The sequence below is a fragment of the Cyprinodon tularosa genome, unplaced genomic scaffold, assembly GCF_016077235.1.
Source record: "Cyprinodon tularosa strain WSP-4 unplaced genomic scaffold, ASM1607723v1 ctg189, whole genome shotgun sequence".
Classification (NCBI taxonomy): domain Eukaryota; kingdom Metazoa; phylum Chordata; class Actinopteri; order Cyprinodontiformes; family Cyprinodontidae; genus Cyprinodon; species Cyprinodon tularosa.
Window position 1 is genome coordinate 134,807 of NW_024038669.1, and position 144,179 is coordinate 278,985.

Consider the following 144,179-nt stretch of genomic DNA (forward strand, 5'->3'; position numbering starts at 1 on the left):
CTGTGTTTAGTTGCGATTTTGAGGGAATCTTGGAGATAACATATTTAAGGAAGAGTAGAAGAAATGCCTGGGTGCTGAGCAAAAATAAAGGTTTATAAGGAGAAAACAGTCTTTAAATCTGCATTAAAAAAAAAATACTTTGCAGTTAAACTAGAAGCTAAACACTAAAACTGAAAAATCTGTATCAAATTATTTCTGACTTACTCGAATTGGAAAAATTCACTCTTCTCCTATTAAAGAGGAAATGTTTCCTCACAATCACTTATGTTACTGTTATCCTCCGGCTCACTGCTGAGGTATTTGCCAAATTAAAAAACAACAATGCAGGTAAACATAAGTTAAAATAAGTGCAAAGATTAATAAATGCATACAATCGGGGGTGTTTTTTTATTAAAAAGGCTGGAATATTTGAAAGGGTTAAAACTTCCATGTTATGTTGGATAAGACTCATATAGCAAACTGAGTGAATAATGATTTAAGGAAAAGACACAACTTAAAAAAACAAAAATCTAAGAATTAAAGCTGTATAAAAAATAGAGATACAGAAATTATTTCCCTGTTCAGTTTTTCTGCCCACAAACTCAGGTGGCGTACGAGACATTCTTTAACCTAACCAACTGACCTTTTGACACAGATAATCTGCATTTCATTTTAGGTAAGTCACTTTCTTTTTTTTTGTTTCCTTTAAAATAACCCAGAAACATTAGCAGTCATTTCATAAAGTCACAATGTTCTGCAGCTATAGTTAGAATTTGTATCACATTATTAACACTAATCTAGAAAAATTAGTGGAACAAAGAAAAACCCATCATGTAATTTTAAACAATGACCTTTGTCTTGCCCAACCAATATGTAAACAATAAGAGCTTCTTTGTAAAATACTTTTTTTTTCTTACCTGTGTAGCTGTGGTCCTCGTTAACGGGTTAAAGGTAAAGAGGCCTTGCAGGAGCTCAAGTAAATCGTCTCCAGCAGCACTAAATATGTGCTCCAGAGGGGTACCAGGAAATATCTTGAAGGAAACATAGTCTGGTAGGCTGGTCATCCCCTGCAGAGACATTCCACAGATTAATCTTAAAGGTCACAAATCAAAAATGAACTAAAAGAATAGATACGGACGGGCCACGTCTCTTCTGTGGGAGTCCCGAGAGCTTCAAAGATTTTAGTCAGCTGGTCCAGATCCGAGTCTCCGGCAAGAAATGGTATCTGCAAGATGCAAGAGGGTAACGAGAAGATGGATTGAAATCCTCTGACCTTTTTGTTTTATGAAGTGTATAAAGTGAGGCTTCTCTACCCGAAGAAGTAACTCAGCCAGGATGCATCCCACGGCCCACATGTCGACGCCCACACCATACATTCTGGCACCAAACAGGAGCTCAGGAGAGCGGTACCACCTGGGAAAGAAACCAGTTAGGAAAAACACGAGAGGAGCTTCAACAGGAACAAAATCTAAATCTGAACGTAAAACCCATAGGATGAAACATGGTAGCAGTGGGATTATGCTGTGGGGATGATTTAATCAACATGGGTAGGAAAGCAGGCCAGAACTTAAGAGACTTGATAACAGGCATCAAGCCTTTGAGCCCTGATTACAACAGACACAACTTAACACCTGATCTGAAGGAAAATTGGATTGGATGAAGTTGTGTTGGTTGGATCTCATTAAAAATGTATGGAGCTGGTCAGACTGCCCAGAAGGAGTGTAGCTCTGAAGGAGGTAGACCCTTGGTCTGTTTTGGTCGGCCCTAAGCAGCAATTTGGTGTTTAGTGTCATGACTGACACGAAGAGAGACAATTTGGGAAAGTTAAACACAGCTTTGGGGAAAGTAATAAGTAAAATCTGATTCTCTAGATAGAAAAGCCAGGGTCAAACAAACGGTACGCATATAGCAAGAGGGGCAGAGTTGGTTGAGATACGCGAATAGTAAAACCTTTAAATAAACAGTGTGCTTTACCCACGGTCAGAAAAACAGAAACTAAAATAAAGATCATCTTTGAGCTTCAAAAAAAACTAGTGAAACAAGTGAAAGAACAAGGATGAGGGACACGCACGGTTTATTTCGCTTCAATTTTTATGACATAAAAAATTTAAATGAAGTTTCCTCATTTACATTCAGATAAAGTCATGAACTGCTTCAGAGTCTTTGTTGTGGCTTCATTTTCTTTTCTTTAAAACTAGTTCCTATTTATTTTTTGTATAGATTTTCAGAGCAAGGCTCTCAGGTTGGTCATGACAGCCACACATCTCTGTGACAATGAGTGCAGCTCTGCCTTCTTTAAACTTTACTTTTCCCCCCAAATTTTTTATCATTCGAGCTGTTGAAATGCAGGAATTAGCTTCAATTTGTGATATACCAGGTCAGATGTGAGTCTGCGCAGACAGTGTGACAGAAAAAATAATCTGAATCGGACATACTTGAATAATCCCAGAGGGAAATTACTTTTGTTGCACGCTCCAGATACACACTTAAGGATGCATGCATGCATGCATCAGAGCCCCTACAGTTGGATATACAGTAGTAGCCATTCAAAAATTTCCCACTTTCCTTGATGATTCCTTGGCTGGTCCCCTACAATTCCTTTTTAAACATCAATCATTGAACTAAAATATTCTTCCTATCATGAGTTGTGGACATTAAGAGACTACAGAGTAGCATCATCTCCTAGTCAGACCCTGGCTGGAGTCAGAGTAAAAAATATGCAAGAGGGAGTCACTCCACTGGCTGGAAGGTAGAGGGGATTTTGCTGGCAGTTGGAGGGAAGTGGGCTGGTGCTTTAACAGGGAAGGGCCACTTTGAATGGCTGCTACTGTAAGTGTTGACCCAGCCATTAAATGCTGCATAATACGTGACCTGGGGCAACAGAACGACAACACTTCAGAGGGAAGTGTATTTATGAATGGTCTAGTGAAAGCCCATGTCTAAAAATTGACAAAATCTGTGACAAGATCAAATTGCTGTTTAAAATAATTCTCTCTGCATATATTCAAATATATTATTATGACTGAGTTTGAGGTATTTTTAATGAAAAAGAGGGCAGCAATTTAATTTTTTAAGCATCATCTAGTAGAGACATAAGGTTAAAATAAATATATAGAAGCAGATAAGGTCTCCCAGTTATTAAAGCCACGTATCAAATTCTTTTAAAATAAGAATTAGTAGAGGGCACTACTTTCTGTTCTTCTTTCACTCAAAAGAAGTTTTACATATTTTAATTTGCTCACCACCAGCTCCTCAAGGACAATATAATTACTGTTATAAGAAGCCAAATTAATGTTAACATTAGATCTGAAACAATTAATCGTGATTTTAATTAATTAATCCATTAATCACTAACTGCAGGATAGAGACTCAAACATGCCTTTAGCTGACATAGCAACCCACTTTGAGCAGTAATTACCACTCTCCAAAATGTGTGAATATATATATTTTGTAGTAATTACTTTTTCATTTGTCAATATGCTCTCTCCAGAACTCCTCAAGTGGAAGACTTTTAGCTTCACCTTGTTTAATTCTGTAAAAATCATCTTTAAGGAACATTTTGCTATTCAATAATTATAAATCGAAAAATTATTGGCAGAATAATTGATTAGAAGAATAATCATTAGTTTCAGCCCTATTTAAGAGACATGCTGTTGTCCTAAAATCACATGGATTGAGGAAATATGCTGCGTTGTCTGAATCGGTTCAACATCTCTAACCTGGTAACAACTTGATGCGTGTAGATTCTGTTTGGGCTGCCGAAAGCTTTGGCCAAACCAAAATCGGCCAACTTCAACACTCCGTTCCCGTCTAGCAACAGATTATTAGGCTTCAGATCCTAGCAAAGAAAAAAAAATTTAAATTAAAAACAGCAAACATAAAGAGGATCAATCAATTAATGATATGAATGAATCTGCTGGGTTTAAGTTCTCTTACTCTGTGTAGCACCCAGTGTTGGTGCATGAACTCCAAGCCTTGTAGCGTCATGAGGATGTAGGCTTTAATGTGGGCTGGAGTTAAGACGAGGCTGGTGTCTTTAATGATGACCTACAAATGTAAAAAATGAAAGGCCTTAAATTTAAAGTAAAACTGGACATATGGTGAATGAACAACGGAGCAGAAAGATAAAACCAAAGTAAGGGAAATAAAAAAATAAAGCAGGCCTCCTTGGTTTTTCTTTACATCAACCCTCCTCTACACTTCCATCTGTTCTAAAGTGGCTCGTTATTGCAGCCTGTCATATAATGTCATCAGTGATTAAATATAACAGGATGTGCTTTTAAACTAGTCCATCAGCTTTAGTGGTAGACATGAGACAATCCTCTGCAGCCTCCCCTCTCCTCACTGTGTTCTGCCCACCAGCAGCTAATAGCACTTATGTGCACAACCAGGAGGAGAGTGGTATTGATTTTCTTTAAAGCACGTTTATCTTACGTCATCACTGAACTAAAGTCAAAATGCATTATCAGTTGCTGCCCATCTGGAGCCTTGCATTTGGAGAAAAAAGGCCTAAAAGAGGACTGAAAATACAAAAGGTCTGGAATATTCATGCTTCAGTAATACTTGCAGTCTGTCTTATTATGATTTTTTATTGCTAATCATGAATATGATCTGACCTTACTAACAAGACTCTCCATCTTTATATAATAATGGGAAGACATTGGAGCTGCTTAATTTGCATTAGACACAGAAGTGTATTTACAAAACGTTAGCTTTCAGGTGCTTTTCTTTCCCCTTGATTATTAAAGGGGATATTGTAAAAAAAAATTAAAATAAATGGCCTGATGTACTTTAAAAAATACACAATAAAACAAACTGACTTAAGCCACAAATCGTCAAAGGATCCAAGGAAATCCAGGAGCAAATGAGACCAAGTAATTGACATCTTTCATTTGTAAAAGCCATATCTAAACCTGTGGGACTCTAGAAAAAACATTAAATGGCCAAAACATGGGACATTACCAGGGGAACCCCACATATAATTACTCCACAGTGATGTAAAAGAGGCGCCTGATAGCAGCTATTACTGCTCAGCACAGTTGAACCCATTGTTAGATTATTTTTAACACCTGGCCATATATTTTGGATTTTCTCCTCTTCCCAATAAACACCTTCATGTAACACATAGTGGGCCTCTCCAGGTATATGGACCATGTGCTCCTTCTTTCCCACTCATTGCAGTGCACTGCTGGCAAGCTAGCTGAAATAGAGCTTTAATATTCCCTTGGTTATGAGGAAAATGATGTGAAAATCATCTTTTTATATTTTATCCCCAACATGAAAACAATAAATATTCATTAACTGAAAACTAAAGATATACCCACTATGACTCTTGTTGTGGTAAAGCAGCTTTAAACTACCGTACAGTAGATAAGCTATAAACGGCACTTTTGTTAAGTGCTGGTTGCTTATCTGCCACCTGTCCAAATACAAACAGCACAACAACTCAACGTTCCATAAGAGCACATGATAAGATTGTTTACCATCTTTAAGCCAAGATTAGAATTTAAAAAAAGACACTAATATTAAGTGTAATATCTCAATAACATTACAGAATGTATCAACATTTAATGATATATAACATTCTGGCAGAAACCAATTTTTGTATGTTTTAAACATCTAGATAAATTGATGCTTTTTAAAATTTTTATGTGATAGAAAACATAATATAAAATATGTATATCACATTCCTATGTAATATAAAACATTTTAATTCCTATGTGATATAAAACATTACTTTGATATAAAACATACCATGAAAATCATAAAACAGACCGTTCCTACTCTGAATTTCAGACTTTGTTTCATGTTTTTGTCATCTCTGATGAAGGAAAGATGAACATAAATTCATGTCAAGGTTTCAATATACTTATCCTTGGCATGGACAATAGGCTCCTCTTTTTACACCTATCCAATACATGAGGAAAGCGTAATGTTTTCTCATTTAAACAATCCGATCACTAAAAATTTTAGGAGACATGTTGGGCAGAAGGATAACTGATCATATAGCTCAGTAAGCCAAAGGAATTTTAAATTGTCTAAATGTACAGGTGCTGGTCATAAAATTAGAATATCATGAAAAAGTAGATTGATTTCAGTAATTCCATTTAAAAAGTGAAACTTGTATATTATATTCATACATTACATACAAACTCATATATTTCAGATGTTTATTTTGTTTAATTTTGATGATTACAAATGACAACAAATGAAAATCTCAAATTCATCATATCAGAAAATTAGAATATTGTGAAAAGGTTCAAAATTGATGGCCCCTGGTGCCACACTCTAATCAGCTAATTAACTCAAACCACCTGCAAAAGCCTTTAAATGGTCTTTCAGTCTAGTTCTATAGGCTACACAATCATGGGGAAGACTGCTGACTTGACAGTTGTCCAAAAGACGACCATCGACACCTTGCACAAGGAGGGCAAGACACAAAAGGTCATCGCTAAAGAGGCTGGCTGTTCACAGAGCTCAGTGTCCAAGCACATTAATAGAGAGGCGAAGGGAAGGAAAAGATGTGGTCGAAAAAAGTGTACAAGCAAGAGAGATAACCGCACCCTGGAGAGGATTGTGAAACAAAACCCATTCAAAAATGTGGGGGAGATTCACAAAGAGTGGACTGCAGCTGGGGTGAGTGCTTCAAGAACCACCACACACAGACGTATGAAAGACATGGGTTTCTGCTGTCGCATTCCTTGTGTCAAGCCACTCTTGAACCACAGACAGCGTCAGAAGCGTCTTGCCTGGGCTAAAGAGAAACAGGACTGGACTGCTGGTGAGTGGTCCAAAGTCATGTTCTCTGATGAAAGTAAATTTTGCATTTCCTTTGGAAATCAAGGTCCCAGAGTCTGGAGGAAAAGAAGAGAGGCACTTCATCCACGTTGCTTGAAGTCCAGTGTAAAGTTTCCACAGTCAGTGATGGTTTGGGGTGCCATGTCATCTGCTGGTGTTGGTCCATTGTGTTTTCTGAGGTCCAGGGTCAACGCAGCCACATACCAGGAAGTTTTAGAGCACTTCATGCTTCCTGCAGCTGACCAACTTTTTGGAGATGCAGATTTCATTTTCCAACAGGACTTGGCACCTGCACACAGTGCCAAAGCTACCAGTACCTGGTTGAAGGACCATGGTATCCCTGTTCTTAATTGGCCAGCAAACTCTCCTGACCTTAACCCCATAGAAAATCTATGGGGTATTGTGAAGAAGAAGATGCAATACACCAGACCCAACAATTCAGAAGAGCTAAAAGCCACTATTAGAGCAACCTGGGCTATCATAACACCTGAGCAGTGCCCCAGACTGATCGACTCCATGCCACGCCGCATTGCTGCAGTAATACAGGCCAAAGGAGGCCCAACTAAATACTGAGTGCTGTACATGCTCATACTTTTCATGTTCATACTTTTCAGTTGGCCAACATTTCTATAAATCCTTTGTTTTTATTGGTCTTCAGTAATATTCTAATTTTCTGATATGATGAATTTGAGATTTTCATTTGTCATTTGTAATCATTAAAATTAAACAAAATAAACATCTGAAATATATGAGTTTGTATGTAATGTATGAATATAATATACAAGTTTCACTTTTTAAATGGAATTACTGAAATCAATCTACTTTTTCATGATATTCTAATTTTATGACCAGCACCTGTATTTTATTGTGTGAATATGGGCTTAGGTGCGGGGGATGATTGAATGTAGAGTAAAGCAGGTTGGAGTCCCCCGTCTTTAAATGTAATGTCCTTTATTGTCCCACAATGGGGAAATTCGTTCTCTGCATTTGACCCATCCCCTCGGGGAGCAGTGGGCTGCCATTGTGTGGCCCCCGGGGAGCAATCAGGGGTTTTGATCAGGAACCAGAGTGGAGGCTGTGGGGATCAAACCGCGTACTTGCAACCTTCTCAGAGCGGGAGTCCGTGGGAGTGGAGCTTGAACTCTGGAACCCAAGTGCAACGCCCTAAACCACTAGGACACCACTCCCCTTAAAAGGGGCTATAACAGTCGAGGCCATTTGCCATGTGTTAGTTTTAGAAAAAGACCACGCATATAGAAAAAAAAAGGACTTAAATACGATGAATAAGAAAAGAGAATTCTCACCTCCAGATCTGTTTCCATGAAATCAAACACCAGGCTTATGTTTGATTTGTGTCCAAATGCATCCAACAGCTACAGCACAATGAATTCAAAACAAAATAATTAACATATATAAAATGTGTTAATATTATCAGTTGACATAATAGCAAAAGGTTTACCCCAATGATGTTTGGATGATGCAGCTCCTGAAGCAATTTGATCTCTCTGAGTGCAGTCCTGTTTATACCTGCAAAGATCAAAGCAGTGAAATCACCTGCAGCACGTGGTTAGAATAACAGCAGTTTAAAGGCAGCCATCTTTACCATCTTTAGCCTCTGTTCTGTGGCCCACCTTTATCTGGGGAAGCATCAAAACAAGCCAGATGTTATTAAGCAGAAGCCACTATAAATAAAAGTAAGCTAGAACAGCATTGTTTTACCTTCTTAATTGCAACTATCGTGTCGGTCTGTTTGTCTCTGGCTTTATACACTGTGGCGAACTGTGGAGGACATTAAACATGATCATATATCTGACTGAAAGCAGCAGCAGCAAGGCTTTGTTTACATTAGCAACCAGCTAAAGCTTGTTATCTCCCTACACGTTTCTGGGACTGAGTGAACATGAAAAGCAACATAATTGAGCAATAACGCCTGAACCGATAAATGACCTACCTGACCCTCTCCGAGGAAGTCCAGCTTTTCGTATCGTTTTGCTCTGGTTTTCACATCAAGTGCCATAACTACGGCTAATAACAGTCTCGTTAACGTCTCACCAACTTCCGGTCTTATTAAAGCTCCGCTGCTGCTTTGTTCTACTTCCGGGTCAACTCAGGCTGCTAAAAGTTACCAACTGCGCCATCTGGTGGTTAATTATCTCATATGATCCTGCAGAAATAAATGTTTTACAGCGTTTCCATTTTCTGAAATCTTTTGAATTCACAACTGCACAACAAAAATAGACATGTTTGTAGGAACATGCACAATAATAAAAAAAAAAAAAAAATGAAACAACTATATTTTCATTGTATTTAACGCACATTTTTATGGTTAGGACCTAAATTCACCAACACGACAGAACAGCAATGCTGCTCGTTTGATTTTGGTTTGGTTTATGGAATATTTAACTAAACTTGATTGTTATTTTAATTGTATAAATGATGACATGCTTGCTTGCACTGTGGTGCAGTTTGTAGCACTATTGCTACAATCTTTCTGCATGGAGTTTGCATATTCTCTCTGGGTACTCTGGCTTCCTCCCACTGCCCAAAAACATGACTGTCAGGTTCATTGGCATCTCTACATTATCATTGTGCTTTGGTTTATATTTTTAAGTGTTTTTCAATTCAATTCAATTCAATTCAATTCAATTCAATTCAATTCAATTCATGTTAGTTAAATTATACATTTTTCATCCCTGAAGGGATAATCCACAATTTAAATGCTTGTATAATTTTATTTCTGTCTCTAGAGTATTTACATAGTTTCCTCATTTCGCAAGGGCTGTTTTTGTTATGGTTGATTATAGATATTTCATAATTATAACTTTATTTTCCTGGCATATTTTTTGTAATTGCCGAATTTCATGTGTTCTTTCTAGGGTCTTGTGTTCGTTTTTTTTTTTTTTTTTTACTTGTATAAAAACACTTTTTTAACACTTGGTTGTATTAAGTGTGCTGTGGACTGAAATGCAGATTGATTTATTGACTACCGCATACTAGTCTATAAAAATCGAAGTATGAAAGTTATATACATCGTTCTTGTCTTTTTACTGAACAATCAGAACATGTTAATGCAGAAAAAAATAACTACATAACAGTCTGTCTGAGCATCATTCCTTTGTGTGTTAGAATCTCACAATGTGACTTTTAAGTGAACAAGATTCCCACTCAAAGTACTTCTAACATTACTCCTTTTCTCTTTTAAACTTTTAACAAACTTAAAAAAAAACAAAACAGTATCTTTAAGCTATGAATCGCATTTGTATCATGTATTCGTTTCATTTTTGTAAAATCAATCAATCCTATACTGTAACCCCCCAGCTTCTCTGTCTAGTTGATTGGTGTGGCAGAATTTTAATGTGATAAAACCGTTTTTTTTTTTTCCAAAGGCTACGTCTCTTTTCCTGTTTAGAAACAGTTTAATATATGCAGTCTAAAGAAGATGAACATTGTTATTGCATTTCACAGGAATTGTAATGTATTTTTGACAAAAAAATAAAGCAATATAAAAAACTGCTATTAAGCATTACTCTTCATCTCAAAACTTCTTCAGCGACTCCAATGGCTCTTAAAATCTACACATCCCTGCAAAAAAACATGTCAGGGCTTTGTCAACTTCTGAGAGCCATTTTAACTGTTTTTTTGTACAGTAGAAAAACTCCATCTTCAGCTCAGCTGTCACTGCGCCTCTTATTTCTCTCTCCCAGCTCTCCGTTAGATTCTTTGACTAATTGCTCTGCCTACCTGAAATTGTTAATCTTATCATGATGCGGTAATCTACACAGTCTAATCTCCTGTCTTTGCCAGTTACATTGTGAGATTATAACCATTTTAAAAGATTTATTGTAGCCTACTTAGAGATCCACTTTCAGCTTTTGTTGAAAACGTGTCGTTTTGTTCATTTCCTTCTCTGCCCTTATAACAAAAGTATCATAGATCCTACTTATTTGTCTTTGAACGCACAGTCCCGCTGATTATTATATATATCATCCTCCCATGGTTATTGTTGTAAATTTATTAGAAATTATGGCTTTCCAAGATGATTATCTTGCCAATATAATCATTGCTGTCATTCTCCTGCTGCTCTTGTCCCCACCATGTGACACCCACTCAGGCTGGATGAAAAGTTTATGTCCTATAGTTCGACCGGTGATGGGTTTTTGTCAGAAGAAACGCTTTTTCAGCATTTATATGTGTGTCACCAGATAATTGTTTTGTGAAGAAGAGCCTTTAACATTTTTGCAAAAATAAATGTTTAATTGTGAAGTTTAAAAAAAGGGTAAAAAGACAAAAGGTTGTAAAGTTTTGGATAGACTGGGTCAAAGATTCTTAAAACATTTTGTTTTATACAACAACATTTTACAACAGAAAGAGAACATTATCCATGAACCCTTCACTGTCCCCACTGGGCAGCGGCAAACTTACAGCATAATGCAACAACCATCTATAACAATACCGATAGTGTGTTCAAGGTTTTAGGTAGTGACATTTCCATACATAATTTTTTTCATGCAGGCCAAGAACTTGGCCAGAGTTCCTCTGTGTTAAATACAAATAAGCAAGTTGGGCAACTTCAATAAATAGAAGCTCAACCAGATGCTGCTTAGCTGAAGGACACCAAACCCCACAAATGCAGAAAAGGCTGGAAACCAGTGATTTGCTTTCATTTGAATTTGCAAAACTCAAAGAGCATCATCTTTCAAAACCATCTGTATCTTTATCAGAGTCACAATTGAACAGAAACAAGGCACTGAATTGCAGACAATCTGAGTACATGGATCAATGGAAGCATAGATAAATCATGTGTAAGCCTATTGCTCAATCAGAACAAGGGTGGAGCACAACTATGTGTTAACTGTACTGTCACTTCCATCTGATATTACACATTGCATAAAGAGCATAACGTATCACACACTTTTAACATCATAAAATAACATGTTAAAATAACCCTAATATCTTGCACCTTGTCCTGTCTCCCTATAATTTTGCATAGAATAAGTAGGTATAGAGAGTGGATGGGGGAAATTTATGGCAGGATGTTTGCCGAATGAATAAATAAAACAATATAGAGACATATGCTAACAGTTATGAGACAAAAGATCCCTAAATTCAAGTCATTTTAATAAGAAAATCAATCTAAATGTCAGCTAAAATAGTTCATCCCTCTGTTATCAATCACTCTGCTAGTATAACAGAGTCACGCTGCTTATAGTGTGCCCTTTTCCTGTCATTCTTTTCCTTCCCCCAGTTTCGACAGTGCTCCCCCAGGACTCTGTTCTGTCAGTTAGGAAGTTTTTGTGATCCATGAACCACTGAGCACATCTCTACATCCCATTCCCATTCACAGTAAAATACCAGCACATCCCACAGGATTAGGCATGCCTCCTCTCCTTTGACCCTGCGTGTCTCCTGTACCACACATTCACACAAACATACTGCATGCTCGCACTTCCTAAACACTCACTATGGACTTTCATTTTAATGTTAAGTTTGACAAGGGGAGTGTGAAGGATCAGCATGCCTAATGCACCCATAGCTGCCCCCACCCTACCCCCCGGCCTCAGAAGTATGCATGTTCTTGGTCTGACAGCTCACAGATGTGACTGACAGTATGTGCCCATGCAACCGAAAAAAGGAAAAACGACGGGAGGATAAAAAGAGAAATGGCGCTGCAGTCTTTTCCGCCACCAAATCATCAACCTATAGAGATACGAGGGCTGATCAAAGCTGCTATTTTATCCTGTGACGGCTCCAGCTGACTAATTTATGGCATTAAGATGGATGTGACACATTTATTTCCTCTGATTCTTAACTGATCTAAGGGCATTCTTGTCTAATTACCTTCTATTTGTATTCGAGACAGGATTTTGTTTTTTGTTTATATTTTGCAGCTTTATGAGCAACATTTTTATGACATTTGTTCAAAATGTACGTGATGGAAAATATTGTAAAATTTAAAAGCCAACTTAAAAAGAGTGTGATGTGTATTTTTGTTAATCCCTCTATCCTGTGGTGCCCCTAAACAGAATCTGATTTGGGCAAAGAGTTGATTTAATATAAGAAACCAGGATGGACATATATTTACGGTGGCCAGGGAAGAGCTGCAATTTGTTGAGGGAAATTGTATTTTTAAACTGTGGCCCTTATGGAAGTGATAAGAAGAAAATGTGTTGCTGAAAGAAAAACATCTGGAACTAGGTCATCTGGTGAGATGGGACCAAAATGGATCTTTCTGTCCTAAATAATGCAAAATACTCTCTCAATATAGAGGCAATTTAAATCTCCTTGAGCAGACCACCTCCAATGTTAAACATGGTGGTGGCAGCATCATGCTGTTGGAATGCTTATTTTTAACAACGGTAGAAGAGCTGGACAGGATTGATGAGAGGATTAATGTAATACTGTTAGGTCCTGCATGCTATGTTATAGTTTTGTTTTCCATTCTTTAATGTTTGCTGTATTTTTTTTAAATTTGGCTATTAGGGGGTTGCCGTACTAATTCAGTTTGATTACCTTTGTTTTCTATTTGATTTCTCTTGGTTCTTTCTCAGCATTTTTAGTTGTTTTTGTCTTTATTTTCCCTCATTATTTCTGTATTATTAGACCCATTCTTTTAGTTTATTCCTTGCAGTGTTTATCCCTTGTTTATCATTTCTCTTTCAGCCACAGCTTTCAAGTAATTAGTCTGGTTTCTGCACCTGTGTTTTTTCATTTGCTCTACTGTTCGCATCTGTTTCCCCCACTACTTAGTCTCAGTCATTTACCAGTAGTCCCCGGGTCCTTGGTTGATTTCCAAGTCTCCTTGCTTGTTTGAAATTTAATCTGCTGAAAAAAAAAACTTCATTAGAATATTAATCCTCACCATGTGGCTCCTGAGCGTCAGTCTGTGATTCGGTCCAGGACAGCAGACTGAAGAAAATCTGCAGAATCAGGAGGTTTACTATCCAGCAGGGTAAAATCCCTATAAGTGAAGTCACAGCAACACTACAACAGTTTAGATGAAAGCATATTTATATGTTACAACAGCTGTCAGTCACATTCTACACCAGGGGTCTTCAGCGTTTTCCAGGCCAAGGACCACCAAACTGACGGTGAGATGGAGCGGGGACCCTCTACAGTAATTTTATATATATTGATGAAACTATGTTATATTAAACTAGTCCTATAGTCACTCTATTATAGATGAAGTAATGTAACGAAAGTAATTTCTCCCTGGGATTATTCAAGTATTTCTGATTCTGATTCATCGTTGATGGGACAGGCGTTGTGAATGAAACGGTGCCCAGCTTAAAAATCTCCTGTGTATTGCTGAATGTGTGCATTGATGACTGAAAGACATCTTCTGCATCCATTTATCTTTTTACTACAGTGTTGAATTCATTTGTGTCAAGAATTGCAGGGGGGAATATAGAAAAAGTCTAATCAAGGCAAACTTTCGTGACCCCCATGCAGTACCTCTATGGATCCCCTAGGGATCGCGGTCCCCCTTGCCCCTACTTGTATGATTTGGTTCAAAATTAAATATGAAAATTTGGCAAGAGTTGAAATTTGTTATTCCAAGATGGTGATCGTCCAAACTGCGTGAGATAAGGCTAAAATGTAATTTTAAAAGTGCCCCTAAAGTATTGCAGCTATATTTATGTTATAGGTGGTTATGGCACATATGTTGACTCAGGGTTAGAGTTAAATAGGATGCAGAAAAGTTGGAAGAAAAAACAAAACAAGTATTGCTACTTATGTTCATCCATCACACAAAAACTCTGAAAATAAACTTTTTCATGTTAATATGAATAAATGTAAAAATGTTTAAGGGGCACCTGAGCCCTCCCCCACACAAAGCCCTTCCCTTATTCTGGTCTCATGTCAGATGAGCAGATGGTGGCGCTGTCGAGCCAAGGTGTTTAACGACTACCTCCCCCCAGTTCAACAGGGCAGGAGGAGAGTGAAACCACAACGCTGTTTATCAAACTCATAGGAAGTGGGTGTTGTTGAGCGAGGACGTGTCGCCCAACCACATCCTGCCGCTGGGAAGCTGCTTCAGATGGGACAGTGTTCACACAATGTACAGTAAACAACAAATGCAGGCCAGGTGTCTTTTTTTTTTGGTTGAGTTTTGTTGAAAACGTGTGTGCGGTATGTGTCTGCTTCCGACTTTGTACGAGTGCCAACCCTGCAACATCTCACAAAATTTGACTAGAAATTTCTTATCTATTTGTCATTGCAGTCTCACCTACATGCAGATTGACTTTAAGATGCAACCCTCCTCAAACCCAGTATGCCACACTGATATATATACACAAGAAAGGGCAGAAATCTGTGGCTCAAAATGTTTTTGCTATAAAAAAAATTATTGCAGTTTTATTTGTGAGCAGTTTGTAGAAAAAAAGAAACTTAAAAAGAAGTTTGACCCTTTTGTTGGACATGTAAGTCTTGAATGATTCAGCATTGTGTTTCATACACCTGCTGCATGTTTCTGTCTTTGTTTTACTCAAAAGGGGAAGTGCAATGCGCACACATCTGGGGAGTTTTCCTCATCTCTCTTTCTGAGTCTTTCACACACACCCACATATACACAAACACACACATGCAGCTGTATTTGACCACAGGCCTGGCTCTAACACAACAGGATGTTTCAGGGTAGATGTGCGAAGTGTGAAGGTTCACACAATCTACGACAAACAATATTCGACTCTCAGGACTTATTATTCATTAATAGATGCCAAAAATGTTAATCTGTTACTTTACTTTTGGGTACATAGAAAGAAAAGTTTGAACCCGGCTGCTGAGTTATTGAAAAACACTCAGCAACGCTTGGTTTGCAACATCATTCACTTTGCTCTCTTCATTCCTCACAGATGTCTGCATTGGCAAGACAACGAGAAAACAGAGGGACAACAGAAGGACAGTCTCTGTCTTTTTCTCTACAGTGTGTTTACAAGCGAAGCTGAGAGCCATCAAATTGGTGCTGTCAATCCTGTCTTGCTTTGTTACATGCTAGAGCTGTCAGCCTGGATTTATACAACCCCCTCAACTGTTCAGCACCATCCTCGTTCAGCATGCATCAGGCCTTGTGGAGGACTTCAAGATGAGCTCACTTCTCATAGCTCCCCTCATACAGAGCCAGCATTATGATAATGTCCCTATAAGTGGCAGGGGGATGGGTGCAGTGTCATCTCGTCACAAAGACGGAGCCAGCGGGGACTCCACAGTCAATTGCATTTAGGGCGGCTTTGTTGTTGTCTTAGCTCCCTCATCTGCATTGTTGTTTCTGTTCTGGTCCGGATCTTCTCTCAGACGTCATTATCGCTCTCATTAAAACGATCTTTTTTTTCTGAGCCCCCTTGCATATGGAACACAGTCTTGCAATATCTTTTTTTCTCTGCCTTTGTTTGTGTTTCTTCAAGTCTAGCTGCAAATGCAAAACACATGTAGCCAATCCAGCGCTCCTGAAGAGCCAAAATGCTGCCTGCAGAAATGTTTTATTTTAATCAAATGCTCTAAATATTCTGCAATGTGTCCCAAGAAGTCATGCTGGCTTATGCAGATTTTTTTTTTTGCTGCAATAGCAATGTGAAACACAAGCGGACAATGAGGTTTTTTCCTCATTAAATATATTTCTAATGGGGCTTTTGACATGCCCTTTATACCACATGCTGGTAACTACCAACATATACAAATGAGAGAAAATGTTTTGATAAATTATAAAGTGGATTGACATAGGGAATAATCTAAACATGGAAAAAGGGAGGTCCAAAGGGGCAATGAAAGCCCAGAAACCATCAGAAAACTGACTTCACTCAGACAAAAAAATGCTTTCTTTCAGGTAGTGTTAGACGACTGCCTGTAAAAGGCATTTCACTATAAATGCCTGGTTCAGACTACAAGATTTTAAAACTCTCATCTGATTTTCAAATTCTGAGTGACCCCACACAGGACCAAATAAACAATATATATTGCAGGTTTGTTCCCACTGTGTGTGGGAAACATGTGAAGCAAAACACGCCACACACCAACAGGCTTCACACATAAAGGCAAAATCTCCTAAGATCAAATATAAGTTTAGAGTAAATGAAAATATCCAGCAAGGAGGAAGTAACATGGGTAGTTAATGGACAAAGTTTTTTCAGGCATCTTACTTTCTAATTGGGTATACATCATGTTCAACAAGCTATGCTTTCATTTGACCTCAGGGAACACCTACCACGCTTTGATATTGGGTCAAGACAATCATACAAGTTGAATCCTCCTGATAAGAGTCCTTCTAAGAAGACTAGACGACTCTTATAACACCTCAAGAATACCTCAAAAGGTTACCTTTAGCACCAGCAGGATATTCTGGATCTCTTTAAGATTATCTGAAGGGGATTAGGTCATAGTCCTGCATGTGAACCAGGCATAAATTATCTCAAAAGAAATATCTGTTGTTCAATTTAGTTTATTTGTATAATGCTAATTCCTAACACATGTCATCTCACGGCACTTTGCAGAGACAATACATTCAGATTGGTTAAAAGTTTCTGTCAAGGAAAACCAGCTGATTGCATCAAGTCATTGACTTGTTTGGTGAAAGCAAAAACCTCTTTCAGAAACTTTCTTTTCTCATTGTTGTGGAACGCACAGATTTAGCAACAGCCTCCACTTGAAATTGGTTAGTAATACATTCAACTACACAGCACCACGCTCCACCACAGAAGAATAAGCATGTTGAGGGTTGCTTATAGCTCGCAGCACACCATCAGGACCAGTCAGTTATATACTGGAATAATAAAAGCTTATCAGATGAGAATAAAATAAAACTTGTTCAGATGGTATTGCACATTGGGGCAGTCGTGGCTTTGTGTGAAGAGTAATTGTCTTACAAGTTTGTGACTGTTTATTACTAGATGATGTCCTTCAGTAAGACCTAAACAACACCTTACTTTCTGCATATAGAGGACAGTTCAAACACTGAGTATACAGCTGGGTGAAAAATCGCAGCAAACTCATCCAGGAGGAGCGTGTCCTGTGTGTTGATGATGACTCAATGCAATCAGATGGTTTTCTTTAATATACTTAACCGATCTAAATATATGATCTGATCATATTGTCTCCGTGAAGTGATATGACAGGTGTTGTAAGTTAGTGCAATATAAATAAACTGAATTAAATTAAATTAAAAGGTTTGACTGTTCAGAGAGGATTTTGCAGAAAGACAACAAATGGCCAAGTGACTTTAATCCAGCAGATAATCTATAGAAGGAATTGGAGATTGGATTACATTGATCGGAGCCCCAGAAGCTTAAAGAAGTATTACATTCTAACCCCAGAGAAATCCATGGGACTAGTTTCTCCATTCAGGAGAAGTCTTCAACAGTCACTCCGAAAAGGCTTTACTTCCAAACCGTTACTACATTTTCAGAAGCTTGTATAGGATTGATCCTCAGTCTTATTCATTACACTGCTATTAGCTTGATTTGTGTATTTATTTCTGTGGATTTATTTGTATGTATGGATTATTTCAGAGATAGACCATCAGAGTAATTAACGTGGTCTTTTTCAGTCTGGGTATTTCAAGTTGTTATCTTTGGAAGGTAAATGAAGGAGAAGAGTTCATCTGTGTGTTACTGCATCTATATGCAGTTTAAGACGGCCTTCAATAGCGTGCTATCCAAGAAGCCATTTACTTCATTAACCCCTCCAGATCGGCGAGGCCCCAGCAATCAGCCTCGTCACACGTCCCATTAACTTCCCCTTCTATCAGGATGGCCCTCGCTCCTCCTGACACCCACACATTGATGCGTGCATCTCATTTTGTTTGGCAACACACAAGCACGCAGCCTGTGTTTCCAAGACCTGTCCTTCTGCACTCTCAGATCGACACACTCCTCCGCCTCTGTCTCAGCTAACCCCATTACCTCTGCGGGTCCCAGGGGTCCCTCGGCTCTGATGAACCCTCAGCTGCCCTGTGAGATTAGTGGACTCCCTGAGAAAAGCTCCCTCCCTGATTGAACCCGAGTCTCTCTGCTGCTCACAATGTCAGCTCAAGGTCGGCACGTCCACTCTCCTTCTTTAGCATTTTCAAGTGCTGCTGCTCTGTCATTAATATCGGAGTTATTTCATATCTGCTGACTCCGCTGCTCATGTTATTCACAGAGGCAACAAAGCAATTATTGACATTGACTTGTGCTTCCTTCCAGCACTCTATTAAATGTTGGTTTTTCCTCTCTTCTCTCCACCATCTTTCCATCTCTTCTTTCCCCTTTAGATCAAACTAAGGAAGCTGTGTTGTAAGATAAAAACCTCAGTTTTTAATAAAGTGCTTTGACTGGTTGCATTGACTTTTATGCGTGGTGTGTAAGCTGAAGGAAACTATGCTTGTTTTTATTTTGTTTTTCACATCCTTCTTAAGAAATTAAGATCCTCTTCATGAAAAAGGCAGAGAGAGGGATGGGAGAGTATGGGCACTTAGATGAATGGCCGCATGCTGAACCTGATGAGCGATGAATGATGCACCAGATTTCCTGTAGCTGTGAATAGAGATGAAAAGATTATCCAGATATTTGGGTTGTTTAGGGTAGGTAGGCTGCCCTGCACGCTGCTCCTTTTCTGACTTTCCTCATAGTTCAATATTTACAGTTTAAGCTACAAAACTGCTCCCTGCCGGCCCTCTTGGATCCGGTATCCATGGCAGCAGATTGAAGAGAGGAGGGCCTTCTTCATGTGTCTGTTTGTGTGTTTGAGAGGTAATCTCTGCTGATACACTGCCATTGATTGGTTGTTAGGGAGCAGCTGTTGACCCCTAGATCTCTGGGGTCTCTTTGTGCATTCACACACATCCAAGATCAATGCATGGGAGGATACACAAACAGATATCCACACTCAAACTCATATATACACACACGCTAATTTGCTATTCTAACATAATTTCAGAGTCCTCTTCAAAATGATAAAAATCAACCCAAATTTAAATCTGGCATTAATTCGAAGTTAAATCCCCGTGGCTGGCGTTATAACAATATTGGAACAAATGAGTTAATTTCTTTGACATAATTAAAAGTACTTCAGAACCCTTGGGGGTCCAACATATTAAAGAACTATGAAGCAATTTAAAATGCTGCCATATAAAGATGATCATTACTACAATAATAAGGCGCTGGGCTCTCGTAAAAGGGGTAGTAAAATGCAAAAAAAAAAAGATACATATAGCACATAAAAAATGCATAATGCTGTGCTTTGTAAACATATTGATATCCTCTAAACTGTTTCAAACTTTTTTTTAAAGATAAAATCCCAAACTTCAGCATACTTGCTTTGGCTTTTATGTGGTAGAATAAACAAAATGGTGGTAATGACATTCACAAATCGTTCAATGTGTGCCAATACCCGCTTTGCAAATCTAGAGAAAGAAACAGTTGCCAGAAATAGTTGCCCAATCATTTTTGCAAGAAAAGATTAACTGATACTAAATAACTGATGTCAGATGGGGGGCATTGAATGTATGATCTACCACACATCCACTTGAATTACTTGTGTCTGCCATGAGTTGCAACTTTTAAAGATGCCTTTTTGAGGCTTTGTTTAAACATGGCTCTCTACTTGCCACTCTTCCGTGTGAGTTTGATGTTTGAAGTGCATGACTAATAACAATACTTATCTATGCAGCTCCTCATTTCTTCCATTTTCTGATGACTGATAGATGTTCATTATTGCCCTCTTAAAAAAATCTCTGGGGCATCTGCAGGACGCTGAGGTCAAAATAACGCATCCTTGATAATATTATCACAAGTACTGAGAAATATATATATACCGGTATATATATATATATATATAAATGGAAAATATAGTGGACTCTTTTGCTGTGACCTGAAAAAATGTGGAAATAATCAGAGCATCCCTCTGGTCGCGATTTATGGGAAAAAATAGACAAAAAAAGTGTGACACTGCTGTGAAAACAATCCCTTTGAATCACAGACTACACCCTTCTAAGCACATAAAGACAAACCAAAATAAAATGCCTGTGAAGCTGATGCACTTCAGCAGGGGAAGTGAAAAGTATCAGGCTGCTGATAGCGCTGCAGATATTTAACTAAAAGCTCAGAGCTGATTGTTTGCCTACTACTGACTTCACAGAGTCTCCATCCTGATGAAACGTCTGTGTGGGCGTTCTACACAAACATAAGTGTGCATGCACAGGGTTGGGCTGAGTAACAGCTAGTAACCATGGGGCAGTGACAGAGAAAGGTCATCTGAGATCATTTGCATGGCCTGTCAATGTTAAAGTAGGTTTCCAGTACATGGAAGGTCAGGTTTTGCATGGGACCAAGATATGAACGAAAGCTGTGATAGCAATGAGGCAATGGAACAACTGTGGCTTATTCGCATTTGTTTGATGTGAGTTTTCCATCCTCTTTTTCTTCTGACATATTAAGGGGAAATCACCAGCACTCACATGCATGCGCACGACACCCACTCATCAGCAGAGCCTCTTTAGTCTCCCTTCTTTCACCAACTTGGCCCTACTCCGACACCCACCTTGTTTTAGTCTGAATAAAACGTGTCGGCGACGTGTGATGTTGCAGCTTCCATCTAACTTGGGTGCACAAGTTGAATTTGAAGAAAGTGTACAAAAACGCTATTGGATCTCATCTCTGCATGTCATTCCAGGAGGTGAGAATTTTATTTTTAGGTTAGCCCACCTGTTTGCAGAAGGTCTCATATCAAAACACCCCCAAGAGTTTGCACAAGAATAAGTAGTAAGATTGGTTATTACTCATCAGAGGTTTGCTTTGTGGTCCCTCATAGAGCAAAGTTGAAGCATGTAATGTGTTGGAGGTGAGAAGGTTTTCTCCTAAGAGATTAGTCTGCTATTGCTTTAAGATATTACTGTAGTCTGGTTGCTTCCTATTTGACTTTATGATGTTTGATCTGGTCCCAAATGAAGGCCAGTTTTCCCTCTGAGCTCTCTTCTGTCTGAGATAAACTGTAGTACTGAGTTAGCATTATTTAACTGAACAAAAACAAATATAAACATGAAGAAGATGCCAGGATGACATAAAAGATTACTTCTAAAGGGTTCTAAAGGTTACTTAGTATTTTTACTGAAAGGTTATCATCTCTTATCATCTTCTATTGTAGTACAAAGATATCAATGAAAACTGCAGAAAAATCTATCTAATCTCATGTTTGCCGGATGAAATAATTTCTCTTAACAAGTATAAATGCACGGATAATGTCCATTTCCTAAAATAAATGGAACAAAAGCTTGGTTTGAAATCTAGTATGATTATTCATCCGCAGATAAAGATCATCTTTGGATAAAACATCACAGGTAAGACGTTTTCTTTCAGTCACTTTCCAAATTGGAAACACACAAAAACAGGACGTCAGAGAAGCCAGATGTTATCTTCGTGAATCCGAAAAAGTAAGAAACAAACTATAAAACTACACGGATCGATATCTGCAATCAGATAAATAATTAAAAGGCCAGACTCGACTAGAACTGGGATAAACAAATAACCTGAGTTTATCTTTATAGTTAGAAAGCTGCAGCAAAGAGTGGTACCAATGCTTAGCAACAGCCTTAGGATGCTATGTGCATGTAATCATACCAGAGGGGTATTTTCAGTCTAACATTACAAATGTTTACACCTTTGCTTAGTCAGATGTGGCTTATTCAATGCAATGTCAGACTTATTCTGTATTAATAGAGACATTTAGGAAGAAACATCTCATGCCCACAGGTCAAAAGTACGGTGGAGGAACCTTTAGTGCTGTGGGTCTAATTCTCTTTAAAGAGTCCCGGAGATCCATGTGTTTCTGCTCACCCCTAGGTATGGTGGCGGCTCTGTGATGGTATGAGCCTTTTTACCCTTTAAATTTCCATGTTGTGGTCTATCAGATAAAATTCCATTCAAATTGATGCTGTTTTTTTTGTTTTTGTTTTTTTTTTTATCTGGGAAAGTTGCAAGAATTCTCCTACATCCAACGCCACTGTCGCCCGTAATCATTTTTTTATATTTCCAACACTTTTTCAGAGAACATTCTCTAGATGCTTTTTGGACAGAAAAGGCTTAAGCACATTAAACTATCAGCACGTCTCTGCAGGTCCTTCTCAAAATATTAGCATATTGTGATCAAGTTCATTATTTTCCATAATGTAATGATAAAACTTAGACATGCATGTATTTTAGATTCATTGCACACCTACTGAAATATTTCAGGTCTTTTATTGTCTTAATACAGATGATTTTGGCATACAGCTCATGAAAACCCAAAATTCCTATCTCATTAAAATAGCATGAAAAAGTTCTCTAAACGAGCTATACACCTAATCACCTCAATCAACAAATTAACTCTAAACACCTGCAAAAGTTTCCTGAGGCCTTTAAAACTCCTAACCTGTTTCATCACATAAATTCCCAATCATGGGTAAGACTGCCAACCTGACTGCTGTCCAGAAGGCCATCATTGCCACCCTCAAGCAAGAGGGTATGACTAAGAAAGATATTTCTTAATGAATAGGCTGTTCCCAGAGTGCTGTATTAAGGCACCTCAGTGGGAAGTATGTGGGAAGGAAAAAGTGAGGGAGAAAACGCTGCACAACGAGAAGAGGTGACCGCATTCTGAGTAAGATTGAAGAGCCGTTTCCAGACCTTAGGGGACCTGCGGAAGCAGTGGACTGAGTCTGGAGTAGAAACATCCACAGTCACCGTGCACAGGCGTGTGCAGGAAATGGGCTACAGGTGCTGCATTCCACAGGTCAAGCCACATTTGAACCAGAAACAGCGGGAGAGGCACCTGACCTGGCCTACAGAGAAGCTGCACTGGACTGTTGCTCAGTTTTACATCTCATTTGGAAATAAAGGTGCCAGAGTCTGGACGAAGATTGGGGAGAAGGAAATGCCAAAATGCGAGAAGTTCAGTGTCAAGCACCCACAGTCAGTGATGGTCTGGGGTGCCATGTCAGCTGCTGGTGTTGGTCCACTGTGTTTTATCAAGGGCAGGGTCAATGCAGCTAGCTATCAGGGATTTTGGAACACTTCATCTGCTGAAAAGCTTTATGGAGATGAAGATTTCATTTTTCAGCACGACTTGGCACCTGCTCACAGAGCCAAAATAGCCAAATGGTTCACTGACCATGGTATCACTGTGCTCAATTGGCCTGTCAACTCTCCTGACCAGAACCCCATGGAGAATCTATGGGATATTGTAAAGAGAAAGTTGAGAGACGCAAGACCCAACACTGTGGATGAGCTAAAGGACCCTATCAAAGCATCCTGCGCCTCCATAACACCTAAGCAGTGCCACAGGCTGATTGCCTCCATGCCACGCCGCATTGAAGCAGTCATTTCTGCAAAAGGATTCCCGACCAAGTATTGATTGCATAACTGTACATAATTATTTGAAGGTTGACTTTTTTTGTATTAAGAAGACTTTTCTTTATACTTTCCTTATCTCCCTTTATCTCCTCTTTCTTTCATATTTTCTCCTTTTTTTCTGTTTTTATCCTTTCCTGCTCTACATGCATGGCAGTGTCCATATAATCAGTAAAACTCCCTGCATAATTATAATAGTGGAACACTATGGTGATAGCTGTACTGCTCCACTTGTGAAAGTAAAATCTGTTTGGCTCTTTTTGGCATCAAGACAATTATTCTTAATGCCACATCGCCAGACAGGACACTTTTTGTGAGGTAGGAATTTTGGGTTTTGATGAGCTGTATGCCAAAATAATACGTATTAACACAATAAAAGACCTGAAATATTTCAGTTAATGTGCAATGAATCTAAAATACAAAAATGTATTATTACATAATGGGAAATAATGTACTTTATCACAATATGCTAATATTTTGAGAAGGACCAGTATAAGGTGTCCCCTTGGAGAAAACTGGTGAAAGCAGGTGGAGGGAGAAACGAGGGACTTGTAGTAGCTGTTTGCAGCCAGCAGGAGGCGGTGTCGTTCCTCCTCCGCCTCCTCTCCACCGGTCTGCTCAGTTTGGCCAGAGCTGAGATCATAACGAGACAACAGGCAGAGGGACCTGACATTCACCGATTGGAAAAGCAAAGAGAGAGAGAGAGAGAGGAACACACACTCTGAAAGCTTTGATCCAGTGCAGCCGGCCAGCTAAAGCCAGCTAACCCCTCGGTCTGCAGCCTTCGGTGCTCCGGCTCAAAGCGCGTTCAGTTGTCGCAGGAAATCTCCCCCTCCCTCTCCGTTGGATTTTTTTCTGGCTTGTAGTCGGATGCGGGCTGCTTGTTTTGACTGCAGTAACAGAGCTTTGCCCCCTCCTTCTCATTCTCCTCCTCCTCCTCCCCTCTCAGTCGAGTAGCGGATTTGTGAGGGATCTCAGCGCGGACTCACCAGCGATCCCGCACGGCACCGGGACGCGCTCTCTGCACCGCTGCGGCTCTCTGGCTGCACCAGCCCCCGATCGGTCCTCCCTGCTGAGAACACCACCAAGTTCCCCTCTGGATGCATTTAATCTTTCATTTTTTATATATACTTTGACTGCCTCATCGGATCGCCTGCTAGTCCTTTTTCGTCTCTTTCTGTTGACGCCATTTTTCCCCGGGGTTTTCCATCCACATTTATTCCCCGGCAGCGTTTGACAGCTCCCCGGGAGGCTGTCATCCACGGTGTAAAAATGTGTCTCGGCTAAATGGATTGTAAATGATCTTGATGAAATATTCACGTGTTAGAGGAGACTGTGTGACAGCATTAGACATGGGTAAGTAGCCCCGGTTGACTGAGCGCATTCCCGCACCTGAACGCACCTCCGCTGCTGCCCGCATGCCTCTGCTGATGTGAAAAATGCTTTTTCATGCGGATCTGAACTCGGACTCGTGTAGATGTGCTGTGCAGCTTGTCTGAAGCTGATGCTCGGTGCAGCGAGCGTGTTGGAGATGCTTGCAGTCACATGCCCAGAGAATAATCGCGCTTGGATCATAGCGGGCAGATTTACGCACGTAGGCAACCCAAACACTGTGGCATTGGTTATCAGTGGGCAGCACCTTGGATCTTGTGGGTCTTTAATTAGGTATTCTCTACCATTAATGAACGATAGGTTCACCTCATTTATCAAAAACTGCTCCAGGATCAGATATTTTCCTGTAAATGTTCCTATAAATAATAATAGACATTTTGCAGATAAATTAGTTTTTTACTTCTATAGGCTGCCAAGTTGCATTGGGTTTCATAGTTTGTTGACCAATTGTTGTTAAGTTGTTAGTTTTATTGACATTTTTTTTTTTTTTGGGAAAAAAGTTCCAAAAATATATTTATGTTGGAGTCTAATATTCTTATTTATTTATTTTGCATGATCATTTAAGCATCAACTTCTGTTTTTAAATTCTTATAGGTTCTTACAGCACCAATTAGCAGCTGATATTTGGTTTGGACTTTGACTAGGCCATTCTGCCTCAAGCATATAGGCTTTTATCTAAACCATTGTAGTTCTGGCTGTGTGTTTACCTGCTGGAAGGTAAAGTTTCTCTCCATAGTCTTAAGTTTCTTGCAGCTTTTGACAGGTTTCCTAAAGCAACTTTAGTGTTCCTGCCAAAGAAAAGCAACCCAACAGCATGATGCTGCCTCCACCATGTTTATGTGTTGATGTTAGTTTTTAACCACATGGGTTTTTGCATGTTGGTTTAACTTTGGTCTCTGACCTGAGCACCCAGTTCAAAGTGTTTACATGTTGCTTTGCACGTGTGTAACAAATGTTTTAACTAACCACTTTTTTATGTAAACTAGCTTAGTTGTGCAGCCTTCAGCCTCCTCTTACACTACAGAAACAAATAGGAAGACCTACCTCTTAGAAACAGTCAAGCTAAAGGGAAAAGGAATGCAAATATAGATGGATAGACCAAAACTTAATCCAGATGGACAAGAAACGAAGAATGAAGACGAGGATAGTCTAAACTGAATTTTTAGAAGTACAGTAGAGGTTCCATGATGCATTTGGCTAGTTTTGTGTTCTAAATGTTCTGCAAACCTTGCTGGAACCCATGGCATGAGGAACTGGGTGATTCAAAAACATGGTTACCTCTGTTACCCATTGATGTTTTAGCAGGAGAATGAACTGTGTCATATATTGCTGTATGCAGCATGAAAACCGTTATCAATCCTGCGACAGATATCCGCTTAAACACATTTTTAATACTTTTTAAGAAGGACCTATACACAGCTACATATAGTTTGATGCATATCCTCGTATTTAGCTTCTTATCTTTTTAATCACAAGAACCACTGTAATAAAGGTCCATTAAGGTCTGCTGTTATATATTTAAAGCAAAGAAGAACTAATACAGAATCTAAAAATTTGGCATGTATTGGAATACTTGGAATCTAACCTTTACCTCCAGAACTTCTCTTAAGTCAGAAGTTGCTGCTGTTGGATCTTCATTTCTGCATGATTGTCTGCCACTTTAGCATCATGTCATGCAGAGCAAAAACAGATGTTTGTCACACCTTAGGTCTGTAAAACAAAATTGCATGATGTGTCCTCTAGTTTTATTGGATTTAATAATTCTTATATTAAAGTTTCTTGAAATAATCTAAAAAAAAACGTCTTATGCAGTATAGTTTCTGCTAACGAAATCTCGCTTTTCTGCAGCTAACTATTGGGACATGCAGCCTCTTATGGTTTGGGTTGGGGCTACAAATGAAGGAAAAGGGGATAAAAAAGATATTCAGTGAGCTGTTTGACCAGAAACACTCAAGGTAAGGCTAGGCTGAAGCAAAGAATGAGGACTGTGTGGAAAAGCATCTCCTACCTACCCATTTCTAAGTATAGTGGAGGTCCTGTGATGTGACTGTTTCATTTAAAAACTTAACCTTTTTCAAGTGAACTGAATTTTAAAATGGCATTCACACTACAAATGTGATTTTACTAGGATCATGATCCAATGATTGGGCTGAACTAAGAACTTGACAAAAAGTCAGCCTTCTGCAGTGGCCAACGCTGTCTGAAGAGACTAGTTCTATTGGAAACCTGTGAGTTTATATAAAAGATAAGTGCCTGAGAGTTCCATCCATCCATCCATCCATCCATCCATCCATCCATCCATCCATCCATCCATCCATCCATCCATCCATCCATCCATCCATCCATCCATCCATCCATCCATCCATCCATCCATCCATCCATTTTCGTACAAGTCGGGTCGCAAGGGCTGCTGGTGCCTATCTCCAGCTGTCAATGGGCGAGAGACGGGGTACACCCTGGACAGGTTGCCAGTCCATCGAAGGGCAACACAAACAACCATTCACGCACACACTCACACTTAAGGAGAATTTTAGAGAAGCCAGTTAACCTAACAGTCATGCTTTTGGACTGTGGGAGGAAGCCAGAGTACCCGGAGAGAACCCACGCATACTCAGGGAGAACATGCAAACTCCAGAAACCCATAACCTTCTTGCTGCAAAGCAGCAGTGCTACCCACTGCGCCACTGAGCAGCCCCTCATGAGAGTTCCTTATATCATAAATTATCAAAGTTCTGATGCAGAACGGCTACAACATGCATACGTTCTTCCAATTTGTAGGTTGTAAAGGTAAAACACACCGCTGATCCCCCAACCAGTCAGTAACGGGTCATTTTTAGGTGGGTAAAAGAAAAAAATCAGTGGCCAAATGTTATTAGTGTTGCTTTGAAGGGAGTCTATCAGCCTATCAGCCCTTTAAAAACTTGTGTCCTGACCAGATCGGCCTGAAGATGAGCACGGCCTGAGGGGTGCAGGAGCAGAGCAGATGTTGGGTCAAGTCTCCTGAACGCGCAGGTTTGAATTTGTAGGAGTGAGCTCATGTGGGTGAGGAAGGGCAAGCAGTGCGTGACCAGGCGGGAAAAAAAGGTGATGTTGAAGGATGGATAATGGTGGTGATTTCATCGATCCTGTCTTGTTAGCACTTTCAGTCCCCCTCTCAGAACCAAGCAGTGATTTCTTTCTTTTTTGGCATAAAAAGTACAAAGGAGGCTGTTGTTTCTCACTATTAGGTAACAAGATGCTTGTGCCACCTTTAGATTAAAGCATGAGAAATCGATTAGGTGTATCCCCTTCTGGGCTGAGGACCTCGGGTCGAAATAGGATCACAGGGAGAGGAGAGGGGAGGAGGGAATGTGATTGAGATCCAAGGACAAATCTAACTGTTGGCAGTCTCTCTGAACAGAATATCGGCACTGGAGAACCTTTTGGCAGAGAGAGAGAGGGAGAGGGAGGGAAGTGGGGGGGAGAGGGAGTGAGGTGGAGGGTGAAGGAAAGCGGTAGCAGAGAGAGAGAAGAGGGGGAGAAAACAGAGGTGGGGAGTAGGGGGTGAGGTGAGGGGGAAGGAGGAAGACAGTTGGGGAGTAGGGAGGTGTTTTTTTTTTTGCTGACAGCCATTTTGTGGCTTCTGCTGCAGTTAAAATGGTTTAACATTCATCTGCTGTGTGGGGTGCAGTTAGGTGAGGATGTTTTCGTCCTACCTGGCATATGGCTTGTAGGATCTGTGTGTGCGTTTGTGCGCATCGCCTCAACGAGGCATCTCTCAAGGACCATCATTTTCAATGATGGCTGCCCCACGTGTGGCGCTTTATGATCGTCCTCACTGCTACCTGACAGTCGAGCACACTCATGCATCCGTGTTGAACTGGAACAGATGGAAGTGTTTATTCTTTAATTTGCAATCTTTAGAACGAGAACTTTGATGGCTTCTCTCACCTTGGCCTTCACCAAACTCGGAAAACTTGAGTTTTTTGGTTTGACTCGTAAACAGATGCGGTCTATTTGGGATCTTTACCTACATTTGATTTTCAGGCCACTTCCTAATAACACAGGGTTTCCACGGGTCATTAAAAATCAGTAAAAGTCATTAAATCTTATTTTATTTTTTAAATTAAGGCCTTAATTGGCATTACAAAGCATTAAATGTGTTTATTGTGGCATTTAAATGCTTTCTTAAAAAAAAATCTACAATTTCGTCAGACATATTATATCACGATATATTTGCTTGTAACTGCTTCCGGTTCATCGCAAAGACGTATGTTTGAAAAAGAAGCTTGAGTCGGAGTAAAAGTTAGAGAATGGGGAAGAATGCCAATTTCAACAAAAGTTGTTGTAAAACGAGGAATTCGGGGCATGGCTGCAGCCTGCCGACGGCTACCTGTTGGTGGCATTAAAATTATTTCTAAGAGCATTAAATTAGAGTTATCCATTACTGTATAAACCTTGTAATAATAACTGAACTTTATTGATCTGCATTTAACCCATCCCCTTGTGCATCAGCGGGCTGCCATTGTGCGGCGTCCGGGGAGCATTGGTTAAGGTTTTGCTCAGGGACCCAGAGTGCAGGCTGTGGGGATTGAACCGGTACTTGCAACCTTCTCAGAGCACAAATGCACTGCTCTAACCTCTAGGCCAACACTCCCCATTCATAAATCATCAGATCTTGCCTAATATATCTAATAAATCCATCTTCAAACATTGATACACTACAGCTCTAGTTAAAAGTCTTGTGAAAAGTATTTCCCTCCTTACAGATTCAGTTAATCCATTTCTTCTTGGTCTCTTTAAGTCAGCAAACTGTTAAATGATGATATCAGATGGAAACGATGCTAAAAAAGTACAAGATTTAGGGTTCAAATTAGGATTTAATTGATTAAATCAATATGTAAAAGTAACTGACTGCATTATGTATCTGGCCACCATTTGGAGCCTTTAAGGACAACCCTTGAGTTGAGATTTTTGTTGGATGGATATATGAGCTTTTCTGCAAACTCAGTTAAACGGGAGAAGAATGACACAAACAGATGACAGATAACCAAAATGCAGACTTGGTATGTTTGTATGATTTAAGTCTCTGCTAACATTTACAAAAAAAAAAAAAAAAAAAAAAACTATCTTTCAACAATACCATTGCTATTTTCTTAGTTTCCTTTCTAAAGGGAATTTCAAGCCCCCCTTTGTTGACTTGTTACACCAGGTGGCATTTTGTGACTTTTTCGAGGCCAAGCTGCTACATAATGATAATAATAAATGAACTTTATTGATCTCACAATAGAGAAATTTACCTCTGTTTAACCCATCCCTTAACAAGTCAAGACAGCAAAGCAACCAAGAGTGGAGGCTGTGGGGATCGAACCAGGAACGAACACACTGCCCTAACCAATAGGCCAACACTCCATAGTTTGATTATATATGGAGCTGGCTCTTCTTGTGAATACCAGAGGACTGGGCCAGCTCTGTTGGATTTCTTTCCAAGCTAAGATGGAATCCTGTAGGAAATATTTCAGCACTGTATTAAAAGAGTAAAGCAGATAAATGAATAGACAGTGCTCTGCATCTCATTAAGATACTCATCTGCAGCCGCAGACTGCTGCTTCTCTCACAAAAAAAGAAAGATGGGGGAAAAAAACTCCAGCTCCAAATGAAAAAGAAAAAAAACCCAGCCATTTGGTGTGCATCTGAATCAGTAAATGTGCGTGCGTGCATGCATTTGTCTCCATGTGTGTATGAGCTATTTGCAAGTCCACCTCAGGCACTGAGCTGCTGGGTATGAAGCCTTAAAAGGTTGTGTTTCTACTGCCATCCCTCTCCCCTCCTCCCGTCTCAATCTCTCTGTTTTTTCGCTTATACTCTCTTCCTCCTTTAGATTTGTCCATACGTTTGCATCATTCCCCGGCGCTCTCTCCTCTGTCCATCTGTGTTCCATTATTGGTGTTTCATCATTAGGCAAAGCGTTGCGCGGCCCTGCTTGCTCGACCTTATGCCGTTTGAGAGCGTAGCTGGTTAGCTCTGGCAGTTCTGGGAGCATAATAAAGCTATTTATGCAGCGACTCTGGCCTCTCACAATCAGCCTGCTGTCTGAGGCTAGCTGAGGTGTGTATATGTGTGCTTGTGTGCATAGGGGAGAGGAGACAGTGAGGCTCAGGCTAAGTAAGTGAGGGAGGCCCGAGGAAGGGTCAGGCTTATATAAACTCTGCGGGCCTGCCAGTAACTGTACTAAATGCTTCTTAGTGCAGCTGAGCAGGGAGGGAGGAAAAGGAGCCATGACCTAGCTAAGTAGTTTACGCAGTAATAGCCTGGACTAATGCTTAATACCGTTGTGCTGTCATATAGGGTCCTGGTGGTAAAAGGTCTTAAATCTTTAAAGTGTCTTTTTGATCTGTGCAGTTGTGTGCGTTGTGTAGTGGTTGGCATGGGTTTCATCTTCTGTCATTGTCCACAGTCACATGATGGTCAGGGTGGCTTTCACACATACCACAGGGGTCGAGTCACTACGCTGGCATTAGGACCAAAGTGGGTCATGTGGGCATGGTGTGAGATCAGCATGGACTCAATATCTCCTGTTATTTCTGCAAAACCCTGCAGACCCCCGATGCCATCTGAACGACCACAGTCGTGGTTTTTGCAGTGATTTCTTCCTGGAAGTGAGCGGTTTTCATTCGTTCTAGAGAGGTCTGAAAACACCCCAGATTTGGGTGATCCATCAAGCTGATCATCTTGGCCGCTTTATTTGTGTATTACTGTTACAGACTGATGTAACTCTTCTGAATGTGCGGTCGTACAGTGAGCCGGGTTTGTTTGGAGGACTGTTTAGTGGAAGACTTAAATCATGGAGGGTGTGACATCCGAGGCTTCGGGCTGCCAAAAAGCTTCACATTTAAGATGTGGAGATTCTACCACAGAGGAAAATAATCTTCACTGCTAAAAGGCAGGACGATACTTTTTGCCACTTTAGAAAAACAGCTCTTTAAAAGGGAGGTTTGCTCCAAAGTGATTACAAGCTCTGAATGGTCTTTAATCTGAAGTTCTGAGCTAAACTGGAGATAGTGCTTATTTAGCATCAATTCTTTCCGCCTAAGCTGCATAAAAACATTTCCCACTATGACAATTTGGGACAGGGTGAACGGAAACTGGAGTTGAGGCTAAAGAGATGAGCTGCCAACTAAAATGTTTGCATGCAGCAGATTACTCTTTCAGGCAGTTAAAGTCAGGATGGTGCAACAGAAACACTGAGTATTTGAGGAGAAGTTGCCGTAAAAGTGGATGTAAAGTTTATTGCTTCTTAAATTTCTGATTCCTTATTAAATATGCTCTGTAACACCACCCCGACGTGGAGCTATGCAGAGGCAAAAACAAACTAAAGCTTGCTTAATGCTTGATTCATGTACGTTCTGCACCAAAAAATTAGACATGCGGACATCTTTTACTCCATGCTGCTTTTCTACCTGTGCTTAATAATTCTGGCCGGCTCCAAGCGGATGTGTACAGCACCAAATGCAAGCTTACAACACCCCACTGCATGAGGAAGTAGAAAATATTTCCATTTCCAACTTTTATGAAAGCATCTTCCTGTTATCCAAGAGTGACAGTAACTTCTTTCCAAGAGATTTTTAATACAATTTGTTGTTTGTTTTTAATATTTCTTGGATAAATCACAAGATGTCTCTGTCTCTGTGAACCCAGACTAGTAGATGTCCATATAGTTACACATTTCCCCCGGCGTTTTCGGGTGCAGACGCCGCGTTGAGGACGGAAGCTAAAATGAAGTAATTTGACCGCAAGGATTCTGTGGAAGTGCCGAACATAAATCAAACCTGAGTGTTTGGGGGGCAGCTACTGTAAACCCTGGTTTTACTGTCTTATTAAAACAAAGACAAAATACTAACAGACTACAGAGTTCACATATTAAACTTTTATTAGATTGTTTCATTAGCGGTTAGTGGAGGTAGCATTGCTTGGGTACTGTGTTTTCCTGGGAGAATCTCTTTCCTTTAACACTAAGATTTCAAAAAAGCTTCCAACATTTCTAAATCCTGAGTAAAAATAGACAGAAGCTAAAAGATTAGGAAATATAAACAGATCAACTTTGCGGTTCTCCCTTGAGCCTTCCTGTTATCTTTTAAGATCCGTGCTCCCTCAGGTGTTTTTTGCTGCCTGAATTACCCACAGCTATATACAATTTCCTTTTAGAACATCTCTGCTAAACTTTATTTTAAAATGTTTGAAAAAGGCCACAATAGAATCTGAATGAAAGAGCTGTTTCATTGCTTTTAGTGGCAGTGAGAAGAAAGCGTTCGTTTCCTTGATGTGTTTCCTGTCGCTGGGAGATTTCTCTCTGAGGGGTTAATAATGCTGGTTTAAATATCACAACATGTGTTGCATGTTATCTATAATTTCCAACTGAAATAAATCACTTTCTTCATCTTTACCAAGCTAATGTTTATACTTTTCTGACAATCATTTGCAGCATGATTACAAAAGTATTTAAGCTGATCTTTAAAAACCCACTAACAGATATTTAAACGGGGGTTTGTAAATTATTGAGGATAAATTAAGACATCGACTAGTTGGAGAAAAACACAGACATCATAACCTTTGTAAGATGATTCTCTGTAATTCTCCACAGTAAAAATCCCAATTAAACATTCTCCAGGAATGATTTGTGTTGACTGACACCAGGATCCAAGTTTTCTCTCAGGCTGTGCGTCAGGAAGCCGACTCTTTTCCTAATCCTTTTCTGTTTTCATAAAACCAGATTTAAAGTTGCTCTTGGAACAGCTGTGACTTAGGCTTAGAAATTATTTGGTGGAAAAGACTAATCTGCATTCATTGGAGCCACATAGAAACTTTTAGACTAACAGTTTCTGCTAACCTTTCCCTCACTACACATTTTTTAATCTCACAGGTGATCAAGCCTGTCGACTTAAACAACTTTTGCATGCAGACAGTGAATAAATTAAAATTCCATATAGTGCAGCAGTGATCAAATGTAAACAGTGTGGGAAAAACAAAAAATCGGTGCAAAAAATACTTTTGCAAATCTTTCAAGAATCACCAAGAATTGTGATGGACGGCCTACTTATACACGATGAACCCTGCTGTCTCAAAAAAAGTTGTTTCAAACATATCTGCAGTGGGTGACTGCAAGGTTCACCCTGTAAAAGTGGGCCATTTCATTTCATCCTATTGCTTTGCGACCTTTGGAAATTTCCCTATTTTAGCGCTCACATGTCCCTAGAGAGTGCGTCTCTTTTCCCTGCTTTTTATACTAAAACATATTGCAATTTACTGATAACTGCAATTATTTTAATGAAAGAAAATGTTAATAAACAGGAACAGGGAGAATAAAACAACCTTTAAAATTACTTTCAATGTTGGCCACTAATTAGAAATCATGGACTTCCAAAAAAAGAGATTCCAAAAGCCTACCAATATCCTTTAAATCAAACTGTTGCTGTTTACTGACAAACGTATTTAGTGCTAAGGAAGGAAAATCAGGGCTTTAAGTTTCAGTCTGGAAAATGATACCGCTTCACATTATTGTTTTTAAGAACAGTGAAGCAATCAACCACCAGCTGTTAAACTGTATTTTGAATAAGAGACCTAAATCGTGATATTCAGTCCTTCTCAAAGCATGTGCTATAAGTGGATCATTCAAGCCTTAAGCTCGTATAAGGCACACTGAGAAAACAATCAAGGTAATGCTAAACATAGTGCTGATCATTAGTGGTAATAATGGGGAGGAGGGTTTCTCACTTTTTCGTTGTTTTTCCACGTGAAGTTCGACGTGAAGCAGTGGGGATAAAGTCTGGCGTCTTCAGTCTTTTATAAAAAATCAAAGCTTTAGATTTACCTGTCCATCTATATTTGGACTCTAACTGATGTGCATGAGATATAAAGATATAAATGATCCTCCTCCGTAGGATGGTTTGACTCACCCTAACAGAGAGAGTGAGAAAGCTCCGTCCTGCTGGGAGAGGCTGCTGCTACTCTACATTAAAAGGAGTCAGCTGGGTGGTTAAGGCATCTGATCAGGATGCCTCCTGGGTCTCTCTCTTTAGAGGTTTCCCAGCATGTGCAACTGGGAAAGAACCACGGACCACTGGAGGGAATCTATGTCCCTGGTGGTCTGGGATGGATGGATGGTAATATTATATATTTCAGCAGTAACCATTAGAGTGTGTCACCCAGTATAAGGGTTGAGGATGTTTGCTGAGAACTTTGAGGTCTTTATATGTCTCTAGTGAGCAGCAAAGCTTTTACTTGAGTCATGTTTACAAATTGTGGTCCAGTCTGGGTTCACATCAGTGGAAATGGTGCTAGACTAACCCAGCATGTGAGACAGCATTCCCCACTTCCACTCAGTCCTGCCTTATGTCATATTGACTGATGGGATTCCCTGGAGCTGTAGTAAGTACTGTAGTCTAGTATTTGTTTTGGTTGCTTTCTGTTTATACCCCCGGTATATTTGGCCTGTGAAAGTATGTGTGATGATGATTACGTGCATATGCATTAATCCAATGATGAAATCTTGATCTAATGAAAAAGTTGCCCCTAAGGTTGCAGCAGTGCGGCCTGATCCACGACAGAAACTCTGTCATTTAGATGTATATTTATGTGCATAACGGACTTTTAATGCATGCGTGCAGTAATGCTGAAATGTGAGTGTGTAAAACAGTTCAGACGCTGGTTTTTCCAGACCAGCTCGTAAACCACATCTGGGGAAGGAATTTAGATTCCTTTGCTCCTTCTTTCTCTGCTGGTATTGCTTTTTTTTCCCCCACTGTGAGATTCCCTCCCTCCTCCTCCCCCCTTGCCTTGGATTTAAATGAGAAAGTCATTTTTGTTCATATTTTCAGCCTTGTCCTCAGGATAACTTAAACTTGGCTTAAGAGCAGAGACAAGGAATGTTTTATTTAGCAGTGATTGCATGGGTTAGATTCTGATCTGCTGGAAATGAGGAAGGAAGGTACGGTGAGGTATTAGACGCTTAGAAGAAAATGTTTATGTGGGATCCAACATGCAAATGAGAGTCTGGCAGTATGCCTCTGCTTCTCTGTGATGGTCCTGTCTGTCGGCACGTCTAACAGGCTGCCAGTGATGTTGTTGACTGCGGGTAAGCGAGTGCTGAGAGGTTGCAAGCGAACAGAAAATGCATGTGCTCCTTTTTTTCCCCCCTCTGATCATGTTCTTCGCCTGCTCCTTCTCTCCCAGATTGTCCCTGCCTTCGCAGCGTTCCTGTGGGACAACGGACAAGACCCCAGTAGCTGACTGACAGCACCAAGCAGCCCACCACACCACTGTGCTAAATCTTCCCATAGGCCGGCTGCCAGAGCTCCCCCCCCCCCATCCTGACTGGCTGTGGTGGGAGCGTGGATGGAGCCGAGGGATCTGGTTGGCTCAGCCCGACCCAAAGAGGCGGACCTTCGGGGAAGTAGGGCGGGGCTGAACGAGGAGCATCAACTGGCAGTGGGAGGCGTCGGACTAGTGCGCAGCGATGATGTGATTAACGGCGCTGCCAGTGAGGGGGAGGGGCTAGAGGAGCAAGGGGAGGGGCTTATGGAGGAGCAGGAGTTCTCCATCAAGGAAGCAAGTTTTCAAGAGGGAAGTCTCAAGTTGAAGATACAGACAACCAAGCGCACAAAGAAGCCGCCCAAGAGCCTTGAGAACTATATTTGTCCGCCAGAGATCAGAATGACCATCAGACCTCCGGCCGGTGAGGGTAAAGGGGGGCGACAAGGGCGGACAGGAGGCGGGGCAGGAGCAGGGCGGGGCCCCAAGGATGAAGAACGAGGTCCCCCGAGAAAAAGGGTAAGTCCCCTGGTCCTCCTTCTGTACTCTCTTAGAATCAGTGATAAATCGTAAACTATCATACGTCTCGCAGGTTTAAGTTACGAAAACACTTCTGTCTAACTAAACATCTCAACCTGTAGCTTTTGCCATCCGCCACTCCAGCTACGTTTACAAGGAGTCAAAGTTTGCTGTAACTGAACCCACTGTGGCTGAGATCACACAGACACACACCCACTCAGACACACACATAGCAACTGAGAATAGGGCTGACTCAAGCAAGTGACAGCTGGTGTCTGCCCTCTCCATTTGTGGTCATACACTCAGAGACCCCTCCAGTCCCCTCTCCTCAACGCTTTCCTCTCCCTTTCCCTCCTTTAATCAGATCAGCCTTTGTGGGCCACAGCCTTCAACGCCCCAAACCTCCCCTTCCTCCCCTATCACCCTTCCCACACTATACGGTTTCTGGTGTGTGTGACACTGTGTATGTACAGGTCCTTGGGGGGAATCTAGTGTTTGCAGGGTATGTTGACCTACACGGTGCTGTGTGTGTGTCCAAACCTGACAGCCATCTCAGCGGCGCTGAGCGCGACAGGCCCAGCAGGACTAACGGTGTCATGTTGTCAACATGTTGCAGAGTCGTGTTCTGCTCTGTTGTTTGCGCTCTGACTCAAGTGGCTCACAAGGTAGAAGAGCTCCATGGTAGGTGTTTGAACAGGCTTCCTCTGGAATGGTCAGCTTTGAGGTCGTTCATAGGCGGACACGGTCGGCTCAGGGGGAACATTGGAATAAATGTTTATAAAGACGTTGTCACACTTCCTTTTAAACCTTTGCAACCCAAAATGTAAATGTCTTTATAAAGATTGATAGACCGACAGTAAGTGATGGATAAAGTAAAACTATACATGGTTGTCAAAATGTGGAGACTTGCAGTGCTGTAGAACTCGCTTCAGTTAAAAGCTGGGTTTGTTTAGCAGCATGTCTCTCATAAACTGAATATTCCTGCAGATTCTTAGCAAAATAGTTATATATAATAGTTATAATGGATAAGTCAGGTTGGATAGAAAGCATCTGTGAAGCTTGTTTTTAGGTATTTAGAGCCCAGTTTTAGGTCTGCACCCTAACCGGACCAGTCTTACATAATAATGAACATAAACCGGTTTATATTGTAGTCCCTTACAGATGTCTAGCCCCATGCATCTTTCCATCAACTCTGACCAGCCTGCATGTCCCTCTTAATGAAGCTCTTCCCAACATGTTTTACCTGAAAATGATGAAATATTTGTTGGGTTTATTTTAGAAATATTCCAAATCCAGTTGACTCTACTTGGTTATAATTAAAGATGTATTTTCCTTTAACTTCGACCATCTTCCAAACCCTTGCTTCAAGAAAAAAAAAAAATCCCACATTATTAAGCTGCCACCACTATGTTTCATATAGGTCATTATCTTTTTAGTTCCTAAAAAAACCCTTTTTCCTGCAAGCTGTAATTTTCTTCCTGGCCTTTTTTTTTTAATCAAAGCCTACATTTTTTGGTTGTTCAATCAGTCATCCAAGTTTGTCAAGTTTATATATCGCTGTCACATCCTCCTTAGATTTTCTGAGCTGACTGTAACTCTTTGCAATTAATAATTAGTTGAGAATCTTGGCCCAGATGGAAGGAAGCAGCGTTGTGTGTTCATGTTTATTAAACTTTTCAAACATTTGGAGCATATATTTGGAAATAAAGCAAAATGTGGTTTTATGATTTGAAGCTGGCAAAGAAACCTTATCCATATCCACAGCCAGAGTTCCTGCTGGTTTTCTGTTGGATGCATCACTAACCACACTGTAAACCTTCTGACCTGCCTGTGGGATTGTTCAGGGAAAAAGAAAAAAGCAAAAAGAAAAATGCATAACATGATAGAATTTCAGTGTTTATATCCATTAGTAAGCTGGGTGGGTCGAGCCTTGCCTTCTGAAGCCCGGACAGCCGCTCATAATCCACCACCATCAGCCCCCTAATTAGGAAGCCCACCGCTTAGCGATGATTGACAGCTTGTTGTCATAGTGACAGCACTGAAAAGCTTGTTTCTTCTGAGGTTTGTTGAGAGGAGGGGAGAACGTGTTGGTGTTGGTTCAGATCGGTTTCAAGCCTGCTTCCCCACAGCTCCGTCCCCCAATTACCCACACCCACCCAGCCCTTTGCCTCACGTCGCCCGCCTGCATCCAGTCATCACCTGCTACCCCAGGCTGGCTCATTGGAGAGGAACGGGTTAAAGAGACTCTCTCTGCCTCTCTCTCTCTCTCTGCATGCCTGGGTATGTGTGCGTTGAGGTTAAATACTCTCTTTGTTGTGTACGGGAGGCTGTGTGTCAGAAAGGGAGGGGAGGTGAGGTGGGGAGCAGATGGACAGCCTCTTCACTCGCTCTTGTATTGTGTCCACATCTACTCCTTTTTCCCGCTCACCCTCTTTATCTTTTTATCCATCTCTCTTTCCACACTTGTCCCTGCCATTTTTTTCTCCCCTCGCATCTTCCACTTTTTCCATCACTCTTTTTAGCCCCTACCAGATGGCAGCACGGGGCAGAGCGGCGAGAGAGCAGGGGAAGGAGTAGGGGAAAGGAGTAGGGGGTTGTGGAAAGAGGAGGAGAAAGGAGGTGGAGGTCAGGCATATGGAGAGCCTGGTTAAGGGGCCCCCTCAGAGGGAGTGTGTTTGTGCGGTGAATGGAGGGGGGGGTGGTACAATAGAAATCCATTAAGAAGGAGATTTGCCTCTAATAGACAGAGAAGAAGAGAGACAGCCAGCCTGATTAAAAGCTAAACATGTAGAAAGAGATGAAAATGCTGGCTTTTTTTGTTGTTATTTTATACGCTTCCGTACATAGTCAAAGAAAATGAGATAATTTAAATAAGATTATGTAATGGCTCAGATTTATTTCCCTAGCAGCAAATGAAAGGGTAGAAAAAATGCATTAGCAGAGAAGGAAACTGTACGCTTGGCTTTTTTTACCAGGAGCTCCCAAATAAAAAAAGTTTAAGAGCACAGAAAAAAAATAGGAGCACTATAAACTTTCTTAAATAGTGCATTCCTAAAATTTAAATTAACCTGGGTCATATTTTATGTTTTGTGAGGCTGCCTTTTTTTCAAATGTGGGTTTTTGATCACAATCGACAAACTACCTGCCTGCTTCTCTTTGTGATGATTAGAAATCATAATGTTGTCCTCAAACTCAAGCTAAGGGAAAAGTTTGATCAAATCTGATTAGAACCTATAAACTCACCATATGGTGTCCAGTCATAACAATGATGCATTATTAATTTCTAAGTTTCTAATTTTCTAAGATTTGTCTTTTCCTCTCATAAATAATATGTATATCAGAATAAATAATGTTAAAAATATAACGTTTAAACTTCATAGGTCTGTGCTGTCAGGGTTAGGCTTGTGTAAGGAACAGGGTTACACCTCAGTTAAGCTGAGGTGAGAGCGCAGGGAGGCTGCTGAGGGCCAGATTGTCCCAAACCCCAGCTGATCACTTCCAGCCTTAATTGCTTTTGAGGTGTTGGAAGGACGCGGCCTTCATGACAGGGTTCTAAACAGGATTTTTTATGAGCGCAGCAGGGTATTGATGCAGTCCCGTTATTTGCATATTGTTGGTCCATCAGCATTAGCAAGACTGAAAGGGATACTCCAAATACATAAAGAACTCAAGATAAACTTTATAAAACATTTTCTAGTGTTCCTGAAGGTTATTCTAACCTATACGGAAACAAAATTATATTTTATGTTATCTAATTAAAGGCAGTTAAAAAAAAAGGCAAAATATTATATTCATCCCACTTCATAATTTGGGGGGGAATCAGTTGAAGCTTTGCACGTGTGGCTCCTGTTAAAAGTAGAAACAGAGGAGAGTCCCTCTGACTGCAGGAATGGGCTGCAGCTGCGGTGTTTTGGAGGAGGGAGGGTCTCGCTCGCTCACTACTCACTGAAGACAGTAAACTCAGCGCTATCGGTGCATGTGTTGCTACCAAAGTCTGCAGCAAGAAGCAGTTGCTTGATTTTGTCGCTGAAAAAAAAAACAAGTCCGAAAAGTTGCAAAACGTAACGACGTTGCTGAGCTGGCTAAATGTGCTCACCTGCATCAGTGTCGTACACAGCACCTGTTGTTACATGACTTCATTTGGTGAACTACAGTAATCTGCTGCTTCTATCCGTAATCAAGACTCTTATTTTGAAGTAAGAGAGGAGAAAGTTGAACAACATATGAAGGACAAGACAATATTTTCCTTTAAACTAGGCTCTCGAATATCTCTGCCTCATTTGACCTTATTTCAAGTTTTGTCAGTATGACCCAGAATAGCCAACATATACACTATATTGCCAAAAGTATTTGCTCACCCATCCAAATTATTGGAATCAGGGGTTCCAATCACTTCCATGGCCACAGGTGTATAAATTCAAGCACCTAGGCATGCAGACTGTTTTTACAAACATTTGTGAAAGAATGGGTCGCTCTCAGGAGCTCAGTGAATTCCAGCGTGGAACTGTGATAGGATGCCACCTGTGCAACAAATCCAGTCGTGAAATTTCCTCGCTCCTAAATATTCCACAGTCAACTGTCAGCTGTATTATAAGAAAATGGAAGTGTTTGGGAACGACAGCAACTCAGCCACGAAGTGGTAGGCCACGTAAACTGACGGAGCGGGGTCAGCGGATGCTGACGCGCATAGTGCGAAGAGGTCGCCAACTTTCTGCAGAGTCAATCACTACAGACCTCCAAACTTCATGTGGCCTTCAGATTAGCTCAAGAACAGTGCGCAGAGAGCTTCATGGAATGGGTTTCCATGGTCGAGCAGCTGCATCCAAGCCATACATCACCAAGTGCAATGCAAAGCGTCGGATGCGGTGGTGTAAAGCACGCCGCCACTGGACTCTAGAGCAGTGGAGACGCGTTCTCTGGAGTGACGAATCGCGCTTCTCCATCTGGCAATCTGATGGACGGGTCTGGGTTTGGCGGTTGCCAGGAGAACGGTACTTGTCTGACTGCATTGTGCCAAGTGTAAAGTTTGGTGGAGGGGGGATTATGGTGTGAGGTTGTTTTTCAGGAGCTGGGCTTGGCCCCTTAGTTCCAGTGAAAGGAACTCTGAATGCTTCAGCATACCAAGACATTTTGGACAATTCCATGCTCCCAACTTTGTGGGAACAGTTTGGAGCTGGCCCCTTCCTCTTCCAACATGACTGTGCACCAGTGCACAAAGCAAGGTCCATAAAGACATGGATGACAGAGTCTGGTGTGGATGAACTTGACTGGCCTGCACAGAGTCCTGACCTCAACCCGATAGAACACCTTTGGGATGAATTAGAGCGGAGACTGAGAGCCAGGCCTTCTCGTCCAACATCAGTGTGCGACCTCACAAATGCGCTTCTGGAAGAATGGTCAAAAATTCCCATAAACACACTCCTAAACCTTGTGGACAGCCTTCCCAGAAGAGTTGAAGCTGTTCTAGCTGCAAAGGGTGGACCGACGTCATATTGAACCCTATGGATTAGGAACGGGATGTCACTTAAGCTCATATGTGAGTCAAGGCAGGTGAGCAAATACTTTTGGCAATATAGTGTAGCTTAGAACTGACTGGTTTTGGGCAACAGACGATTTCTTGGTGCCTTTTTTTTTTTGTAAAAATTTTAACAAAGGGGTTTGTTAAACCTGGAATTGAAAAGTCTACAGTGATTTAAATACTCTAAAATATAGTTTGCTCTTACTTATGGTAACTATAATGGTAGCATATTTCTCCCTAAATTAGGACTAAAATCTTAAGTTGTTGCCATGAAGCCAAGCTTGTGTGTAGTTCTCTGTGGTGAGCTGGATGCAGGGCTGGCGATTGCTATAGGCGAGCTAGGCAATTGCCTAGGGCGACAAATGTGTTGGGGGCGCCCTCTATACTTAGCGTCGCCCTTAGGCTTACTTCCCATTAATCATAGAATTAGAAAAAAAAGCGAATTAAACCGGTTATGAAGCGTCCGTCAGTTTGACTTAACCTTACGTATATATAAATAGCAAAATATGAACAAATAAATATACCACCGTTTTTTTATTTATTTTTTCACATTTAAGAGAAAATCGGAAAAGATTCTGATCACTTTTCCAGCGCCCTCCAACCCGGAAGTCGTGACGTCAATCACTGCAGCATGTCCACCAATATTTTGGAATGAAATTGTAAGCAAACAGATATTAAAAGTAAAACAAGTGAATTCTGACACTTAACTTTGCTCGCGACTCGAGGATGGCTGAACGGAAAAGACTCCCCTCTCCTCCTCCAGCTGCTGCCGCAGTCGGCCCGTCTTCATCATCCACTCAGAGTACCACTGGTAAGCGCACACAGACTTTGTAGCTTGTCCGGTCAGTTAAAAATATTAATTGTGACATCCGTCTTGTAATCGGAAGCATACAAGCTAGTTAGCTTGAAAAGTAAATAAAGTTTCAGACGTGCTGCGTGATGATGTGTTCAGATTGGCTCAGTAAAATGACAATTAGGTTATCATGATGCGTTCAAGTGTAACGTAAAGAAAACGGGAAATTTTGTTTTTGGCGAAAAACATGAGTAATACAGTTGTATATGCTCTATATATAATTAAACTACTGATGCCAACATTTATTAAAAATTACATTTAATTTAAAATACAATTATTTATTTGTTAAATATTTTCCTAATCACTAAAAACATGATGAAAAGTGACAGTAGACAATACATTAACCAACAATTGTCAAAATATATTCTAGTTAGTTTTATGTCATTTCCAAGTGGCCTATTACATTAGCCATGTTTATTGAAGGCTAGAAACGTTTTTGTTATGCTCACTTGTTAAGCAATAGAAGCAATACCAGTTCTGTTAATAAAATTTTGTTGCATCGTCTTTCCACCAAATAACAGAAAAGTATCGATAGTGGTATCGATAAAGACTCGGATCGATAAGGAGTATCGATAAAGGTATCGATATCAATAAATATTAACGATCCCCATCCCTAATGTTGACATCATTTTTTTCTCAGAATTATGTGCTATATTATTAGCTTGAGAATGGGTAGAAGATACTAATATAAATAAAATATTTTGTAGTGATTATCTGCATTGAGTATTCAAAAGGGATGTACAAATAATCATCAAAATATATGAAGTTATGGCTGTTCATCATAGAATATGTGAACAAAAAAAAAAAACAACTTCAAACTTTTAATTTTGTAATGGTATTCATAAAAGCACTTTTGTTTGTAGAGGGTTAATCCTTTCTTTAATCACTAATCAATGTCAGAAATCAGGGTAAATATACCTGATATATTTTATTTAGAGGAAAGTTTTGTTTATCTCATTTCTATTTATGTTCAAATGATTTAATTGAACTGGAAAAGAAAATTTAATTTAATGTTTATCAATTACTTTTTTATGTAGTCCTTGGTTGAAGAATTTCTTAAATTTATTATTTTTTATTGTTATTTGGTAATTTCTGAAATTGATTTATTTAATATTTGTTTAATGTGTGTTAAATTTGTTAATTGTCTGAAATAAATTCATTCAATGATTCAATCCAGTTTTTTAGTTATACTTTACCTAAGTGTCCTTACAGATGGTTAAAAGTGTTTTTGCACAGTCCTAACTTTGAGTGTGTAATAAATTATTTAAAATAAGAGGTACTGAAACCTATTCTGGTATTTGTCTATGCATCACTCCATGCTAAGTTACAGTTTTTTCTGAATGCTTAAACACAACCTTGATTCTTATAGCACAATTTCTAAAACTATTAATACTTATAGCAAATCCACTCACTGAGTTCACAAAACTATAAGAACAAACACTGCTTTGCACTCAATTTGCAATCTTGTAACACACACTTTGCACAACTGTAGGCACAATTCACCGCACAGCACTCTTTGTGGAACTGTAAACACAACTCAATGAAGCACTAAACAGATGCTGAAAACAGTACTGGTATTTCGCACGGCAAAAGTGAGGGGGGGGGGCGCAAAACTCAATCTCGCCTAGGGCAACCAAAGGGCTAGAACCGGCCCTGGCTGATGTATTCCTTCACCCCTAATATCTGTTATTCTGAATTTGCTAATATTTCACTCTGGTATACTTCAACATGCTATTTTCTTTTAACGTCCAATTTCCAAAGTTTTGTGCACTCTGCAGAGATTGCCAAAAGTAGAGCCTGACATCTCATTCTGATGTCAGACATTCATGTAATGATCACATTTGTTTGCTTGCTACTATTAATTATTCTATTAGTGAGAGGATTATAAAAGAGGGATTCTCACTCTGCTATCATCTTCGTAGCAGGCATCCATAACCAGAGGCGTCATAGAGCGAGCGTGCCGTGTCAGGGGACAGGGTTCACATTAATGCGGTATGATGGGCTCCCCTTCTCTGTCTCCATCTGACATCACACACATGCTGGACGTCCTCTCGCACGCGGCTCTTTGTCTGCCTCATGCCGTGTGCGCTCAGAAGATGAATGTGTGTGTTTTAATAGATCGGATCCCGGGTCAACCCGCGGAATCGCTCCTCCAGACATGGAGGAGGCTTACACAGCGGCCCACGCCGTTTGCAGGTTCAAGCCTTCACTTGGCAGAGGGTTTTGGTAACTTAAATGCATTTGCTGCTTTTTGCTCACGCAGGGAAAACACACACATACATACGCACACAAATCGTGTTGAGCGCTGATTGCAGTCAGAGGGAGTGTTTTCCTGGTTATCTGTCCAGTTCCCTGGACGTGCCAAATGTGGCTCTTAATCCATTTTGCTATCTGTGGGGAAAGATAAGCCAGAGCTTTTTCAGGAGTCCGGGCCAGGCTGTGTGTGTGTGTTGTTGTTGTTGATCTGCGTGTGTGTGTGTGTGTTGGTGGATGCATCCGAAAGCTTGGCGCTAAATACACACTTATCTTGTCTTGACAGCCCCTCCGCTTGGTGGTCCTGCAGACTGTGTGTGTGTGTGTGTTGCTTGGTGGTCTTCTCCCAGCAGTGTTTGGGATTATTATGTGTTAGTGAAGTGCATGCAGGGAAATTATTGCTGTCACAGTCGCAATGACAGATGTGTGTACGTGTGATACGTGCACGTGTGTGTGTGGGTTGTGCTGGGATGTTTGATGTGTGTGATTTTTTGTTTTTTTTGTTTTTCGCTCATTCCTGTCTGAGATGGCGGTTGGTGACCTGAGGGACTTGATGAGCTCATAAAAGCAGGAGCGTGTATGTCAGCTCGCCTGTGCGAGGCATCATGCTTTGCCCACAGAGAGCAATCTATGATTGATTTATGAATATGTATGAACATAAAATTGTCACCTCTGCCGGGGTCTGAACGAACTGTCGGATTGATTGTTCCTGTTGTCTGTCAGTTTGGTTGAAACACCTTTATTCTTGTTTTAACTTTTAACATTTTTTTTTGGGATGTGTGCTGAACAGGGAAAGCTTTAAGGGGCGTCTCCCTTTAGTGGTCGGGGGGGATGGTAGATGTGAATGTGTTTGTGTGCATGTGAGCTGGAAAGAAGGGGGGTGATTTAGCACCACGGAAACACCAGCTGTCCATCTGCGTCTGACCCCCACGTACACAGACACACACCCCCACACACATATCACTGCTAACCTCTGATCTGCTTCTCCATATCTCCCAAATCTTCAGAAAGTCCAGTCAAAACACAATCTGTTCATAAGTCTTCCGCCCGCCAAACACGTCCACATGGTCAGGTTTTCATCACCTGAAGATCCTGAAGGTCCACATAAACCGTGGTGACACGTTCTGCTTGTCTATATCATACATGTGGCAGTAGGAGATGCTCATTGTGTGATCACGTCACCTCATAAAGGCATTTCAAATTAATAGAAATATCAACTTTTCCATGAAATCAACATCAACATTTACTTTTTTTTTATTCTGATTAATTAACTAATATCACTTTTTTTTCTACTTTAAATATTTTTTGCAGCAGTAGGAATCGTCGCTCTAGTGTTGTAATTTAAAGACGGCTGTTGATGTTACACAATTTGAGAGTATGATGACCCCACAGGGCGTGGAGCCCCCACATATCAGTGATAAATGTCTGTGGAGTATGAGTAATTATAATCAATTCAAACATACTCACTCTGCCAGGCTGACTGAATGAGGTCTGCAGCAGAGCTCTAACGGCTTTGGATTTATAATGAATGAAGGAGCGAGTGTGTGGTTAGTAAATGTGAGCACACACACACAGGTCGTACAAAGAAGTGCTGGAGGGAAGCAGAAGAAGAGGTGAACTTTGACCCTGCTGGACATTCAAAAGCAGAAGTGATAGCTGTGCTTGAGCCTGCATGTGTGTGTGTGTGTGTGCTGCATTGTTGTTTGTACGATTGGGTCGGGGTTGAGACAACTGGAGTCTGGTCTTTGGTTTCTTACCCTCAGGGCTGGATTGGATGTCTGCCTCTGTGTGTGTTTGTGTGTATTGACCATTTGGTGGGAACTGTAGCTAATTTCTCAATCAGACACACACACACTCGCTTCTCACTCCGTCCCGAAAGGTCAAGGCCTATTCTTTCTCTATTGTTTCCGGGTCCCAGTGGGTCTCTCTCCCTCCTCAGGCAGATGTAGACACACCATAAAAGCGGGTCCTGCTTTAGGTACGTTTTAATAAAGACCTGAGGCACTTGCTTGCATTTAAAGAAATGCTAATGGCTCTGTGACAAATCGGCTTGCTGCGCGCGTTCTTAGACCTGTTGTGTTTACAGAAGTTTTCAGCCTGTCTGGAAGCATAGCACTGAATTTATTTAGAATGTTTCTGACATCTGCTTCGGCCTGATGGACGATCTGAAGGGGAGCCATGTTTAATGTTCTCTGTGGTCATAGATGATGTTGAGTCATACCGTCTTGAGCTTGCGGTCACGTCATCATCTTCATTGACTGTCTGGTTGGTCAGCGTGTGGGCGTCTGAGGAGTGTTGTGATGTGTGGAGCTCTAGCAGGAATTGGTTCAGAGAGAGGCTGTAGATTTAAAGGACAAGGAGAAGCAGGCGTTGAGTATCGACTTTCACTAAGTCTCACTACACGCGTTTGTCAGTGAAATCTGATGGCACCATCAGCTGTCTGGAGTGCGCCAGTGTGTCTCTCAGTGTGTGTGTTTCTAAAGAACTAAAAGAAGAGCCATTAAACTGACCAAAAAATGAGGATAAGGTCCTGAAATGGAATTGCCTTTAGAAACGCATACAAGTGTCATAATTAGGAATTAAGTATTATCTACATCAAATGAATGACCAAAAATGACATTAAAGGACATTTTCATAGAAAACTTTATAAAATAATAATAATTTTAGCTTTCTGTTTTTAGCTTGTTCCACTTGGATCATTATCCTTGTGTTATTTTTAGCCTGCAGAAGTCCTTTTAGAAATAGTTGATTCTAGGTCTCCCCAAAGGCTTTTAATCAGAATTTAGGTGCCTAAAGGATTTCAAGGGGCAGGTTTGGGCTAATTGGTGTTCTCCATGGTAACGCCTCGTTGAGATACCCAGCGATACCAGAGAACTTCAGATACAATTTTTTTTAGAAATCTTGTTTCTCCAAACTTCACCCCTTAATATTCAAATATGCAATCCTTGCTAAATCCGGCATCAAAGGAGCCCACAACATGATACCTTCTCCCCCTTGCTTTGCTGTTTGAAAGAACTTCTTAAAACAATTCCTTTTATTGCTGTTCCACCACTAGTTTTTAAAATGTATTTGGGCCTTTTTGTCTCTTTCATTTTGATCTCAAAGACCAAACGAGAAAAAGTAATTTCTGAAAACATGTATATTTTTTGTAGTATTTTATATTTGTGTAAATTTAATGTTGTTTTTTCTTTTTTTTTTTTTTTTATATTTTTGATCAATTTTCTCACGTTTTCATACAGCATTGACCTCCATTGATCGCAGTCAATCATGAAGCACTACATTTTATAGCTACATAATGCAGACCAATGGTCAGTTTGTTTTTGCTTATAGTTAATTTCTCTTAGTATCTCACAATTAGTTGGTGTCACTACCCGATCTGTTCCGGAAGCTTTATCCGTACCATCAGCTCATTTGTGCATGCACAACCTGATATACAGCTGGGTTTCCATAAATAATTTAATTATTGTAATATTACTTATTTCCATCTCACTAAAGAATGCTAATACATATCTTTAAAAAAAGGTTTAATGACTTTTCAGATGGGATAATCTTGATGCTTTTTAAAAAGTTAAACTGCTTGTCTGACGTCATCAACAGACATGCTTGGAACAGTCCTGCAAAATATGATCAAACCATGTTCATCTGCATTTAGTTGTTTCTTTCTTTAGATCATGCATTATATACCATAACGTTAACGTGAAAGGAAAACATTAATTTCAAAAAGATTAGATCTATGTTTAAATCCAAAGCCAAAATAGTTATCTCCAAGAAGTAGCTTAGGATCCCATTGCCGGTGCAGATTGGACACAAAGGACTGATTAAACAGAAAAGATTTAAAGCTAATCATTTTCTCAGGAAATGTATTATTAACCTTTGAAACATTCTATTTTCGTTTGCTTACTATGTTTGAGGAGAGAAAAATGTAATTTTGGGTCTTTTTTACAAAATAAAAACGAGGGCAACCTGGATGTATGTCAGGTTCCACATGCGTATGGATTGAGGGTACGGATTCTGCTTCTGGATTGGGTCGGGTAGTGACCCAGTTCAACCCAGTTGATTTTAGCTAACAGCTAATTTCCATTAGCATCTCACGATCCGTTGATTTTAGCTAAGAGCTAATTTCCCTTAGCATCTCTAGCCCTCATGATTTTTATAAGTTTGCAAAGTTTCAGATTATGGAGCATAATCTTCCTTTTCTCGGCAAATAAGCAACGAAAGATTGGGACTTTCAGGCTTGTTTTGCTCTGTCTGTTTGTTGTGTGTGTTTGTGTTTTTTTTTTTTTTTTTTTTAACATAGCCTCTGTTTAACTCTGAGCAGTTTTGCTTCTGGTGTCTTCTCCCCAGGCTCTCTAAAATAATCTCACTGTAGTTCTGCTGGGTATTTGTGGCCTGTCTCTTAAGTGTAGATGAATAGAAGTTGTCTGTCTGTGTGTCCTCATGTCTAAGTGTCTGTCCCTTGGCACAGCTTAGACTAAACAAACAGCAGTGTTTATGAAGCGGAGAAGAAGCCACAAGGGTTTTCTCTTTTTTGCTTCAATTCACCACCTAGACACAGTCTCACGTGCTCACGCACACAAACACACACACATGGAACTCCTCCTGCTCTTTGCTGCCCATTTCTGCTCCCTGTCTCTTATGGACCAAACCACTCAGTGAAATATTCCTCCACTCCCAGACCGAGAGGAATGCCAATCCGTGTGACCTCTCACCCAGTGTGTGTGTGTGTGTTGGGGGGGGGCTGGTTTGAACGAAGGAGTGGGGTGGTAGCTGCCCGGACAGAAACACTGACATGCATAAACAGACATTTCTCAGGTTATATACAAGCTTTAGTTCCTGCAGGCTCATAAGCCTCAAAGCAGCTCTGGACGTGCAGCTCTCCTTCACCCGCATGTCTTTGTGGCTCCCTGGGAAGTGGACGATGCTTCACTTTGGTCTTTGTGCATGTCTGTGAACACACGAGCGGAGTGCAGCCTCACACAAAGGCATTATTGTTGGTAAGAGGGGGCCTAAGGGGAGGCAGGCAGCCTGATTGGTTAAGACTATTGTGTCTCACTTTTCCCATTCTTCCTGTCACTGAGGATGTCATTACAGCTCCTCTCCGACTCTTTCCCTCTTCCTGCTGCTGGCAAGCTCAAGATCATGTGAGGACACAACATGTTCAGAGAAACGCAGAGACTGAAGGAACTGTCTCCTTATGGCCCTAAAACTTTTTTAGAGATCAGTCTAGAGCAAAAACTAAATTAGGTCTACTAAAGACAAGTTTTTCACAACAGGAGGTGACATTATTGGAGACACACACTAGTAATGAGTTTTTGTGGATAGTTAAAGTCCATTGGGACTATTTAAAGGGACAGTGTGTAAGATTTTTCTCCATCTAGTGGTGCACTGAAGGACTTACAATTAACAGATTGGGTCCTCCAATCAAGCTCAAGCATGTGAGAACTAGTATGGAAGCTGGGGTGGTATTCTACGCGTTCTGAATGTAGTGGACACATTAACCTCTGTCAGCCTTGTCAGATCAGCTAATATAAATGAGGAAACACATGAGAAAATTCTCTGAAAACAGGACTTCGTTAGCTAGTAGGACTTCTGTGAATTATAACATAAGCTGATAACTGTTAAAATGGAGCTCGTCTGTCGTAGGCTAATTAACAAACCAGCCGTTTCTGCAAATGGACAGACCACTTTATTGTCTGGACTATAAGTTTCTACTTTTTTCCTATGCTTTGAACCATGTGGCTTATACAAAGGTGCAGCTTTTCTGTGGATTTTATTCTGTCGCCAGGGATCAGAAGTCAAAGTTTGAAATCAAAGAAAGGCATGACGTAGAGCTGTCAAACCAATGAAAAGACTGTGCACAACTCCTGCAGAGCTGAATTAAAGAGCTGACGAAGACCCATCTTTCACTAGAAGGTCAACAAGCGGGAGCTAGCATTCTTCTTCTCCCCTATATGGAGAGCTCCCCCTATAGGTTTTGGTGGGGGAAATTTCAGTAGTTATCAGCGGCTTATAGCTTATGTGTGTGTGTGTATGTATGTACGTACATAAAGTAATGGTTGTTTTTGCTAGATTTTAACTCTCCTCCACCAAGAAGTTATCACAATGCTAAAACACGTATGACAACTTTGTCCCCTACAACTATAATCAAAAATGCAGACGCAACATGGCATCTCACATTGGTTGCAGAGCCCTCTGTTTTTATATACTACTTAATCTAAGAATATGTATTAATTAAACCAATATGTGATTTTACCTTATGAAAAGACACATTTGTTTCACACTGTACCTTTTTGATCTCTCTGTCCTCTTGAAATCATGCCTTAATGTTATTGTGTTGTGCCATGCTATTTGAAAAACAAGATCCATTTCTGAATTCAGTTCACTGAGCTTTAAATTAACTAATTCACGTTCATAGTTCTCCAACTGAACATTAAGAACAGAGGGAACATTTTTGGCTCTTTTTTTACAACATGAAATTTGGCTTGCCAGCAGCCTCTGATGACATTGTTTGTTTCCCTATGGTCCAATGCAGAGTTGGTGCTTGGAAAGAACCAATTTATCAGTGCCTGATTGCTTTTTGCAAAGTAGAAAAATAGTTTTCTGGCAATTGGTGTGGATTTACTGCTATATTCAGGGTCCTCTTCTGCTCCAGCTGAATTTTTACACATGACCCCATATTTTCCCAAGTGCCTACTGATACATTATAGATTTTACTGTTAAGCCTGTAATGATCTTGTCAGGTCCTAATGCAGCAAAGCATCTCCAGATCATGACACTTCCCTTTCTGTGTTTCACAGTTTGAATTGGGTTCTCTTTCTGACAGTTATATTAGAAATAAAATCTCAACTTTTAATCATAGCATGCACTCTTACAACAGTTGCAAGCCTGTTGTATGTCTTTGGAGATTTCTTCCTGATTGAATGGTCACACCAGGACATAATAGAATAACTTCCTCTTCTTGTAGACTCTTTTCTCTCCAGTGAAACAGCTCTTTAAATCTATTATCAAGCCCATTAGAGTCAACAATGTTCTTCCTGAAAGATTTGGAAGATTTTTTATCTCACCATGGTGTTGATTTATTTCAACACTGATTAATCTACAGTCAAAACAGGGAAAACCTTTTTCAACACACTGACAAATAATCTCCTTATGATGTGCATTCAAAAGGGTTGTGCCTCAATGGGAGAAGGTTTTTGTTTCAGTTAATATTGTTTGATATTATATTATTATTATTTCTAGAATAAGTAAGATAATGTTAAGAACCAACATGACAAAATTGGTATAAAAAAAAACCTGACCTTTTATAGGATGTCCAAATGTTGTGCACTAAACATGTTTCAGCTCTTTTATTGATAATCTGTATGTAAACAAAATGTTTTCACAATAGGCCACAAACATTTGCTTCTTAGACTATAGCACATATGGATCTCCTGCAGCTTTCACAATCTGACACTATGCACAATTTTTATCAGCTTGTGGACATTTAATACAGAACGTCTCTGATCAACCTCTCAAGAACTTAAAAGGAGAGCTCGGACTCCTGGTTATGGTGTCAGTCCACTATTGTCAGGTCATTGCTGTTCACTAAGATAGATAAAATCCATCAGACTGCATAATTTGTGAATAAATAATCAGTAAGTGGTTGGATGGTTGGGGGCTTGCTGTTGCAGACTGCAGGGAGGAAGTGTTTAATCTGAGCACACAGCTTCTGTCTTGAATTAGCAATCATTCAACACAGGAAGTCATCCCTTAGAGCAGCTCATTGGTTGTTAATTGTTTCCTGTGGTAGAGAAGCGGTACCATCAGGTCATATGGGTCGCAGGGTATGCAAACGACATCTTCCGTTGGTTTTAACACTCTGTGCTGCTCGTGTGTGTTGGGGAGCAGTTCTGCTCGTCATGGCAGAACCTGCATTTTAACTCCTCTTGTGGTTTGTGAAGAGTATCGTATGCCCTTTGTATGTCTCTGTGTCTCTTTGTGCTGAGATTGTGTACCAGTTGTCAGCTGAAGTTCATAGGATTCCATGAAAGGAACGATTGGTACATAATCACTGTAATAATCGTTCTGTGAAAACTCTAATGCGGCTCTTATTGCTATTCAGTCGCAGGCCGCACATACGTACGCCCGAGCACACCATTAGAGCTAATAGTGGGGATTAGATGTACACTTTGTGTAACATGTAAATGTGTCTGCCATTACTGAGCAACTAGAGACCTCTAACTGCCACATAATAACATGCTTTGGCTCTACCAATCAGGGGCTGTTGTTTAAATTGAGTCATCAACTTTTGAGCATGTCGGAAGAGAGCGTGACAAGAAGGCTCTTTGGCGGTTTGCTGCTATCTTTAGGAGCACTCCAGTCTGAAGGATTACCGCTGAGGATGTATGTGGGACCGTTTTACACGAGACCCACCACTGCGCCTTGAGCGCAGATGCAATACTTTATCGTGTCTAAGGGATCAAATGTACATGACAGCGTGTAGGAGGGCTGTGCAGGATAACAGGGCTTTTTCTCCACGGGAGAGGGGGGAGCTTCTGGATGAATTAAGATGTGCATGATTATGTAGTGGCATGAATATTAGGTTTGGGTTGGAGACGTTTGTACAGATCAGGATGAGAGTGGTCAGACTTTATTCTGCACCCTTCACTCTGATCCCATAGAAGGAAGTCTACTGAAATGTATCTTCCTCAGAAGTCCCCTAATTAGTTAATAGAGCCGCCCATTTCTGGGCTCAAAGGTTTGTTAGAAAACTTTGAAGAAGTGAGCATTAAGGGCAATAAAAGTCTATCAAGGCAGCCTAATATAATACAGGCATGGGTGGACAATAATTATTAAACTCCTTTCAGATCAATGAAGTATTTTCAATTGAAATTAATTCAATATTAAAATATCTCAATATAATTTGATCCGGTAACGGTGATATGATGTATCTGAATTTTTATTATGCATCACTGTTTATGATTACAGCTTAGTGATAAGAGTTTTATCAAGGTTAATATGTTTTGCTTTATGATGTAAATATTCCTCAAATGTCATACGTTTGTTCAGGCATTGGTTATAGGCACTATCAGTTGTCTTACTGGGGATTTTTATTTTTTCAATATCAAACTCAAAATAAAGAAACTAAGTGATTATATTGTAACAAAGGTTTTGGCCATAGCAAAACTTACTGCCTGTCCCAGTTTTCTTTTCACACAATAAAACAATTTTTTAGGTAATAATTCAGTGCTGTTTTTGGTATCGGTATCGGATCGGTACCGGCCAACATTAAACTTCAAATATTGGTATCGTATCGGAGGTGCAAAAAGTGGATCGGTGCATCCCTAGCGTGTACACCTTGGTGTATCTTTAGAATCTCTGATTCCATTTTCTGCATTTTTAAATTGGAAGGCAGCTAACTTTTGGACTTTGTTATAACACTAATTTCCGCCTCATTATGGGAAGCATGTGTGCTTTACTAGAGGTGGAAATTTTATAAGGAAGACATTAGATAATTTTTAGGTACAATATAATGTTTCATAGGTTAAAACAATCAAAAGTGTAACTTTAACTGCTAAAGGGGAACTTTGATGTTACATATACAAGTTTAACAATGAGAAACTGGAAAACTGTCTACAAATACTAAAACACAATCTCCAAACCGACAGAGGAGAAAGTGTAGCCAGGACTGCTTTTATTTCTGATGTGTTGTAGAAGCAGGTGTGTTGCACCAAAGGGCAGTTGTAAATGTCAATTTATCGATCTTTTGGAAATAAAGCCTCAAATTATATCGCAAAGCCAAGAAAAAAATCACGGCATCTGTTTGACAACTTGCTATGGATTTAGTACCGTCATTAATCTTAGCTGCTGTTTTTTCCCCCATTCCACGGATTGTATTTTCCCAATGAACAAAATAATCCTATGGTATTCAGGCATTTGATGAGTTTTTGTAAACTTTTCAAAGTTTCAAGCTTACCTGCAGGAAAACCGAGCAGCGTCCTTGTTCCCACGAATGAAGTTGTCCGTGGGAACATTAGATATTCTGGGAGAAAAATTTGGGCTTACCAAAGCTGTCCATCAGAGATGGGAATCGAAAACTGATTCCCGTTCAGAACCGGTTCGGTCTGTTCCAATTCCATGGCACCGTTTGACAGCTCGCTTAACGATTCTATTAACGATTCCAGGCAGCACCAGAGCCTAGCGCTTGGCAGCATGACTTACGTCACATTTTTTACGCAAGTTACGCCCATGGCATTCAGTAAGCAAGTACAATGTGATAGAGCCTTTGTCTAGAAAAGCAAAACAAAAACTGTTATTTTTTTGCAATCATTGCAAAGTAGCAATTATATCCGCTGGAGGAAATACATCCAACATGCAGAAACACCTGCACACACAACATGGCATACATTTTAAAGAATGCCATGCTTTTGATGCTTCCAGACAGAAGCTAAAATTACGATCAGCATGGAAGGCAACTCTGCTGGTAAGTAGCTAGTTTTATATCACTGACTGTGCTTAATGTGGTTCCTAGTAAATCATATGCCATTTCTGGAAATAAACTAATTTCCTACCTCTCTTTGGAGTTATTAAACAAGCTACGAAGTTGCTCCACAGTTCAGGGAGCAAGAGAAAGGTGACGCTCATTTATTTAAATCAGGGGGAGATGAGTTTATTTTCTGAAATTGTACAGTAATGCTTTTTCATTAAACGGATGCCTTCTCCATTAGATTTAGATGATTGTGAGGAGACGGGTAGCCTGGCTGGCTCAGAGGCTGGCAGCTCCAATTCACTGCCTTCTGTTTTCACCAAGGCAGACAGAAGTAGAATGTTCCAGGTGAAGGTAGACGAATGTCACCGTGCGCTTACCAAGTTCATTGTTTCACAGAATCGAAAAGGGAATCGGACTCATGAAAATCGTATCAATTCCCAACCCTACTGTCCATCCCAAAGCAGGGCGTACAATTTCTAATATTTTCACTAACGTGCCATATGCATTTTTAGCTAAAAGCCGTTGCAGCTGTTTTTGGCATCAATACAAATGTAGAACCCATTTTGCAGACTTTTACTTGTAAAACAATGTTAAAAACAATATATATTCTTCTCCTCCAACCTCATTATAGATCATGTCTGAAAAATGTCTATAAAGCAGACTCAAGTTTTAAGCTCAAGCTCAACAAAATGAGGAACATAACAAAAATATCCAAGTGTTATTTTAAGAGCGTGCATAGTTTCTGAACTTTCAGACTTTGGAGTCGAACTTGCTGGCGTTCCCACCCAACTTTCCCAGAAACTGCTTTAATCTGGGGTAGAGAAGCGCGGGTCGAAGCAGAACATGCTGAGTGAAAACAGACGCAGTTTTAGGCAGCAGCGGGTTTGATCCCAGCCGTTCACAAAATTGTTCACCTTGACAACTCTCCCAACCCCCCCTCCTCTCCTCCCTCTTTTCTCTCCCCCGCTGTGGGTCTCCTCAGGCACATGAATGGAAGTCTTTATTCCCAGGAGAACTGGTGGGAAGAACGAGGAACTAGAAACAGGGATGGGGGGGGGGTGGTGGAGGCTGGTGAATGGGGTGGGTTGGATGCGGGTTGGGGGGGGGGGGCTGTGAGAGTGGCCACAAGATCAACACACTGCCATAGCTTCTCTTTTTTCTTTCTGCTGGTTTTCCCTCCTTTTTCCCCCTTCTTTCCTCTCCCCCTCTCACCCACCTCTTCCTACCCCATTTTTAAGTGCTGTGAATACAAAGCCCTGTTAGTATTCATGGTGTTTGTTTGCAGAGGAGCTGCGTATGTATGTGTGTGTGTGTGTGTGTTCATGGAGCTGTCAGGAACACAGATCACAGGGAAGCAACGCTCTGAATGGAGCCGGAGAGAAGCGGGAATGTCGGGGAGGAGGGTGGCGGTTCCCACAGGAGGAGAATGGTCAGTTCCAGAATGGAGGAAAGAACAAGAAACGGATGAGATGAGATGGAGGTAAAAAGGTTAGAGGGGGTCAGGATGGTGGGTTTCTGCTAAAACCAAAAGGGAAGGTGAGCTACCAGGTGAGAGCGAGGGGAAAAAGACAGGATCATATCAATCATAAGGTTTCAGAGGAAAGTGGCGGTAAACGAGTCCAGACACCTCTGTTCTTGTTTTTCTGTTGCCCCCCCCCTCCTCTCCTCATTCTGCTGTTCTCATTCTTTTACCCCCCCTCTTCCAACCACCACCCTCCCTTTCCTCCCTCCCCCCTCGCTCCCTCTCTTTCTCTTTGTGTGTTTGCCTGGACAGCTGCCCAGTTCCATACACAGGGAAAAATGAAACACTCTAACCGCTGGGCTCGCTGCCAAATAAAAGGCTGCGAAAAACTATTTGAAGGGCAGCGCAGTTGTGTGTGTCTGGGCACGAGAATTTCTATGTCTGTGTGCGTGTGTGTTTGCGTAGGCCCGTGCACGCGTGTTTGGTGGGTTGTTGGGATTTGGGTGTGCCTGTTTAGGGTGTTCTTTTCCCAGTACAGTGGTGCCGCTTGCGTTGATCGGTCCGACTGTGTAAGAGAGGAAGGGGAAGAAGCTTCGGCTTGTCATCGGACAGTGAAACAAGAGTGCAGGGTTCACATGCAGTCTTGAAAAGTTTTGAAAAGAACAGCTGTATTTTCCAAACCTAGATTAGTGGGGCGAAAAGGAAAAAAAAAATGCATTTAATTTTTATTCCAGTGCATGGAAAAGTCATCAAAAAGCATAAACAGACAGCGTGATCCTCATCTCAGTGGGTGTGCAGTGTTGGTATTTTTTTTTTTTTATTGTACCATTTTTAACTCCATCTACACATCAATTGATAACAGCTTCACAGGAACATTCCCATGGTTTGATGCTAACATCATCTGCAATGGATCACACACAGGAACCTCTTTCTGCTTCCCCAACATGGCTGTCTGAATCTCTGTTTAGCACCGGTTTGGAAATGCATGTCATCAATGATTATAAATTATTTTAACATAGTTTGGTATGGAAGGAATATGTCTGGATTTGGTTGTTTTATGGTTTCCTCTACCACCATGTCTCTTGGTGGGGATGTTCTTACTGGATGCATAAAATTAAACCTCTTCCACATCATTCAGCAAGAAATGTGTAATCATGAATCAGAGGTCTGATATTGGTGGGTTGACTTGACCCCTCTACTCCATGTTGGTATTTTTCAGTTGATTGCAAGGCATTAAGTACAAATTAAAGCATGTGCTTAAGTGTGATTGAAGGCGTTTTGCATGGCCTTAATAGTTCATTGCAGGTTTAGGACAAAATATTATAAATTATTATATAGAGGTTTTCTCAAAAGCCAAAAAGCAGCTGTGAAATGAGAATGGTGTGTTCAAGGTGATGCATAGTTTATATTTCCAGCAGAACAGTTGGTTTTAGACTCATCCAACCAAATCGTCCTCATATCCTCTACTTGGCTCTAACTTCCCAGTCCTGGACTAAAGATTATGTCCAAATCAGAAACCACCTTCTGCATTGCATTGTGTCTTTATTTATAAATCTATAAAATATTTATTTATAAAATCTGCTATAAGGCTGTAGATTCAATGCTGTAGATTTAAGACTGGGAAAGAGTGGACATTTTGACAGCTCTTTTTCGGAACACATTTAACACCCAGATTGCACTATACAAAAGCCTGCTGAGAGGCTTAGGGTGATGCATTCAGGCGCACGCCCACATATCTGTCGGTAAATATATGCTGAGTCATTTGCAGAGTGCCTCTCAGTTGTATGATTGCAGCACTTAGTCACATATTATCCATGACCTCCTGTGCTGCTGCACGCTGACCTTATCTGATGGTTACATCACTAATAAAAAAAAAAAAGGAATGTGCAGCTCCAGAACAGCCACCAGTCTATGCTGGAAAGGAGGTGAGCATCTTCAGGGTTTTTTTTTTATCTGAGACCAGAGCAGACACTCTTCAGGAGAGAAAATCCAGAACAGGAGCTTGGTGCTGGTGTTTCGCCAATCTTTATCCTTAGCTACTTTCTCCTGCCTTGGAACATGTAGGCAGCAGACACCATGGGGAAGGTGTAGGACTGCAGGTCTTGTGCTTGTTAAAGGTCAGAGTCCATGCTTATACTGGTGTCCTAATTTCCTCACTGCTGCCCCCTACTGCAAGTTAACAGTAATAGAACAGAGGTAAAGTCCATTTTTATACAACAGTTGTACTCCTCTTTAACAATTTCCTGCAGCTTTTGTCGATCTAAGGTTTTCTCTCAGACTTAGGAGCCACAGGGAGCATGCAAGGAAGGTGGAAACTTCAAAACGCTCTGAGCCTCGGTAAGGCATCAGGTACAAACTACAGCTGGAAAGCTAAAGACAACTATTTCTGTATCAGTTGTTGTCTAAAACTAATTTGGCGTATTGCTGCTCTTTTTGATACTGTTATAAAATGCATTTCTGATATTTGTCAGATTTTATAGATCTCGCGCTGGCCCGTGCCTATTCTCAGCTGAATGCCCGTCAGGTCGTTCAGGCAGAGGATTTTGACCTTATCTGGAAATAAAGAGCCAAGCACAACTCTGAGATCCACTTTGTTGACTAAAACAGCCACGAGAGCCGGCAGCTCAGTCTTTATGACCGCTATTTATATTTGCCTGTGTGAATATCCAACGATGTGTACGTTTTCCCTGGAAATGCCTCTCACACACAGACAGAGACACTGAGGTGGGGGATGAAGGAGAGGGAGGCGGAGGAAATGTAAGAACAAAAAGCTGAACTGGTGCCAATATAACCCAGGCTCAACCAGGAAAAAGGGGAGGTGTGTTGTGGTGGTGGTGGGGGCAGTTTTTCTCCCCGTCTGCTCTCATGTCTTTGCTGCGAGACGTCTCCACGCCTGCTCTTTTTTTATTATCTATCTGCGGTTGGTTTGTGGTCAGTGGAGGGGATGTGTATTATACATCCGTGTGTGTGAGACAACACTACCCCCCCCCCTCCTCCAAGTCTGTCTCTGTCCTGGTTGCCCTAACTTAACCTGAAGCAGCAGGTTTTGTAGAATGGGTTAAACGAGAAAGCGAGCGTGTATCGGGTGCCTGTCATCGTACTCCTCTCTGGACCTGCCGGCTCTCCTCTCTGGTGTCAGTGCCTGCACATGCACACACTCTGTGAGCTTCGCCATAAACGACACTGTGCATGTTCACTGAAGTACATGCACTTGCAGGCTTTGTTAATCATTTACGCTGCTTGTGTTTGTTTGCTTGGGTGTGTTTTCTTTCCTTTCCATGTGCCGAGTGCTGTGCTACTTGGCGGTTGTGTGTGTGTGTGTGTGTGTGTGTGTGCTTTTGTCTGGAAACAACTCTCACTATTTGACTACCAACTGGAAACAAGATGGCATGAAAAGTGTTGTTGAAGGGACTGAGCAGATCAAAGCAGGAGCAAACGTCAAAATAAATAACGAACGAAATACAAATATTTGAAGTATGTATTGCATGTGTGCACAGCCATGTATTTGCAGAGCACCTGCTCTTATACCCACATTCGGCATTTCTTTCTTGAAAGGCAGGATTTTATAACTGGCTTCGACTGTGTGGAAGTCTGAGTGTGCGCTGGTGAATGCGTGTGCATGACCATGAGAGGTAAGCCTGTGGTTAGGTTACATCTCCCTGCTGTGCTGCAGAACAGTGTGTTGTTGCGTCATACTGAGTCTGTTAATAAGAGGCTAAACCACAAAGGCCATCCGCTGCTCTATTTCTCATCTTCCAGCGGCACAGTGATTATGCAGCAGTGATATGTTGAGCAAGGCTGTCTTGTTTGATGCAGAACATTGAGATTTTAAATCCTCGGTTATGCATGGACAGATTTTAGTTATGTATCATGTACAGTATAATGCCAAAGCATTAAAACCCATTACACTCGTACATATGGACTCATTACATCCACAACCTTTGTGTATTTTATTGCAGTTTTATGTGAAGTGGAAAGAAGTATTAATGGTTTTCAGCAGATTTTGGAATAAAATCTGGAAAGAGTTGCATGAATGTGTACTAAACCTCCCTCAACCATTATTTTTGTAGAGGCACCTGTTTTTGCCCCTGGTAGTTTTGCTCTTTCAGAGACTGAAACGTTTGCCATTAGTGGTTGGTTGCCATGGATTTTATTTGGGGTTACCAGAAAAAATGGGATTGATAACAAATATGAAACAGAAAATCATGCATACATTAAAGCCAGATTATTGTAACCCAGAAAAAAAGGGGAAAGTGTGCAACGGGCATAGATGTGCAGTCCTGTTAAACTAGAATTAAGGTGGATCATTGTTCACTGTAGAGAATACATGTTGAGAATTTCTTTTGCATGACTTGAGGTAAACAATATGAAAACAACACATGACAAATGGATTCAAATCTGGGTTTCAAAGGTGAGGTGATGAGGCTGAGTTCATCTACTGTGCATAATGCTGTGAGCTCAAACATATCCAGCTCTACCCTCCCCTGCTCTCATGCAACATCCTTGCCACAGGAATTTAATTGCTCTGTAAACAAGCCCTTTGTTTTGTTGTGCATTGTTTGCTCTTGCACAAAAGATGTACTAAAACCCTAGGCTGTACAGTGAATGGAGATGCATGTCATATCAGAGCACAACATTTTACCGATTTAAAGGCTGACTAAACTGGCTGAATAATCACAGTAGTCATTCTTATTTGCTCATGCAATTATTGGTTTGTCTCTTGCAGCTGTTTGCTGTAAAGCTCCTTTCCGATGCTCAGAATAAACTGTGGGATTCTTTTGTCTCCTGTTGTCTCCAGACTTACGAGCGCCAGTTCAGAATGCCTGAACAGAGAGACGGAGGTCTTCTACAGCTACTGGGAGATCCCGCTCCACCCAAACACCAGCCTCGCAGTTCCCTCCTCTCAAACACACAGCACAGCCTTGCTCAAAAGTTCCAGGATACTCATACGCAGCAACACCATATTGGTGCAGGCTGGATCACATCTGCAGCACCTTTTTCTTCTCCGGGCCATCCAGCCGACGCTGAATCAGCCGGAGACTTGGCAGGAGGGATCAGAGCTTCATCGGTTGACCCGACGCAGCCTTACTCTGCAACGGCGACTCCAAGCCCATCTCCCCAGAGATCCATGACTCCAGACCTGCAGCTGCCAGTGGTTACAGATGCCAGTATTCTCAACCTCACCTCACTGAGCAGGTATTGTTTACTGTAACATGGTTAGGATGATGTTTCTTTTTCCTTTTTCAGTGTTAATCTAATATTTCTTTCATGCATCTCCCTCTCTACAGGGGAAAAGGTTTGCAAGAGGTCAGCGAACAGCTCTTTGGGAACATCAAGAGGAAGTACGGAAGAAAAGACTCTCAGAGGATGTTTGCAACCCCCAACAGTGCTGATGCACCTTGGGGAAGGCAGTCTGAAAGAGAATTAGAAAGTCCAGCTAACTCTGAGGAGAGGCAGGGGTACAGGCAAGAGGCGAGCACTGGGCAGTGCCTAGAAGAAAGGGAGGAACGGAGAAAAGAAGAACGAGAGCAAACAAACGCAGGGAGGAGAAGTGAGGAAGAAGAGAGAGTGATTCCCATGCAGGTGGAGGAAGGGAAAGGCAGAAAGAGGCGGAGGAGGCCTTCATTCGATGAGTCGTTTTCCATGGAGGAGCGGTCCCAGCAGCAAACGCTAGATACTGCAGAGAAATTCCAGGCTGGACCTTCAGAACCTAAAATGGCACATAAGGTAGAGGCTCACAAAAACGAGTCCCGTCTTTCAAGTCAGTGTGATGGGAACCAAGACAGGACAGACAAGGCAGATAAAGCTGAAAGGAGGGATAAAGGAGACAGAGCGGAAAGAGGAGAGACGATCACATGTGGGCTCGACCAGGAATCTGATCAGGGCTCAAACAGGTTGAAGAAGAACCCAGTGGGTCGACCCAAGGGCATCACAGATACCCTGAAACTCAGAGAGGCAGCATACAATCAGATCAACAAACCCAGTCTTAGCATGAACCCAAGACTCCCTAGTCCCAGCTCTAGGGTTGGCGCAAGTCCAACTTCCAGCCCTAAATCCAGGATTAGCATTAGCCCAAGTCCAAGTCCTAGACCCAGGATGGACCTGAGTCCGAGTCCCAGCACTGGCAGCAGCCCTGCAGCCAGTTGCAGGCAAACCAAGGCCAATGAAAGGTGCTCCTACCTGAAAGCTAAAAGTCATTCAGCTCTCACCTCCCCTCAGAGAGAGAGCATGGGAAGCCCCTCTGCTCTTACAGATCCGCCCTCTGCCTTCCCAATCACCCCCTCCAGCCCGCTCTACACCAACACTGACAGCCTAACGGTGCACGCTCCCATCAAGAGGAAACGTGGACGTCCCAAGAAGCAGCCCCTCCTGACTGTTGAGACCATTCACGAGGGGACCTCCACTTCGCCTCTAAGCCCGCTGGCGAAAGAATCAAACCCAGCACTGAACCGCAGGAGAAAGATGCACACGCTGAACCCACTAATCCATGAGGCCACCTCATCTCCCAGCGACGGTTCCAGTGGTCTGAAAGTAAAGCGTGGGAGAGGGCATCCCCGCACAGTGAACAGGACAAAGCTTGGGAAAATGCAGAGCATCCTGAACGAGATCCTCTCTGGATCCGGTCAGAATGGCACCCTGGCCTTAAAGTCAGCCTCCTCTCCGGTTACCTCAGCCATGAGCGCCATGGCGACCACCATTGAGGCCCGATTGGGTAAACAAATAAATGTCAGTAAAAGAGGTACCATCTATATCGGTAAAAAGAGAGGGCGTAAACCCAGAGCAGAAACCCAAGTTTCAGTCCTCAAAACCAGCCGGGAAAAACCACAGATGTCCCTCTCCATGTCCAGTCCGTATGACAGCCCTGCAGTGCCTTCCTCCAACTCATCTCCCAGTTCAAGTGCTCCTTCCCTAAGAGCCAGCAACACAGATGCCACCATGCCAAGCTTGCAGCCCATCTCAGCCCTGCCCAGCAAACCCTCAGGAAGAGGCTTCCTCTCAGGGGGCTGGAAACTTTCTCCTCCTCGCCTTCTGGCCAACTCCCCCTCCCACCTGTCAGAGGGGGCATCAGTGAAGGAGGTGACCCTATCGCCCATCAGCGAGTCCCACAGTGAGGAGACTATCCCCAGTGACAGTGGGATCGGGACGGACAACAACAGCACCTCTGATCAAACCGAAAAGGGTCCTGCCTCTCGTCGCAGGTAGAGTTAATTATTTAAGCCCTAATTGATAAATAACAAATCACATCCAGACTCTTTCATTCTCCTTTGGTTTACTCTCCCTATTGTGCCTAAATTTGAAATTAAACATCAGTGGTTTTTGCTTAGATTCTGTGACACAACAACACAGTATGGTGCAAATCCGTGAAGATAAAGGAAAATTACATGGTTTTCAGCATAGTGTACATGCAGACATGTGTGGCATACATTTGTATCTTCAAAACTCAGATTTTTAGGTCATTCGCTTTTGGTCCAGACTTTGATCAGGCCATTTAATCTAATTTGTAAATTTGTGACTCTGGCTCCAGCTTCTGACCAAGTTTAGCAGCTTTTCTGTTTCTGCTGGAGAGAAATAGCCTCAAAGAAAAAATTTTTTAGTCCAACCTGAGTGAGCACCTTGTTCCAAAAGTTCTCTTGTGGAAAACTTAAGAAGATCTTCTTCTAGCTTTATTTCTGCTGCTATTTTATAAAGGTTCAACTAATAGTTTTCCCTCCACTTGACAATCATGCTCATGTTGGTCTCTCACATTAAACTCTAATAGAATGCATTGAAGTTTCTGGTTGTAACCTGATAATATTTGGAAAAAATGGAGGGATACACAAAACAAATCCCGATGCACTCATTTATTGTTTACAATGTACTAACTTTGTGCCTTGTTCATTCAGGTACTCCTTTGATCTTTGCGGGTTTGAATCCCCGGAGGCTGCCGCCCTGGACACATCCAATAGGGGGAGCAGCAGACCACGCTTGGAGCGAAAAATTAGTGCGGTGGACAGCTATTTGTCGCAGCAGGAAAAAAAGCAAAAACATCATCGGCGGAAGAGGAAGTGCCTGCAGACCAGGGACCATCTTCATTTTCTCTCTGAACTAGAAGAGGTTTGTAACGGGATGGTGACACATGCTCCTTCTGTGATTAACTAAGAAGCACTAAATAGTTTTTTTTTATTTTCTTTCACCTCCCAGGTTGTGTTAAAGTTCCAGCAGTTGCGAGTTTCTCACAGGCTGTACACCTGCTACCCCCAGCATCCTTACCCATCTATTTTCCGGCTCAACTTCCACCATTATTACCCGCTCGGCTACGACTCCTACGCCTGCGACTCCAGCTCATACCTGCGCAGGAGCGCTGACCTGAAGGCTAAAAGGAGACGAGGCCGTCCAGCCAAAGCCAGTGAACCGATCCCATCCAAACTGCCGTTTGTTCCAGGATATGGCTATTCCCTGGGTGGGGGGAATTACTATGCAGCGCCGTATCCAATGCCTTACCCACCTCCTCTCAATCTAGGCTACTTCTCCCCAACGCCGCCATTCTATCTGCCCCACCACTCGCTTGGACCTGTTCCTCCATCTCCCTTCATGAGGCCTGCTGTCCCACCTCCGAAAGCTTTCCACACAAGTGGGCACCCCAAACTGCAGGTGGGGGCGAAGATTCGCAGTGCTAGTGGCTCACTGCAGGGCCAAGCTGTTAGAGCGGACGCTCTGGGCTCCCTGAGCAGTGGCAGTGCAGGAGGGGTCCGTCTCCATAAGAGAAAGCACAAACACAAGCACAAGCACAAGGATGAACCTCTCCTTTCCCCACGGGACCGGCAGGAGTTGGGTGGACTTTTTAGCGGGGCCAAGACCAACGTGCGACTCGGCGTGCTCAGTGACAGGCGGGACCTGGGTGCTCAGGGTTCTTCGAAGCATCTGGAGAAGCAGAGGGGCAACGGCAGAGGATCAGGCCTGGGAATGTTCGAGTCGGACCAGCTGTCTGCGCGCGCTCACACCGACGGCCAGTTTCACTCCTGTCAGACTGCGCAGCCTGGGAAGGGCTTCATGAGCAGCTATGGCAGCCAGTCACAGCGGTCTGAGTCAGCCTCTGACCTTTTCTCGGGGTTACGGGAGGATGAGTGTGCTGTCTTCGGAGATCAGGGCTTAATGTCTTTCCAGACGGCCAGGCAGGAGCCGGAGCAGATGAACGAGTGCTCTAGTCCAGCCCTCACTGGTAAGGATTGGATTTTAACCCTTCTGCTCATTTCTAGGAATATGCAAACACAACCACTGGTAAATTTTAAACAATGCATGCTGCAGATGAATATGACTGAGACTTAAACAGATTTATTTAGTCTTTTTGTATACACAAGTTTAAACAAGAAGAAATTTCGTTAAGAACCGCTCTGTAGACAATTTCATTTTTTAATGTGCAGCCTTGAAAACAGTAAAAAAAATACATAAAAACATATAACTGTATATTTACAGTTCTAACATTTCAGTTTTTTTTGTTTATAATATATATCATATGAGGATATCCTTAAAAGGTTTTAGAAATTAAAATTTATTAAACAGATCTACATGTTGTCTCTGCTATTTTATCATTAAAAAACACAACTAGTTTTTCTAATTAGAATATTATGAAGAAAACTAAAGGATTTTTTTTATTTTATTTGTTATTGACGACTTGTCCATACCTACCTTATGCCATTTCCCCATTCCAAAGTAATGTTGTTATAAATGTGTAATGGAAAATGTTAAAATAAAAATAAAAAAAGATAAGGAGCAGGAAGCTGATGCAGTGGGGAAAAGGCATTAACATAAAAATAATAAAAGCTAATAAATGAAAAAACAACAACAAAAAGCATTGCATCCAGATCCATTTCATTAAAAATAAAGTCCGAAGGAAGGCGATTGGGTTCATTCACAATGTGCGGACTGCAATACCTGCAGTTAAAGCCACCTTAGCGTCCATTAAGTTGCAGCAGATCCACGGTTCAATCCCCTCCAGGCCACGGTGCACTGATGCATTCATTCCTGCAAAACAGGATCTGACCAAATATTGGGAGCATCCAGAACAGTATGTAGATTTTAGAAGGGAGACTGTCATGTTTAAAACTAAACTATTTGGTTTCATTAACTTGTTAGTCCTATTTATCAACAGATTTTCAAAAACATATTTCATGTCTGACTTGCATATTTAGATTTCAGATCGTTGCTCCAAAAGCAAGAAAATGTGTTTTTTATTCTAATTCGCTGAGGTGAATGAGTGTGTGTGTGTATATATATATATATATATATATATATATATATATATATATATATATATATATATATATATATACATACTACCCTCTTGCCCCTGTTCTGCTCAGTTGACCCATTCAGATGGAGCTAAAGGGGAAATCCTCAGTCTCTTGTAGTCACTTGACAAAACCCTCATGGATTCAGTAGTTCCTGAAGTGAAGTTTCCTTGCGTTTTCGTCCAGCACTTGTTCATTGATGAAAACTGCATGTAAACAACAAAGCCCAATCTGCTGCCCCCCCCTTCACTAATTGCTTCAACACCAGCGATGGGAGAAGTGATGCACAGGCGTTACCAAGCAGCTGTGCAGGATTTTAACCTGCCAAGGTTATTGGAGTGTTAACATGGGCAGATTGAGATCACTCTCTAGCTCACTGATAACGGACATCTGTTATGCGCTGGTTCTGTAGAGGCAGGAAGAGTCAGGAGGGGGGTCTTGAACAAAGATAAAGTACCTGTAAATGTTTGCGAATAAACTCTGCAAAGCATTATCAGCTCTTTTAGTGCAAAAAGATGCAGCTCAGGTCCACATTCTTACAGAGTGGTGTGTAATTTGTTACATTCAGTCTTTGAGCACATCTGGCTGAGGATAAAGAGAACGTAATGCACGGGAGACAACTATAATTCACCCATCTCTACGCCCCCCCCCCCCTTCCTCTTTTCCTTCTCTCCTGCCAATGCGTTCGCCAGAGATATATTATTCACACAGTATGATTTACTTTCTACAGACACGCCGTAAAAGGCTCTTGCCTGTGTTAAAAGAGCTGGCTGGGAGCCAGTGGTTTAATGACTGGGGCCCAGTCCAGTGGTGGGGAGGAGAAACCAGGGGCTCGGTTAAAACGCAACCCCCCCCCCCCTTCCAATCACCCTAGGGGATCCAGGACGGATGACTCATATGCACAGGCCCCTAAACCCACCCCCCACCTCTTCTATATTATCGTTATAGTACCTCATCTACTCCAGCACATCCTTACCTCTTTTTTTTTCTCCTCCTGTTTTTCTTTTTCCGCAGCTCTTGCCCTTGCTCTCCTCCTTTACCTTGCTCCCACAGCTCTCACATCCACCCGCCCATCTCTCCCTTTCCTACTTATTTCCTTTCTGCCTTTTCCCCTCGCCCCCCCTCCCCCCCAGATTACCTCCTCTATTCCCCATTCCCGCTGCACCCTCTCTAGCATGACTTACTGCTTCACTTCACAGCCTTAGTCCAATTAAAATACAGGCATGTGTGCATATGAGTGCTGCTGCACACGCGTGCACATGTAGGAATATACACAGGCAGGGAAGAAAAAAATATCCACATCTGCAAAATCCACAACGGATACCAAATTCAGTGTATCTGAGCATGTGGCTAAGATTTTGTTTTTGCACATTAGACATAGATCATGTAAGATACTCACAAGGTGATAACATTTAATGAAGAAGGCAACATTTCACGATTTCATAATATATTGTAAATTCGCTCCGTTTATTTAAAGCTATGCAAAAAAATTACGTAACTTTTTCCCCCCATAACATGAGTTTATTAATTTATTAATTTATTTGAATACAACAGGCCCTGCCTTTATTTCCTCACCTCATCTTTTTGTTTCTTTTTTTCATTAGAAATCTTTTCAAAATAAATCTGCATCAATGCTGTGAAGTACAAATTGAACTGTTTGAAACTATAACTTTTTAAAACCTTGACATCTGGAACTAGTAAATGAATAATGGTAAAAAAATGAGACAATCTTTTTTCGTTGACAGTTCTCTATTCTTCCAAAACGTAAAACTATCTGTCCAGTTTTCATTTGGTGATTATGGGTGTGCTGACACATACAAAAGGAGGACTTAGGTTTATCTGAGTGGCTCTAAAATTGTTTTTAAATACAGTTTTTGCTGCCAGAATTATAACATTAACCTCAGCATCTCATTAGAAAGACTTTAAACCACAGGAATAATTTTCTGGAAGATTTTTTTGGCTTTGTTTACAACTCTGGTCTTCGTCAAATGTTACCGCAGAAATAAATGCATGATTCTGTTTATTTAATGACACAATGCTCATAGTATGCAATTAAGTTGTGTAAAATAGAAGCTGTGGGTTACAATATATAAGCTAAAGAATGCCTTCTCCTACTGGAGCTGTTAATAAGATTAGTACACATTTCCCATTAAAACCTTTAGATGTAAGGAGAAAACGTGGACAGCAAAGGCCATCTTAAAAACATAAATAGGAGGGAGAAAAATAGAACACATGAGGGGAAAAAGATAAGGAAAACATGCACACGTGAGACTCTGCCAAAGCAAGTTGCTGGAGGGGTGAAGATCAATATCTAAAACATCTGGAAAGCAGCAAGTACAGCCAGGAAGGAAAATTCACATGACGAGCTACAACATCTGCACGGACAGACTATCTGAAATACCTTTCATCATATTCCTGTATTTTGAGGATGGCTTTATTCTGTTAGAGACCTACTGTCAGATACGGGGCAGCGTGTGGAGGTGGGGACGCCTCTCCGTTCCTCAGAGAAACAGGTCCTCGGTGCTGTAGAGCCCCTCGCGCCTCTGAAGGTCATCGGTTTTATGTTCCGTGTATGAAGCTCATAAATTTCTGCTACTTTGCAGTGTGCTTGTGTGCGTGTGCGCTCACCCCTGTGCAGCTCATAAACTGCTGCTACTGAGTGCTTTCTGCAGTTACTAATTTCACTGCCTCTCCTAACTTTTTTTTTTTTGGCAACCGTACAGTGAAGATTTCCAGCATACAGATGATGTGATTTGGTTTTTAAATTACACTATTAAAAGTTGTTGCTGATTTGGATTTTTTAAAAAGGGTTTCCTCACATTGTGAAGGAAAAATAGCTACTCAGAAGAAGCCTACACTCTCCAAGCACATTGTAGTTTTTACATATTTCTGGTTTAGATTCCATAAAAGTTAAAAAAAATTTATCCACTGGACTTGGTTTCCAAGGTTTGAAGACGTTTCGCTTCCCCTCCAGGAAGCTTTCTCAATTTAAATGTTTTTGCATTTGTTTTGTTTTTTTACTTTAATGGAATGACTATGACCTGGATGACTGAGAATCAGCAATCTGGTTCAGATGGACAGTGGTGGTGTGGGACACTTTTATTAAAGTTGCACTCAAGATAAGAAAAATACTGTGTAATAAGGAAAGTACTTTAAATCAAAGCAATTTAATCATAACTTAACCATAAATTTTAGACCCAAAATCCACCCCATTCCTAGCTACAAAAGAATATCGGGAAATCCTTCGACTCAAATGTTAGATCACAACACAAATTGTCAACCAAATCACAGAATTAAACCAGAAATAGAAGCAAAAAACTTCCAAAAGGAGACACGGTGCAATAACATGTGCACCGTTTGGGACCAGCGGCTGATTGTCCTCTTTCCTCCATTTTGGCTCCTGCCCGTTCTGAGCACCGGGAGCGGTGCCCAGACAGGGAGGAGAGGGTAGGAGGAATGTGGGGGTGGGGTGGGGGGGGTTTATGGGGTCGGGGACAAAGATGGAAAACATAAAGGGAGGCTGAAACAGACCCACGATCAGGAAGCTGTTTGTGAAATGAAGACGGAAATGAAACGGTGCAGTGTTTCCAGTTTAATTGAAAATGAAAGAGCTGCGTATCGCCTCCCATGAAGAGCAGCGCAGAGAATAGAAGTAGTGATTGGAAGGAGGGAAGCGGAAAGAATAGAGCAGCGTGTAAAGGGCACGCTGCCCAGTTCATCAGTGTGAAGGAAACAATATGGCTCAAGTTTCTTCTGCTCAGCCATTCTGAACTGCTGAATTCATTATTTCTGCATGTTGGAGTCTTTTGCATGCATGAGTTTTTTTTATTTTTTTTATGTTTGTGTCTATGAGATACTGGGAAAATGTCTTTTGGATGCGTTTTCGGTACTGGAGTGTGTGTGGCTTTTTGGCAGCCTGTTCTCCAGATGCACCACTTTTTGTATGTGGTGATATATTAAATGGTTGAAGAAGACATTTCTTTGGGTTTCCTGTGAGCAGAATACGATCTCCTCCTCTCTGCTTTTTAACAGACAATTAGAGGATAGGATTTGCTCTCCTGGCTCAGCTGTGCTTTGAAAAGCTTACATGAATATCTCAAAATTAGCAGGAAGCTCTTGAGGAAAACAAAACAAAACACTTTCTTCCATGAGATAAATTACACCATACTTGTATGAAAGCTGTTGCTTGCTTTGCAACCTATTTACTCACCTAAATCTTTCTCTTTACTCCCCCAGGTGTCCCCTCTAAAAGGAGGTATAAACGGCGTGAGGTGGAGCAGATCCAGAAGGACGTCAGGAGGATGCATTCTTTGAACTTTGATCACGTGCAGAAGATCCTTCGTGCCAAACGTCTGCAGCGACAAGCCAAAACAGGAAATAATGTCATCAAGAGGCGGCCCGGGCGGCCCCGAAAGCAGCCCTTAGAGGAGTCACAGCCGGCCAGCACCAGGGAGGAAGTCTGGGCTGATGCTAGAGGTCTGGATGGACTGGCCAGCAGGAAAAGCGAAGGGAGGACTTTGGGTATGCCTGTTCTCGAGAGGTGCGATAACCTGCCAGGTAGGCATAGCCTCAGGCAGAGCCTGAGCCTCGAGCATCAGGAACTCCCAAATCACGACTCCATCTCTGCGACGATCGAGACGGTGGTGCATCAGGCACGGACTGTGCCGCCTCCAGTCAATAAAGAGGGCAAACGCAGAGGCAGGGGCCACAGCAGGGATGAACTGTGGGCCCCTTGCAGCCAGTAGAACTGCAGCGAAAAACAAATGTTAGCCCTGAACTGAAGGTAGAACCGTTAGAATGGTGGCTGCTTCAGGGCCCTAAAAGATGCAGTGCCCTCATTTTGGGGACTCTTTGATGCACTTTGACTTCTTTCTCCTGTCGGGTTGGTTTCGAGGAGCTCAGCAGGGCGGAGCAGCAACGATGCAGCAGGAAGAACAACAACCTCCTTCAGTGTGCAGAAGCCCCATCCAGACACGGGCCTTTCAAAGATCCACCTGAACTTTCTTCTCAACGGCACTCTGTGGTATTCTTTGATACTAAATCTGATGCTATAAAAGTGTGTGGTACTTATGATAGAGTAGGCTTTCATGTGATTCTTAATGTGTCTGATACAGTGACGTGTATGGTACTTTACGATACAGTATCTGAATGTGGCTTTAGCCATATATTTTACCAGCAAATGGGAAGGGGGGGGGGGGGGGGTTGGTTAATATAAAACTGTGCTGCTCTGCTTATTTTTTTTACTTTTTGTGGAAGCTTATCAAAGGCATGCAGAATAATACATTAGTAATTAACCCTCCCTACCCTGTGTATGATTTCCCATTCTAATGTATTTTCCAAGCTTTCTTGTCCCCCTTTAGAAGAAATTTACACTTCCTGGCAGCTCATCTTCCCGGTTTAACCCCCAGTTTGCTCCTACTGATGTTTTCTGTCTGCAGTCCTTGAGCTTCCCTGTTTCAGTCTGTTCGTCATGTACTGCGCCCCTCATGCTCAGGCCGCTCCTGGGCAGGGAACTGAGGCAATACGGTGGCTAAGACTTGTCCCCCGACTGTACATAGAACTGAAAGTCCACTGTTGCCTGCCCTGTATAATGGGGGAAAAAAACCAGCTCATAGATGTGTACTGGCTTCCAGTATATTAAATAGAAATGTAGATAATGAAAGTGTGTATTGTTTTATAACCAAAAACAGACATGGGTGTGACTCAAGACAAGTATGTTTTCAGACAGAAGAATACCACGTATATTCATTCATACGCTCATTATTGTGTTTGTATTCCAGGGAGGGGAGCCTTGGATAAAAGAGGAATGTGTGTTTTTTGGTGAACTTTTGGAGTTTGTTAAATGCACTATGAAGAGCCGTTCACTTGCATCAATCAAAAAAAAAAATGCAGCACTTATATGCTTGTTTAAGCCTTATGTGTTCCTTGCATCCGCTGGTTTAGGCGTCCACTCCAGAGAGCATGCGTTGCTTTTGCTTTTGTTCTTTTTTTTTTTTTTTTATCACTTCGTATATGCAGGCCACACAGCCAAAAAGCAATTAAAAAACACAATAAGCCTGAGTCTAAGTCGAATTTGGACAGTTCAGCCTCCCCCACCCCAACCTACCACTCTTTCCCTATTGCAGCTGATTTCCGTAAAGCAATTCCAGTGTTTTAATTTTGAAACCAAAGTCTGAGTATAAGGACTTAGTATTTGAAAGTATGGCAAACTTCCCACCACATTGGCAGCGATGTAAACCATTCCTATGTGCACTGTAGAATGTAGCCACGATGGATTCCTGTATTGATAAGCCTTTTAACTTAAAAAAAATACTTAAATCTGTGTTTGGGACTCAGTGGTTTTTTTTTCTAGAGCCATCAATTTTAGTCCAGCGTTTCTTTGGCAACTTTTTTGCTCCAGCTGATTCCGTATCCTTTAGGTCGGATAATATTCCCAGTTGCAGCAGCTCAACTTGTGCCTTATGTTTCCTTTCTATCACTAACTGTTTTTGACTGAAGGAAAAGAAAATGGCAAGTATCCCCCCACACACACACACACAACCACCACTACCACCACCCAGATAACGACTCAAGTGTATTCATGATTGTGCATAACTGTTACATCGTCAGTCATCAGAACCCTGATGCTGCCCTTATCCCTTCACATCTCTCTGTCTCTGGGCTTTCTTCTAGTTTTCTGATCCCTATTATCCTGAAGCAGCCGGAGTGGCTGTATTTAATACACGTCATGTACTGACCTAGAAACCACCATGCAGCTGCAGCAGAAACAGAAAAACCCACTGAGTCAGACGAGCTACTGTCAGGAGGTATCGATTCTTCTCAGTGTCTTGACGTGTAATTAAGATCTCTCGTTCCCACAGAGAAAAAAAATGTCAGATAAAATGAGGAAACAAAGCAGCTGTCAAAAAGAAACACATTTGCGTTTATTGCTTGCTATGCATTCGGCCATGTATCTGGCGACGACCTTAAATAAGAAGTCATGTCCTGGGTCCACCCTTCGACAAAGAGAATTAAGTGGTCTTACTTGCTGAATGAGGTGAATTGGTGTTAGGAGGATTGTGAATAATATCAATAATAGTTTGTAATAATGATAATAAAGTTGTGCAGAAAGTGACTATCATTTCAAGAAAACTATACTTACTGCCTCTCTATGCAGTACAGCCTTAATAAGATGTAAACCTACAGCGTTGACGTGTTTGATGTAAATAGTGTTATTTTGTTTCTGTCACGCGTGGATACTACCCAGGGCCGCCCATTAAAGCCATCCGTCTCCGTCACGACTGAAGCACACTGACAGAAATGACAATAGTAACGGAATCTGATCCCAGGCATGGGCCAGATATTAAGATACACCAAGGTTCTAAAAAGATATGACTTCATAAACCGCTAACGCTCTGTCATTCGTGTTCCTTATTTTAAGTCCTGAGGTTACAGCGATGAGATGATGATGAGATGAAGATCGGGTTAAAAGCAACTTAAAAATTATGTATATTTTATGTTTTTACTTTTTTATGTATCGGCATCAAATTAGCTGCTTTCCTGTTCTGATTTTAAGAGATTAGGTCACACTATGCCTTAATGTTTAACATTTTCTTGCTAACCAAATACAGATAATTTTATTCCTGGTTTATATCATTGGAATTTCTTAGTACACTCATTAGTCAGGCCGATTAAGTTTCAGGTCTGCTAAAAGTTATCCTTCTTACTACCTTGTGAAACATCTTAAAGGCCCATATGTAGTCTTCTCAACTAAAAATGGATCTCTGCTGACTTTTGGCTCCTTTTGCTTGCAGCCAGAAGGTGCTTTGCTGTAGCACGGAGCAGGGCTGTTTGTGGGGGAGTTCTCAAAGGAAAAAGCCAAAAATACTCCCAACCTAATGCTAGCATGCTTAACCCGTCTTTGGTAGATGACTTTCTATGAGTCTCACATTTGTTTTGGTAAAGGTTAGGTCTTTGCCAGTGGGCTGCTTACGCCTCTGTGCTGTGGTGGTGGTCTCTAATGGTGGGGTTAAAGGCCCCTGGTAATTTCTCTGCTGTCCTGTCTGTTGTGTCTCTTCTTCTACCAGCCAATGCTCCAGTGCCTTCTAACACTGACAAGTATTGCCCAAATCCAGAGCTTTCAGTCAACACTGAGACTTCATACAGGATGTGTGGGATTCATGCTCCTGTTAGCAACCGGTCAGGGTCAGATGGTTCAACGACATGCTGATATCTGATCACTTCCTAAAGATTTCCTAATCTGTGAACATTTTTCCCACAGTTTTTGCTTTTTAACTGCAAACTTCAATGTGGGTGTCATTTAGGTTCTATGTGACAGACCAACACTCGAGTAATGCAAATATATATGGTTTTTCATGGTTTTTCTACATACAGGTCAAATAATTTTATTTATGCATCTCATTTCAACAACACATGTTGAATCTAATCTTACAGGCATCTTACCAATTAAGTTCATGCATTCGATTTTGTTCTACTTATGACATAATACAGTAATTCAGATTATTTTTAAATTTGGTTAAAAACTTTAGGAAACTGAGCAGATTGTATTATTCCCTCCTCCTGGATGGGCATGTTATGTAACTGTAGTAAACAGTTGTTTGCAGCGTGTTGATTTTGCAGCAATCCGGCATGCCGAGCATGTTTAAGACGACAGTGGAAAAAAGAAACTCCCTTTTAACAGTAATAAAAAGCTTAAAATCGGAAGATATTTGGTTACATTTGCAATCAGCGCCAATAATTCAGTACTTTGTAGAACCAGGTTTGTGCATCTCTCTCTTTAGGTATGTACTTTGACTATGCCATTCTAAACTATCACATTGTACTAATGGCCATATTCTTTAAGCCACTGTCCTACTGGAAAGTGAATTTCTCTTCACTGCTGAAGAAAAATATCCCAGCAGTATGATGCTGACACCGCCGTATTTCATAGGAAAGTGACATAAAGTGTTTCCCATTTTACCTCCACAGAACTGCTGCATTCACACTGAGATTAATTCACCTACAGGTGGACTCCATATATTTATGATATGACATTAGAAGGCAGTTGGTTTTAAGCAGTCTTTATTTATGGGTATCAGATTTAGGGAAATTTTATAGATGTGGATGCATCACTTACTGAGTTTTTATTTGGGAAACATTTTTAAAACCATGCATCACCTTATTTTACTCCTCGATTAATTACTATTTTGTGTTGTTCTGTCGCATAAAACACATGTGATCATGCAGTTGTAACAGAATAATGTTAAAAGGTTTAAAGGGCATGAATAGATTTGCTAGAGTCTGTAAGCATATTTGAACTCGTTTGCAGCCTTTTATGTACGATTCCGCCACAGTGAGATCATGTTTGATGAGACATATTAACCAATAGATTGTGCTCTTATTCCCCTGATAGCATACAGTGGCAGTCCTTCACCTTGACATGACGGGGGGGCAGGGGGGTATTTCAAGTCATAAACGTTGTCATCCTTCCAGCATCAGTTTCCCATTCAAAGCTGTAACGTTCCGAACTGAGAGATCAGACGAGGCATTGAGAAAACCAATAAACGTACTTCTCTAGAGCACAAAGTGAGCTCTTCTAAAAGCGTGGGCATATTTTAATTTGTATACATTGTGTATTTGAACCTTTTTCTAGAGTGGCGCTCCTTGATTTGCATGCCCAATTTTGATTGTATGCATAAATATTTTAGACAAGTTGAATTTCAATTGAATTTGAACCAAGACTTGTACATTGTTTGATATGTTTCTTTTTGTAATGAATTTTTTAATTCATGAGGCATTTTTGTACATTGTATGAATATTAAAAACTGCAAATATTTGACATATAGAGTAAATACTAGATGCACATGCATATGCATATATTCCTCACAGTATGTATGTGTAATCCTACACATATATTTTGTATTCGCATTCGCCAGCATACAGATATATGTCCTAAGCACATATATACCTGTATTATATATGTATATCCATGTCTGCTGGCATGCTTTCGGTCATGTTTCTCTTTCATGATCTTGTAGGTTATTTTTGTTTGTTTTTATTTTTTTTTTATTCCTCTTTCCTGAAAAAGAAATGCTCATTTTTTGCTACCCTTCTGTTGGCTGGCAGCCTTGAGCACTTATTAAGAAGAACTACAGTTGAAGTGTTCATGTTATCCATTGTGTGAAATAATAAATGACTTTATTGACAGCTTGCAGTGGTTCATGCTTTCTTCTTTCTGTCAGAGATTGGGTTGTTATCCTGTTCCCTTTAAAACTGCATGGTCACATGCTGAGATTTGCCTGTGTTGGTGTGTGTATTTGTGCGTGTATAGAGGTGTGATGGAGGGAGATGACAGGCAGCAGGGTTACTGCACTGCTGAATTTAAGATGCTCTCAGTGAATGACTACCACTCTACAGTGTTGCAGGTAAATGAGGAAATCCTCTCATCATATTATACTGCAGGATCACATACACACACACTCTCTTCATCCAATCTCAAAAGAATTTTTTGCACAAGCCCATCGGTGTCAGTTCGAGGTGGGCCGGGCTGGAGGCTTTTCTGTCATTGGACAGAGGTGAGCGCAAAGTGCCCCGCTATTGGCTGCTGCCAACTAGTAAAAATCTCTTGTTGTTACCATGGTTGCAGAGTGAGCTGCCCAAATGTGTCTCAGTGCATCTGGTGGTACTGATGGAGCTGTTGGCACCACTGGTGTTCTACACAAAAAAAAAGAAGGAAAAAAAACACTGATGGAAAGAAGTCAGAGAGTGGCGAGCCTGTACCCGAATCACTCTGATGGCTGCAAATGAGCCCACGTGGCTCATCTCCACCCTCCTCTGCACGTTAAAGAGAGGCTGAGATGGATGAAGGGTAAAACAGCAGTGCTAAATGTATCTTGCATGATGGATGTGCTCTTTAACCGGAGTGAAAAACAAGCTCATCCATCTGAGCTTCTATGCAGGGATTTTTGGTGATGGGTTTTCTTTTTCTTAAGCTTTACTATCAAATTTGGTTTCATCCCAGACACGTTTGTGTGTATCTGTAGATACAAAGATTACATAAAGCTGTCAACTTCCACAGCTTGAAAGAAAATTGTGATTCAACTGTTTTACACCGAGCAGTCCAGCTTAATGTCGCTCACATCTCTGGCAAAATGAAATTTAAAGCATTTCATTGTATTTCATCACATTCAAGAGTCCTGTGCTGGAGATGCTAACTTCTCAAATACACCTTAATCAAATGAATGGCTCATTACCAGGCCTCTGCTACTATAAATGACATACAGAGGGGAACTCAGCTGTTAGATTCATGAGCGATTAAGAAGAGATGCATCTAAAAGTTGCAGGAATGTAGTTTTCAAGGACACCTCTGTAATAGAGAAAATCCTTTGACATTGTTTTACAAGTTGTTGAGATATCCATCTCATTTCTACCTGGAGAGACTTGCAGAGAGAGAAGATGTAATTAGAAGAGTTTATTGACATAAATAATATACAAGTTCTTTGACACTCGGACACCAGCAGAAGGCTTTGTGTTCAGAACTGATGGATGATTAGATCAATGGATTTAGGAGAGAGAGGATTAGTCTTCCCCCCGGTGTCCGGACACTGATGGTGGAATAAGCCCAGGATGAATGGGACGGAGCCTGTCCCGAGATTCTCTGCTCGCAGAGGAGAAGGGGTGGAGGTTGGTAGAGAGACGGCTGGTGAACAGAAGAAACGTCAGGAACTACGATTGAAGAAGGAGATCTTGTAAGTCGATTGGCTCTGGGAAAGGTGCAGTCCTGAGGATGTTTGGCTGAGGTTTATAGGTTGGACTCCAGCAGGTCATCCAGGTGAGGCGGATCAGAGTCTTCCGGATGGAATTCATTCTGAAGCTTAATTTCCCTCTCATTATCAGAACTCAACCCTAAATCAGCTGAGCAGTAAACGGTTACTTCACTACTTTTTATTGCATTGGTACAAATCTGGATAAGTTTTATTTCAAAACCTTGAATGAAAAGATGTAGACAGTCTGGGTTGTTTTATCCAAACATGGAACCATACTTTCATTTTCCAGATTTTAAGAGCTTAGGATTGTACAATACCGGATCTCAATCTGCATAGTCTTAAACCTTTATTTTGTTTGAATTCATTTGAAAATATTGGATGTTCATTACTTTCTTTGCCATCTAAATAACACTAACTACATATAACTAAAAAAAATAAAGAAGTACTGGCCGTTATAAACTGGGAGGGGATTTATTCCTGATCAGTATGTTGAGTAAAATTTCATGTTTGAGGCAAATCAAAGATAAACACTTTGAATATAATTTATTTTATTTTTTTAGAGTTTTTAAAATCTATTCTATTACAAAATAGACCAAGGGATCCAAAAATATTTTCAAATCTAATTAGAATTTATTTTTCCACACTTTTTAAAAATGATTTGCACTTTTGCAAACCAAGGAATTAAACATTTTTCATGGACTTAAATGTCAGGGCTCAGAGCAGAGGACCCAGTATTCACAGCAGACAGACGTTTTCTCAAAAAGTTTTTATTTAAAATCACGGATTGACAGTGGGCAGTTAGTACTTAAATTTAGTACTTAAATCATATATTAAATCACAGTTTCAGAAACTCTTTCATTGAAAGAAAATCTCAAAAATAAGAGTATGTTAGAATGTTTTGTTTTGGCATCCAAACTGAACCCAGTACAAAATGGTTGGCTTTAGTTTTGAATTCAACAAGAAAAGAATAAAAAGACTAAAAAAAAATTACTAGGAAAAATTTGTTTATGTGTTGGTGTGTGATGTGGTTCATGTTTTTTCTAACTTTTGGGGACTTAAAAGTAATTTTGGGGGCCAATGACTGGTCCCGTGTGTGTAATTTAACATGACCTTAAAACGAACATTTAGTTGGAGTAAACAAATAAAGCCTTTTGTGGCAAACCAAAATTTATGATATTGCTCTTAATACGAACAATTAATGAGTAAATGCTCAACTAATAATCTTAAATGTAGACTCGTCTTTGGGAAAATGGAGTAGCAAAGAAATCTTTGAATTATTTTTTCCCCCTTTGCAGCGATGAGAAATTATTTTGTAGCCAACTATTGATATTTTTTTTCAGATGTTCTTAAAATGTTTGAAGTTAAAGAAACCGCAGCATCTAACAAACAAAATGTATTGAGATTGTTTGGAAAAAAGAAATATTTCAAATTTAGAAATATGTGATTTCAATTTACAACACTAGAAGAAGGGGGCACCCATGTAACACACTGGGAGGAACTAACTTTCCATTGAATATATATAGATAAAATCAAAAGAAAAAATATGTAATTTATGTTTTTTTTTTTTCCATGCTTCCTTTCTAATGTTGCCATGGGCAGCTGCACATATGGTATAAATAAAAAAAACATCATTGTAATGGGGAAACGTTCCCAAAATGTTTTGATTTTTCTTCTTGATAGCACAAATGAATATAATTAATAATATCTGAATGAGTTGTGTTGAAGCTAAAAAAAACTCAATAAAATATTCAGGACAGTAGGCCTGAGATTGGGACCCTGATGCTGCTCTACAGATAGAGGCTCATAAATATAAACTTGGAGTCAGTCAGCAACAAAAATCATGTTTGTCTTGCAATGAAATGACTAAAAACACCTCAAGCCATAAAATATTAGTAAAGAACAGCCTAGTAACTGAGCTTTGAGACGTACATGACATAATATGTTGTGAGCTATCTCCAGTAATGTTTAGATTTTTCTTCTTTAAGTATTAATGTAACCTGACGAACCACAGATGTTACCTCTCCTCATACATCATCTGTCTTTTCTTCCTTACATTCATATATTTATTTACTATTTTTAATTTACTAGTTTAATTTTACTTAAATTAGACAATCATTTTGAATAAAAACGTTATTTAACAATTATATATATTAATGCTAATTGCATTTTTACAGGTTGGTCACTCAAATGCTTATTAATCTACTTATTTATTTACACTTTTTATACCCTCAATAAGGACACATCCAGTTTGATGACACCATATAAATAATATTCAATACAATTCTAATCTAAAATCTAATCTAACCTAAAACATCATGCTCCTACTAAATCATGTACCTGCTGTTCCCCTGCAATTTTTACTCTTTGTTTTACAATGACTCATTGAAATTTAGATACTTATATTTGAATATGATTCCAATTTAAAACCTGCAAAAAAGGCAATGAATTATTGTTAAATGAAAACTTATAGACCAACATCTCTCACACTAAGGATCATGTCACATGAAACAAAAAGGCAGTTGCATTACAAAACACGGATCCATTAAAAAAGCTTATGTACATGGGCCATAATGCATTGTCTTAATCACGCACATGAAAACTGTTAAAAACGTACATAATAACACTATATCGCTGTCATGATGATCACTCAATCTAAAGCAAGCCTGTTACATGTCATTTAACAATGATCAACTATATGCTTTTCAGGAAGTGAACAATAACACAGAAAAGAAACTTACCATTGCAATGCCATTATTCACTCACTATCAGAGATTAACTTTATAGATATATTTTTTGTATAAGAGGCAGCTAAACAATTAAACCCGACTATTTAATGTTTTTTCCAAACACTAACTTCTATGACAGCTTTCTGAAGTTTTGTAACCAGCATCATCCAGTAACATCTGTCCATTGCACAAAAGTGAATATTTGCAGAATTAGTTCATTGCTGTTGTGGCTGCATGCAGTTCTTGGATACTGTGGGAGTAGGACAGGTATTATAAATTGTGTGTCATAAATCGGGCTCCTTCAGGTTTAATGTTCCCATTCCACCATAAAGAAAATGCTCAAATTTTAGGAGGATCATCCTCCCAACTCTCTGTGGATCCTCCATACCAAGAAATGTTGAATTTAGCGTAATGGAAACCTCACAGTGTGCGCACCTTACGGTATCCACAGACCACTGATAAGGCTATGTTTTTATACCAAGCCATTTTTCTTAAAGGAGTTTAGTCTAATCATAAGTACAGTGTTTCCTGTTGAATTTGACTGGTTAGTTTTATAAAGGCACTTAGGCTTTACGCATCACACCTGTCTATGTCAGGTTTAGACACGATAACAGCTTCACATGCATCAGAGCCAAAACCAACATCTACACAGTCCTTCATGTCAGGTAATTATGGTAGTGATGTCACTGAGGTATTGCATGTGTTGGCGGGAGGCTGGCTTCTCAAAAGTAAAAAAAAAAATGTTTCCCTTTGTTTCATGTCCAAAGGAAATGGTTTTGAGGTGTGGCATGATGATGATATCAACTTTAGTGAATATGTTTTGGTGGTTTTAATTATTTAAAGTGATGTGAGTCGTAAAGCATTTCTGCACAGGTTGTTGAATAAATATGCTCCGGTTGGAGTCAAACATGCTGATTTCTTGTTGTTTTAATAAATCTTTGTGGGGAAATATGCAAGTACTAAAATAACTAAGATATTATAGATATGTAAATAGAATTGTTCTGCAAGTAAAAATGCATTTAAAAATGAATGCATTTTTGTAGATGGTGCCAAAATGTGCCAAGCTCTGTCCAAATCCAAATTGCCAGAGTATATCTTTACTAAAACCTCTGAAATTTTGTTTTAGTTTACTACAGTTGCATAAATCTTTGCACATTTAATGTCAACATTCGGGTCAAGGGTTTCCAAAAGTTTGTAATTAAAAGTTGCATTCATGGTATTTTCAAAAATGTTAGTGTATGATGCATTGAACCTTATTCAAGATAATTTAAATAGAGTTTGTAACTGTTGCAAAATTGTCAGAAAATTGTTATTTATAGCACACACTTCTGGGAATCTTTTTTTGGGCCTAAGGGGTTAATAAAATCTATCCAAACCATCCAGGCCCTGGTAAAAAGGTTACAGCAGTCCAGCGTAGTCACCATACACTGTCATGTTAAGGCCTGAGTACAGACCACTGGTTTAAGGCACCAAACCAGTTTACCAACATGTACAGGTGTAGCCAGAGGCACAACAGGACTGTTTGAACTCTAGAGATTGGTAAATGTTTAATGGCACCTCTACAAGCCAAAACACCACAGATCTTCAGCAGTACCCAGGTTCTGTCGGTTTTTACAAATCCAACTGTATTGATAAGGTTTCTTCTGTAGTCCATCTGCAGCCCATCATTGTTTCTGGTTAATCAGAAACCAAGGCTGACCAGAGAGGTTTATAGACTCCTAACAGCCAAAGATTCTGCCTTCAAAGCATGAGACCAGTTGAGCCCAAAGAAAGCCAGAAACAACCTGTTCTGTGGAGTCAGGGATGCCAAGAAGCAATACTTCAGGAGGGCAGCTCACTGTTTAGGGAACAGCAGGGACATGAAGAGCCAGCACAGAGTTACAAGCCCCCTCCTCAGATCTGTGGCAGCACCATCCCTATGCTAAATGGGCTGAATGAATTATTTGCCCGGTTTGAGGTATACAGGAGCACTCATCAACAGAAAGCCTGTCTGGTCTATAGTGGCCGGATGTCGGCACTGTCGACAAGATGAACATTATGATGGCTTCAAGCCACTACAATATAACTGGATGTCTGCTGAACAGCTGTGTAGCTGCAGTTATAGAGATCTTCAATATCTTTCGTCAAGCCAGAGTCAAACTATTATCGGTACATGCTTCAAAGCAGCCACCATTATCACTGTCGCTAAGGAGCCATCACCCTTATTTCTAAAACAGACTACCTACTCTCTGGTTGTACTAACAACCATCCTCATGAAGTTCTTCAAAAATGGTTGGTCATGCAGCCCTTCCTGCCCTTCCTGCCTCCAAAGATCCCTTCCAGTGTACATATCAGTCTAACTGTTTGATCAACAATACCAACACCACTGCATTACCCACAGCTCTGACACATTGGTACAAAAGGACTCTTATGTTAAAATGCAATCAAGGGTGTTCCCCAGGGACATGTGCTAAGGCCACCTTCCTTTGTACTCAAATTCCTAGTTCAGTTTACAGATTAAAGATTACACCGCTGTGTCATCAAAAACGAGGAGCAAAACTACAGAAATGAGGTGAGTCGAATGGCCTTGCTCTACAGAAGAGACAGTCTCTATTCAATTCAGGAAAATTGTTGTGGAATCCAGGTAAAACAACCTCCTTCATGCTCTTCTAACAATCAACAGTGTTACAGTGGATAGATTTAGAAGCACCAAGTTCCTGATGAACCACACATCAAGAGGACCTTTATTGGAGCAGGAACCCAACATCACTGGTGGAGAAGGGGCATTAGCTTCTCCACTTTTTGCTACAAACTGAGAAGAACTAAAGCCTCCATCTCCAATGTGTCTGTAAGGGTGACACTGGGAGCATCCTGACCAGCTGCATCACAGAGTGCTATGGAGCATGCACTGCATCCTACATCAAACCTATCAAGCACATCATGAGAGCTACTGAGATGATTGTTGGCACCTCTTACCCTTCACTTAAGGATCTATACAGCCTACATCTTAATCTACATCTGAAAGCCCTCAGCATGGCGGGTAAACCTGCACCCACACTGCTTCTTCAGCCTGCTGTTATTTTCACAATCTTCGTAACAGAACCAGCAGACTTGAGGACAGTTTTGTCCACCAGGCAGTCGGGAAACTCAACTCTTTCCCCTCTCCTTTAACTCTCTTCTGACCAAAAAAAATAGAACTTTTTTGTTTCTGCATTTTTCATATTATACAGGTTTAACACTAATCTAACTTTGACCCACCTACGTTAAACTTATACTTGTATACCTGTTCATATAGTTTACACATATATCTATATCCGAGCTCGTTATACCCATTATTGTTTACCCTTCACGTTTTGTTAAAGATTAATAATTTACATATGCTTCATAAATACATATCTGCACATGTCACTTTAATTCTGATGCATTTTATGAAGTCCAGTACCATATTTGTTTGTTGGATGTGTAGAGCACCATATGTTTTAGAGTTATGTAATTTTAATCCTGTATGTCATGAACATTTCCAGATTTCAACAAAAAAATGTATTTTAACTTTTAACAGTTTGCACCACACATGGTGACAGCAGCTTGAAATTGATTAGTTTTTTGTATCACCATGGAGGGGTATGGACTCTAAATTGCTGCAAAACAGATTTATTTCTGCTACTATAGATACATGTGTACAGTCATGCTGCAACTTCTAAATCTGAAACAAGTCTGGATGTTGACTAAGCCATTGAAGAATACTTGTTGATTTCGGAGGTCAAACATAGGTAGATTTGCTGTAGTGCTGTGGATCATCATAATTTCTCCAAACTAGAGTTCTTAAGCTTAAGGTACAAACTGTTTTTACTTTGGGATTTTGTCCAAAAAAATAGAAATCATGGTTACATAAACGTTGATCCTATCCTGAAGGAGCAAACATATTTTAATCTGTAAAAGGTGTTATATGAATTTAAATGACATTCTTTCTGTCCTTAAATGACTATCATACTAACTCCACATGTGTCTTTTGTTTTATTATTTTTCTTATCTCTACACAAAGTAATACAGTTTGTCCCCTGCATCTTATTAAACAGAAAACACTAAAACTTGCATTGTTCTCTTTATCTGCTTCTCTGCATCTGAAAATAAATGCACTGCCTAAAAATGTTGGGCCATCTGGTGTAGATGTATTTTTCATTCCATCCACCTGAATACAAAGAAAAAAAAAAAAAAACTAAAGCAAACCCTGGGTGCGACCCCACTAGCCAATTCAGATTAGATGGAAATCTTCTTTTTCCAGGGATGCAAAAAAGTATGTTCACATGTGCTTTTTTTCAGACAGACTCCTTAACCCGCAGTGATGATTTTCTGAGTGAAGATGCATGACTGAATACCAATGAATACCAGAGGCTGTTTCAAGCACATCCAAAGCCACAGAGACCACCAACAACAAACAGAGCCATAAATTTACAACAGATACTCCTGCAGTCTAGGCCAACTAACCGGGAAGCCTGCCGTAACCAAGCGTCCTCTCAATTTATCTCTGTTGCTGTTTTCAGAGGATGACTATTGCTTGTGTTTATGAAGATGGATGGAGCAGGCAATAACCAAAGCACCTCCTCCCTCCCTCCTCTCTCATTTTTCTCTGCGCAGTGATGGGAGACACCATCTGGTGGCTGAAATGTAAGAGTGCGGGTCCAGCTCCTTTTAGAAACCATCATTTTACATCCACAGGACAAAAACATCTGCGTCTTTACTGGGATGAAAGCAGAAAATATTACCCCTTTTAATGTAGGGGTTAAAGGGAGAGACGATGAGGACCTTTTATAGAATTGAGAGATAGAAATCTGCTCCTGACCTGTAATAGTCACATGTGAACACCTGAAGTGCTTTATGCACTGATGCACTTGAGAGATCAGTGCAGGAATTAGTGCAGCTGAACGATGGTTGGGATTGTGTGTGGCACACAGGGAAATGAAAAGAGAGATGACAGAATGTGTTCTGCATGGAGTCGGCTACTGTTGCCACAGTGACAGTGTGACTCATGGCAGTTTGATTTGGATTTAGAGAGGTGTTTCTGTGTGTACAAGCTTCTATCTCCCTGTGTTATATCTACAGGGCTGTGGAAGAGAATTTGCCAATTTTCACATGTCTATGCTTCTGCCTTTTGTCATATTGAGATATTTTAGATCATCAAACAAATCAAATAGTAAGCAGAAATAATCTGACTATTTGCACAGAGATGTTTTCAAATTAATTTACTTATCTGCAAGAGTGAAAATCTATAAAAACCAACCTGGCCCTATATGAAAACTAACTGCCTGCCCCGGTTAGATAATAACTGTGAAAAACCAATATAAAAAAAAACCAAACTGAGTTTAATATCATTAGCTGAAAATGGACCTGTCGACTACCAGACCTTTGAAATTAAAAAGCCAGTTGAAAAATAAAACCCTACCTAGCATAAGAAAATAGGACAAAAAATTATGATTCACCAGCAAGAAATAGAATGGGTAGAAATGACCACCACTGGAAAATTTAGAAAGAGACTTAGTAATGACCCATTCTGCCTTCTGTGTTCTTGCACAGCATCTTTAAGAGGAATATCTGGGCATCAGTTTGTGACTTCTTTCTAAGCCATTACAACGCTTTTGTTGGGCTACTCTATAAAAGACTGGAACTCAATGCTAATCCAGAATTGAATTGAGAAAGCTTCCTGGATCGGAAGCGAAACATCTTCAAATTTGGAAAACAAAGTCCAGTGGTTTTTTATTTTAACTTTAACTTTTTGGAATGACTATGACCTGGATGACTGAGACTCTCCACGAGCATTAGTTTGTGACCTTAAGCTGAATGACACATTTGGTTGCACAATAGGAAAATGACACCAACCAGCAAATCAACCTCAAAATAGCTTGAAAATAAAATTAGGGACTGTTCTAGTCTAAGATAGGACTTAAATCCAATTCAGATGGCATATTATGACCTTAAACAGGTAACACTTGAACACTCACAAATGTTTCGTATTAAAGACAGTTTTTTTTTCTTTTCTTTTTTTTGTGCCTGTTTTGGCAAATGCTGAAGATAAAACCTGTTATTACAATTGTTGAAGGATTTCTTTGTCCACTAGTAGAGATTGGTTTGAAAGCTATTCTTTTCAATAGATGAAACCTTTCTTTAAAACTGAAATCAATATTTTCTGCTAGAGGTTTTCTTATGATAAAAGGGAGTTTTCCTCTCCACTGTCGCTGCAAGCATGCTCTGTGTGAGGGATTGCTCTGGAGTCAATGAGTCAATGCAATCAGCTGGTTTCCTTTGATAGGAAACTTTGGATTAATCTGACTGTATGATCTGGTTAATTTGTCTCTGAAAAGTGCTTTGAGATGTGAAATTGGTGCTATATATATAAACTGAATTGAAAATGAAACATTTTAATGATTTTTCTTTGTCTAATTTACTTGATTATCAGAAGTATTTAAGGGGGGAAAAATAAAAATAAATTTTTCACAGCACTGTACTTTTTAGTAAAAGTAGATATCAAAAGTAATTAACCAGCCATTTCCTGTTCGCTCAGTTTTATTTAAACTCCTTGTTAGCGCAACCTGTGCCTGTGTCTTATTAACGATACCAGCACTTTGTTAATGCGCCTTTTCGATGAGAGCAGTCCACTTAATCTGTCCATTTAGGCTTCATCTCTCTCTCCCTCTCTCTCTCATACACACACATTCCTCCCCCTCAGTACCTCTAACAAGCTACCTCTCTGTCTCCTGTAATTTGGCAGACAGGTCTATTATATGGTACAGTCATATTTTATTAATGGACCCCCCTCAGCGAACACACACGCACCTTTAATGGATGAGATTATGTGACGTGCGGGAAGCGTGTCTCTGTGTTAAAAAATGATTTTAGCTCTCATCTGCAAGGCTTGTCTGCTTCATTGTTAAGTGTTTGCGGCTGAGACACTGAACGACAGGCATTTTAGCTGAAGTTGCAATTATTCTCCTCCACACTTCATTACACATCCATCAGCTCTCAGGGAGCAGTGTGGCTTCAAAAGGCAGAAAACAGCAAAATAAAAGACAGTGTTCAATTATAGACTAGAAGATTTGGTGGAAATGTTCTTCACATCTCTTTTTCTCGTCTCTCTCTCTGTGCCTTTGTCCCCCACAGTGCTGTGCAGATAATTCATACCACATGTTTTCAGGAGTGCCAGCCATTTTATGCAATCCTTTTGAAGTTTGCTCCTCCAAAGATATTTTTTCCACAAACACGGCCTTGCTTCAATAAACCTCTGCTCCAGAAAAAAAAGCGTATTTTTTGCTGTAAAATTACGACTTTCATTGTTATTAATCAATAATTATTTGATTTATTTCGTTGTATCTACAGTCCCTTGCAAAAGTTTTCATACCCATTTAACCTTTATACATTTTGTGAGGTTACAGCCACACACTTTTATGATATTGCACAATACACACATATTTATGAAGTTATTGAAAAGAAACATGGTGTTCAACTTTTCTATATGTAAATCAAAACAGGAAAAAATATGTGTGCATCTTCTAGTGCAATGTAGATGTATGTAGTATATAAGGAGTATGTCTCTACTAACTTTGCATAGTAAGAGACAGCTTTGCATTGTTTTTGTTTTCTTTTTTACTAATCAGCTCACACTCAGACTTTAAGCAAAACACCTCTATATTTGGAACCTCATACTGCCATATTAAGGCTACTGTCCACCATTACAATTGTTTATATGGCATGTGGTATATGGTTTATATACTTTTTCAGGCATTTCAAAATAATTTTTGGGGGATTTTAGTGTGACTGCTTGGCAGCTTAACTAGATTTTCCCCTGGGCTTTGATTGAGTCATCTTAAGACACAAATATGAACTGAAGTCATTCTATTGTTTGCATAGAGTCCATCTCCAGTATGAATGTAAACCTCCCTGACAGCATCAGGTCCTCTGCAGCTTCCAATAAGTTTTCTTTCAGCATCACGACTATTTAACTCCATCAATCTTCACATCATCAACTGTAACCATCTTCCTTGTCTAATCCACCAACCACTTTGTCACTGTGGACAAAGAAAAAAAAAATAAAATCCTGGAGGCAAACACTGCCCACTGCATTGAATATCCAAGTTCAATGCAGTGGGCAGTGTTTGCCTCCAGGATTTCTTTATTTTTTGCCACATCCAGCCTTCTTATTTCACCTTCTTTTGAAATGTTTACTGTGTCCCCTATTTTTCAGACCCCTTTACGCTTACACACTTTAAATCAAAACCAGACAACACGTCAGACATCTTAGAGGAAATTATGTAGGGATACAAAAAAAGTAACATTGAGAAAGGTGTATCATGATGTCGTGATGCTACCCTTCAGCAGGGAAAGGGGAGGAGGTCAGAGTTAAATATAGATTAATTAAACAAAATACAGGGTAATCCTGAAAGAAAATATTTTAAAGCCTGCAAGAGACTTAAAACAGGGAAGGGGTTCACCTGCTAGCAATACAACCACAAAGGAATAGTTTAAATTAAAGCATAGTTATGTGATAAAATGCCCCAATGAAAGTTTGGTAATTAGTAATTCTAGACCTATCTGCAAGAAAAGGTGGTTTTAATTGAAAAAAAATTAAAGAAAAAATGTCAATTTTCCTAAAAAATAAATTGAAATGTGTTGTTTTGTGGCAAAAAAAAGGGGAAGTTAAAGATGAAGTTCTATCGCTACGCAATGTGTATCATATGTCTGAGCAACCAGAGAGATTTTGAAAAAGCTTTGGGACTCTAATCTACATTAGCTCAAATAACACTCATCTGAAGCTGAATACTTTAAAACAAATTCAGTCCTAAAGGATAATATGGGTAAATAAGGCCACCAAAATCCCAATTTACACTAAGAGGTAGTAAATCTGTGTGCCAGATTTCGATGCAGCCCATCAAGCTGTTGAGATGTTTCACTCTAAACCACAAATGTAAAACGTATGAAGCCACAAGAGGAGAAGTCTGGGATCACCAGACTAATTAGGATTAGTCCTCTGGGAATTGTGAAACTACGCTGTAATCCGCCCATTAGCCAGCAACATATCAGGCAGGACTGACAAACCGACAGCCTCTGGAGAGACTGGCAGAAGTGTTTAAGACATCATACATATAAAACTATTGTTTTTTTCATTATGCTTCCTGTAAAGTATGTCTAATGAACATTTCTAAAGAAAGGTCTTTATTTTTGTATCTTTGGATATTCTTAACCTGCAGCCTTCATGTTTTCTTGAGGGCAGGCCAAGAAGCTCTGTGAGCTTCGGTGCGTTTTTTTTGTTCCTGTCACACTGACTGCAGTGCTGATAAAGAGGCTAATGCACATAGGTTGAGCAGATGTACAAAAAACAAGGAAACACTCTTCATCATGACCAATCTGCACAATATGCTCTTAAAATACCACATGTCAAGGATTTTACATTGAAATAAAATGGAAACTACAGTTAAAGGACAGAAAATGCAGACACAACAAAGGCTGCTGTATTATAAATTAAGTGAGGTTTATAACTGGGTGAGGCCAGTGAAAGATGATTGTCAGAGAGTTTTTTATGAAGTTGGCAGAAGTGTTGATTATATTTCATTGAGATGGGACGCTATAAGCCTCTTATGTCCTGCATTGTTACTCATACAGCATAAACGTATTGATTGTTACACACTTCTGTTTCAGAAGCTCGCTATTTGACTTTATCTGTTTTTTTGTATTCCTGAGCTCCCTTCATACTCTGCATTAAGGTTTAACTTCCTGTTTGTACTGAGGGTTTGATCTGAAATGGTTTATTCTTTGTTCAACTCCCTAAGGTGGCCAAGAACTCGAATTTTTAGAACAAGTTTGTAGTTGTTTTTGCTATTTGGATAATTTGCTCTCTATGATCACAGCATTACTTTTTTATTTGCAAAATTTTGTTTGTGGGTGCTGTATTTTTTTGTTTGCATTTGTTTCTAACACTAGTGTAACACCAAAAATTCATAAATATACACACAATTAAAACATAAAAAATAATAAATGAATAAACACCTACACAGTAAAAAAGTGTTGCATACAGAGTATAAAATTCACTCTATAGCAAGTGTCAACTTTTCAGAGTTAAATTTACTAATTGTACTGTCAAAATCCTGAAGAATACTCGGAGGCTGATGGGTAAACGACACCATATAGAGTAAAGTTACATTAAATGACTGACAAGATTTTTCACTGACTTTTAACTCCAACACTTGAGCAGATTTAAATTCAATATTGTTGTAAATACTGTATTTAGAGTAAAATTGGTTGACACAGAATTTTCTATACCCAGTTTTGTAATTATATGAGTGAAGGGAAGTAAATGTAAAAAAAAAAAAAAAACCCAGAGAACAGTAAGCAGTAAAAAAAAAGGTCATAATATATGCAGAAAATAAAATAAAAAACCCAAACACTTCATTGTAATAAGGCATAGTCTCTGTATACATTTGTCACTGTGTTGCTGTGCGATGGACTGGCGAGGTTTACCTGTAAAAGAATAAATATGTAGACAACATCAGGCAATTTGAACCCCCAAACAAAGCGCTCCATCCCATACCTGAAAGTTTAGGGCCATCTTATACAGTCTGACATCCTCGTTAAAAAAACTGGTTCTAACAATGTTTCAAAACTATAGCTATTTAGTGAACTTTTGAACAACATCAAGAGGCCAGGAGCCATAACAGGTCTCAATTTTTTATGCAAAGCATCACATCTGTTTACTACAATTAAAAAATCCCCCACATAGTATCACACATGCTGGGAGTTGTAGCATGTATAGTTGGGTTGCTCAAATGTACAATATTATCAGACCTCATCATTAGACCTGAACTTAAGTGTTGCATTCCTTTTGACCACAAATGTGCATCTGAACAGTTGGTGTGTAATAAAGCTGTCAGAGGAAGCTGTTTATCTTTTAGAAAGACATTTTTTAGTACTATGGAACTATGGAATTACGACCTGCTCATTGGCATACTCATGTGATGATATTCAGATGTTTACCAACATTCTGCATAAAGAAAACTATCCATCACTTTGTTAACAGCGGTTTATGAGTACAAAAGGAAAATTACAGACTCAAAGCTTGTAAGGGTCAACAGAGACAAAACAGAGACACACAGGAAGCTTTTAAAAAATTTAATTTTTTCTCTGCAATTAAGCTGAGAATCTTCAGGTCCTGTATCTAGTAAAGATGGTCAAACAAGCGGGTATTAGAAGATCCTGAAAATTATTTTTAAGCGTTCAAAGGACAGAATAATATATATTTTCTATTCATGCAAATATCACAAGCTAGTATTATTCAGTTTACAAAATGTTATAGGAAGCTTTAGGTAAACTGCATGCAAACATTGTCTTCAGCAGATTCCCACATTTCCAAACAGATTTCCTTTTATTACGATTGTAACTACCTTTTTTAAGGAAGATGACCAGTAGTGTACAGCTACATGTGTGTCAGTGTGTGTTTATGTGGCAATATTACATTACTTTATGTTTCAAGCAGATAAAGAATTATTAGGTCAAACTGATTTTTTTTTTCTCAGACATCTCATTGAAACATATTTAATCATTATGGTTCGCTATGACAACAATCCATATTTTTTTCAATTCATTTTGTGAGAAATTCCTGTCTGTATGCTTTCTGTAGGAGTTAATTGTTGAAAACATTTGTAAAAGGAATGCAAACAGTACAGGATCTGGGATTAATGCTTGGTTCAATAATTTGTAAAGGTAGTCCAAAAGTAGTGTTTTGGGGTAGAGAACAAACAAATGTGTGAGTGCCACTTCAGTGGAACACTAGATCCCATCTGATCTATGCTCGCCTTTCTCCATGGAAGCAGAGGTGTTCTACTTTTCCTCTGATTGTGTTGATTCTAACCCTCTGAGATACATAACATAGTTACTGTTGTACATTTCCATTTCCTAAATGTTCCTGTCTCATTGCCACTGCAGGAGAAGCACTAAGACAAACAGGACTGTTAATCTTATGAGATGAAACTATTTGCCCAACCAAACTGCTCCACTATTTCTCTTTTGCCTTTCTTACTGTCTGTCTCCCATGTTCCAGCGTCCCCAAGAGTTCACTGTTTGAACTCTGGATTTCCATTAGTTCATTTTCCAAAGCTTCCAAATCGTGTGTGTTTGTGTTAGATGCATGTGTGCAGGTTATTCAGAAGTGCGTGCATATTCACATGTGTGTCTGTCTCCGGAGTCTCAGAACGGTATTATTGTAAACATATAATTTGAAGGGGCGAGTGGTTCAGGTTGCTGGCCAGCTTCCCTCCTTTCATTTGGAACTGAGCTGCCAACATCTGGACTGTGTCAACCCTCACTGACAGTATGTGTGTGTGCATGTATATATACATCTATGAGTGTGTTTTCCTCTCTCAGAACCAGGCCTGTCAGCCATATGATGAAGAACAGATTTGCTGAGATTACTCAAAGGTGTAGCATTAATAAAAAAGGAGCCCTCTGCCTCACAGCAGCCATTTCATAAGCCCCGGAGAACAGCTCTTCTGGGTGAAAAAAGCTATCATGTCTACACAGATTTTTACGTAAAACAAAAATTATGAAATAAAAAATGCACAACTAAAAGGTGAAAGCACAATTAGCATCTTGGATGGCCATCAGTTATTAAATGTGCAGTTGCGGCAGAATTGGAAGTAAAGTATAATCTCCCTTCTATTAAAATCAAGGAGCTTTGCTGAATCGTAATTGGCCTCTAAGCAAGATGGCCTTTCTTCTCCCGGGTTCAATCGGATCGTTGGATTTCAGTCCCTGGTTTTGGTGTCTGGTCCACCTGCTGGGATGCTGCCAGGTTCTGGCGTGGGTTGGTTGGCTGGGCAGTGTATGGATTTGATTAGGAGTGGGGCCAGCTGGCTGGCATGAAACACTAGGCCCAGGGCAGTGGGTTGACTAGGGTATGGGTATCAGCCTGGTGCATATGTTCTGATGGATGGGCAGGTAGGGGTGCCTAGCATCAGCCAAGCGATGCTAGGCACCCTGGAGAGCAAGGGGGTGCCCCAAGGGAGGGGGTTGTAGAGTGCATGACAGGGTGGTTGTGTCGTTTCTCAGGAGAGGGGACACCGACTTTTTTATTGGCCGGTAGATGGGAATTTTCCTGTTGGTGGTCCCCCCTTGGCTGACTCTACACTGGTGGTTATGTGTGTTTGTTATGGTATTTGATACATTGTGGGGCCCATTTTCTGAGAAAATAACACATTGTGGGGCCTGATACCAGCTCACCTTTAGGTCATGGATAAGTATGTCAGGGTAGGCATGTTTGGGGTGGATTACACACAACATGTTTGTCTGTGTAGCTATACTACACACACAGACTAACTAAAATTAAGGTGTGAATTGAGTTTATGCTAGATTTAGGGTTAGGTATGTATGGTAATGATTAAGGTAGGAGTCTAGATTAGACTATAGAAATCATGGAAAAATAGATAGAAGTCAATGCAAAGTTTCTGTAAGGGATCAACCAATGCAGGAGCTCGGTGCATTGATTTATCTCGACCTAGTGTGTGTTGTGGGGTGTGATATAATTGCAGGGCTTGGTAGTTGCGGAGGCTGTGTTTTGGGCTTGTATGTGCTCTTGTGAATCTAAGGATATCTTGCAGCAAAGGTGGGCCTCTATCTCTTGTTTGTTCTTTTTCTTTTTTTTTATTCCGGAGCTGTTGTAAGTTTTTGGTTTGTGATCCTCTTGTTTTGGGCAGCGGTGTAGTTGAGAGCAGTGATGGTGTGTTTCCAGATGTTTTTACAGCGGTAAATGCAATGTTTAATTGAAGATTTTCTTTGGATCGTAAGAGGGTTGGGTGCTAATCTAGGGAGATTTTAATACCTGTGAGGTTTGGGTGTATTCAATCCAGGGATGATGCTGGTTCTGTTTTAATTGATTGTATGACATTAGGCAAGGGAGTGTGGACTCCATTATAGTCTGACTGTCAGACTGGGGATGACAAACTGACCTCGGAACCAAGAGCTGAGCAAAAATTAGCAAACCTGATACAAAAATTGGGGATCATGGCCAGACAAAACGTCAGTGGAGATGGTGACTTTCTGAGAGAGATCAGATGGCAGGCTTTAAAAAAAAGGGCAGTAATGATGAGAATGGTGGTCATACCCTGAGAAATCGGTAATCTGGTGATAAAGTCGAGGGTAACATGAGACCAGGGGCATTTTGTGTATTTGCCTTAACACACCCCCATCAAATGATTTGATATGTGTGAGTCATTCAACTGGTCCTCATATGGTAAAGTTCTATTTTTTGATTTGGGATTAAGTTTAGGACTAAGGTCTGAATTCAGATTAAGTAAGAGTTAGGTATATGTTGGTAAGTATTAGGCTTAGGCTAAGGGTCTAGGTTAGGCCATATAAAATGAATACAAGTCAATGTAATCTTCCCATATTTCACTAAAACAAAGCGGTATGTGTGGGTGTGTGTGCTAGATTGGGTCAGTCGAAAATTGAGACCTACTCCCAGATCAGAATTCACGATTTTAAGCATTGAGATTGATTTTTAGTCTTCTTCAAGTCTCACAGCAATTTTGCAATGAAGAATAAACAAATTACACCTGGAGACAGGCAAAGCTTGTAAAGACATTTCAACCACAATTCCAGTGATCCATCAAAATCTGTCATGAAACAACACGTTCTCTTTGGATTTCACATTTTCAGTTATAGTGAGCCATGGTGTTTAACCAGAGCAATGGCTCTGGTTAAAGCTGTGCTCAAATCTATTTGGGTTGGCTGACTAAGAAATGGAGCCTGTTTGCCTACAGGGGCCGAAAACCCTGCAGGAGGCCCCGCCTGATCTGTCGCACCATCCGACAGCTTAATTAGTGTTTCGCTGCTGCTGTCACATACACATAGCTCCTCATTTCCACACATGCACATCACACTGGGGCATAGCTCGTTAGTCTAATAAAGAGCCATTAGAAGGTTAAATGTGGGTCTCATTAAAGATTAGTCATTTACTTCCATGCATAATAAGACTCTTGTGTCATTCTGATAACTGCTCATATGGCTGCGAAGGAGAAGAGTCAACTCATGCAATGTTAATTTACTGTGCCACTGTCTGGGATTTGGCCCGTCTCCTAGTGGGAGAATAAACACCATGAGAAATGATATAGTCACTCCCAGTCAATGTTTAAGGTCTAAATGTCATTGCATGGATGAAACTCCGTGCGTGGGTGTATCTTACATGCTGTACAGTAAGATAAATTTGACAAGAGGCGGCCAAGTGGCTTAAAGACAAAGAGGATTTGAGATTAGCTCAAATGAATCTAGAGCAATAAATGTCAATATTAATCATTCTTAGTTTTATGTTTATGTTTATGAAAATCCCCTTCTATCCCCAAGAAGCAAAGACAACTATCCTGTTTGTGGTTTCTCTGACCAAAACAGACTTTGGTTTCATCTATGACTCCAAAGGCATTTAAAGTAATGGCCACATAAAAAAAAATAGATAAGCCATAGTAAGGAAATGTAACTTTTAATAGTACGGCATTGGTAAGCAACTTGACTAAAAGCAAACTGACTAGAAAATACAAAAGAGAAAGTTGAGAAATTGAGAAATAGAGGGCAGTTTTTCCATCTTGAAGATAGCAAAATGCTGTTAAAAGCCTAATGTAGGATAACCTGAAATGTTAAGCAAGGTGTTGACTGAGTATTTATTAGGGAGAATTTATTTTAACAGGAAATGAATGCACAAAATAAGGTTTGAGTTTACATTTTAGCAAAGCTCACCTGCTTAAAATAAAAATTCTGAAATTGTGATACTAAGATACAGAGAAGATACACTTCAGGCACAGACTGACACTAGGACTGGGCAGTTGCAAAGCTTGGTGGGTTTATTTTTGGACAATCCAGGTAATCTTGGTCATACAAGAAGAGGGTCAGAGCCAGGGAATTCGAGGTTGGGGGTTCAGGTTCAGACAGGCATCAAACTGGATAAAGAGAGAAACAAAACAAGCAGGTTAGATCTTGCTAGACGTAGTCAATCTAGTAAAATAGCCTGAATGTGTTACCACTGGGGGTAGACAACAATCTGACACCATGCAGGTGGAGGATCTGTCCCTAAATGGCTGGAACTGCTGATTAGGGGTGATGAATCTAAGGTGTATGGGTCACAGCAGAGGAGCTGATGTGACAGGTAGACTAGCCACCAGTCCAGGGTGTACCACGCCTCTCGCTTGTAAACAGCTGGAGATAGGCACCAGCACCCCTCAGGACCCCAGCAAGGATAAGCGTAACAGAAAATGGATGGATGTGATACAAAGTTTGATTAAGCGTTATTACTCCATAATAATGTGTTGTGAATTGGCACTATAGAAATAATGTCAAGGTTGGGTGGAGGTTTTTGATGATTCAAAGGCAGAAATCAGGAGGCAGAGATTAATCTTGCAGATTTAATAGGCAACTCAGGCAGAAATCCAAAAATACAAAATACTGAGAACCAAAATACAGATAACCAAAGTGGGGGAACTCATGGGGAACCAGAGATGAGGAAGCAACAAAACAACAAACCAGCACTGAGTGACTGCAGAGGTGGTGTAAATATGGGAGACTGAACCAAGACAGGCTAATCAGCAGATTACAAAGACACAGAACACAAATAAACTTAAAAATAAACCCAAGCAGAGAGCAGAACCCTGACAAATAAACTCTTCTAAGTCATTGTATAACATGAGTGTTTAGGGAATAATTGAGTGGTTTGTCATCATCCTTTACTTGATCTGGTTGGAAAACCACACTTACAAGTTTGTGTGCCATGGACTCTGGTGGTACTCATGCAGCTTTGTTGTTGTTCTCATGGTAAGATAAGCAGCTTCTGCTACCCAGTAAAACACCATTGGCTTCAGTAGCTACAGGCCTCACACTGCGCTAATAACAGGTGATTGCTGATTTTTTTTTTTTTTTTTTAGAGGGTTAATACAGTGGAACCACAAAAAAAGAGAGCAAAAAAATCTTCAGAAGAGGGAAATAAGAAAATTAGAATTAGATCAGAACAGGGTTTGCAGCAGAGTGAATCTGGGCAAGGTGTGTGACCTATAGCAAGACCTCAAACAAACAAAAGGATGCAACACTGATTCAGACTGGTTATTTGGCTTGTAAGTACCATATTTGCTTCTCTCTAATTGTGTTACTATTGTGAACATAACAGAAAGATCAGGGAAAACATTGCAGAACTGTTTTCAAACAGGATTGAGTTATTAAACAACACCCAAAACTTTGAACTTCTCCAAGAGCAAAGCTCAATTCATCACCTGAAAATGGAGAGACCATTATAGCATTGTAGACCTAAGTAGATATGGTATCTATACTGAGACTGCTATGGAGATTATTTTAAAGCAACATTGCATAACTTTTGACCCAAGTGTTATTTAAATGGTAGATATGGGAAATGATTCAAGGTCATTAAAATCCTGAGAGTTACAGGTGCAGCACCCCTCGTGCCTAAAGGTTATTCAGTGTTGGTTATCAAAGAAACAGGTTGTATTGTGACTTAAGGGATGGAAGAACTCCTAAGGATTCAGCAGAGACAATCTGTCGAGTGGTCAAATATTTGTTTTGCATTCTGGATCTTTATGGAAGACTATGTCAAAGCATTTTAGGCCTACAAAATTAAGGGTTAAGGTGCATCAGAAGTGGACTAAATGTTTTGAGAAGAGAAAAAAACACAATATGTTACTCAAAGTGAGTCATGATTGTGTAGTTTGTCTTTGTACTTTTATCAAACACTGCAGCTATTGAGAATGTTTTATCAATGCTGCAGAGCTGGTGGATCAAGGACAAGCACCAGCTTCCTGTTGAGTCATTGAACAGGATTCTGCTTGTGCTCGTATTTTATTAGGTATCTCTTGAAAAACTCTCATATTAAAAAAAAAAGATAAGAACAATCCTGCAGGAAAATATGAACGGGAAAACAAGGAGGGTGGAGAAGTAAATTAAACTAAACAGCAAATCTAAACATGCCCCCAGGACTATATAAATGGTTGATATGATTTAAAATGATACTTAAAACAGACTTTTTATAGTACTGTACCACTTTTCAATGCTCTATATAAAATAAATATTTAAAGCCTTTAATAATAGCATGTACTTATCTATAATAATTATTATTCTTTGCATAAACATATTCATAAATGCATGCTGCATATCTGCATATTATGTCATTAGGCTTTAAGTACTTCTTATTGAATTTAGTCTGCATCTTCGGTTTTGAAAACTAAAACAATGTATCCTTTTACTTTCACACATTAAATGTGCACTGGTTTGCATTGATCTAAAAATCGCAACAGTGTTTTCCAAAAAGCTTAAAGGGGTCTTCCAAGGCACCGTAAATTATAGTAGAAAATGTATTTCTTTTGCCACAGTTTTATTGCAAGTTAAATTTTCTGGTTCATCAAATGATGTCAACACGGTAGGATGGGATTGTGCGTTTTTTATACCAAATAAATACAAACCCACTTTTCATTGTTTTCGAGTGTTTTTTTTTAATGTCTGACAAATTAGGATTAGTCATGCTGATGATCTTGAGTTGCAAAATATGATTATGTATTTATCAATAAATGTAATATGTGTTGTTACCTACAGTACATGCCTCAGAAAAAAAAACACCTAGGAAATGATGCTACATATATATTCATGTCTTCTCACTTTTAAATTTGATTATTTAGGAATCTTCATTGCACTAGACTTAAACCAAATGTTTTAATATAAATGCAAAAGAATTAAACAGTTAATGCTGCTCTGCTTGAATGTATGTTTGCACGAGCAATTAGTTTTAAGAGGCACTTCCAAGTTGAAAACATGTTAAATTATTGTCTCTCAAACAGATGTTGTTTTCTGCTTTATACTTATATATCAGATCCACTCCCCCCAACACATTTGTCCATATGGGCTACTGTCATTGTAATTTTGTCACCAGCAGTTGTCTGGTGTTGTACTTAAGCTCCTAGAGTTTTAGTTTCCATATTCTTCCAATAGATTTCCAACAATTAGTGTACGCAGTGGTTGAGTCTTAGGAGATAAAGCATTAACGGATTTGTCAGCAACCAAAGAGGAGGGTAATGGAATTAGTTTAGAGATGTTTTTGAGAGGACAGAAGGAGGTCTTGTAGAGGTGTTTGGGCTGTGTTTAAAGTTTAAGTTCAGAATAAAAGCTTACACCAAAATTAGCCAATGCCAATTTGTGGCCAGAGAAAAATTGTTGTGGTAAGAGATGATGAGCGTATCTTATCAGGGATGCCAGCTAGAATGAGACACATTGCCCTTGGGTCAGACAAAAGCTTTATTCAGGTCAAGGAGGATACAAATTGATCAGGGGAGAAATTATCTAAATTGTCATCAGAAAGTCAGTTTTTTTTAGCAAAAAAAAAAAAATGTCAGCGGCCTAAATATTCACCAGTCTAGGCTTCCAGAAAAATGAAACTCTCCATTTAATTATGCTGAGAGCCAAACAAAAGTTGACCTGGAAAATGTAATAAATGCTGCTGACAAACATATGTTTATGTAGACATACCGCAACATTTTTTTCTCCAAGACTTTTGAAAGAATTGGAAGGCTGGCTATAGGTCTTTAGTCAATTTCTAACACGATAACTTTTTCTCCTCACCTTAACTGTGTGCCACCAGTCCAGCAAACATCATAGTGTTCTCTGGATGACCTTGTTGATGCTCTCTTGAATCCTGGGTTTTTTATTGATTTTCATTCCCTCACTCTAAGGAGTTTTCCACCATTCAGCTTGGTTCCATTTTCTTGGACTCATTTGGTAAATGGTAAATTGTAAATGGCATGTACTTATATAGCGCCTTTATTCAAGTTAGGAGACTTGACCAAAGCGCTTTACACTACATTCATTCACCCATTCACACACACACTCACACACTGATGGTGGCAAGCTACATTGTAGCCACAGCTGCCCTGGGGCTCACTGACAGAAGCGAGCTGTTGGTATTTGTCCTTGAAGGAGGGGTAAAGTCATGATCAGCACCTGTTTTGTGCTTGTTAATTGCCATGTCACCCGTTACTTCTCACATGTATAAAAGGTGCTGTTTCTGTTTAGTTTTATTTTGTTCTTATTGTTTCAAATTTCATCGTCCCTCACGCGTACATCCTATCAATTTAAGAAGTTTCATAACATTTTATGTGTAATAAATGAGCAGGCTAACCAAGGTTCTGTCTGGATGAAATAGTTTGAACATCTAAATGAAAATGGATTCCTTGAACATCCAACATTGTGTAAATGGAACTATTAATTATCATATAGTTATTTTCAATAAGTAAATAAATAAAAACCCTGAAATGTAATATAATCTATTTTTTTCCTATTACATAAATACATTTTCACATAGAGCTTTATTGTTTAAAATCTCATTAAGCACAATTACATTATCCAGTGTCTGATCCTTCAGGTACTGATGTCATATAAGACAATTTTATTATTTTATTTACCACATTCTGGCTGTAGTGTGGTACTAGACTGTGAGTGTCTGAGCTGAAGGAAACAGCAAGAAGGCATTCTTAAAGAGTTTATATCCTCTGCATTGTGACTGCACCTTAGTTCCACTAAACTAGACATGGAAGTTGTGATATTTTACTTTTGTGCACAGAGAAACGATCAGATTTTGCACACAGTTGTTCCTTGAGTTGGTTTTATCTTATGAAACAGATTTCAAATGAGCTAAAATAAGCAACGGATGAAGTTACATTTAAAATTATTCATAAGTTTGATTCCTCTAGGTACAACACCAGTGCAGCGGGTCAAAGACCAGGCTCTCATCCTGACTACAGTGGAGGTGATTAATCATGTCGAGCATGCACCATTCTTTGCATTATATAATCCATAGCCAGTGTGTAAAGAGTACTAGTAATTTCATTATTAACTTTAGACCCCATCAAATAGACTTAGACTTAGAAAAGTGTAGCAGTGATCAAATGTAAACAGTGTGGGAGAAAAAACATGATGCAATGCCACAATGCAAATAGATGGCTGCACACAAACTTCTTTTTCACTGGTATTTGGAAGCTTCTATTTCTGGTTGGTAGACTCAAAACTAGGAATAAAACATTAAATATTTGGGCAATTCTGGGAGAATTTAATGCCCACCTCTAGTCCTTCTCTATGTTTCTCCACCCTTGCATTATATGACAAGGTAAAGCTATTAAAGTTCATAAAAAGCAGTTGCAAATAAAATGCTTTCTATTACAGATTTGTTTTTTTATTCTAACAAATTTGGGAGGTGAAGAAGAGGAGAATATTGAGTGCCAGTGTTCCCTTTGTGTCTTCAAGGGTAAAAGGACAGTCATCACCCAAATATACTACTGGAACAGAATTTGTATTCATGGATCTACTCATGTAAATGGTAAACACTGGAGTCTGTGTTAACTTAAGGCTTCTTTATCAGATCAAAAGCACCTTTTGAAAAAATAACCTTTAAAAAGGTATTCATCATATTTTTCATTTATCCCCTAATTTCTGATAATTTTTTTGTTTCTCTGATATAATATTATATATTTATATATTTTTCATTTGCCATAAACAAACAATCCTATTTAACAACAATAAATGCTTGAAAACCTCCGTCTGCTTTACTTTAAATTGAAACAAAACTGTATAAGTTTTGACCCAAGTATTAGATGAATTTGAGATATAATTAATTAAATGATGTCAGGTTAGTATACAGGTGGATTATTTGAATGGCTTCAGGAGGCCCCTGTGTGCTGCCTGGGAGCTTGTTACAAACTGGTTTTAGCACAAGAAAAGAAGAAAAGCAAAGACATTGATCCATGTGAACCAGATGTGGTCTTGTTTGTCTGGTGATTAAGTGTTGGCTCCAGTTTTGTGTCCATACACAACAGTGTTTTGTCCAGACACAACTTCCTCTGTCGGGCAAAGTACACTGGTCCATATACAGCTCAGGAGCAAAGTTAAGATCAAACTAATTAAGTTTTCAATGCCAGAGTGTAGAAAGAAAACATGTGTTATGCAAATCTTTTGAACCGAAAGATGTGCATGAGGTGGATGAACTTTAGTCAGATTAAATAAGGTCACGCCAGCATATACAGTAAACAGCTTTGCTGAGGTGAGGGTTCCAGCACCACGGACAGCGCACTGTCTCCTTCAGGACATGACAGTGACATGGATGTCTTGGACATCGACTTATACACAGGCTTCTAAAAAAACTCTTTCTTGGGTAGGCTGGACTTGCTTGCCAGCATGTCATATGCTAAATAGTAGGCAGCGTTGACAATTAAATTTCTTTGTCTATTTTTCATCATGCCAGGATGTACCTATTTTAAATAAAACAGGATGTGCAATACACTTAAAAAATAAAATAACCTTTTTTACAGGGCAAGTATTTGGATGCAGAAGTCAATTATATCCTTGATAATGGAATTACTGAACCAAACATGTGATGTTGGGCATCTCCGTCTTTGAATTCTGTTGCCTATATCTAACAACATGTTTTTGTACAGATTTTTAAAAACTTGATGCTGTCATAAAACCAGATTTCTTTTAGTTTCCAAGAATGGACGATTGCGTTGACCAGGTGGATCCTGCAATCTTTGTTAGTAAATTTGATCTTTAAGAGGGTTACTGGCAAGTGCCACTAGCAAAGTGGGAATGTGAGGTGACATAACTTCAAACGGTTGGTTTTCTTATACGGTGATGCCATTGGGGCTGAGAATTTCACCAGCGACATTTCATTTGTTAGTAAACAGAGTGGTTAGGGACATGTCTTATCATGCAGTCCGTTTGGATGAAACAGTGGTGTATTCTGACACTTTGGAAAAGCAATTGAAAAGTAAATTCAGGAATTTATCACAAGTTTGAGTTTCAAAGGGCGTCTGTTACCTATTTAGGTCATACATTTGGCTTGAGTAAGATCAGGCCTGTTGCAGCTAAGGTTCAGGTGGTAGGGGAGTTTTTTCTTCCAGCTATTAAGAAGTGGCTTATGCATTTTGTTGGGTTAGTTGGATATTATAGATCAGTGGTAACCAATTACAAATCAGCGGGCTCCGAATAAGAAAATCATCAACCAATTAACCAATTAATTATAATCTCTAACTTTAAACTGCATTTAACACTGAATTAAAATGCAGGTGTTTATGCATCCATGTTATACATTGAATTAAAAAAATAAATAAATAAATAAATGAAGTTTTTCCATATTAAAATCTAAATTGTTTTTGAAATAGAGATCAACAATCGTTCAGTTTGGTATATAGACAATTGCCCTTCTCACGTGTGAACAGGGTAATATAATAAATGGTTGGATTTGCTCTTCTCCTTGGGGGGAACTTTAGGCTAGAACAGGGCTCCCTTTAGGTACCTGTTTTTAATGGTTGAGGTAATGGTGCAAAGTTGGCTATGGTCATGTAGGGACACAGGTCTACCTAAAGGGGCTCTGATTCCACGAATGAACTGGCATCAGAAGTCCAGTGGTGCCGATGGCATAGAAATGCAGCAACGGTGTGGAATGCCTGCAGCTGTGACTGGGATGGGACGGGTAGAGTCTATGCATGATGGATATCGGCACTTAGTGGGGGGACTAGACAGAGGTGTGCACAAGCAGATGCTGCACATATGCCAGAGTTCCTGGGTCACTGCCCTAATCCCCTAGAGTTATGTTTAAAGAGTATTCCCCCAAAGTGCTTAAAATTGTTGCAGGTTTCATGTCCCCTCAAGCTTTTGTTATTTTCTTCTGAGCCAGGCTGTAACACAATCATTCAGTCTGTCCTGTCCTTATCCATTGTTCTGTGGCTTCACTCATCCATAGTAGGATAGGTCCAGTCTGCACCAAAGTCCATGGAAAGATAATCTGGACTGACCTGGAAGGAAGGATCCTTCCAGTATTTGGTCATGAAAAGAGCAGCTAACATTTCTGCTAAACCCACATGTTCTGGACATTCACTGTTTAGATGTTTGCCTTCAGGTCAGCCTACAGTGTGCTATTTAAAAACCAGCAGCTTCCACAGAGACAGCTTCATCCCTGGCCTTTCTCATGAAAACAACAGAGATATTACAACTCGAGTAATCAGCTCTACTGCTGTGGAAAAATACCACTTTCTTTGCTTTAAATTAAAATAAATCCCCCTACTGTTTATGTCTACATTTCTCTGCACAACGAGAGATACAACAAAGTCCGAGTTAAGTTAGTTGAATATGCACACAATAATTGATTAAAGTGATTCTAAATCTATAAACTCACCTCTGTTAAATTAGATTTATAGATTAAAACAAACAACTATATCCTTCCTCATGGAGATACCCAGAAAAAGCAGAGAATGTATTTTCACGGTGCACTATGACCGCACTGGCATGTGCAAAGCATGAAAACTTGGTTTGGCCATGTGCCATGCAGCTGGAAGCCATCGTAGCAATTACTTTCTGTCTCCTGCTCTCTCTCTTTCTCTTTGCCGTTCACTTAATTTCTCTTCCCTCTGTCCATATTCTGTCTGTTGAAATTTTCTCAGGTCCCTTTGTAAAACAAGAGCTCACCACACTGCCTAACGCTCAGGTTGCCCTTTGCCTTCTCCTTAACCATCAAATGTACTTCAGCTATTCTGCGCTAAGTATTTTACTTCGGGTAACAGCTTCACTGAGACTTGGAATAGGTTCATCGTTAAATCTGCATCCGTAAAATAAACATGCTCCACCTGTCAGAAACTAATTTATGGCAGCTCATGCCATGTGTGAAGAGCAGAAAGGGTGTAAACAGTGATTACAGACTGTGTCCTAAATGAACATGTCACCACAGTGAGCGATGGAGGAAGTGAGGGGGTTAACAGTGTAAACAAATGACGAACATAATGAGGATGAATTACTGCTGCGCACAAGAAGGCCTTTGTTTTTAAATATACCTGCTGCTTTCTCCATCTCTCTAAAACTCACTTCCACAGGACATGGAGGGATGTTGTACGTTAACATGAAATACAACTGAATGTTTGGTCATTTAAAAGACATGGAACTGGGTTTGCTAAAGCAGAAGCATCAGGGTAAGCACACGCAGACATCGAATAAGTTAAACTTTACAGAGGCTTTAGAGTACTGTGGAAATGTTATCTCTCTTGAAAGGTTTCAGTTTTTTGGGTCAAACTTAGACATAGGACATGAAACAACACAAATATTAATACCAGACACATTTCATGTCGTTGAAAATTTAGTTTCAGAAAACCATTTTATCAAGTGAGGTTAAAAATCTTTATGATGCAAATGATACATTCACACCAGTAATTCAAATAATACAAAATTAAAAAGCATGATAATAAATAAATAATAATTAAATAAATACTAATTAAAGAATTATTTTGAATTTTTATTTAAAAAAAAACATATCCCACACAAATTAAAGTACCTTACTCATGAACAGTGAACCATTGTACCTGTCAACAGGAGCAGAAGTCTGACTGAACATTACAGAAAACACCTGATTTCAATGATCATCTCTAAATGTTGCTCAACAAGATATTTCCATTTGTTTAGAATGTTTATCTATTATCCCTTTTGTCAGTTTCAATTTGTTTTACTGCCAGCCAATTTTTTTCTGTCTTTAACGGTCGTCTTTTTTCTTTTTTTGGGCCCTTCAGAGGTTGGCTTGGTGGTGATTTTGTGCAAAAAATGTAATGGAAGAAGCTGTTCCGAAAATGCTCCACTTTTATGTCATATTTCTCCAAAGGTCCCAACTGGCAAGTTGGTTCTTCTTTGCTTTCAATGGAGATTTTCTTTCAACTCCAAACACCGAAATGAAAAATAGTTATTTGTAATTACTGCTGTATAGCTCAGTTCCAGGTACCTACCCCACCACCTTTTGATGTACTCTTGGGCAACGCACTCAAGTAAACAATCTGTATACATTTGTGAATAACTGCGTGCATGTTTTTGAGTGCAGTTGGATGAACCATGGTAGATAAGATTCAATCAGACTAATATGATGCAGACTTCTACTGTTGTTTTTTTGTTATCAGGATTGATTTTGGCCTTGGAACCATGCCATCAAGACCATTTTTGCCAAGTCTCTTTATTGGTGAATAACATCCATTGACTTGTGGTTTCATTAATTGTAAATAAAAGATAAATTGTTAATTGTGTTCTAGTTCTAAGAATGTTAAGAACTTTCGCCGATGGCCAATAACCTGGCAAACCAGATCCATAATGTGTAGAATTTAGATTTACTTCTACACATTATTAATCTGGGACTGCTCCAATCAAATCTGTTAAAAATGAGGGATATTCAGCAGAACCTTCAGAGGTGACAGGGCCAAATGACACCTAGTGCCCACTTTTATCTACCTGCCCACCTAGCTGGGCTGCTGCCATCAACAACTTTCATTATAGATGATGCCACATCATCAATAACACACATCGTCATCCAGAAGTAATGAAACTTGCGAAGACTAAATACTATCAGCTAGGTTTCCTTAGATAAAAAAACTATTAAGCCATTTGTCTGTAGGATTGGATTGAATTGTTTCTAAAGTGCCTTGAGATGACATGGGTTGTGAATTGGCACTATATAAATAAACAAATTTGAATTAAATACCAGCAACGACGCCTACATCCTTCTCTGCTGCAATGTTTATTTTGATTCGGCTGTGGGCTCAGCAGCTCTGGTTTTCGTCACAGCTATTTTCCCTGCCTTAAACCACAATACTGCACTGTGATTGGTTGGCTCTTTATGGGTCAGTCTTAAACAGCTGAAGAGGGAATGAGACAGGATGGATTCTCCTGTGTTTGTGGATGCACAAATACCATGAGAATTCAATTAGCAGGAAAAATTAGACGGCTTTATGAATTTGTCCAAAACACAACTACTGTTGGGGTCTGAGAGGTCTTCCCCTGTCTTGGGGCTGCTGTTTCCTCCATTCTCCACAGGCGTCTGAGAACAGGATTGGCTGAGGATTCAAAGGGGTTTTGATGCCAGCACTTCATCTCCAGAGTGTTGACCAGCATGAAGTGCTTCTAGCCAGCCTCTCGTCTCCAGTGTTTCTTTCTTCCAGCAAATTTTCTCACAGTGTTTTTTTTATTCTCTCTCAGGTTGTCCCAGTGTTCCTGTCTAGACCCGATTCGTGTTCCCAAATAACCACTTTGCAGTCTCTTGCAGTCCAGAGCTTGCAGCCTCTGGACTGTCTCCTCCTCTGAGGTCCACCTCTAAACCGACACACGTGAGGAGCTCAACCCTCCACTGCAGTTTACACCTCAATGATCCATTCCATGAACCTGCGTTTCACCTCAGTTTACACTCAAAGAGTATCCCCCGGTACAGATGGATCATACTTATCCAAGTATGTCCTTCCTTGGATAATGAGTTAAGGCACTGGTCAAGGTGTTGAGGGAAAGTTGTCTTATGTATTTTTGCGTGATGAAATTGGTTGTTGCTTGATATTTGTTTATACTAATATAGCAATACCATATCATAATATACTTTGAAGTGCCTGTAGAGATTATTAAAAAACGAGAAAACCCATTCTCGCACACTACCCGTCTGTCACAATCCTCGTATCACAAGATCCCATTAATGCATGCCAAACCTCCCACACATCGAATCGACCCCCCCCCACCATAGAAAAAAAAGCAGGACAAGCCGACTGCAACATAACTGCCGCCAAAGGACGGTAAAGTGAAACTATAAGATATTTTCGATGTATACAAAATAAAGCGAAAAGAAGATAAAGAATGTGGGCAGGAACGACATCCGCTACCCATAGTTATTCCTGTCCCAACAAATTGTGCAGCACCCCCTGCCAAGCATACGGGACCCCTTAACCATTCCGATAATCAATACGTGCAAGAGCAGCAAAAGATTAAGCTAGAGATAAATAACAAACCCCGTACTAGATGGGGGGCAACTGAAAACTGTCTGCCCTGAGTCACCATGACAGGGCGAAAAGACCATTTATGATAATATATAGAAAAAGGACAAGGCCAACACAACGGGCCTCTTGCCCTCGTGTAGAACTACGAATAATGCACGGAAGGTATAATTTCAGTAGGAGGACACAACACGAACAGACACAGACAGAATATCTGAGAAGGACATAACTGGGGATTAGCGACTGAGACGAGACAGAAGATGAGGTAAGACCAAGAACAATATTACACCAGTAATCCTTCCTACCAATAAGAATAATGGCCAAACCATACACCAGATAAAAATATTACATACCACCTAATAAAATTCACCGATATCAAAAAAAGCAGAACCCGCCCAACCATATGAACAGTATTGAACTGAAACCAATAATTAATTATATATTTTAAAGCAATCTACAGTGAGGTAACTAAAGCATGAAAAAGCATCTAGTGTACAGCTTGAGTTAAGATAGAACTAACAATACCGTCCAACCAGTCCCCACGATAGTGAATCCCCGCTCTCACCACAATTACCAACACAATCAAATAACCAAAATAAAAAACCCACCCATCTCAGAGACTGGTGCTGATTATCCAGCTCTGAACAAGAAATAATATGAGCAGGATACATGATTAACAAACTTGAGGTAAATGCAAGAGATTTCCAGAGCCAGTAGCTCAAAGACAAGACTGCGCTGATCAACGGGCCTGCACATCATTTTGGCATCTCAAGACAGGACCGACAGAGGTATGGAGAACATGCGATGTGGGCTTCAAGAATCCAGCGATAGTGACAAGGAGGTACATCTAACATAGTGTGGACACGATGCGAACTTGGCGGTTAGGGAATGGGGGAAGACACCATAAAATCAAGATGAAGGGAATTACTGCACCAAAGTGATCTACAACGTAACGAGACAAAATAATAATACTCGGAGCACAAGTTCAAGGCGTGAGATTCCTATCGTAGAAGAAAAAGATAAAGGATAAAAAAACGCCCCCGATCGAGATGAAAAGTAAGGATTTAATATAATTTACTAATTAAATGTGAATATCTCACATTTAAAAACAAAAGTTGTGACTGGCCCCGCAAACCATGCACATTTAACTCTAAACAAAAACTATGTAAACCATTATAGCGACGAATTATAAAAAGTCTACACAATGCACTACGAACAGCTAAATGAGTAAGCTGTGCATCTGAGACACAAAGTAACCTGTACGTATAGCCTAGTACACATCGTTATAGACCAGTTATGAGAGACAGTGGACCTAATTTAATAGTTTTTAACATTATGCATAGGATAAAGCAGAGGACTAGCTAGGAAATCAGGACGAGAAGAGAGATACGCGGATGATGAAAATATAAAAACATACCTACAGTAACCGAGTAGACAGTAAGGCCTTGTCTCACACGTGACCACGCCTAAGTTACCCTATTTCCAGGGTATGAATACCCCGCCAGCTCCTTTATCCAAGACACTGCGTCACCTCTCCCATTGTTAGTCTCATCACCTCCAACGCCGATATAACCCAACCGATCTATCATACAAAATATACACACCACGACACATAGCAAAGAATGACACATTACACTATTTGAGCTGGTCTTGCACAAACCACATGCAAATAATAACTACCAAAGATGATACACAAGTAATACCAATACGATAAAAACCATAAAAAGGTGAATTATGGCAACATCCTTTACTAGGAACCAACTACACCCTGCCGTAAGTCAAAACAGGTAAATATTCCGAGATGGACCAAGTGGTCCTTTCTAAAACAAGAAAATGATAAGGAAGTCGCAAAAAAACTTAAGCCACCAGTTGGTGGAAATAAGAGGTGTTGGAAGAAGCCTTTTAGAACTACGAGATGACACCTCTAAGAAATAATATCCCTCATCATATCATCAATGTTCCCGTGATCAAAATGTCTAAAAATCTATAGAATTAACTTGGTCTGCGAGTCCAAATATTTTTCCCATCTACACCAACATAACCACAAAATCCAAACTAAAAGCCAGAGTGCGTACAACCCAATCAACCCCAGCACGCGTTACAACTAATTAGATAGCACTCTACATTAACACCCGTGACACCCACATATCTGATTCGGAGCTGACACGAACGATAGTACACGCAACAAGTCTCTGGAATTACCGTAGTCAAGAGCGAGAAACAACAGATAGATGGAAGCCACTCTAGAGGAGTAAGATTAGCACCACAACAACAGCTGCAAGACACAACAAAAGACCCTACCTTTACTGTGTAGGATTGAAGTACGGAGCGGTAATCTCACTCTGTTTATTACTAGGAAACGGTCATGATGATCTGAACGAATATCTGAGGGGCCTTCTAAAGGGGAAATATGTCTTGAATGATGAAGCTGATAACCAGAAACGAATGGGCACACGTACAGAAGCGGGTCCAAACAAATAAACGACAATATCAGCATGAATAAACCAAGGGCCCAGAGATCATCCCTGCCATCCAAGTCTTATGAGTTGTGGTTTATCGAATCAGCTTGAGTGCTTTCCGCAAGCGCCTCTAACTTTCCATAATTTATTCAGGTGTAGCAATCTACATACAAAAATTACCCTGCAATGAGGAGATTTGTCCGCAGTAAAAAACAAGACAGAATAATATCATAGAATTTAGGTTGTATGTTTTCTGTATAATATGAAAAAAATAAAACAGACTCAAGTGTGTTGCAACATGAGGCCACGAAAGGAAAAGCTAAAGAATCTGAACTAAAATCGACTGGAAAATAATAGTGGCAGAAGAAGGGAAATGAAATCATATAGGACCATGAGTCTGAGTTTTTTGGGTACAACCTTGAAGGAAAACATAAAATACTTTGGTTCAATTGTAGTAGTATAACATGTCTGTGTAACAAATTGTGTATAAAAATTTTGAAACTACACTGTGCTGTGGTTAATGAGTATTTATCAAACCCACAGCTGGAAAATGAACATAAATTGAGTAGTTGCTAACTAAAGTTATCTCCATAACATACAGCTTTCAGCTGACAATGATGAAATAGTATGGAGTGAAAGTGGCTCCAATATTATTTGAAGAAAGGAAGATGGTTTTAAAAAATACAAAGATTTCACAATATAGAAACATAGTGGCAAAACTTCAGCTTCTAATCGAAATAAATATATATATTTTTAATTAAATTAATGAGTAAAAAGCAAAAATCGATAACCATCCCAACTTTTAAAATTTTTAGTTTTTTTTTCAGAACATATTTTTCCATTTTGTCTTTTTAAAAATGTATTTTTAAATAGTATATAGCAACCTGCATTCCTTTTTTTATTATTAGTTTTCAAGTTTTTTTTAAGTTCCTATAAGTTTATTATATTTGAATTTCAATGAACCCGCAGTGCTATTCAAACTCCTTTTTAAGATTACTGTTATGGTCTCGTGCACTTGAGTCCCACATAGGAGAGTAGTAAGATCAACTGAAAATTATCAAAAGAGAATACAGAGAGAATCCTCCGAAAACACTTAGGGTGAAAACAATATGCTAAATATTAGATATTAAAATTTTAAATAAATACAAATGTAATGAAAACCACGCCAACCAAGAAAAGGCCTAATGGAAAATAATATCATAACTAGCACACTCTTAAGTAAAATAGAGATCTTTTGGATTTCTTGATGAAGATATATGATCTCAATGAGCTGTATAAACACATTTTCACACACACAAAGATTAATATCCATAACTAAGAATCGAAAAAACTATCTCTACAATGTAACAGGTACAGGGACTTACAGGTACCATATGGTGAACAACAAAAATGTCCAAATGTGCGTAAAGTTCTTACTATGTTGAGGTATAGTGTTTAGGAAACATAAGGTGTGAATTTAAGTTATAGGTATAATAAGGATTAGAGTATACGTTGTGAAATTTTAGGTGGGAGTGTTAGCCTAGTGGAGTTAGAAGCAGTAGCAACCTTGTGCTCTGAGAGGTTTTCCATCTGGCAGCTACCTGAATTCAGTATCCCCATAAAATAAAGAGCCTGCACTCTGGGTCTCTGAGATCAAGGACCCTTAACCCATACAAAATCATGCTCCCTGAGGGACAGCCGAGCCTAATAGGCAGCTCAACATGCTCACTCAAATGGGGATGGATTCTAAATGGAGAGATGGAACATTTCTCACAATGTGAGCACAATAAAAGTTCAATTATTATAATTAATCAAACAGTTAGGGAGTTAGGGTATTGGTCCTTAAGTTAGAGGTTCATATTAAATGGATTAAAGAGTCAATTAATATGAATATCCTCAGCATAGATAATCATGTCATAATAAACAATGCAGGGTGTGATGTGAGTGTAGTGGCCAAAGTCTTTAAAACCTGGTGTGAGTGGGGACAATATTTTCCTAGAATATGCCTACATTTTGGGGACTTCATGGTAACTTGTTGGATGGGTAACCAACTCAACTGGTCCCCATAAGGAAAAGTTTCTCTTACTGTTTGGGTGGGGTTAAGGTCTTTAGTTTACTCAGCGGTGACTAATTGAGTTTAGCGGTTAGGTATTTAAAGGGGATAGGAGTATGGTGACGTGATAAATGGTTAGGGTCACGTTAGGCATATAAATTAGTAGGGAATTAAATGGAAAGTCAATGGAAAGTCCTCTACAAGGTATGATTGTGACACAACCTGTGTATGTGTGTGTTCTACTTTGAATTTGCGATAAGTTATTATATTTACAATTAATGTTCACTTTTTTGAGGAAACGATGCCTCTGTCTAGCTTATATAATGCATCTGAACATTCAGGACTTAATTTCTCTCCATATATTTGAAAAAAAAAAAAAAATATGTGATCTGATATTTTTTATATAAACTGTGTGTTATTCAATGTATTTGATATTAAAATGAGTTGGTAAAGTTTAGCTTTTCATTTTTGTGAAATATTATATTTACAGTTTGTTAAGAAGGTGTTACTTTCAAGGTTTGCAGCTCTGTGTCACAGCTGTGTTTGACCGATTGTGAAATGCTTATGCTAGTCATAAAGGGGTAGGCCCATGCCGAAGGAGCAATGGCCACCTAGCAATCCTACTAACTAACTCACATATTTATTTTAAACCGTCGTAATTATAGCAAGCAATCAGTTATCTCATAAAACGACAAGCCACTCAAAACTATCGGCACCTAACTAGTCCACTAAAGCCCAGCACAAGTTTGGGACGGATCGGTATGCCCAAAGTTGAGTGGGCAACACTACGAATATGACGAGTCGGACCAAATGGTGCAGATTGCGTGCGTTTGTATAAAACTTATCTTCTAATTATCCGAAGGATTCGCGTGAATTATTAGCGAAAACGTTCGCAAAAAAAGTCGCCCATATGAAATGAATGGGGAGAGGGAAATAAAAAGCATAAAAAAACAGCACTAAGAATTGTTAACAAAGAAAAAGCTAATCACTGTGTCGCACACATTTTCTTGTAGAAAAACAGTTAAAAAAAGCGCCTCACGTTTGATAGAAAAATCCATCTCTATATTAAAACTGAAGAACGGCATGTTGATAACTGCTACGTGAGATTTTGTAACTAATCAGACCTCAAGCGCCACAAAAGTTTTTATGCAAAATCCACCCTTCTAGAGTGTGAGAGACTGAAAAGCTAGATGTGTAGAGCAGCCAGTATTTTTTAAGACGCTCAAAAAACATTCTTTAAAACTCAGCCTCACTGGCGCACATATTTATAGCTAAGGAGTCACCAATTATTTTGGTCAAGTTTGTCAGAGACTTGAAAATCTCTGGACCCAACAGATGTCTCTCCTTTCGAATTACGGTAGGATTAATACATTTCCTTGAAAAAAACTTACCTCCCAGACCGACCAAAATATCCGTAATCCAAACAATACAAAGTCCGATATTCTTCAATATTCTTGTTATTGTGAGCAGTATACAGTGGGGAGAAAAAACGAATGACATTAAGTTTTATCATACCGTCATAAGATATTTTTCATGGAAAGACTTACACATACACCAAAGTGTGGGCATGAGTTTGGAGTCAAAAAGGATGTCTGACTTGGTTCACTTAAATGGTGAAAGAATCTTTTGCATTAACTCATACGAGGTTTTTAAGCTCAGGCCAGTATCGTTTTGATTCGGTAAGGGAGAACATTTAAAGACGCAAAAGCTGGGGTGACAGTGAGCTTGCTGTAGCTAGCTCAGTTTTAGAAGCTAAGGAACCTAGGACGACTCGTTTTTAACTAAAACTTTCTACACGATTGTACCAGATTCAGGTGTAGATGACCTACACAGCCATGAGAAAGTTACTCCAAATTGAGACAAATATAGCTTGTCGCTTTAGATAAAAAGAACTTTTTCAGATTATCATTTATGGTTTTTTACTTCAGGGCAGTCGTGTTGTTCGGGAATTGAGAAATGAGAAGGGGTGCTTTAGCAGACAAAAATGAAGAGATAGGAGCTGCTGTCAGTTAAAACGCAATGGAAGGAGCAGAGGGGACTCCACGCCATTATTTGAGTTGTGATCTTTCGTTTTGGGTTGTGACAAATGACCAACTATCATGAAGAGTTACATCCCCATTCTGAGACAAAGGAATATATGTTATCTTTTCCACAGCACAGAATATTTTACAAATACCTTTACGGAGTATTTTGCTCATGTAACTGGTCAGTCGTTTTGTTTTTATGGGTAGAGTAAGCACCTGGATAGCTAGCCTGACTAGTTAGCTTCTGATCAGCAGCCTGCTACACGTACAAATTAGGGATGACAGTCTCGTTCTGACTATCTTAGTGTGAGGCGGGCCGGTTTTTTTTAAGATAAAAGATTTTTGATCTTAATAGCCAGTCGACGCACAATATATTGGAGGGCTTACAGTCCAACCATTTTTGTCATTTTGATAGAGTGGCTGAAAAACCTCTGGACTTCTACACTAATTACTTCGGAATTACGTAGTGAAATAAAATACTTTTTCCCTTAGAAAACCCTTCCAGAATCTCTACCAAAAGTCGTGCAAGATCAGAGCCGTTTTTCATTGGTATTCTGGATGGACAGGCAATTGTGGTGGGGGGGGGTGGGGGGTGGGGGGAGAAAAACAGAATGACATTATTGTTTTCCTAACTCGTCATAAAATATTGTTCAAGAAAAAGATACACACCATACACCAAAGTTGGCATAGTTGGAGGCGAAGGATTGCTTGACTCTTCTCGGTGAAGAAATATTTTGTAATAACTCATACGGTTTTTGCTATTGGGGGTAGCTAGTTGGTTAGTGTGAATCGTATTTTGTTCGGGTGAAGCGTGTTAAGCTTTGCCCATATATCAAAAAAGCTTGAGACGCTAAGGAACGATAGTGCCTGTAGCGCTTTCTCTCTGTCACTGACCAGGCTCGTTAAGGCGTTGTCAAAGGTATCCGTTGCTTCAAAGAGATTTTTACCTCTCTTCTGTTTTTAAACGCACATATTACATCTCTAATGAGGAGAGGAGGTGAACAAAGCACTGATTATAACATTGAAATGGATACTAATATGCTGCTGTCCATGACACTATCCTTGATACCACTACAACACTGAGATAGACTTTCAAAATAAGACTCCAGGGGACCCCTTTAACAAAATAAGAAGCCCCCCCTCTTTACTAATATTTTAACATATATTTTATTGCCCTAATATGTCTCAAACAATATGTACCCAATACTCAACCCCATTTTTAGAGAATAGAACTCTAGGAGACTTTTTTATAAACACAATCCTAGAATAGGCAAATTTCAAGATAAAAGCCATCCCATGTTTTCAACTTCATTAATGATTTTAGTATCTACTATGCGCCTAAATTAACACATGGAAAAAGATTGAGCATTGTAACGATTGGAAAGTCCAATTCAACTATCACTGACTGGGTTCTGTAAACATTTTCTCTAAACCCAACTCCTTGTTGGACTTTCAAAATAAGACTACAGGGACCCAACAAAATAAAATGCCTCTAATTATACTAATGTATCAATAATTGATGCAAAATGGAGCTCAACATTTGACCCAAACCTCTTCCAGGTTTATGTTTATAAGTACTCTAGTGACCTATTCAAAACACACCCCCAGAGCCAAATTTTCAGACAATAAAAGTCACGTATCCATTTACTCTGTAATATCAGCAGCTGATTTCACTCTAATAACATGGAAAACGGCAGTGATTTAACATTTGGAAATTGGATTTCTATATCACTGCTTGGCATGACACCCAATCTTTTGATGCACTTATTGCCATTACAGGACTTTTCAAAGTGATAACAACACTTTACACAGGGAACCTTCAAGAACTAAGAATAAAAAGCCTCTTCCTTATACACAACAACTCATAACGATTCCAAGTGCATTAGATTGCTCAGAGCCATATGGTGATTTCAGTCAGCTGCAATGCTCTTAGCAAGGCGGGCGAGTACCCCAGCCATTTGGGATTTTCATCACTGCAATGGGCACTTTTAGCAGTAAGCGTGGCAGAGCCCGCCATTGTGATTTTTTTCATCGCTTCTGGCATTTGAGGGCTCCTAGCAGGGCGGGCGGAAGTCCCGCCATAACTTGCCTTGTGAGGTACTCCACTGGGTTTCAATAGGACAACTCTCATAATTACCACTACTGTGCTTATCATATGCTGTGCACGTCTTATTTCCCAAGTATTTCAGCACATAGTGCACACACTCCCTTTGCCACATGTTGGACCTATAGCCGCCCCTCTTTTTAATGTATTTCCCTTTACCCTCAGCATGCCCTCAATAGGCGTATAGATGCAGTTGGTTATCTGGGAGCTCCACTGTCCACTTGCCAGGGGCCGCTATTTGAGCCCAGTTCTACCCAACGGTGCATAGGTGGGCACCCCCTCAAAATACTTTAGAAATTTTCTAGTTGATAACTTATTGCTAAGCTTCCTTTATAATAGATTTAAATAATTAAACCGAAACTCTTGCCACTTAGCTTTGGAGAGCATATTTTAACACTTTTTCAATATGTGTTAACATAAACATTCTGTATTTTTTAATTTAATACTGGAACTCCAGATGTCTCAAGAAAACAATCCAGAAGGAAGTTTTTTCTCTAAACCTGTAATTATCTGTTATTAAAACCTGTTTGTCCTTCAACTGTTTAGTTACCCTGCAGTTGATAACAAAAAAATAAAACGCTGGGTGCTAATCAGAGTATTGTAATGTCTAAAATAAATCTTGCAATATTACAAAGCGCTTAATTATTTTGACATAAGTGCCTGTCGAGCAGAATTGATATATTCAAAGGTGATATTCTAATGTTTAAATTATTTAATTCTGAAAAGACTCCCAGAACAAAGACAACATTTTAGATTTCTTACGGTAGTGAACGTTTTGCTCAATTGTAAGAACAAATCTGTTTTAGGTCAGATATAAAAATAAGAAGCTTATAGAATGTAATTGATCCATTTACAATGACGAGGCTGTAGACCAACAAAAGTCACGGCTAATAAATACTAAAATGCCATTTCACAGTTAAAGCATTTACAATGCAGCTTATTAAACACAGCATAGAAATAGGAGTGGACTTATTGGAAGAGTAAAAATTATAGTTCTTAATTACATGAAATAAAGATTGTATTTAAGACTAGAGTCCCAGACTACATGGCTAGGTTGAGCTTTTAGAGCAGGAGTCTGAAGAGACTCCTTTGACTATTGAGTCTAATTTAAGAGATCTAGCAATTCTGACTTAACATAAAAAAAACTGCAATGTAAAAAAGAAATCATCTAAAAGAATATAAAACCAAAATGTTTGGTCCTTCATCAGGCATTTTAAAAAACTGAAAACAACAAATCATTTTCCAGGAAGACATTTTTTACATCTATATTGTGAACGACCTTTAAGTTCAAATATTTCTGACAGTTTTTGCGATCACACATCTTCATACATACATTTTGGAAAACCAGATTTGAAAAAAATGCAATTTAATAATTAAACCTTAAAAAATATCTTAATAAAAAAAGGTTTTCTGAGTTAATTTGCTGTTTTTCCTTATAGATATTTTTTTTTTTTTTTTGTTCAGATTTTTACTATATTCAGTTAGTCCATTTATTACAGAATAAGAGATTGTACATAATTCTTTTCACTTTTTTATATGGGTGGAAAAGAGTACAAAAAAAACTTGTAATTGATAAAAGTATCTTTAACTTATACTGAGATTGCTTTAAATTATTTTACTACAGGGAGTCAAAGTAAAATATGACCCAATGATAACCTCAAAATTTACACTCAAGTAAAAAGTCTACAAAATTATCTTCGATTTAATAATGTAATAATTGAGTAAAACGGTGTATTTACTTTAGGTCACTTTTGAGTTATATTAATTCAGAAAAATAGCATGAGTCATGAAACGGAGGTATTGGAGCACAAGGTTGTTTTTAAAATGGATTTCAAGGACGATTATCAGATGGACATTCACAACCATGCAAAAGATCAGCTGTATTAGAAGAACAAACTTCCTCACAGTACATCTGAAATAAATCTCTAAATCTAGATAAGTTCATTTAATACATCTTAAAGATAAGGTGCATAGTTCTTGAAATTTAGAAGGTAAAAAGACATATTTATGAGTGCCAATGGAACAAGACAGATTGTACCTATTAAAATAAGAAAACACTAATTGCATTCTCTAATTTCAATTAGATGCAAATCATCATAATTATCTTATTTTTAGAGAGTAAAAAAATACTCATTCAAATGGCAAATCAATGCTCATTTATGTACTCAAGATTAAGGGTAAATTTCCCGAGAGGAATATTAGAGAATTTTTTTTACTTATTTCGTAGATCGATTTTTCCAGAGCAGACAACCTGTACCTACACTTCAAAAAAGACAACTCCAGAAATCAGTAAAAAACAGGCTTTAAATAGAAGTATATTATAAGACCTTGAATTGTGAGCAGCGGTAATAATAACGATGGATTTGCCAAGGAATGAGTATGTCACTCTTAAAAAAAGAAAGTTAGATAATTTTTACTAAAGGGAAATATGTCTTATTCGCATTTGGCTAAAGTGTCTCACTTACCTCCTCAAAATCAAGAAAAACGCACAATAAGTTTAAGAAAAAATAAACTTAATTGAGGAGTTTGTATTTTATGGCAGAGCATAAAAGTGCAAAACAATTTATCAAAACTAGTAAGTGTCCCAAGCAAGACACCAATATAGGAAGTAAAGAAATTTTATAACAACATTTTAAAGTTTCAGCAACAAAATTAGAATAGAGCCGTCAAAAGATCCCCAGAAATCAACTAAAACGCAACGATATGCCACTGTTATTAACAAGCTCCACTTTAATGGGTTTTAAAACTGACACTATGTCTTTTACTTTACTTTAGTTGATTTATTAACTGACATTTGCGTTTTAATTGAACACTTGTTTATAATGTTTTGAAACTGTTGTAATAAAGTAGGCTGTATAAAAGTCAAAAGTCTATCATCTATTTTTTAATGGTGCGATGTAAGTGTCGGTTTTTAACTGTGACGACCAGGGGTTTAAATTTCTAGGGCCGCATTCAATTTTTTCACCATCAGTAAGTTATCTATAAATAATACCAGTACCGGGAGGGCGGGTTTTATATGTGCAAGCCCGAAGTATCATAACTACTTATGGTTAAAAATTACTCGAGTAAAAGAAAAATTACATTATTTCACATAGAAAAAATCGAAATCTGAGATTACGTATTTTTTTTCTTTAAAATATAGGTGCATTTGTAGTGTGAGTACTTGAATTGAGGAGAGATTAAGTGAGAAACCCTGGACAAAAGAACAATACAAATAATTAACACATAAAATTAAGAAACACCATTGACTTGTTGGTATTTACAAGTGCATCGTAACTAATTAACTTATTTTAAGAGTAAGAAACCTACACTTCATTTCGCATTGGCAATACTTATTCTCATATTACCCTCACTCAAGTTAAAGAATAAAGCGAATAGGCATTTAAATGTTAAGAAATATTGACCTTAGTTTTTAGATCGCGTTCTTTTCAGTGCAAAAACAACTCAAAAATTTACTTATCTGGAGATAAACAATCTAGAAATAAGATAAACATTTCTCCTAAATTAAGTTATGTCTATTTATCCATTATTTTTGTGAGTCTAGGTAAATAAGAAATGAGAAGTTTTCGGCCAATGGAATGAGAATTTTTACTGCACACTTAAAATTAGATATTTAGATAAAAAAATGCAACTTGAAATAACAGACAAAGCAATTGCATATGTGTTCCCTTATTTTATTAGTGTAAAGTGTCTTGTTCCATTGGCAAAATGATTGTCTGTTTTAATCATCTTCAATATATCCCTATGAGAACAAAATGCACTTACTTTTAAGAAAAAATTTGACTAACATTCAAATCCTAGATTTGAGATTTATCCCAGTGTACAAATTACCTCATAAAATAAGTTACTGTCATTAACAGTATACTTTGACATTAAATTGTAAGTATTTGGTTATACTGTAAGCCGACGGGCACTCTTATTAGTAAAAGGAAAGACAAGCAAGATTTTTGCTTTTATATTTGGTTTTAAAGGATATAAAAAATATTTTGGAGGGATTTTCAGTAGAACATGGTGTTATCTGTTTTGTACTTACACTGAGAACTTTAGAGATAGATAATAATGTATACCCCATGTAACACAAACTAAAATAACTCCGCGTGTGCCACCAAATCCAGCGATCAGTGCATTACTCAGTAAGAACCTGTAACCCTATTGCAGATACCATCTGAGGATCGTGTACAAAAAAAGACGTGAATAATGATTAAGCTATCATCAACCTAGTTCAACAGACCAGTTGAATGAAAACAACACAAGAACAAAAAAATTTAGAAAAACCTCAATAAAAAAGAATAGACAAAAAAATATCTGAGGAAAACCCCAAAGAACTTTTCTGCAGAGCCTAATCTTATTAGAGCGTTAAAAACTTTTTAAGGCTGGATGTGCGTTTTAATAGTTAAATTTCATCTTAACATTTCCTTCAAAAACAAAACGTGCCTTTTATTTATATATAGAAGATCACACTTTAGAAAAAAAAGGTAACTCTTCACAAAACTAATAATCTGTGATTTTCTTCGGCAGCGCAATCTGATAGAAAAGTAAGATGACTTTAGGAGTTATATAATTAGAAACTCCATCTCATTGCACTTTCAGAACTGCAGAGAGTCTCAATAAAGCCCCTCCAGGGTTACTGATTTGCTATGCATGTGTGTATTGATATAGAGCATATACCATCCAGGGGCTGAAAAACATAAGGTTATATAACCAGTATGCTTAATTGTCCACCGAGCATGCTTCATTTAATTCATTCGAATTTCATTTTTTTCTACTACAAATGATTGAGAGAAAGAAAAAATATAGATCTGCTGTTGAAATAATAATTAACCTATGTGCTCTAGTAAGAACACCATAGCTGCTAATTACAAGTCTTGACTGCTCCGCTTTAATAAAATGTTTATTGGGTTCAGTTTTAGAAGATTTAGTTGAGGTGAGAAAGTAGGATGTGGGTATGATCTGAAGATTGCCAAACTTGGTTTCACTGTTTAGCTTATTGTCCTTGTTTTCTTGACAATAGTTTTTTTTTGTCCTTTTTTTGCGTAGAGAGCTGAGTATTTTTTACACATTCGAAAACATGGGGGCTGAGTTAGTTCTATCTAAAATACATTAAATACGAAGCAGAATAAAATTTGGGAGTTCTGAGCCGTTCTCGAGTGTTAGATAGTATCAAATGTTGAGAGAAAAATGGGATTAGGTCGTGGAACGTGAAATTTTCACATAAGAAGGTCAACGTTGTAAAAATCATACTTTCTGAGACAGTTATTATGGTTTTCTTACATATGCATTTCTCATCTCTGGTGGCAAAATCAGATCTATGTAACGTCTACAGCTTAGCTTAAAGCTTCCTTTAGGTTTGCGCTGTTTTGAAAATTTACAGCTGTTTTACAAAGACTATTTACTATTTATTATGTAAAATTTTTAAAATAAGAGAGGGAATGTACAACTGTGAAAAATCTAAAAATCCAGATAAGTAATTATTTTTCCTTACAAAAAATACGTGCATTTGTTCTGGTTGGATTAGATGGAGAAAAAGTAGACATTTTGCCAATCAAGGTAAACAAACAATTTACACTTAAAAAAAGACAAACCTAATATCATTGTTCTTATACCAACGTGCAATTTTTTGTATCTAAATTATCTTAATTTTAAAAGTAAAAATCCACCCAAGATATGGGCAAACTATTTCACAATTAACGCAACTCAAATTCAAGGATAAATACGTCTTAAACATTTTTATTTTTATTTTTTATTGTTTATTCATTTAAATTTTTATTCTGTTTTAATATAAGTTTAATAATAACAATATAAGTAAAACATTTTAATACTTATAAATTCAAAGATCGTTTTATTTTTTTTTCCATGTAAGAACACCAAATGCACGCAAAAAATCAGAAAATTACATCAAATAAGATCTTTAGTTTTACTTAAAAAAAAAAAGGTGCATTTTTTATTTTTATTTCCTTGACAATTTAGAGTGGTAGAGTATTATGAACCAATATGTTTGCCAATAAGAAACAAGCACATTTCTACTTTAACAATAAGAAAAAATAAAACTAATTAACGAAATAGTCTTATTATAATATGTGAAATTATTATCTAGAAAAACTAAATTTAATATGTACAGTATCAAAAAAGACGATATCATTCTATTTTGGCATAATAAATATTAATTAACCTCACAAATGTGGGGACATATGTTTACACTATCTATGATTATAATCTTTACATTTATTTCATAGACGATTATGCAGTGTGATATGTCTGCATAAAGCACATGCAGGGATTACAAAATTCACATATTCAAAAGAACAACACTATTAATAATTTAAGTAAATAAGTGCACAGTTTTAAATTTTCGTTGACACTTGTAGGAGAAGATCTAGAAGACATTTTGACAACGGAAAGCAAGATAATGTAACATTCTAAAAAAGAAAATAAACAATCAAAAATTGATGTTTATTATCTAGGTGGGACAATCGTTATCTATAATATCGTAAACATAATTTATAAGATGACAATTCCCAGCTATACCAATTGGCACACCATTCGATTCATTTAACTACTGCACCAGATTAACGAGGTAAATCAGAAAATTATTACTTTTATTTCTAGAAAATTTAGTTACCCAGTGAGTCATGCACATACGATCACCCCACAATTTAGCTCAGCGATGTAATGCATGCATTATTATATAAAAAAATATACAGCCTAGTAGAATAACTCTAAAAAGTTGCCACTATCTATCTTTTTTACATCATTCCATCTTCTCTCTTCTCCTAAATGGCTGAGAGCAGATGGCCGTAGGCAACTAGGTAAGGAAGGAAAACATTTCTTTTGTAATCTGTCATCCAAATAACCATCAGCGTTATGGTAGAGCATGCTCCTGAGCTCATTTTTTTCTAGGAGTGGGGGATCCTAAACTTGTTACAACATCAGGATCTAGGGAGATTGAGTTGTCAATGTAAATATGAAAGTCAAGAATTCTGCCTAGTCACTATTAAAACGATTAAAAAAAGTGGTATTTAACCTTAAGTTTGAGTAGAGTAAGGAGTAAATAAGTATGAATTTGACCAAATGGAAGGACTTCCTTATTTAACCTTTACAAATAAGATCATTAAGTGTTTCTATAGTCCTTTAAATAAGGACGAGCAGTTCTTTTCTTTTTTCTTATTATAAATGGTAAAATTGCCCTTGTTCCACTGGCAATTAGTGACAACCACTTTGTCTATACATAGATTAAAAATTTTTTTGTAGTGCATGATGCATTCCTTTTTAAATAGAGTGATTTTTCTTGAACTGATGGCAAGTAAGTATGAGTACACTTTACCAATGGAAACAAGGACAATTTATATAATTAAATAAGAAAAAAATTACCTAATCCAAAATATTATTAAACGATAAACAACAAAATATAAGTTAAAATTTTCCTAAATTAAGTGTGCATTCAACTTTGAATTAGAGAGAGGTAATATGAGAAAAGTTTAGTGAACAATAGGAATGTGAGTAATATTTATACCCTTCTAAAATTAGATAATTAGATAATATGCACTTGAAATAAGACAATGCAATTGTGTTTACTTATTTTAAGTGTAAATTGTCTTGTTCCATTGGCAAAATGCAGTCCAATCTATGTTATCTAATTATTAGTAAAAATACTCATTCCATTAACAAATAATCTTATTTACCTACTCAAATTAAGGGCAAATTTGACTTTCTGATTGTTTTTGCAATGTGATTAACAAATACTGTATTTAAAACCAGTACCAATACCAGTAGATGAGTGTGAATGGAGCAGACTGGTACCAGCAGTAGACATGCTGCTCTGTCGTGCTGTTTGCTGTAATAAGTGACGTTAAACCTGATGTTATCCAATGAAAAGTGTTGTTATCAATTAAATGCCAACGTGAGCTCTGTGTGTCGCTCAGAGGAGTAGCCAGAAAATTTTTATAAGGGTGGCCGGGCAATAACCAATGTACACTGAGGGGTGGCCGAAAGCGGATCGGCACCAGAACCTCAGGTCAATCTACACTGTTCCAACAGAAAAACTAAAGAGCAAAACATCCATATTTTCTAAATAAAGACAAACTATACTTTCCTACAGCCTTTGCTAACAAATAGACGCATATATTTAAACATCCATCCTTTTAGATAAAAGGTAAAGTAAACAATTCTTTCAGGTTTCAGTTCTGGGGCGAACATCTTTTCCATTGTCATTAATTACCTACTTTTATCAATAATCATTCTGCATAAAATTGATATTTACAAGTACTAAGATCTACATAAATTGATTATTTAATACATTTTAATTAAAATAGTTATTTATCTTTGATTTTACTAAAGACTCCTAGATGAATGTAGCGACACATAATTCTCTCTTTACCCCATAAAACACAACATCTAGTTCTGAGAAGAGCAGGAATTCTGTACTTACCATCTTTAATGTAAGTATATTAATGTGCATTATTAACAACTTTTTTTTTGTTATCAAGTAATTATGAATATATGAAAAAATAGTGAGTAATATATGAAAAATTTAAATGTTTTGAATATTCAACTTGATTATTAGGGGGAAAGAAATGGTAGGGGTGGCCAATGATTCAATTCAATTCAGTTTATTTCTATAGCGCCAAATTCACAACACGTGTCATCTCAAGGCACTTTACAGTTCAACCAGATCATACAGTCAAATTGATACAAAGTTTTCTATCTAAGGAAAACCAGTTGATTGCATCGACTCATTGACTCAAATACAATCCCTCACACTAAGCATGGTTGTAGCGACAGTGGAGAGGAAAAACTCCCTTTGAACAGGGAGTTTTTCCTCTCCACTAAGGCTGGCCATGGCCACCCTTAGCCCCCCATCTAGCTCCGCCCCTGGTGTCGCTCACTCTTCTCAGAGTGAATATCACTCATGTTCACGTTCATTACTTCTAAACTGATCCGTTCAGTTCACCGTTCACTAAAAATATGAACATATTTATGGTATGATGTTCATTGAACGTGTTTACGCATAACACTGTATTTACGATGTGTGTGCCTTTCTAGGACTTCATATGACATCCAAATAATCTTCACACATAATTAATAATATTTAAAAGTTTTTTCTTTGGGGATTTTTTAAAGTATTGTTTTAATTTTTTTTATTAAAAATTATGTATTTTAAGTTATTTTTCATTTTTCAAAGATGCCCATAAAGTTTTTAGAATCTCCATATTGAAATTACCACGAGTGAATTGCTGTAGACTAACCATCAGGGGACAAACGTGCGCTAAAGAGACCCAAGAAGGACCTAAAGCTGCAAAATGCGCTAAAAGTTCAGAACCAGCAGACTTCCTCTTCTTATTATTATTATTATTCAAAGAAACATTTAAACACCAACAGGTTAGGTACATTATGTATGAAAAGACAGTACAGGAAATCAGATCAGTTTTGCTGAAATTATTTTTGAGATTTTATCAGTTTCCATTTGGTCCAATTTTTTCCCCCCTCTAACTACACTGCAAAAAATTTGAATCTACATAAGTCATTTTTCCTTAAAATAATTAATTTTTCTTGAATTGAGGAGGAAAGTGAGACATTTTGCCAATGGGACTAGACAATTTATGCTTAAAATAAGAAAAAACAATTGCGTTGTTCTATTTAAAGTGCATATTATCTAATTATCTTAATACTAAGAGTAAAAAATACTCATCCCATTGGCAAACTATCTCATTTACCTACTCAAAATAAGGGTAAATGCACTTAATTTAAGAAATTTTTACTTATTTCTAGATCCTTTTTCCAGTGTAGCTTGTTTAGCTTCTGTTGCAAAATTAGAAACTACCCTTAATTAAATTTTAAAACTTAAGCAACTAATTGATCTGCACATCTTGACAGATAATTATAATTTATCTTAATATAAATGTTTCCCCGAAGCTAGGAAAAGCCTTTCAATAGGACCTAAAAGTGGTGATTATCCATTACAGCCTGCAGAAATATTAATCGATAGGAAATAAATGTGAAGTACAAACAATCAGGATCTGCTATGGGACATCCTACAGCATACACTGGAAAAACGATCTAGAAATAGGTAAAAATATCTTAAATTAAGTGTATTTCCCCTTATTTTGAGTAGGTAAATGAGATAGTTTGCCAATGGAATGAGTATTTTTACTCTGATAAATAAGATAATTAGATAATATGCACTTGAAATTAAACAATGCTATTCTGTTTTCTTATTCTAAGTGTAAATTTCCTTGTTCCATTGGCAAGATGTCTCTTTTACTACCTTAATCCAAGGGCAAATGCACTTATTTTAAGAAAAAAATGACTCGTCTAGATTTAGATTTTTTTCTAGTGTATAAACACGTATGCAACTCGTTACAGACACCAACATTTGATCAAGAACCTACAATAATCTCCATATTTCACAGTTCCAACTCATACAGCTTCATCCCAAAAAAAAAGATGGAAAATCTACACTGCAAAAAATTTAAATCTAAATAAGTCATTTTTGCTCAAATTAAGTGCATTTTTTCTTGAATTGAGGAGGTAAGTGAGACACTTTGCCAATGGAACAAGAAAATGTACATTTAAAATAAGAAAAAAAATATTGCTTTGTCTTATTTCAAGTGTATATTATCTAATTATCTTATTTTAGGAGTAAAAATACTCATTCCATTGGCAGATCATCTTATTTACCTGCTCAAATTAAGGGTAAATACACTTAATTTAAGACATTTTTTACTTATTTCTAGATGTTTTTTTGCAGTGTAGAGCTAGAACCTTCCTCATTAAGATGAAACATATGCTGTAACATCACAGCACTGGAGGAAAAAACCAGTCTGATAAAATGTACACACTCGCTTCCATTTCCCTTTAAGCCTCATTGACACTCCCTGGTCGTACGTTGGCTCGCCACTGACGGGATGACTGGCTGCCAGTAAATAGAGGAGGATCTGGCCTTGGCAAGCCAGGACGGGCTGCTTTCAAGTTCCCCCAAGGTTCAGCAGCCCCCCCCTCCACACTCTCAATTAGGAGTCCTCCCCCTCGTTAGGGCCATCTGCATTGGAGATAATTAAAGGGAGGCAAACTCTAATGCAAGAGTGGCCTCTTGAATCGGCCCATTGATCTTATGTCCTGGATATTTCCACTTGGAAAAATTCTCCCTCTGCATCAATACTGGGCTGTATGCATATAGTGTAATGGCTTTAGGTTGATTAGGATACTATTGGCATTTTTTAAATGAGCGCTGCTGGAAGGAAACTCCAGGAACAGCATGGGCCGGGTCTTACTAATAGTTAGTGACCTTTAGGGTGAGAACTTAGCAGTGTGTTTAAGACTGGGGCCTTACTCTTATAGGAGAAAGGCTCTTACAAGTAATGATAGACATTTTATCCCCAGAAGCAGGCTTGACCTTATTGTGTCGACAGGGATTTGGTGGTGACCGCTAGAGAGACCCGTGTTCAGAGAGCTTCAGCATTGATTTGCAGTCAGACTGTGACACTTACGATCTCAGGGTCTGACTCTTAGCAACGTTGAAATGCTGTAAGATGGTGCAGAAAGGACGGTCAATACCTCATAAAGCTCCTCCGACACCTCAGCACAGTTTGTTTACACAGGGGGACCTTTTGGCTTAATCACTGGTATTTACAAAGTGCTTCCATGGTTAAGTCAATGAACTGTTGGGTAGACAGAGTTGTACGGAGATAAACTGGGGCCAAAACAATTGTTCAAAAGCTTGAAACTCAAAATAATTATTTTAAACTGAATTTTTGTTTTTTGTTGTAAATAAATTAACAGAAAAGTTTTTTGAGAACACCTAAAACTGAAAACAAATGTTTGGAGAACTTTTTTCCAGATTCCAAGTTTATTTTCACTTCATATCTGCTGACTCTCAGCATGGGGGCGGGGCTAAAAATTACAAGGGGTTTGGAATAATGACTGACAGATTAGGTGCCTGGATAAAATATTGTATTCAGGAGCCTGAACCCCAGTCAAAGAGACCAGCTATTTTAAACTGGGAAAAAAAATGAAAATTTATTCTTTTAAACATTTTTTTTTTAAAGAAAACACTTTTTTTCAGTTCCAATTTAATTCTCTTTTTCTATTTTTTTTTTATTTTTTTTTTTGGTTCAGAGACATTTTTCAGTTTCAAATATTTCTTAGTTTTCAATTTGAAAAAAAAAAAAAAAAAATTAAAATGGTTTTGAATAACTATTATGGCACCAATTTTGCTCCATACATCACCAAGGGGCCTGTTGTTTGAAAATGAAAAAAAGATTAATGTAAAAAGAAGATTTAAACTCTACTTTTAATTTTTAAATATATATTTTTTTTCAAAATTTGTTTTCAGTTTATATATATAGTTTTGTTTTTAATTTTTTTTTAGTTTAAGAATTTTTTTGTTTGTTTTTTCTGAATATTTTTCTATGTATTTTATTTATTAATGTATTTATTTTTTGGTTAAATTCTAAATTGTTTGGAACATACTTTATGGCACTAATATAGCTCCATACAGGGTGAGCCTTATCACCTGCCTGATTGGATGCAAGTAGCTTCTTATGGGGCAACATTAGGGCCGATGGCAGAAGCCACAGATGGTGGACGACATTCGAGGTGTAAAAGATGGCGTCTGTTGGCATGTGCTCCTCCTGCAGAGCTTTGTTTCTGCTGTGATGAGGAGGAAACGGGGCAGATGGGATACAGGTGATCGAAATGGGCTGAATCCAAGCTCCAAGACGCAATGTGGCGCCGATGGGAGCTGGGGACCCGACCGGGGAGGGAAATGGCGGCTAAAACAAAGCTGAGGTCAACATATTGGGAGTCTCCGTGGAGGAGGCAGGAGTGACAGGTGCATTACGGCCTGCCGCCGTGGCTGTATGCAGCGAAACACGAGGGATAGAAGAAAGCTGTAAAGATTTTAAAGTCAGCATGACGAAGTACGGAGCTGAAACGAAATCTCCTGCGATGCTGAAACCTGCTTTAAGCTGTTAGCTCGGTGTGGGTAAAAGTTGCACCGAGGAGCTGGTGGCAGCTGGTGAAAAAAAAAGTTTACCCTTCGAAAAAGTTTTACAAAGACACACAACCATTAGATGCTGAAAATGCACACGTGGGCCAAAAAAAAAGGATGAGAGGAGTTTACTAATTATGCTTTTGGATGCATAATATCACTGACTTTCATTAAATATTTGAAGGCTAATGATTTTCTCCCACTTTGACGTTGTGACTCCATCTTTAAGACAGAGAGAGAGATCATTAACTGCACTGTAATATTCTTTGTTCTTAGTGATGCGCAAACGATGCACCACTCAACAGGGACCTTATTATAGATCACAGGGGCCCACTCGACCCAGCGTACGCAGTCATTCATTTATCCTGCCGGTGCCCAGGTGACAGAGGAAAGGTGTGCAGAGGGGCACTGCAGACCTTGGGCAGTGGAAACTAATTACCCTCAGTAGTAATTATGAGTGCACAGCTCAAGTCTGACCTTGGCAAATGGATTCTGTGGCATGCAGGGGAGCTGTGCAGCAGGGAGGGGGGATCTATAAGATGTCACAAACAATACGAGTAGCAGAATCCTGTTTGCTTTAGAAACCACAGTGGAGGGCAGACATATTGGAATACATTTTTAGCATGCACTCACATGATGTTAGGTTGCAGCAGGCTTTCAGAAAGACCAAAAAGTTTGCAAAGTAGCAGATAAATTAAGACATAACTGGGACATAAGCGCCGCCTTTGAAGAGCAGAAAAAATTTGCATATTTAGATTTTTTCAAGGCCTGAAGAGTTGAATCTAAATTGGTGTAAAGAAAACTGTATTCAGCCAAATGTGGTCGGGCTACAAAGTCACAGAACTTCGGTTTGGCTACACAGTATGTTTGTTTGACTGTTTATCAAATCATGAGTTTTTTAAGTGAAAGAGGAGCTCTGAAAGAAGGGTTCTCTTTTTACCAGAGCTGTTCAAATGACATCTTAAACTTACCTGGAACTACTTCTCACTGAGGCTAAAGGGCTGGTTATCCTCCTGCAGCAGTGTGTTGCAGAGAGTTTGATGCAGACATTTTTGATTTATGCTCAATAATAAATTCCGTCTGGGAGTATTAAATTATGTCTGATTCGGAATATCGAAGTCTGTGCTATATTATTCCACGCCACAACGCAAGAGGGACAATCAGGAACTAGCTGTCAGTGTTTCCAACTCCTCAGTAAGGAAAGTATCTATTGGCTGTGCTAAAAGTTGCTAAATGACATCATTGCCTAATTTGCATAATCTGCGACAGGAAGTGATGTGAATTTTATTGATGCTGTGGGAGAAATAATGTCATTACAGAAAGACAAAAAGTGAGTAAAAACACTATTATAGCCTATAGTGTTTTTACTCACTTTACTAAACAATATATAGAGCTACTTTTTTCTGTTCATTAATGTTTATTTATTTATATATTTTTATTTTAGTTTAGACCGAGACATAATGATTCTCACCAGCAGATCAATGTTAATCTTAGAGAGGAAAACACAATGGACAACGTGATTAAGTGACTGTGAAGCAAATGCTGTTTTTATTTAGGATCAAATATTTCAATTTCAGTTATTTATTTTAGACCAAATAACATTTTACATTTACATCTCGCTCCCACCTTGAATGTAAGTCGGGGCGGAGCGGCACCGCGTGATCAATTTGCGCCGTCAATCCTGGCGCATGCGCGCTTCATTTACAGTCTGGATGCTGAGGGTAAACATCCTGCGGCTCTGACTGCAGCGCTGAGAGGGACTCCTGCGGGAGAACGGGGTTGGGATGGGGGAGGCGCCTCACGGCAGCAGCTGCCGCTGGAGGACCGATACACGCTTTCACCTAAGAGTCTCCAAAAGCCGCCAGTGACGCCGTAAAAAGTCGCCAGATTTGTCGCTAGTTGCTTTTTTGAAAAATAGTCACTGGAGGGGTCTGAAAAGTCGCTAAATGTAGCGACAAAGTTGCTGAGTTGGCAACACTGCTAGCTGTGGGTCTAGATGCGGCCAAGGCGGTGAGGAAGTGGGGGCAAGTTTGTCCGACAACAGAGGGACATGAGGGGATGAAGATGTTGTGGAAGAGGACGCCAGGGCGGCAGAAGCTTGGTTTGGTGTAGAAGGCTTCCAGCCGTACATGTTTGAGCCCTTGCCTCGCAACGCTGCCAGTTCTGTTAGCTCTACGCCTGCCGAAGACACAGACGTCCATCCCCGTGAACACTGGGACGCAACTCAATGGGAAAGGAAAGGATTCTGATTCTGATTTCGTTGCATAGATTAGCTGCAACACATGAATCAAGATGCTATGACCAAAAAAATTTGATTGACAGATGACCGCTGATATATGATTGGCCGAATTTAGGTGTTCAGGCTGATGTAGAACTAACTTGCCTGCAAAAGGTAACGAAAAAAAAGACCCCACAGATTTAAGACAGGACTTTTTATTTAAATAGAAATTTTCTAAATTTTGGGAAAATATCGTCAGATAAAGATCACATTTATATACATGTTTAATCCAGAAGGATTTGACATTTAAATATCTTCCCTACGACTGTAAGTACAGTAATGAAGTTAATTTAGTTTTTTACTTTCCACCACTGATAAATGGTATCTCGTAAATGTAGAATCTTTTACATTGTAGATTTGTTTATCGACAAATGTGTGTTTGAAGGAGATGAGACAATAATGCACATTTTATTGCATCAATAAATGCAAATAGTAAAATGTAAAAAAAAATAACATTGCTGGCTGTTTACCCTATCCTAGGTGGTCATGGTTGAGAACTGCTGAGAACTTACCACCAGTTGTCAGAAAAGGCAGGACCCTCACAATGTCAAGGATGACGAGATATCAACGATATGCAACAGAAATAAAGCTGGTCCCATTTTGCGTTGTTTGTTTCTCCTTAGGCATGAAACAAAATGCTGTGAGAGGTTGGACGATAGAGGTACCTTACGGATCATGTTTTCTAATGCTTCAGGCTTCTCTGGAATGCTTTGACAGACACGTGTAATCCTGGGAGGATCTGCTGCAGATGACTTGAAGCATTTAGAGTAAAGTTATTGACCATGAGATGGAACCAAGGACTCTTTTTGACCGATTGTCGTAGTTTTCAGACATTTTTCTGCCAGAAAAATCTTTCACCTGCTTCTGCTCTTCTCTTTTGGTCTTTTTAAGTCATACTTATATTTATTTATACCATACAAACGTGAATTTATGTATTTAGTGTCTGGATTTTATTTGTGTAGTTTCTGTTGTTTAGTTTGGACTTTATAGACAAACCAAATATATATTTATTGTTGAGACTTTTACATTTTTCTGTCAGTTAATGGATCCGGTTTTTAAAAAAATCTAAATATATCACAACCAGCTGATGAAGGTTTCTCCCACTGCTTCTGGACTTTACACTAAACCCTCTGCTGGGATAGGATTTCTTGTACATTTATCAAAAAGTCTTTCAAAATGAGAAACAAAAACTTTTCTTTTGAGGTGGACACAGATATAATAAGAAGACAGTGTGATAAAGTCTTCGAATCTGGAAAACACATGATCTGTTTCTTGCTAGAAAAAAAAAAGTCATTTTTAAGTACAAATTCAGCAGCAGTGGAGTCCTTCTCCACCAAATAAATGTATTGATGCAGCTCTGCTTTATATTCTTCCCATGTTTTCATAGTCTTGGCATGAGAGGTCACAGGTGGAGGCAAGCTGTGACATCTGCCAGACTGAATCCATTCATGTCTTCAGAGGAAAACAGAAAAGGCATCAGTCTTTTGAAGCTTTATGGGTTTGGTTTAGAGGAATGACAACACAGGAAAAGGAAGCTCTGCATGATAAAAATTTACTGCAGCACAGAGGAGAGCGATGACCACTGAGGAGAGTTTTTCTCCCTCACGTCTGCTGTTAGTGTTCAACAGACAAACAAGGAGTTTCAGCTAAAATAAAGTGAACCTGATTTAACGAGTAAATGATTGTTACTTTTATACGCCATTATGAAAAAAGCAACTGTAAATATAAATTAAACAGAATCTGTTTAGACCAGTGACTTAAACTTTCACGGTGCATTAAATGCAAAAAATGTTGCACGGTGATTTGTACAAAAATGTTGCACGGTGATTTGTATAGGATTTCATGACGCTACGGAAGCCGGCAGACCAAACCAGATGAAAGTGCGCATTCAGCGTCTGCTCTGCCGATAATGCAAGCGTAGAAGAAGAAATGTGCTGTTTACCTGTGCAAAGAAAGAAACTACGAAAGAAAAATGTCTGAGGACTTCAGTGTTGAGGAAGAGCATGAGTTCTTTCCCGAGCTGAATGCGCTGGTTTGGTCTGCCAGTTTCCGTAGCGTCGTGAACGCGCAGGTGCGCGCTTTCAGGAAATCCTATACACTACTGTTTATGCTCTAAAAACATTCTAAATGACTTTGTTTCGAGTAAATTCTGGACGCTACCCACTCAGGACACTTGGAATACATTGGACGAGCAGTATGGAGGAATATTGACACGTTTTTTGTGGACTTTTATGGACCTTTCTGTCTCGGGCGCCATAGACCTCCATTATTTGAATGTCAGCAGACAGCAAGAAGCCTCCCAGATCTCCAGATGCATTTGAGATATCAAAAAAGTACTCCAGAGTGTTGTTCAGCATGGGGGTGAGTAGAAAATGAAGGCTAATCATGTTTTGGGTGTACTATTCCTTTAAGAAATATTGCCTGTGCAAATTTCCAGCCAACCATAAAGCAAATTTCAATTTCAGTTTGTGTGTTTAAGCACATGACGTTCCATCGTCCGAAAAAAAAAATTCAGATTCAGATCCAAATCCTAAGACCCACTTGTCCTTTTTCCTGGGTTGTTGGAGTCTCTGGTTTTGTATTTTTTTGTATTTGTCCAAATCATGATGAGTGTTTTTGTGTCATTTCTTTGGAATCAGTTTTTCTAGCCTCGTGAGACCATCCTGATCTCGCGAGCTTTCAAGTCTTCACTCGCAGATCAGTCTGGAGACTCTCCGTTAAAGAAAATTTGGAGCCGTTCACCAAACGAACGTCCAATCAGCGTTGGCTTTGAGGCGGGTTGAGGTGTGACGCAACGAGAAGCGCCACAGTTCAGTCTAAAGAACATGGCGGCTTCAGCCGACGAAACTAGCGTTAGCGTGGCTATCGAGCAAGTTTTATCGGCATTACAGAGTATTTCTTCACTGAAAGAAGAGCAAAACACTGCTCTGGAGGCTTTTCTCAGAGGAAAAGATGTTTTTGCTCTTCTCCCGACTGGTTTCAGCAAGAGTTTGATCTATTAATTGGCTCCACTTCGTCGTCGCTCTGTTAGTACGTCATATGCTTCGTTGATCTGATTGGTTTATTTGGCCCGTCTACTGTATCACCAACATAGGCCAATCAGCTAACCAGTATTTTCACTTCTCTTTAGATGTTAATTTCCACAAATCGTGACAAAAATTATATTTTAGTACAAATACTGATGTTTAAAAAGGAATTGTAGGGGACCAGCCAAGGGCTTGTCACAGAAAGTGGGGAAATTTTGAATGGCTACTACTGTAGATGCATTGGTGCTAGACTACTGAGGTGCTAGCGTGCTCATCAAACCATGTTTTAGTCGTGAAGGCTAAAAAAGAGCTGTTTTCAATATATTTTTCAGTTGAAACTTACAAAATGTATTTTTAACATGAGGTAGATGTTCCATTTGTCCCAGAGGGCTCCTAACCTGACTCCGCCAGATGGATTTGCTCCGCATATCCATCTGGAAACCTTCCGTTGGAGTAATTTTGGGAAGGGGCGAAAATACTGGTTAGCCGATTGGCCTATGTTGGTGATAGACGGGCCAAATAAACCAATCAGATCAACGAAGCATATGACGTACTAATAGCGAGGACGAAAACACAACCACAAGCCAGTCGGGAGAAGAGCAAAAACTTTTCCTCTGAGAAAAGCCTCCAGAGCAGTGCTTTGCTCTTCTTTCAGTGAAGAAATACCCTGTAATTCCGATAAAACTTGCTCGATAGCCACGCTAACGCTAGTTTCATCAGCTGAAGCCGCCATGCTCTTTAGACTGAACTGTCGCGCTTCTCGTTGCGTCACACCTCAACCCGCCTCAAAGCCAACGCTGATTGGACGTTCGTTTGGTGAACGGCTCCAAATTTTCTTTAACGGAGAGTCTCCAGACTGATTAGCGAGTGAAACCTTGAAAGCTCGCGAGATCAGGATGGTCTCACGAGGCTAATAGATAACTGTAAACATTGTGGTGCTTTGTTCACTTTAATTGTCTCTAAAAACATATTTTTTTATTTTGTCGTACATTTGGTGCCTCTTTTATACCCCGTCTTGTTCTCTTGATTTTTTATTTATTTTGCTGTAATTCATTGTATTCCTTTTTGTTATTTACTCAATTATTAAAAACCTTTGGACACGAATAAAGTGTTAAAAAAATGCATTGCTGCTGAAAACCATATTTGCCAATGCTTGCATGAACTGGCTGATACCAATACAAGAAAAAAACAAAAACATTAATATCAGCCACAAATATTGGCCGGCTGATGTATTGGTCCATTTCTATTTGACCTTAATAGCATTGACTATAATTATGCATTGATTAACAATAAAATTTATAATAAATTAATAATTCGTTAATAGAGTCATTTTGAAAAATGGCTTCAACCTGTTTCAGAGGTCTTATTGCCACCCAAAAATAACTTATTTAAAAAAAGAAGTTAAAACCTAATTCTTGTTAGTACACAAACTGTAAGGTGACATTATTCATATCATACTCTCTAATACTATTAAGTACTGCTTTGCACTTGACCCAGTGTGGCACAGTCTATTCATTACAGTCCTTCATGTGATGAGTAGGCAGATGCACGGCGGAGCTTCACCATCTGTCCCATGATTATCGCTCTGATAAAGATGCAGACGTGAGCAAGGAGGTATACAGACCTACCAAAACAGTTACATGTGTCCTACAGAGGACACCCTGATGTCCTCTGGAGGACATGCAGTGTTAATGTAGAAATGAGGAAAACAGAGAACATTATCTTGTAGCTTTTTGGGCTAAAAATAATTGTGAACATTACAAACTTGTCATCCTAGCAAACAAAGAGACACGCAAACCTTTCTCAGTGAATCTCTCTGCTGTTTCTCGCAGCCAGGCTGCTGTAAGATGGGTTAAGCATGAGGTGAATCACTTTTTGCCTCATTTACATTCCAGGCACACGACTGAAGTCTACAGTTGGCATTCAGGATGTCTGAAGCTCAGAGCCTGCAGTCTGTGTTGAAAGGTACTGTAGCATCCTAACTTTAAAGTGCTGAATAAGATTGAGGGGGGTCTGCACACATTGTGCTGGAGTCACAGCTTTATTTTATTTCTCTACACATAATGTAGATACTATATAGGTTAGATAATTTTTTCCTGACAGCTTTTTAACTCTATTGCTCTTTATAAAGAGTTCTCCATCAGGAGAAATTAATCTTAAACGCTTAAAATACGGACATTTAATCTACTACTGTGTTAGCACCAGGCTTTTAATTTGGGGAAGCATTTTTAAAAGCTTCATCGGGAAAATATCTCAGATCTTTACTTACCTTGAGGCAAGTTCAAAAGTGATTTTCACACCTGGAGTGAATGTTTGACATGTTATCCCTTAAGGGCGAATAGGAGCGCTGCAAGGCAAAGCGAGGCAAAGAACTCGATGTTAGCGAGGTAAAAGGTTTTTGGTAAATCGAAAGCGCCACAGCACCTAAGGAGTTGAAATATCTACACTTTTGTGTCTCGTTGCTAATCTATGACAATCATTCAAGGCTTAGATGGGGTTGAGGCATTGGGTGAAAAGTGCAGCAAAAACAAGATTTTTGTCTGTTAAAATAGAGAGAATAATGTTGGCTAAGAATGAGGGGAATGCTCTTAATAGCTTAGTAGGTAGATTTTAAAAATGCCGATTTAAATTATCCTTGAAAGTAGGGGTGTGCATTGGCACTGCCCTCACCATTCGATTACAATTCACCAGGTAACAATTCGATTCAATTCGATTCTAAGATGCTTTGCGATGCATCAAAATCCCATTGACTTCGTAAAATCCGAAATGTGCCCAGGTATCCGCTTTCCAAGCTTTTGGTGCGTTTTTAATTAGGCCTACCCGTCTATCGCGGTCATCTCCCTCCGCCTCAGCCATCTTGATTGTTGTTGGTATGCCCCCGGAAGTAATTGAAACTTCACAACTTGTCCATTTGAGGCCAGAAAATAAACAGTGACATAATCGATTATGGCACGTTGCCGCATCGATGCTGAATCGTGCATGCCCCGTATTGCAATGCATTGCTGAATCGATTATTGTTGACACCCCTGCTTGAAAGACTGTTGCGTCATCCTCCGTCTTCATCCTCCTTTATCTCCATTACAGATACCAGTCAGCCGCCGCCACCTCTCCCCACGCTGTGCTCTTTACCCAGCAGATTACTCCAATCTGTGCCAATTTATCGGCCTCGTCCTGTCTGAGGCTCTCTCTGTTAGAGTTCTTGCTCTGATTTCCTGCTTCTTATCTTACCTTACTTTACCTTACCTTACCTTAAGCCTTGTGGAAAACTGTAGCTCCTCGACTCCCTTAACTAAGAGCATCATCCAGGTATGCCACTGAAGTTATTCGGCTTTCCAAAGTAAAGAAAGCAGCATGACTCGCTTAAGAAAATCCAGGTCCGCCACGTCCAACATGTTTTGCTAGTTAGTTAGTTAGGTAGGTAGATTAGCCTGACGTAGTCCTACTCAATTCTAGTCAGAATGAGTCTGATGCTGCTCCATAGAGCTGTGATTATGGGGCGTGTTTTGAACGAACCAGGAAAAAAAATGCCTCTGCACTCAATTGGATAGACCTACAACCAATAAGAGCAACGGAGTGCGTGACGTATGTTAAGCAACGCATAGTTGTTGTCAACAAAAATCAAAGCGTGCAGTTGCACGCCTAGAATAAGAAGATGAGCCTTGGTCGCGTTTCTCTGTTCCTCTTTTAAAATTAATTTGCTGTCGATATCTTCTAGAACAGACCTAATAGCAGAATCTACACACCTCAACTCTCCGGCGGCAGCCATTGTTGTTGTCACCCAAGCGCGCTTTGGTCACGTGGTTGATTACGTTACTGTTGATCATCTGTCCATCATCGTATAAAGCCCGCCCTGACAATTTGATTGGATCGCCTGACAGTGGGCGATATACTCGCGCTACTATGGAGCAATGCCAGACCGAACTTCCCGACCTCAAACCTTGTGGGCGGGACTAAGTTCGGAACGGCACCCAGGCTATAGGTAGATAGGTAGTCAACATATTTGGCTGGCCAAAGCTCTCAGCCTAAAGGAATTTATGGGCAGATCTGAATAATCATCTTATTATGATATTGATATTATTTACGTGTTTAATTGGGAGAAAAAATAAATACATTCGATATTTCTGACCCGTTTTGTTTTGGTTTAACATTTAAATACTTTTTTTTCTCAGCATTTAATTGTCATTACAATGTCGCAAGTACAGCAGAACGAAATTCACTCTGCATTTAATCCATCCCTTTGGGGAGCAGTGGGCTGCTATAGTGCAGGGGGCAGTGTGGGGTTAAGGGGTCTTGCTCAGTGAGCCAGAGTGGCAGTCTGTGGGAGTGGGATTCAAACTCACATTCTCAGGATTCCAAGCTAAATGCCATAACCACTACACCGCCACTCCCCCACCAATACTCATGGTATTCCTAACTAATCTAAGCAGGATAAGTTTAGTGTAAATGAATTTGAGGTAGTAAGAAAAACTACTATATTTGTGTTTATAAATATATTGTTTTCACTAATGTATCCAAAATTCTTGAAAATGTAAATTTATACTTTTGAGAACTCTGCTAATTATGCTCCTTTATGAATTGTTTCCTTGTTTTTTTTCTTTATCTCTAAAAAGGTACTTAAATCAATACTTTTACATTTACTTTGCCTACATTTCTGCCAAAAATAAGTTGTATTGATCTCACTTCTGGTTAAAAAAAAAAAAAATGATATGATAAAAATTGCAGAGACAGCATTTGTGCGGCAAAGCGCTTTGTTCCAAAACCTTAAAACCTTAAGTTAATTTATGATGCCTCGTAGCCTTTTCCCAAACAGATTCTTCTTGCTGTAACAAAATGCTAGCGAACAGAATGTGAATTTTTATGCAGATGAAAAGTCGGAAAGGGGAGAATGAGATAAATTTAAAAAACTGACTTGAGCTTGCTGTAGATTACTGTGTTTCACAAGATACATTTCTAGACTCACGACTCAGCCATGATAAAAGTGTCTTCATAGTAAAAAAAAAAAGATCCTAAATTAGATTTACTTGGTAAAAGCAGCCACACTTTTATGCAACACTTAGAACAATCTGACACCATTATTAAACAAGTCAGGTGTTGTTCTGTTTATCGTTAAGTTTGTCACTTCAACAGATGTTGCCAGAAGTATCAGAAAGGCTTCTTCTCATCTCTTGGGTTATTTTTGTTCCAAATTTTTCTTTCTCTGTCTTCTCAGATATTTCTTCAACCTCAACTTCTTCCATTGTTTTTAGAAAAATTTTACAGATTAGCATTCCTACACATCATTTCTACTCTATTTCCACCTAGACAGACTCACACTAAGAAAATCTGCAATTAGAAATATTTTACTGAATTCAACTTCTTTATAAGTACTACAGTCAGATGAAAAAAAAAATCTTATCTAAAAAAAAAATGACTCATTGATTCTCTCCAATCCCTCATAGTGGGCATGCATGTAGTGACAGTGGGGAGGAAAACTCAATTTTAATAGGAAGAAACCTCCAGCAAAACAGTCTGCTGAGGCCGACTGGGGTTGAAGGAGACAAAAAGAGATATGCAGATTTTGTTATGAATGCAACAAGATCTTTGGGGCTCAGGCCCCGGCAGAAGACTTTGGTGCTGAGAATCGCCATTCGCTCGGATGAGTAACCTAGGAAAATATTGGAGTAATCAAACTGGTGGAGGAAAAAGCAGAGGGCAAGTGGGAAGGAGAATAGTCTCAGAATGAGGGAGGAGATGGGGTTGAGGTGGATGAAGCTAAATGAAGGGGATCTTGGAAAATGATTGGCTTCGGAAAAGGTGCTGCTCAATCTTGATTGGCTGAAGCTGAGCGAGGGACATCACACGTGATTCAGGTGAAGCTGGTAAGAATCTTTAAGATTGAATTTTCGCATAAGATTCCGTAAAAATTCAAAAAATATCCACTGGACTTGGTTTTCAAGATTTGAAGACGTTTCGCCACCTCTCCAGGAAGCTTTTGTTATTAGAAAGCTTCCTGGAGAGGTGGCGAAACGTCTTCAAATCTTGAAAACCAAGTCCAGTGGATATTTTTTGAATTTTTATGGAATGACTATGAACTGGATGACTGAGAACCTTCATCAGCATTTTGCATAAGATTAATTTATCTGAGATGTATCTAAAGCCTCTTTGGTTATACGGGGTGAGTTTTGCTTCAAATTTGTGTCAAGAAGCAAATTTATGACATAACATTTTAACATACCGTATTTTCACGACCATAAAGCGCACCGGACTAAAAGGCGCACTCTCAGTTATGTGTCCCATTTCTGTATTTAACACACACATAAGGCGCACCGGACTATAGGGCGCGTTTTTTATATACAGGTACATGTCCTCTACTACCTTTAAATACCTCTACTGCGTATTTAAAAATACAGCAGGGGCAAAACTGAGTATGACTGTGCTTTATTCATGTATTTATTACAAAGTATTAATCAAACCTGGCAGCTGGCCGTGAGACAGACACATCGCAGATGACACAGCGCTGTGATCACTCCTAAATTAACTTAAAATCCTGAAACCTGCCGACGGAATATGTTCGCTTTTATTACCGGTATCCTGGTGCCTGCAGCTAAAATTATTTAGATGAAAAACACCTGCCAGCAGCCGCGGTGAACGAAAGGATTTCTCCTGTCGGCGCACCGCTGGTATGTGGGGGTCTGAGCGCCTCCGAAATAGATAATCTGGATGAACTGACTGCAATTATTAAGTTTTCAGGTGGACTTTCTCACTTAAAAACATATTAAAACTACTTTATTCCCACTGATCACAGCAAATATAGCTGCAAGATTTAGATTATTTAGATGAAAAAACACCTGCCAGCCACCGCG

General features: G+C 39.4%; 2 protein-coding genes across 4 annotated transcripts in view; one reads left to right on the forward strand and one right to left on the reverse strand.

Moving 5' to 3' along the window:
* Window positions 1-8,880, reverse strand: part of cdk7 (cyclin-dependent kinase 7) — a 10,466-nt gene extending 1,586 nt beyond the window's left edge. Inside the window, exons 1-10 of the mRNA XM_038282863.1 lie at window positions 8,729-8,880; window positions 8,497-8,556; window positions 8,381-8,414; window positions 8,237-8,304; window positions 8,082-8,150; window positions 3,916-4,026; window positions 3,699-3,817; window positions 1,293-1,392; window positions 1,118-1,204; window positions 897-1,046 (exon numbers count right to left, since the gene is read on the reverse strand). Of these exons, the coding sequence (XP_038138791.1) occupies window positions 897-1,046; window positions 1,118-1,204; window positions 1,293-1,392; window positions 3,699-3,817; window positions 3,916-4,026; window positions 8,082-8,150; window positions 8,237-8,304; window positions 8,381-8,414; window positions 8,497-8,556; window positions 8,729-8,794 (864 nt within the window). The 5' untranslated portion in view covers window positions 8,795-8,880. The remainder of the gene's footprint in view (window positions 1-896; window positions 1,047-1,117; window positions 1,205-1,292; window positions 1,393-3,698; window positions 3,818-3,915; window positions 4,027-8,081; window positions 8,151-8,236; window positions 8,305-8,380; window positions 8,415-8,496; window positions 8,557-8,728) is intronic.
* A 15,898-nt stretch (window positions 8,881-24,778) lies between these two features.
* setbp1 (SET binding protein 1) lies at window positions 24,779-78,335 on the forward strand. Of its 3 annotated transcripts, XM_038282889.1 has the most exons (7): window positions 24,779-25,484; window positions 36,729-37,325; window positions 62,678-63,075; window positions 63,168-65,078; window positions 65,763-65,973; window positions 66,061-67,078; window positions 72,384-78,335. In XM_038282889.1, the coding sequence occupies exons 2-7, from the start codon at window positions 36,891-36,893 to the stop codon at window positions 72,890-72,892; spliced, it is 4,482 nt and encodes a 1,493-aa protein (XP_038138817.1). In that variant the 5' UTR covers window positions 24,779-25,484; window positions 36,729-36,890; the 3' UTR covers window positions 72,893-78,335. The 3 variants fall into 3 exon arrangements, with proteins under 3 accessions (XP_038138817.1, XP_038138819.1, XP_038138818.1); XM_038282891.1 differs by lacking the exons at window positions 24,779-25,484; window positions 36,729-37,325 and adding an exon at window positions 57,766-57,897; XM_038282890.1 differs by lacking the exons at window positions 24,779-25,484; window positions 36,729-37,325 and adding an exon at window positions 57,769-57,846.
* Window positions 78,336-144,179: the final 65,844 nt, after the last annotated feature.

Excerpts from the sequence above, each read along its gene's own strand:
- setbp1 (XM_038282889.1), top strand. The coding sequence starts at position 36,891 with ATGGAGCCGAGGGATCTGGTTGGCTCAGCCCGACCCAAAGAGGCGGAC. Across the intron at positions 63,076-63,167 it reads AACCTCACCTCACTGAGCAG|GGGAAAAGGTTTGCAAGAGG; the intron begins GTATTGTTTACT and ends CCCTCTCTACAG. Across the intron at positions 67,079-72,383 it reads CTCTAGTCCAGCCCTCACTG|GTGTCCCCTCTAAAAGGAGG; the intron begins GTAAGGATTGGA and ends TTACTCCCCCAG.